Below are 144,179 nucleotides of genomic sequence, written 5' to 3' on the forward strand. Positions count from 1 at the left end.
AGGTATCTTTACTTTTACTCAAGTATGGGAGTTTTTCCACCACTGGACCTAACTGGATGGCATTTAATTAAAAATTTAATTAACAGAGAGTCTTCTCTCCTGGCAACTGAATCCATGACATAAGCCCTTTAATAATGCAAAATCCATGAGATGGGACACTCCTGTAGGCTGTGCTCAGAGTTGTGAGACTAGAGTATGCAATAGCTATGGGATCATAAGATGCATTAGAGGAAAAAAGTTGTAGTGGGACTGTGATTTCACATGGTAACAAAAAAAGGATTCATCATACTGTAGCAACTGTTTCCTACCGTAAAGCTTGGGGGACTGTGATTTCACATGGTAACAAAAAAAGGATTCATAATACTGTAGCAACTGTTTCCTACCGTAAAGCTTGGGGGATTGTGATTTCACATGGTAACAAAAAAAGGATTCATCATACTGTAGCAACTGTTTCCTACCATAAAGCTTGGGGGACTGTGATTTCACATGGTAACAAAAAAAGGATTCATCATACTGTAGCAACTGTTTCCTACCGTAAAGCTTGGGGGACTGTGATTTCACATGGTAACAAAAAAAGGATTCATAATACTGTAGCAACTGTTTCCTACCGTAAAGCTTGGGGGACTGTGATTTCACATGGTAACAAAAAAAGGATTCATCATACTGTAGCAACTGTTTCATACCGTATAGCTTGGGGGATTGTGTTTCATAATATGAAACCATTTTACCACACCATATACTGTTCTATTAATGCACTGTAAAAATAGAATATGGGCTTTATATGATATGAATGCACAATACGTACTGTAGGTTGCAGATTGCATTTAGTGTTTCATTGCTGTGCTTTGTACACACCTTTATGAAAGAAGCTGCATCATTCCCAGTAAAGAACTGCTTCATACCACAGTACAAATAACTGTTTCACTATACAACACAAGAGCAATGGGCATGCTATCAATAGAAACTGTTATTAATGTCTCACAATTGTTTGGTTGGCATGGTATTGTAGCAAACGGGGAGCAGGGAAGCGAACCCGAGTCCAAGGCCGGCGCTATAGGGTGGCAAAGCCGGGCATGGCCACCCCAGATAGAATTTGTGCCACCCCAATAATAATATTACAAATAAAAAAGGATCTGTCGCTGTGCACTTGAGCAAGCCACCCTAATTGCTCCAGGGGCGCTTTACAATGGCGACCCTGGCCGTGACCCCACTCCTTGCAGGTGTCTTAGGGTGAGTTGGGATATGCAACAACAACAACAAAAATTCCAGGACAAATATAAGCACCCCCCCAAATAATAATAATATTTATTATTATTTAATGACCATGCCCGGTTTTGCCAATGTAGCGCCTCCAGGCCTGCCAGGAGGCAGGCCTGCAGACCAGGACCAAGGCTATATGCTGACGTGCACTCATGATCTGAAGAAGCGGGGGAGGGTGAAATAATGTAATATTTAGTAGTTCAAATAAAAAAAATGCATTATGATTGGGCACCTAGCCATGCAATGTCATAAGGTACCATCTTCATTACCTTGTTTTCTCACAGAGAGGGAAAAGGTTGTTCATTTTAGCTACAGCTAGCTTCGTTAAGTTTTGGTAGTGGCGCACTGAGTAATTATAGCTAGTTGGCTAAGCTTTGATAAGCATGGTTATCCGAAAATGGCTGGGCACTGCCAAAAGCAAAACTACTGAGGACCACCATGCTGAAACCGATGCCTAGCTCACCGAGCAGCCTGCTAGCCTGATAACCAAGGTTCATATGCCTAGCAGCAAATGCAATGCCAGCCAATCCTCCACACCGCCTGCTGACATACAAGAGCACGGGGGTAACATTCCAACTCCTGGGCTCCCTAGTGACGCAGCAGTCTAAGGCACTGCATCTCAGTGCTAGAAATGTCACTACAGACCCTGGTTCAATTCCAGACTGTATCACAACTGGCTGTGATTGGGAGACCCATAAGTCGGTGGACAATTGGCCCAGCGTTGTTAGAGTTTGGCCGGTGTAGGCCGTCATTGTAAATAATTTGTTCTTAACTGACTTGCCTAGTTAAATACACCTGCACATCTGTTGCCACTAGCACCTGACGACCTCAATGATAATGAGCCAACGCAGGATTATCTTGATACTTAACCCAAGCTGTATTTTCAGTGGAAGAAAGCGGATATTTTGTAGCAGAGAGTGGCTTGAATATTCCTGCAAGTCAAATGCAGCCTTCTGCCATCCTTTTAGCATCCGCTCCAATGCTAATTCAGACACGTCTTTCACTCAAACTGGCTACTGAAATTGGAAACATGTCATTGACAACACTAAAGGGCTGGGGAAGCAAGCCTCTTGTATAGAGCATTTGAAATGCATGATTTTATGGAAGACAAGACAAACACGAAGTACAATGGGAAAATAAATGTCTCACTCTTGTGAATACTGAGCAGCTAGGAAGATATTATCTTTATCTGTGGACAGTAAATGAGCTTACATTGTGAGGGAGTTTGGATGCGATTGACTCAATGGGAGAAGGAAGCAGTGGACTTTTTCTATCAATGTTGGAATACACGCTGAGAAAAGACAAGGAACTTGCAAAAGCATTTAGCACAATTCCACGTAATGCCACACATACATCCCATGACATTCAGAACGAAGTCATAGCTCTTATGGGTAAGATTTTCATAGAGGAAATTGTGAAGGAAATTGGTGATTCGTGGTATATACTGAAAGTAGATGGAACCAAAGACCCAACTGGATGAGAGGACATTTATATTGTCATTTTTTATCACTAACCTTGTTATTGCTAACTAACTAACTAACCACTATCGCTAACTAACCTTGTTATCTCAGCACTAACAAATGTTGGCCTCGAGACTGAAAATGTTCCAAATCAATGCTAGGAGTGGGCTAGTGTTTCCCTGGAAACACAGGGGTGTGCAGAAAATATTTCAAGATCACTTTAATTGCAAAGTGCCATTGTCGACTGCATTTGGCTGTGGTGCACGCTATGTTGTATGAGGAGGCGACATAGGACTTTTACAATATGTGTAACTCACTGTACAATTTCTTTAGGAAACCAACGGTGGCTGCAGAGTACACTGGGGAAAGACTTAAAAGACTCATTGATCAGAGATGGACTGGCCACCTCGCCACGGTGTCAGTTATTTAGAAATCAAGTGACCACATCACAGAGACGATCTGTGAAATCGAGTATACTCACGCATGGGGCACAGAAGTGAGACTTTACAGTGCATTCGGAAATTATTCAGACCCCTTCACTTTTTCCACATTTTGTTACGTTACAGCCTTATTCTGAAATGGAATCAATTTCCTCATCAATCTACACACAATACCCCCTAATGACAAAGTGAAAACAGGTTTAGAAATGTTGGCAAATGTATTAAAAATAAAAAACAAAACAGATATACATTATTTACATATGTATTCAGACCCTTTGCTATGAGACTCAAAATTGAGCTCAGGTGCATCCTGTTTCCATTGTTCATCTTTGAGATGTTTCTACAACTTAATTGGAGTCCACCTGTGGTAAATTCAATTGATTGGACATGATTTGGAAAGGTACACACCTGTCTATATAAGGTCCCACAGTTGACAGTGCATGTCAGAGCAAAAACCAAGCCGTGAGGTGGAACGATTTGTCCATAGAGCTCCGAGACAGGATTGTGTCAAGGCACAGATCTGGGTAAGGGTACTAAAATTTCTGAAGCATTGAAGGTCCCCAAGAACACAGTGGCCTCCATCATTCTTAAATGGAAAAAGTTTGGAACCACCAAGACTCTTCCTAGAGGTGGCTGCCCGGCCAAACTAAGTAATCGGGGGAGAAAGGCCTTGGGTCAGGGAGGTGACCAAGAACCCGATGGTCACTCTGACAGAGCTCCAGAGTTCCTCTGTGGTGATGGGAGAACCTTCCTGAAGGACAACCATCTCTGCAGCACTCCACCAATCAGACCTTTATGGTAAAGTGGCCAGATGGAAGCGACTCCTCAGTAAAAGGCACATGACATCCCGCTTGGAGTTTTCCTAAAGGCACCCAAAGGACTCTCAGACCATGAGGAACAAAATTCTCTGGTCTGATGAAACCAAGATTGAACTCTTTGGCCTGAATGCCAAGCATCACATCTGGAGGAAACCTGGCACCACCCCTACGGTGAAACATGGTGGTGGCAGCATCATGCTGTGGGGATGTTTTTCAGCGGCAGGGACTGGGAGACTAGTCAGGATTTAGGGAAAGATGAACAGAGCAACATACAGAGAGATCCTTGATGAAAACCTGCTCCAGAGTGCTCAGGACCTAAGACTGGGGTGAAGGTTCACCTTCCAACAAGACACCGACCCTAAGCACACAGCCAAGACAACATAGGAGTGGCTTCGGGAAAGTATCTGAATGTCCTTGAGTGGTCCAGCCAGAGCCCGGACAGAGACCTGAAAATAGCTGTTCAGTGACGCTCCCCATCCAACCTGACAGAGCCTGAGAGGATCTACTGAGAAGAATGGGAGAAAGTCCCCAAATACAGGTGTGCCAAGCTTGTAGCGTCATACCCAAGAAGACTCGAGACTGGTGGGGTCTGAATACTTATGTAAATATTATATTTAAGTTTGTATACGTTTGCAAAAAAAAATAAAAAAACCTGTTTTCGCTTTGTCATTATGGGGTATTGTGTGTTGATTGATGAGGGGGGGGAAATCTATTTAATCACTTTTAGAATAAGGCTGTAATGTAACAAAATGTGGAAAAAGTGAAGGGGTCTGAGTACTTTCCGAATGCACTGTAAGACCACAGGCATATTGAAAGCTACGCCAGAGCCGAGCTTTAAGTTTATTGCTGACATGAATCAAGATCCTGGGGCTCCTCGACCCTTCTAACAGTCAGAAGCTACTGATTTGCACACTGGTGTCAAACTTGTCCGCTGTATGTATGGGTGCTTGAAAACTGTGATATGAACCTGAATCCGAAAAGTTTTGGGAGGCATGCCAGGAGGGCACGAGTCACCAGACTCATGTGTAAAATACTGCAAGAGTATGTAGTTGAAAGCACAGTGGGTCAGCATGATGATGGAGACGAGAGGGAGTGTAAACAACAGTTTTTCAGCACTTTGGATGCCGTGCTTGGGGGAAATGTCATCACGATTTAGCAAAGGAAATATTAAACTGGTGTAAGCTCTTACTGCCATGGATCGGAAGCGGAGTTTTTTGTGGCTTTCACATTCTTGCAGTGAAATCGCAACCACAGCCAGCGACAACAAATGGAGCACAGTCAGATATGGTGGGCCTTTGTCAGCAATGCCAACTGTGCTGTTGGCACGGAAGCATAAATTAACATTTGGGGCATCTACAGCAATGTGCGAAAATTCCTTCTCCACCCTGAAGAACGTATTCAGTGAACACAGAGAATCATTGTACCATCTAAACCGCTGTGAAATATATTTTCTTTAACCAAAAGTATTGTATTTTCAGCTGTTTGAAGCTGGTGTACAAAACCGAAAGTAAAAGACTCAAAAACAAAACTTAACAGGAAGCCTAGAAAGTCAGAAGTAGAGCACATAGAACAGATCTACTGCTTCTTAGACTTGCTTTCAATGAGAATGAGATCTATAACATACTATAACACATGTGAATTTATTCGGGTCGCTAAAAAGTTACAAATTGCAGCTTTCATTTATTGGTTTTCCCTCATGTAAGACTGGTTGTTTGGCTGATTTTTTTATGTAATGTATAGTTACTGAAGGCCTTTCCTTTTTACTTCAATGCATGTTACATTTATCTGTGATTCTTAATGTCATTGCTTGTTTTTGCGGGTCTAATTTCTATTTATAGACATACTGCTTGCGCTATTTTATGGATATAGGGATAATGACCAATGTAGCCTATTGGTTGTGCTCTGAGGTGAGGCCTGGCGTGGTGCTCTTATTGTCCTGGCTGTCCATTTTGGTGGTGCTGAAATTGGCTGCGCATCCTTTCATCACGCTGACTGGCAGTGCCTTCTGTCAATGGTCCTGAATTAAAATCAAATCAAATCAAATTGTATTTGTCACATGCGCCATATACAAGCCCTTAACCAACAGTGCAGTTTTAAGAAAAAGAGCTAAAGAAAAGTAACAAATAAAAGTAACAAATAATTAAAGAGCAGCAGTAAAATAGCAATAGCGAGGCTATATACAGAGGGTATTGGTACAGAGTCAATGTGCTGGGGCACCTGTTAGTCAAGGTATTGAGGTAATATGTACATGTAGGTAGAGTTATTAAAGTGACTATGCGTAGAGAATAACAGAGAGTAGCAGCAGTGTAAAAGAGGGGGGGGGGTAATGCAAACAGTCTGGGTAGCCATTTGATTAGATGTTCAGGAGTCTTATGGCTTGGGGGTAGAAGCTGTTTAGAAGCCTCTTGGACCTAGACTAGGCGCTCCGGTACCGCTTGCTGTGCAGTAGCAGAGAGAACAGTCTATGACTAGGGTGGCTGGAGTCTTTAACAATTTTAGGGTCTTCCTCTGACACGGCCTGGTATAGAGGTCCTTGATGGCAGGAAGCTTGGCCCCGGTGATGTACTGGGCCGTATGTACCACCCTCTGTAGTGCCTTGCGGTCGGAGGCTGAACAGTTGCCCTACCAGGCAGTGATGCAAACCGTAAGGATGGTCTCGATGGTGCAGCTGAGGATCTGATGACCCATGCCAAATCATTTCAGTCTCCTGAGTGAAGATAGGTTTTGACGTGCCCTCTTCACGACTGTCTTGGTGTGCTTGGACCATGTTAGTTTGTTGGTGATGTGAATGCCAAGGAACTTGAAGCTCTCAACCTGCTCCACTACAGCCCCATCAATGAGAATGGGGGCGTGCTCGGTCCTCCTTTTCCTGTAGTCCAGCGGTCCCCAAGCCTTGGGCACATTTTCTACCGGGTCTAATGAAAAGGATGAATAATAAAAAGTGTATTTTTTTAATCGGTAAAATAAATTAATAATTATATACAATTATAGGCTATTTGTGCAGTAATTAAATTGAACTTGGTGCAGTCTGTTCTGTTGGTCCTTTTCTCACCACTCTTTAGTAATGCGAGTGCCGCGAGTTCATCACGGTCTGCTTGAGTTGTGTTGCTCGCCAACTTTGTACTAGCTAGCTATGTTAGCTGACATGAATGAAAAGAGCTTCAGAGGGGGTAAGGGAGATAAAAGGCCCAACAATGATGTCGATAATGCAGAGACAGCAGAGACTGCAAAAAAAAGAAAGCCTCATTCAATAGAAAATATGATGAATCCTACCTAAAATACGGCTTTATTGCGACAGGTGACTTGCATGTTCCAAGCCCCCTGTGCGTAGTATGGGGAGATAGGCTATCTAACGAGGCAATAAAGCTCTCAAAACTGCTTTGGCACATCGAATCCAAGCACCCTGCACTTAAAGACAAACCTGTTGAATTCTTTGAGTGAAGAAAACGTGAACAAGAAGGACAGAAGCAAGTCTTGAAAGCTACCGCATCAACAAACGTGGTTGCACTGAGAGCGTCATACTTAGTGGCTAACCATATTGCTAAGGTCAAGAAGCCTTTCACTATTGGCAAGGAGTTGATTCTACTTGCTGCTAAGGACATTTGCCGTGAACTCTTAGGAGAGGCTGCACTAAAAAAGAGAGCACAGGTTCCTCTTTCGGCTACCACCGTCACTAGGCGAATTGATGAAATAGCGGAGGACGTTAAGGCACAATTGTTAGAGAGGCATAACGAGTCACCGTGGTATGTAATCCAGGATGACGAATCTACCGATGTCAACAACAAGGCAATACTGCTTGTTTATGTGCAATATATATCTCAAGATGATGTGCATGAGGATATGTTGTGTGCGCTGACTAACACAACAGGACTATTCAAGTCTTTAGATGATTACATGTCAGGAAAATTGTATTGCTCATTCTGTGTTGGCGTATGCACAGATGGGGCTGCTGCCATGACTGGACGGCTGTCTGGTTTCACTACCCGGGTTAAAGAGGTTGTGCCTGAATGTGAGTCTATGCACTGTGTCATTCACAGAGAAATGCTGGCTAGCCAAAAAATGTCTGAATTTAACGTCGCATTGAATGATGTTATTAAAGTTATCAATCACATCAAAGCACACGCCCATAACTCACGTCTGTTTGGCAGCTTTGTAAGGAAATGGAGCACAAATGCCTTCTCCTATACACAGAAGTCAGATGGCTATCCAGGGGGAGATCGCGTGCCAGAGTGTTTGAGTTACGAAAGCCGCTGCAGAGATTTCTTTCAGAAAAAATGTCACCTCTGGCAGCACATTTCAGTGTCGAGGAATGGGTCGCAAAACTTTCTTACATGTGCAATATATTCAACCTGCTCAACGAACTCAATCTGTCACTTCAAGGGAGAATGACAACTGTCTTTAACCTGTCTACGATACTGGTTCCCAATTGGGGATCAACCCTCCCACGTTCAGCTGAAACGGTGGCGCATGGAACGCAAAAATATTCTTAAAAATATTTAACCTCCACACATTAACAAGTCCAATAGCTCAAATGAAAGATACACACCTTGTTCATCTAGCCAGCAAGTCAGATTTCTAAAATGTTTTACGGCGAAAACATAGCACATATATATGTAAAACCACCACCAGACACAGCTCATTTCAATAGCCAAAACATGCAATCAACAAACGCAGGATTAAAAAATAAATCGCTCACTAACCTTTTGAAAATCTTCATCAGATGACAGTAATATGACATATTACATAGTACATATTTTTTTTTTTTCAATAATATGCCATTTATATCCATAAATGTCCATTTACAGTGAGTTCACCTTCAGAAATTACTCAAAAATGCCCGCAGGAAATCTATGTAGCGCGGCAAGATAACGTAAATAGACATCATAAACTTTGACTAAATATACATGTTCTACATATAGTTAGAAAGATACACTGCTTCTTTATGCAACCGCTGTGTTAGATTTATTTTTAACGTTACAGAAATCGCACACTATTCCATATGCTGAGACAGCGCTCAGTTCCAAGCTACATTTCCACGTAATGTTGGAGTCAACAGAAACACAGATTTAAGCATAAATATTCCCTTACCTTCGATGGTCTTCGTTCAGAATGTTCTGGAAGGCTTCATACTTACCCAATACATCGTTTGGTTTCAAGTCTTGCGTCTTTGTATTAGCTACTGCTAATAACATCAGCTGAAATGTACCCAAAACGTCCTCTGGTCCGGATAAGTTGCGCATCAAAACTTCAAAATTACACATTATATGTCGACTAAACAGGTCAAACTAAGTGCAGAAGCAAGCTTTATGATGTTTTAGACATGCAAAACAAACTTCAATTCAATCGGCCATCGTCTGCCCTTCTCTTGAGTGCTGGAAACAAAGGAATGGCTGGGACCAATTCGCGCCCATACGCACAGCCTATTCTCTCGTGGCACGCACTAATTTCACTCCCATAGGGTCAATTCTCGCGGGATTTGAACGATTTGAAGCTCTAATGAAAGATGACATCTAGCGGAAGAGATAGAAAGTGTCCAGAATCATAGCTGGTTGGGAAGGGTGGGGGCCATGACGTCAAAGTTGCTCCAACTTTCATGGCCACAAAAACTAGTTTGGAAGAATGCCTGCCCTGTGAGTTCTGCTTTACTTACATACATAATTCCAACGGTTTTAGAATCTTTAGAGTGTTTTCTATCCAATAATAATTTTATATATATATATATATTTGCATATATTAGCAATTTTTGACAGATTTTTTTTCCAGTTTACTAGGGGTACCCAATCTCTCCGAAGGGGGCGTATGTCTGCCATATCCTTAACAGGTTGGCAGATAAAGTGGCTGCATTCAAAGCCAAACTGGAACTGTGGGGATGGCGAATGGACAAGGGCATATTTGACATGTTCCATACATTAGCGGGAATTTTGGGAGAGACTGAGCCTGGGCCGTCTTTCTCCCAGCTGATGCGCAATCAACTAGCTTCGCTGTCAACGGAGTTTGAGCGTTACTTCCCAACCGCCAAAGACCCACGAAGAGCGAAGGAATAGATCCGCGACCCATTTGTGAATGTCCCAGGTGAATTGTCCATGTTTTGACGGTGGCCTTAAAAGTATGTTTGAGATAACTTCATGTGTGCCGACCTTTTGGATTAAAATCAAGGCTGAATATCCTGAGATAGCCATAAAAGCAATGAAAATGTTGCTTCCAAGCTCAGCTCAGCGACATGGTGATTTGCAATGTTTTTATTATATGGTCTTTGGAGAAAAATATGCACTTTATGTTTTTTATAATATCATCAAGTTAGACCTACTTAAAATAAAATGTTATGAAAAAAGCGTCTATACTAAACTTATCGGCCTAATCGATATTCCGGTTGTGTTTGAGGATACTATGGTGTTGAACGCTGAGCTGTAGTCTATGAAAATCATTCTCAGATTGGTGTTCCTTTTGTCCAGGTGTGAAAGGGCAGTTTGGAGTGCAATAGAGTGGATCTGTTGGGGTGGTATGCAAATTGGAGTGGGTCTAGGGGTTCTGGGATAAAGGTGTTGATGTGAGCCATGACCAGCCTTTCAAAGCACTTAATGGCTAGAGATGTGAGTGCTACGGGTCGGTAGTCATTTAGGCAGGTTACCTTAGTGTTCTTGGGCACAGGGACTATGGTGGTCTGCTTAAAACATGTTGGTATTACAGACTCAGACAGGGAGAGGTTGAAAATGTCAGTGAAGACACTTGCCAGTTGGTCAGCGCATGCTCGGAGTACACGTCCTGGTAACCCGTCTGGCCCTGCGGCCTTGTGAATGTTGACCTGTTTAATGGCCTTACTGAATCAATGGTTACATTGTGTGCTGTTTTAATGAGTGCATCATAGGCTATCAGTCTTCGTGGGGCTTCTCTTTAACATTGCTTGCTTTCTTGTGTGCAAAATGACAGATGTGAGAGCTTTCAAGGAGCAGGACATTATTCCGGACACTTACAAGAAATCTTGCTACGCCCTCCGACAAACCATCAAACAAGCAAAGCTTCAATACATGACTAAAATCGAATTGTAATACACCAGCTCTGACGCTCGTGTGGCAGGGCTTGCAAACTATCACAAATTACAGAGGAAAACCCCGCTGAGAGCTGCCCAGTGTTGCGAGCCTACCAATAGAGCTAAATGCCTTCTATGATCACTTCTAGGCAAGCAACGCTGAACCTTGGGTGAGAGCACAAGCTGTTCCGAACGACTGTATGATCACACTCTTCATAGCCGATGTGAGATTTTTAAACGGGTTAACATTCAGATTTATTACCAGGATGCGTACTCAAAGCATTCACTGACATTTTCAACCTCTCTTTGACCCAGTCCGTATTACCTACATGTTTCAAGGAAACATAACCTGTCTAAATTACCACCGCCCTGTAGCACTCACATCTGTAGCCATCAGTTGCGTGTATTCATGAATGCCAAGGAAAGCCTGGCTTCCGCAAATATTTGACCAATATTATTTTGTAATTATAAAATAATTCATCTTTTGTCTCTGTTGTCACAGTTTTTCCGTCAATTCGCAAGTGGCTAAATCTCACCAGAGAAATTATCAGAGCGCGGGAAACAGTGCCACTGTCTCAGTATGTGTAGCACATGTATCTGATGCTGTCTGGAAAAAATGAGTATGACATGTTGCCGCCGTAGCATTTGATTGATTGATGCCCGCAAGCATTTGGTCTCCCTTGATTTAAAACCTCTTGCGGCTCGGTCTCCCGCTAGCGTTCCAATACGACAACATCCAGTGAAATTGCAGAGCGTGAAATTCTAAATTCAAAAATTGTAATATTAAACATGAATGAAAATACAAGTGTTTTACATAATTTAAAAGCTTAACTAATTCAACCGCATGTCAGATTTCAAAAAGGCTTTATGGCAAAAGCATACCATGCGATTATCTGAGGACATCGCCCCACATCAAAATACTTTTTCAAACCAGCACAGGTGTCACAAAATAACAAATAGCGATAAAATAAATCCCTTACCTTTGAATATCATACTCTGTTTGCAATCCCAAGGATCCCAGCTACACAATGAATGGTCATTTTGTTTGTTAAAGTTCTTCTTTACATCCAAAAAACGTCAGTTTAGTTGGCGCTATTGATTTCAGTAATAAACTCGTTCAACTTGCAAACAAACGAATCCACAAAGTTACCGGTAAAGTTTTCCAAACAAGTCAAATTATGTTTCTAATTAATCCTCAGGTACTCTAATATCTAAATAAACTATAAAATTTAAGTTGGAGAATAGTATGTTCAATAGGGAAGATAAATAACAAAGAGTGCACACCTCATTCAGGTATGCAACAAGACTACTTTTCTAATGAGGGACACCTTGGATAAACTACAACTCCTTGTTCGTGAAGAAACAAGCCTGAAACCCTGTCTAAAGACTGTTGAAATCTAGTGGAAGCCATGGTAACTGTAATCTGGGTCCTATTTATTTGTATATCCCATAGGCTAGCATTGAAATGGCCTGTGACCTCAAAAATAAATTTTCCGAATGGATTATCCTCGGGTTTTCGCCTGCCATATTATTTCTGTTAAACTCACAGACATTTTTTTTTTAAAATTAGAAACATAGAGTGTTTTCTATCCAATGCTACCAATTATATGCATATTCTAGTTTCTGGGACTGAGTAACAGGCAGTTTTCAGCGTTCAATACCATCGCACCTTCCAAGTTCATCACTAAGCTAAGGACCCTGGGACTGAACAGCTCCCTCTGCAACTGGAGCCTTTACATCCTGACGGGCAACCCCCAAGTGTTGAGGGTAGGCAACAACACATCCTCCACGCTGACCCTCAACACAGGGGCCCCTCAGGCTTGCATGATCTGTCCCCTCCTGCACTCCCTGTTCACCCATGACTGCATGGCCACACACGACTCCAACAGGCTCAACATTAAGTTTGCCGACAACATAACGGTGGTAGGCCTGATCACCCCCGACAATAAGACAGCCTATAGGGAGGAGGTCAGACCTGGCAGTGTGGTGCCAGGACAACAACCTCTCCCTCAACGTGGGCAAGACAAAGGAGCTTATCTTGGACAACAGGAAATGGAGGGCCGAGCACGCCCCCATTCACATCGACAGGGCTGTTGTGAAGAGGGCATGACAATGCCTCTTCCCCTTCAGGAGGCTAAAAAGATTTGGCATGGGCCCTCAAATCCTCGAAAAGTTATACGGCTGCAACATTGAGAGCATCTTGACTGGCTGCATCACTGCTTGGTATGGAAACTGCGTGGCATCCGACCACAAGGTGCTACAGAGGGTAGTGCGTACAGCCCAGTACATCACTCGGGCCAAGCTCCCTGCCATCCAGGACCTCTATACCAGGCGGTGTCAGAGGAAGGCCCTAAAAATTGTCAAAGACTCCAGCCACCCAACTCATACACTGTTCTCTCTGCCAAATTCTCTAAAATGACGTTGAATGTAGCTTATGGTAGAGAAATTAACATTAAATTATCTGGCAACAGCTCTGATGGACATTACTGCAGTCAGCATGCCAATTGCACTGTCCCTCAAAACTTGGCGTTCTGCATTAGCATCGTATAGCCCCCGCGATATGCAACTTTTCAGGGAAGTCAGGAACCAATATCCTCAGTCAGTTAGGAAAGCTAAGGTTTGCTGTTTCAAACAGAAATTTGCTTCCTTTAGCACTAATTCCAAAACGTTTTTGGACACTGTAAAGTCCATTGAGAATAAGAGCACCTCCCCCCAGCTGCCCACTGCACTGAGGATAGGAAACACTGTCACCACGATAAACCTGAGATAATCGATAATTTCAATAAGCATTTTTCCACGGCTGTCCATGCTTTCCACCTGGCTACCCCTACCCTGGCCAACATCTCAGCACCCCCTGCAGCAACCTGCCCCCCCCCCCCTGCTTCTCCTTCACCCAAATCCAGAATTTTTTTGCAAGCCCTATTACCAGCCTATTCAAACTCTCTTTTGTATCGTCTGAGATCCCCAAATATGGGCAAACTGCTGGGGACAGCCCCCTCTTCAAAGGGGGTGACACTCTAGACCCAAACTGTTATAGACCTATATCCATCCTGTCCTGCCTTTCTAAAATCTTCGATAGCCAAGTTAATAAACAGATCACTGACCTTTTCGAATCCCACCACACCTTGTCCACTATGCAATCTGGTATCCGAGCTGGTCATGGGTGCACCTCAGCCACGCTCAAGGTCCTAAATGATATCATAGCCGCCATCGATCAAAGACAGTACTGTGCAGCCGTCTTCATTGACCTGGCCAAGGCTTTCGACTCTGTCAATCACTGCATTCTTATCGGCAGACTCAATAGCCTTGGCTTCTCAAATGACTGCCTCGCCTGGTTCACCAACTACTTCTCAGATAGAGTTCAGTGTGTCAAATCAGCGGTCCTGTTGTCCAGACCTCTGGCAGTCTCTATGGGGGTGCCATTTGGTTAAATTCTCGGGCCGACTCTTTTCTCTGTATATATCAATGATGTCGCTCTTGCGGCTGGTGATTCTCTGATCCACCTCTACGCAGATGACACCATTCTGTATACATCTGGCCCTTCTTTGGACACTGTGCTAACAAAGCTCCAAACGAGCTTCAACGCCATACAACACTCCTTCCGTGGCCTCCAACTGCTTTTAAATGCTAGTTAAACTAAGTGCATGCTCTTCAACCGATTGCTGCAGCACACTCCCGCCCGACTAGCATCACTACTCTGGACGGTTCTGACTTAGAATATGTGGACAACTACAAATACCTAGGTTTCTGGTTAGACTGTAAACTCTCCTTCCAGTCTCACAATAAGCATCTCCAATCCATTTTTTAAAATCTCGAATCTGCTTCCTATTTCGCAACAAAGCCTTCACTCATGCCGCCAAACTTACCCTCGTAAAACTGACCATCCTACCGATCCTTGACTTCGGCAATGTAATTTACAAAATAGCTCCCAACACTCTACTCAGCAAACTGGATGTAGTCTATCACAGTGCCATTAGTTTTATCACCAAAGCCCCATATACTACCCACCACTGCGACCTGTATGCTCTCGTTGGCTGGCCCTCATTACATATCCGTCGCCAAACCCACTGGCTCCAGGTCATCTATAAGTCATGGCTAGGTAAAGCCCCGCCTTCTCTCAGCTCACTAGTCACCATAGCAACACCCACCCATAGCACTAGCTACAGCAGGTTGAAGTTGAAGTCAGTTTTTCACAATTCCTGACAATTAATCCTAGTAAAAATGTCCTGTCTTAGGTCAGTTAGGGTCACCACTTTATTTTAAGAATGTGACATGTCAGAATAATAGTATAAATAACTATTATTTCAGCTTTATTTATTTTATCACATTCCCAGTGGCTCAGAGGTTTACATACACTCAATTAGTATTTGGTAGCATTGCCTTTAAATTGTTTAACTTGGGTCAAACGTTTTGGGAAGCTTTCCACAAGCTTCCCACAATAAGTTGGGTGAATTTTGGCCCATTACTCCTGACAGAGCTGGTGTAACAGAGTCAGGTTTGTAGGCCTCCTTGCTCCCACATGCTTTTTCAGTTCTGCCCACACATTTTCTATAGGATTAAGGTCAGGGCTTTGTGATGGCAACTCCAATACTTTGACTTTGTTGTCCTTAAGCCATTTTGCCACATCTTTGGAAGTATGCTTGGGGTCTTTGTCTATTTGGATGACCCATTTGTGACCAAGCTTTAACTTCCTGACTGATGTCTTGAGATCTTGCTTCAGTATATCCACATAATTTTCCTAACTCATGATGCCATCTATTTTGTAAAGTGCACCAGTCCCTCCTGCAGCAAAGCACCCCCACAATATGATGCTGCCACCCTCGTGCTTCACGGTTGGGATGGTGTTCTTCGGCTTGCAAGCCTCCCCATTTTTCCTCCAAACATAACGATGGTCATTATGGCAAAACAGTTTAATCAGTTTAATTTGGTTTCATCAGACCAGAGGACATTTCTCCAAAAAGTACGATCTTTGTCCCCATGTGCAGTTGCAAACCGTAATCTGGCTTTTTTATGGCGGTTTTGGAGCAGTGGCTTCTGCCTTGCTGAGCGGCCTTTCAGGTTATGTCAATATTGGACTTGTTTTACTGTGGACATAGATACTTTTGTACCAATTTCTTCCAACATCTTCACAAGGTCTTTTGCTGTTGTTCTGGGATTGATTTGCACATTTCGCACCAGAGTACGCTCATCTCTAGGAAACAGAACGCGTCTCCTTCCTGAGCGGTATGTCGGCTGTGTGGTCCCATGGTGTTTATACTTGCATACTATTGTTTGTACAGATGAACGTGGTACCTTCAGGCGTTTGGAAATTGCTCCCAAGGATGAACCAGACTTGTGGAGGTTACTTTTTCTTCTGAGGTCTTAGCTAATTTCTTTTGATTTTCCCATGATGTCAAGCAAAGAGGCACTGAATTTAAAGGTAGGCCTTGAAATACATCCACAGGTACACCTCCAATTGACTCAAATTATGTAATTTAGCCTATGAGAAGCTTCTAAAGCCATGACATCATTTTCTGGAAGTTTCCAAGCTGTTAAAAGGCACAGTCAACTTAGTATATCTAAACTTCTGACCCACTGGAATTGTGATACAGTGAATTATAAGTCAAATAATATGTCTGTAAACAATTGTTGGGAAGAAAAATGACTTGTGTCATGCACAAAGTTGATGTCCCAACTGACTTACCAAAACTATAGTTTGTTAACAAGAAATTTGTGGAGTGGTTGCAAAACAAGTTTTAATGACTCCATCCTAAGTGTATGTAAACTTCAGACTTCACCTGTATATTGCACTGGTCATCCCCAAAGCCCACACTTACTTTATCCGCATTTCCTTCCAGTTCTCTGCTGCCAGTGACTGGAACGAATTGCAAAAATCTCTGAAGCTGGAATCTTATATCTCTCTCTCTAACTTTAAGCATCAACTGTCAGAGCAGCTTACCGATCACTGTACACAGCCAATCGGTAAATAGCACATCTCATCCCCATATTATTACTTACCCTCTTGCTCTTTTGCACCCCAGTATCTCTACTTGCACATCATCTGCACATCTATCACTCCAGTATTAATGCTAAATTGTATTTATTTTCACCTCTAGACCCTATTTATTGCCTACTCTTCTACATTTGCACACACTGTACAAGGTTTTTCTATTTTTCTTTTCTTTTGTATTATTGACTGTACATTTGTTTATGTGTAACTCTGTGTTGTTGTTTTTGTCGCACTGCTTTGCTTTATCTTGGCCCGGTCGCAGTTGTAAATGAGAACTTGTTCTCAACTGGCCTACCTGGTTAAATAAGGATGAAATAAACAAAATAAATAACATCTGTGGCATTGTGGCATTGCACATTTTAGAGTGGCCTTTTATTGCCCCCAGCACAAGGTGCACCTGTGTAATGATCATGCTGTTTAATCAGCTTCTTGATATGCCACACCTGTAAGGTGGATGGAATATCTTGGCAAAGGAGAAATACTCACTAACAGGGATGTAAACAAATCTATTCACATAATTTGAGAGAAATAAGCTTTTTGTGTGTATGGAAACTTTCTTGGATCGTTTTATTTAAGCTCATGAAACATAGGACCAACACTTTACATTTTAAGTTTATATTTTTGTTCAATATATATATACATAAGTTATACCACTCTTACAGCCTACATTTCAAATCCAGTTTCTTCACATTTGAACAGCAGTAGGACAAATCTACCTTATTTTATTAGGGCTCTAAAGCAATACTAGTTGTGCCTCCCCATGGATTTAAAATGCAGCCTCTGGCATGTCATCTGGAGCCGGGCCTTCCTGGCATTAATAGCAAACACCCTACGCATTGCGCCAATAGGGTTAACCCACTTGGTGGGAATTATAGTGTGGCATAGAGCAAGGATTGCTACAGTATAATACTCACACTATTTGAATCCAATGTCTCATTTCAGTCAAGTACAGTAGTACCCTACCAGCAGCCTATGTAGGCATACAACATGACAGCATTACACAGTTAAACCCTCAAATTACTGTTCGATTTGAGCAGGGCGCACCTCTCTCACCGGCTTCACCTGGTCATGTGACAGACAATAGTCCTGTTCAACACGGGCCAACTTAATCAAATCCCCTCTATGGTCCAGTTGCCCTAGTGCTGGGATTTCCATAGAGATAGATAGAGGACTCTTGTGCCCAAAATACCATTTTAGTATGGGCAGCGCCATTAAGGACTTACACCATTTTGGGTGGGCATTCCTATGGGTCGAGGATGACATAATTCCATCCGTGTCATAAGGAGGGATCAGTCAACCTTGGCTTTATACCTGTACAAACAACACACTCCAGGTGGGATTATGCACCCTTTTAGTTTGTTTACCAACTCATAGAAGTAGAAGAAGAAGAAAATGTACTACTTCAAAATGGGGATGGCCTCAATGGCGCTGCCAATGCGCTCACAGATGACACAATGGGACATATATAATGGGGCATCCTCTAATTATTTCTATGGGGATTTCTGAAATATCAGCTGGTGGACATATTGGATTTCATAATAATAATAATAATACATTTTATTCATGCCTTTCAAGATACCCAATAAAATAGCAAAAATAAACATGACAATAATTAAAGTAAAGTGCATTACAACTAGAGTGGCAAAGCTTAAACATTTGAAGTAATAATTACTTTTCATTGACTTTGAATTCAACTTACTATAAGTATTTGGGGTTTTCAGTCAGCATGAAGCATCATTCAGAAACATACTTTTCCATAAAATATGTTCTAATTTTCAAACAAGGTTTAATTGGGGATGTAGATAAAGCATTTTTATCAAAAGCAATCACTTTTGAATGTGAAAACACAGAATGCTACTCATTACATGGGGGAGGCCGGCCCGGTTCGTAGCCTGGTTCCAAAACAAACGCCATCATTTTTCACCCAGTGTAAAGTCCTCCCACCCAGGCGCCCAAGCCAGCTTAATCGAAATCCCCTCAATGGTTATATTGTGGGATGAAACCAGTCACAGGAGGTTGGTGGCAACTTAATTGGGGAGGACGGTATTTTATTTCCTAATTTCCTAATTTCCTCAAGCTGATCCTGAAGTCAACGATTCCCAGGCAAGGTCATTTGGTCACATGGAGCTCAGTCAGCTGTCTCTGCTCCAGCATCTTTTCATGGTGTTTATTAGGCTTGGTTTTAACAGGATGAAGGTGCTGCTAACTGTGAGTCATTCCAGAATCTGTATCATTCATTTATGAGATGGGAGGCAACCAGTGGATCTTGGCACTGAGTTTTGGAAGAGAGTGCCAGTAAGTAAACAACATATTGCCTAGTTGATTTCTGAGAGAATGAATGTGTGCATATAGCTACAGGAAATGTGAAGGTTATGGTCAGTGAGTGAGGAGAGTGAGTGACACTGACAGACAAATGCACTTGGTTGCTGTGTTAATCCACACACTGAGCAGTGACTCTCTCTCTAGCCAGGATGGAGAGGTTTAGGTCCAGTGCTTGGCAACATGGTCCTATGCTGGTTTTCTTTCAGGGCAGGGTAAAAGGGTGAATTTTTACTGCAAATATTTTAAAGGCTTCTATCTTTCTGTCTGTCTGATGCCAGATGGAACATGATACAGACATGGGCAGTGGTCCAGTGATTTAAGCTCTCCTTTTTTGAAAGGTAACATTTGTTATATGCTTTTTCTTGTGTGCACACTGCATCACGGAACCAACTCCACTGCTTGGCAGTTTACAAGATATCCCATTTGCTATCAGGATAGTCAAAGCTAATGCTTCAGCGCCATCAAGTGGAGCTACATTAAATTACACTTAAACAAACAAAAAATCATTGAGATTTCGGTAAATCCTCCTAAGCGTAGACCCCACTCTGTACATAATATCCCCCATAATACAACTTGCTGAGAGTCGTACCGCAAAATCACATCATTTTGTAACAGGAAATGAAAAGCATAATGGATATACACTAAAAAAAACAACAACAAAGAAACACCATCCATGGACCTTGATTGAGATGATGAATGTTCAATTTAAAACTGCAGATAGTATCCCTACACACACACACACACACACACACACACACACACACACACACACACACACACACACACACTAATGACTCACACCCACACACACGAACACACACATGCACATTTACACTCTATCGTTAAGTGGTAATTTAGTATATGGGCTCACAGAAATCAATGATTTTCAAATATAAAACCGCCTTGTAATCAATTGCATTTGCCGGTTAAAGTATATCAATGGGGATTACTTGACCAAATTTGGAACATCGCTTTGGCTCAAGAGATACATTCTGTTATCTGAGAATTCTAATTTACTGAAAGAACCATGTGAGCTCACCAGGGCCAATGTCACATTCCCTTTATTCAGGTCCTCCTAATTTCTCTTTTGACCACTGACTGCAATTACTGTACCTGCTCTTCTGTTTTGATCATATTGGTTTATTTGTTTGTATTGCTCAATAATATTTCACTTATCTCTGATTTACAGCTAATTGAAACCTGAACATCAGCTCCAGACTTTCAGGGATGGTTGTTTAAGGACATGTATTTTCTTTGTTATTTTGAACTGTGTGATGAATCTGGCACCTCTAGGGTCACGCCTGGTATCACCTCTGGTATCACCTCTGGTATCACCTGCCACTGTCCATCTTGATGCACTATTCCACTTCTCTATTGAAGGTTGAGATATCAGAGAGCAGATACTCTATCAGCCTTTAGTGAGATTATTTATGCCCCCAATGTAACTTTGTGTGTGTGACTCGTTTGATTCAGGTTGAAGGTGAAAGGTTCAGCTGTCTCCTCTACTGTCGGTGTCTATTGAATAAAATGACCCAGCAATGCTTTGTCCTGGGAAGAGTCTTTTTGATCCGAGTGCAATTTACAGTTAATTTATACATGCAAAAAACAAATATCAATGACCAGTTCTGATATTCAGAGATGGAGTAAACTATCTAGGGAGATACTAGGGATACGCCTACTTTCCTCCTATTCTTGCCAGCTATCCGTCATCTTTGAACCACGTACTGTATTGGGAGAGAAAAAAAAGAAAAACAGTTTTTCGCCTGGAACAATAACCAGCTTTCCCCTGGACAAATGAGGCTCAGAGGCTGGCATGCAGACAGACAACTAGGAGGATCGGCAGACAGATGAATAAACATACAAATTATAGACAGATTGACAAACTAACCTTACTCATTGACTACTGTGTGAGTTTACCAGTGAAAGTGGCCATGCAGTAGACATGCATTGCATCAGCCAATGATGTCACTTCACCAAGACCTTTAGAACAGCTATTGAAAGACTCCTATGGCTGTGGGGAGAAAATAAAGGTTGAAATAAAAGATCCCATTTAATCTGATTGCAAAAAAATCTATGCAACATACCTTTCCCAGACACGCCCAACAGCCCTGTGAAAAACCTTTACGCTTTCAATTAGCAACATAACTTGTTTTTAACTGGCATAAATAACTCCATCTGTATCATAGGAGACACCCTGGAAGTATAATTGTCTTAATTGGCATCATTCACACAAACATTTGTTTTTATTGTATCATGTTTAAATGGCAATGCCATTTTTAATAACACATGCCCTACAGCACAAAAGCTGATGCATCCTTGTCTGAACCTGAATGCAGTGTTTGATTTCACTTTGACAATGAATTCCTAATGACAATGTGCCCGGTTCAATAATATTATATCTTATGTTGTGTAAGACAGTTCAGCCTGGGTCATTTCTGTGGGGCTTACCCTTGTAGACAACCCTATAACCAGAGCCATGCAGTCACATGACCCAGACTGATCTCTTGGTAGACTGGGTCAATAGATGGGTCTGTCCCTCTACCTCTGTCTTGAGGATGTGCTTGCAAGTGGCAACATGGGTGTGGGCAACAGTAAAAATGTAGTAGTTTGTAAACAAACACACTGTAAACATTACTATGGCTGATTCAATTGAATTCCAGCCATTCCAAGTGAGAGGATTAGACTAATCCTTTGTATTTATGTGTACGCTGTGTACAGGATTACTTTATAATGTATCTGTAATGCACAGTACCAGTCAAAGGTTTGGACACACCTACTCATTCAAGGGTTTTTCTTTGTTTTTTACTATTTTCTACATTGTATAACAATAGTTAAGTCTTCAAAACTAGGAAATTACACATATTGAATCATGTATTAAAGAAAAATGTATTAAACTAATCCAAATGTATTTTATTTATTATATTCTTCAAAGAAGCCAACCTTTGACTTGATGACAGCTTTGGACACTCTTGGCATTCTCTCAACCAGCTTCACCTGGAATGCTTTTCCAACAGTCTTGAAGGAGTTCCCACATATGCTGAGCACTGTTGGTTGCTTTTCCTTCACTCGGTCCAACTCATCCCAAGCCATCTCAAATGGGCTGAGGTGGGTGATTGTGGAGGCCAGGTCATCTGATGCAGCACCCCATCACTCTCCTTCTTGGTCAAATAGCCCTTAGACAGCTTGGAGGTGTGTTGGGTCATAGTCCCACTAAGTGCAAACCAGATGGTATGGCGTATCACTGCAAAATGCTGTGGTAGCCATGTTGGTTAAGTGTACCTTGAACTCTAAATAAATCACAGACAGTGTCACCAGCAAAGCACCCCCACCCCATCACACCTCCTCCTCCATGTTGCACGGTGGGAACCACACATGGGGAGATCATCCGTTCAACTACTCTACGTCTCACAAAGAGACGTCTCACAAAGGTTTTAACCAAAACCTCACATTTGGACTCATCAGACCAATGGACCAATTGCTCGTGTTTCTTGACCCAAGCAAGTCTCTTCTTATTATTGGTGTCCTTTAGTAGTGGTTTCTTTGCAGAAATTGGACCATGAAGTCCTGATTCACACAGTCTCCTCTGAACAGTTGATGTTGAGATGTGTCTGTTACTTGAACTCTGTGAAGCATTTATTTGGGCTGCAATATCTGAGGCTGGTAATTCTAATGAACTTCTCCTATGCAGCAGAGGTAACTCTGGGTCTTCCTTTCCTGCGGCAGTCATCATGAGAGCCAGTTTCATCATAGCGCTTCATGGTTTTTGCGACTGCACTTGAAGAAACTTTAAAAGTTCTTGAAATGTTCTGCATTGACTGACCTTCAGGTTTTAAAGTAAGGATGTACTGTCGTTTCTCTTTGGTTATTTTAGCTGTTCTTGCCATAATATGGACTTTGTCTTTTACCAAATAGGGCTTTCTTTTGTATACCACCCGTACCTTGTCACAACACAACCGATTGACTCAAACGCATTAATTAACTTTTAACAAGGCACACCTGTTAATTGAAATGCATTCCAGGTGACTACCTCATGAATCTGGTTGAGAGAATGCCAAAAGTGTGCAAAGCTGTCATAAAGGCAAAGGGTGGCTACTTTGAAGAATCTCAAATGAAACATATGTTTTGATTTAACACTTTTTTGGTTACTACTTGATTCCATATGTGTTATTTCATAGTTTTGATGTCTTCACTATTATTCTACAATATAGAAAATAGTAAAAATAAAGAGAAAGCCTTGAATGAGTAGGTGTGTCCCAACTTTTGACTGGTACATTATGTCTGACTTTAAGCACTGCAGTCCGTTTCACGGGCGTAGGCGGGAACAAAGTGATTCATGGCTACATCAAGATTAGGGAATGCAGTTTTTGCTGGCTAGACAACATAAATCTCATTTGTGTCTATAGCACTTCCAATTGTTTTTATAGAAACAAAGAAGTTGTGTTTATAATGTCTTCCCTAATGCTGCTTTTTTTTTTAAATGTATTGGCTCACAACAGAGGGTGTGTAATGGTATTGATTAATGACATGACATGTCACACCTAGCTGCTCTGATTGGCCAGGGTGGAGACTGGAAAGATTTGATTGGTTAAATGCGACACGGATCACATGAAGAATCAAAAGCTAGTGGTACGAGTAGCATCTCATTAAAATAGCACTTAAATGTCTTGTGAGAGAAATCATTCACATTGAGCGTCGAAAGGTGTGATCGATACCGTAACAATATTTTGAATGGAAAGAACTGGGAGGTGATTTTCACATGCAGACACACACTCATGACTCACACATGCACACGGACACACACACACACACACACACAGACATTTACACTCTGTCGGTAATTTAGTCCAATCTAGTACGAGCTTAACTGAATGGACAGCAGAGACAGAATACAATATGACATTTTATTAAATAGTTTAGGCAATGGCCTCGTCTCCGAGGGAAGATCCTCGGAGCCAGATGATATGATGGCAGGTAGCCCAATGCGGGGCTGCTGGCATCGACACCCTGCTGGGAGAAAGGAGTTCCAATGACGGGCCTTATGAGGTTATTATAGCTGCTGGTGGTAGGGAGGTGGAGGGTTGTATGGGCTCTCAGAAATCAATAATTTTCAAGTGTAAAACTGCCTTGTAATCAATTGCATTTGCCGGTTAAAGTGAATCAATGGGGATTACTTGACCAAATGTGGAACATCGATTTGGCTCAAGAGACACAGTCCATTCTGTTATCTGAGAATTCTAATTTACTGAAAGAACCATGTGGGCTCATCAGGGCAAATGTCACATTCCCTTTATTCAGGTCCTCCCAAGTTCTCTATTGATCACTGATTTTGCCAGTAGGCCTACCTGGACTCCCATTATGATCATGAGTCATATTCACTCTTCTGTGGTTAATATTGGTACGTTTTCTTTTTTCACTTCTCTTTAATAACAAACCCAGGGTGTTTTATTGCTGGGGTGTTTAGAGGCACCCCCCTAACAATGTAGTCAATCATATTAGCAAACAGGGGCACCGGAAAACGTTTGGCGAGGCAACATTTGCCACAGCACTTTTCAATCAGGCGCCACACCACTTTGATTTAGTTTAATCAAATATATAGACGCAATGCGTTAAAAAGAGGGACAGAGTTATGTTTTTTATTGTACCAATTTTGTCATGATTTGTCTAATTGCACACAATTTCTCTGTCCTTCACATCGGAATGCTGCTGCAGGCTCTTTGCTTTCTTAACCAATGATTTATATATGCAATAGATGACTTACAGGGGGCTCTGTTTTGAAGCCACCATGCTTCCATCTTGGCACTCCTCCACCGTTGTAAAACATATTTTGGAAGCTGTAGAAATGCATTTATTAAAGTATACATTTGTTTTTGCCACGTTTATTCTATTACAGACTCCTTAATGCATACTTTTAAGTGATATTGTGTGAGCTAAACATAAAAATAGAACATTTAAAACATGTATTTTGGAAGTTCTAATGTTACCGTCCCCACTACAACAACAAAAACAATTCAATTAATGTCATTTTATCCTTATAACATTTATTTTAAATACTGTAGAATTCCATTAATTCCTATGAAACACGGTTTCCGTGTGAAACTCGGTCTAGGGGGCCCCCCCCCTGGGTGCACGTTTTGGTTGTTGCTCTAGCACTAGATAGCTGATTCTTATAATCAAATCTTGACGATGAGTTGGTTATTTGAATTAGCTGTGTAGTGCTAGGGCAAAAACCAAAATGTGCACCCAGGTGGGGCCCCAGGACCAAGTTTAGGAAACTTTGCCATGGAGGATTGCTTCTTCTGGGGCCTGCCAACATGGCCAACCAGTAGCGTTAAAGCATTTCACTGGCCAATACACAGCATCATCAATCCAGGGTTTATATTCATCATTGGTCTTGACCAATATAATTCACTGAAATAGCAGGTCACGCGGGCCTGCACAAATCTCAAGGTGCACTTTACACTTCCTCTCTGTATTTATTTAGCAAACATGATAGCACATTACTCCTGACAGACACAAGCAAAAACTATTACAAATTTTTTTTGCAGCCCTTACACCTAAACATTTGCTATCTGACATGCTGTATTGGTTTCTAAGCTGACATATGGAATTGTTTTAAAATGGTCAGATCATGGATCATTTAGCTATTGGATTTAGGATTTTAGGACCCATCTAGCACCCCACACAATATCACACCTCCTCCTCCATGCTTCACGGTGAGAACCACACATGCAGAGATCATCCATTCACCTACTCTGCGTCTCAAAGACACAGCGGTTTGAACCAAAAGTCTAAAATTTGGACTTATCAGACCAAAGGACAGATTTCCACTGGTCTAATGTCCATTGCTGGTGTTTCTTGACCCTCTGTTGCAGAGGTAACTGTGGCGGTCCCCATGAGAGCCAGTTTCATCATAGTGGTTGATGATTTTTGTGACTGCACTTCATGAAACTTTCAAAGTTCTTAACATTTTCCGCATTGACTGACCTCCATGTCTTAAAGTAATGATGGACTGTCGTTTCTCTGGTTATTTGAGCTGTTCTTGCCATAATATGGACATGGTCTCTTACCAAATAGGGCTTTCTTCTGTACATCACCCCTACTTTGTCACAACACAACTGATTGGCTCAAACACATTAAGAAGGAAATAAATTCCACAAACTAACTTTTAACAAGGCACACCTGTTAATTTAAATGCATTCCAGGTGACTACCTCATGAAGCTGGTTGAGAGAATGCCAAAAGTGTGCAAACCTGTCATCAAGGCAAAGGGTGGCTACTTTGAAGAATCTAAAACATATTTTGATTTGTTTAACACTTTTCTGGTTACTACATGATTCCATATGTGTCTTCACTATTATTCTACAATGTAGAAAATAGTATAAATAAAGAGAAATCCTTGAATGAGTAGGTGTGTCCCAACTTTTGACTGGTACATTATGTCTGACTTTAAGCACTGCAGTCCGTTTCACGGGCGTAGGCGGGAACAAAGTGATTCATGGCTACATCATGATTAGGGAATGTAGTTTTTGCTGGCTAGACAACATAAATCTCATTTGTGTCTATAGCACTTCCAATTATTTTTATAGAAACAAAGAAGTTGTGTTTATAATGTCTTCCCTCATGCTGCTTTTTAAAAACATTTGTTTATTTGGCCCTGGAATGAGTAGGTGTGTCCAAACTTTTGACTGGTAGTGTCAATTTTTAAGACATATTTAACCGTTTTGGGGCAGGCACAAAACTACCTCCATACTTCCATTCATTTTTTTTCAAACGGTACCAGTTACCTTCAGACGAGTCACGTGACACTTGTGGGGGTTGTAGAGCAAAATGGATAACACTACTGTGCCCATGATTATCTCCCCTTTCCACAGTGGGGAGATTCGGAAGCTAAACAAAAGTGAAAAACACCGCTGTAGCTCGGCCACATTCCACCGCAGATGCGGAAGTCTGCCATAGGCAGATGTGATACATTGAGACGCAGCCCATGAAAACAAAAGCTCTAGCTTAATTTGATGGATTTTGATGGGGATTTTTGCATTATGTTACTTAGATTGATGCATCTGTGTGTCAATAGACTCATGTTTAATTAGGCCTACAGTTGCATAGGGCAGGACTACACGATGTAAAACTGCATAAAGCAAGCTCAGCGTTGTGAGTTGTATTGTCCAATCATGTTGCTTTCTCTGTCTATAGGAAACCCACCTAGTCCCCTTCTTTAAAATATCATTCATAAGAACAAGTACAAGTTTGCTGCAGTTTTACAGGGTTTTCATCCTCCTCAAGGCCAGGAGTTTTTTTTAACAATGTGACCTGATTAGAAAAACTCTGGTCCCATCATAGCCCATATTCAAACTTTTTACAACAGATTTATCACATCATAGAGTATAAGGTCCAAGGTTTTACCTGGTTAGGTTACCAGATCAGGAAAAACAACTGCCCCAGAATGTTCAGTTTGCCACACCACTCTGGGACCTGTGGTGCCATCTGTTAGCAAGCATCTACATCCTGTAAATAGTCAACTTGTTTGTAATGCTCAATAATCTTCCCCTTATCCATGATTTGCAGTAAATCCCCAGTGCCCAGCTAATTGACCCGGAACATCCGTTCCAGACTTTCAGATATGGTCGCCTAAGAATTTTCTTTGTCTTTATAAATCTGGCACTTCTAGTATCACATCTGGTATCACCTCTGGTATCACGTGCCACTGTCAATCTTCTCTATTGAAGGTTGAGATATCAGAGAGCAGATACTCTATCAGCCTTTAGTGAGATTATTTATGCCCCTAGTTTAATTTTGTATAGCTTTGTTGGTGCAGGTTGAAGGTGAAAGGTTCAGCTGTCTCCTCTAATGTCTGTGTCTATTAAATATAATAACCCAGCAATGCTTTGTTCTGGGAAGAGTCTCTTGGATCACAGTGCAATTTACAGTTAATTTATACATGTAAAAAACAAAAATCAATGACCAGTTCTGATATTCAGAGACGGAGTAATCTATCTAGGGATATACGTGGGATAAGACTACTTTTCTCCTATTCTTCCCAGCTATTCGTCATCATTGAAACATACTGTATTGGGAGAGAAAATAATTGTTTTAGCCTAGAACAAGAACCAATTTTTCCCAGGGCATATTAGGCTCAGAGTCTAGCACATAGGCAGACAAGTAGGAAGATCAGCAGACAGATGGATAAACATAAATAATATAGACAGATTGACAGACTAACCTTACTCATAGACTAGGTGTGAGCTCACCAGTGAAAGTGTCCATGCAGTAGACATGCATGCATCAGCCAGTCACTCCGTTGAGACCTTCAGTGCAGCTGTGCTTCTATGTCTGGGGGTGAGAGGTCAGCTGAGGTAAGGTTAAAAATAAAAGGTCCAGTTTAATCTGAATGCAACCAATCAACTCCCTCAAAGATCTTGCCCAGACACACCAAAAAGCCCTGTTAGAAACGTTAAGCTCTTAATAAGCATCAGGTTTTACATGACTAGTTTAACTGTCATAAATAACTACATATCTATCCTAGAAGTCACCCTGGATGAACAGTGCCTTCGGAAAGTATTCAGACTCATTCACCTTTTCCACATTTTGTTACATTACAGCCTTATTCTAAAATTGTTTTTTTTTTTTTATAAAAAAATCCTCAGCAATCTACACACAATACTCCATAATGATGAAGGGAAAACAGTTTTTTAGAAATGTTTGCCAATGTATTACATATAAAAAACAGAAATACCTCATAAGTATTGAGACTCTTTGCTATGAGACTTGAAATTAAGTTCAGGTGCATCCTGTTTCCATTCATCATCCTTGAGATGTTTCTACAACTTGATTGAAGTCCACCTGTGGTAAATTAAATTGATTGGACATTATTTGGAAGGCACACACCTGTCTATATAAGGTTTCACAGTTGATAGTGCATGTCAAAGTAAAAACCAAGCCATGAGGTCAAAGGAATTGTCCGTAGAGCTCAAAGACAGGATAGTGTCGAGGCACAGATCTGGAGAAGGGTACCAAAAAATGCCTGCAGCATTGAAGGTCCCCAAGGACACAATGGCCTCAATCATTCTTAAACAGAAGAAGTTAGGAACTACCAATACTTCCTAGAGCTGGCCGCCCGGCCAAACTGAGCAATTGGGGGAGAAGGGCCTTGGGAGAAGGGAGGTGACCAAGAAGCTCTGGAGTTCTTCTGTGGAGATGGGACAACCATCTCTGCAGCACTCCACCAATCAGGCCTTTATGGTAGAGGGGCCAGACGGAAGTCACTCCTCAGTAAAAGGCACATGACAGCCTATTTGGAGATTGCCAAAAGGCACCGAAAGACTCTCAGACCATGAGAAACAAGATTCTCTGGTCTGATGAAACCAAGATTAAACTCTTTGGCCTGAATGCAGAGCATTACGTCTGGAGGAAACCTGGCACCATCCCTTTGGTGAAGCACGGTGGTGGCAGCATCATGTTGTGGGGATGTTTTTCAGTGGAAGTGACTGAGAGACTAGTCAGGATCGAGGGAAAGATGAACGGAGCAAAGTACAGAGAGATCTGATGAAAACCTGCTCAGAACCTCTGGGGAGACTGGGGAGAAGGTTCACCTTCCAACAGGACAACAATCCTAAGCACACAGCCAAGACAATGCAGGGGTGGCTTCTGGACAAGTCTCTGGACAAGACAAGTGTATCATTTAAACTTTAATTTGTTGGCAAATAAACATGTTTTAATAAAACAGATTAGTCTGTCAATATAGCAAATAAGTAGATATGCCTTGTATTCAAGACAGTTTATTTGCTCCGGAAACCGAGGCGAGTTTACACAGCAGTATGAAGGAACAGTAATGTATGACATATATACAGTAGAAGAAAAATATATTACTAACGTTTATAATATATGATAAAAAATATTAGCTATAGTGGAATAGTTATGTCTGAAACACCCTCTCATCAATCAGAATTATGTAGGGAGATAGGAAAAACACCCCAAATAATGTCTAGCGGTGAAGTATCCCGTTAATTAACCAGAGCTATGCTGCTGTTGTTGCCAGCTAGCCAGCATAAACTAGCTAGCTGGGAAGAGCATGGCTTATCAGGACAACTGACTGAACCGAATCCATTAATCTCCACTCAAGTCTCAGTTGCGCAACATACGTCATCAATTTGGGAACCAGGCGTGTCCATATAGCTGCTCCCATGTTCCCTGAAAACTGGAACATCTGGTTGTTGGGTATTTGGAACATACTAGACAAAGATGGATATACTGACAAGATACACTACATGACCAAATGTATGTGGACACCTGCTCGTCGAACATCAATCAAATTTCAATCAAATTGATTTGTAAATCCCTTTTTACATCAGCGAATGTCACAAAGTGCTGTACAGAAACATCTCTTTCCAAAATCATGGGCATTAATATGGAGTTGGTCCCCCCCTTTGCTGCTATAACAGCCTCCACTCATCTGTGACGGCTTTCCACTAGATGTTGGAACATTGCTGAGGGCACTTTCTTCCATTCAGCTACAAGAGCATTGGTGAAGTTGGGCTCTGATGTTGGGCGATTAGATTTTGCTAGCTGTTGTACATATGTATATTGTGGTGTTTTATATCATCTATTTTACAAGTGTACTGAGAAGTGACTGATTCCAGGTGCATCAGAAACCAATAAAGTGTTGACTTCAACTTCTGGATCAATTCATTCTGATATTCATGAAATGTATTTGGATAAAATAGCTTCAATCTTACTTCTAAAACAAATCATGCAGGGTGTCACAATCGTCGTATTGAGGAGACCAAAGCACAGCATGGTGTGAATGTATGATTTAATGAAAAGACAGAAAAACACAAAGTACACTAAACAAACTAACCATACAACCGTGACCACTATACCCCCCCCCACAAGTGCTAACATGCAACATCACATAGACAATAACCCACAAACCACAATACAAAACAGGCTACCTAAATATGGTTCCAATCAGAGACAACGACAAACACCTGCCTCTGATTGAGAACCATATCAGGCCAAAACACATAGAAATAGACAAACTAGACATACAACATAGAATGCCCACTCATATCACACCCTGACCAAACAAAACATAGAAACAAACAACGCAAATCATGGTCAGAGTGTGACACAGAAAGCTGGTGTTTCATTTAAACTTTAATTTGTTGGCAAATAAACATGCTTTAATAAAACAGATTAGTCTGTCAATATAGCAAATAAGTAGATATGCCTTGTATTCAAGACAGTTTATTTGCTCTGGAAACCGAGGCGAGTTTACACAGCAGTATGAAGGAACAGTAATGTATGACATATATACAGTAGAAGAAAAATATATTACTAACGTTTATAATATATGATAAAAAATATTAGCTATAGTGGAATAGTTATGTCTGAAACACACTCTCATCAATCAGAATGATGTAGGGAGATAGTAAAAACACCCCAAATAGTGCACTTGCTTCCATTCAGCTACAAGAGCATTAGTGAAGTCGGGCACTGATGTTGGGCAATTAGGCCTGGCTTGCTGTCACGTTCCAATTCATCCCAAAGGTGTTCGATGGGGTTGAGGTCAGGGTGCTATGCAGGCCAGTAATGTTCTCCCACCCCGATCTCGACAAATCATTTTTGTCTGGACCTTGCTTTGTGCACGGGGGCATTGTCATGCTGAAGCAGGGAAGGGCCACGAGGTTGAAAGCACAAAATCATCTTGAATGTCATTGCATGCTGTAGCGTTAAGATTTCTCTTCACTGGAACTAAGAGGCCTAGTCCGAACCATGAAAAACAGCCCCAGACCATGGTTCCTCCCCCACCAAATTTTACAGTTGGCACTATGTTTTCGGGCAGGTAGCGTTCTTCTGGCATCTGGTGAAGCGTTATTCATCACTCCAGAGAACACATTTCCACTGCTCCAGAGTTCAATGGCAGCAAGCTTTACACCACTCCAGCTGAAGATTGGCATTGCGCATGATAATCCTAGGCTGCTCGGCCATGGAAAACCCTTTCATGAAGTTCCCGACAAACAGTTATTGTGCTGATGTTGCTTCCAGAAGCAGTTTGGAACTCGATAGTGAGTGTTGCAACCAAGGACAAGAGATTTTACACGCTATGCACTTCAGCACTCGGCAGTCCCGTTCTAGGAGCTTGTGTGGCCTACCACTTTGCGGCTGTGCCATTGTTGCTGCTAGATGTTTCCACTTCACAAAAACAGAACTTACAGTTCACCGGGACAGTTCTAGTAAGGCAGAAATTTGACTAACTTACTTGTTGGAAAAGAGGCATCCTATGATGGTGCCACGTTGAAAGTCTCTGTGTCACGCCCTGGTCGAGGTATTTTGTGTTTATCTTCATTTATTTGGTCAGGCCAGGGTGTGGCATGGGTTTTTGTATGTGGTGTGTTTTGTCCTGGGGTTTTGTTAGGTATTGGGTTTGTGGTTTAGTGGGGTTCTCTAGCAAAGTCTATGGCTGTCTGAATTGGTTCTCAATCAGAGGCAGGTGATTATCGTTGTCTCTGATTGGGAGCCATATTTAGTCAGCCATATTGTTTGAGTGTTTCGTGGGTGACTGTTCCTGTCTCTGTGTTTGTTGTCACAAGATAGGCTGTATAGGTTTTTGTGTTTGTTTTGTGTTTGTTTTGTGTTTGTTTTGTGTTTGTTTTGTGTTTGTTTTGTGTTTGTTTTGTGTTTGTTTTGTGTTTGTTTTGTGTTTGTTTTGTGTTTGTTTTGTGTTTGTTTTGTGTTTGTTTTGTGTTTCTACATTAAAGAACATGAGTAACCATGCTGCATTTTGGTCCGCTCCTCTTTCAACAGACGAACGCCGTTACACTGAGCTCTCCAGTGAGGCCATTCAACTGCCAATGTTTGTCAATGGAGATTGCATGGCTTCGTGCTCGATTTTATACACCTGTCAGCAATGGGTGTGGCTGAAATAGCCGAATCCACTCATTTGAGGCGTTTCCATATACTTTTGTGTATATATAGTGTACATGTCTCTATGCCCGAACAATGGGAGCCATTGTTCACAAAGCAGCACGGCAGGCTCTCTAGCTCCCGACTATCCTTTATTTGGATTGGTGGATACATCTAATCATTGTAATCCTTTTTTGAATATTTGATGAGGATTGTTGACATCAACCGCCTGTATTAAATGGAGAAAGATGCTATGCTACTAGCCTCATGCCATGAATATGCATAGCCTTCTCAAGACAAGTGTTTTTTCTCAAAGTTGCCGGGATATCACGTGTCCTACTTTTATCAGTACACACGTAACAATTTAAGCATTATGAAACGTCTAATAGATCAAGTAAACCTCACATAGCAAATAAGCCATTCATTTTTTTGCTGACCAAATTTGACACTTTCTCATTGACCTCCAAAAACAAATCCTTGCTTGGTGGGTGAAATGTTGGGGTGCCCTTGTTGCTGGGGATTGGAAGTGTCCAGTGTAAGAGAGGCAGGTTGAGGTGGCCAGAGTCAGAGTAGTGCAGAAGGTGTAGTATGCTGAGGCAGGGATGAAAGTGGAGGAGGATGGGTCAAGGGTGAGGGATCCAGAGAGGATCCCTGTGACTAGCAGATCTGTGCTAGCACAGAGGGCTAGGCCAACGAGTGATATATGCTTCAGTAAGGTTGGCTTCTTAGCGTTCATAGCAATGGTTATCAACTGTGCCGCAAAAATGGAACTTAATCATAGAAAATAGATGTAGGCAGCTGCAGAGAAGTGTTTGGGTATACGAGATTTGACTTCAGAAGAGTTACAGGGTGTGTTGAGTGTTGGTGTCCGGTCCTCTCATGCCGTTGGCATGGTGCAGGAGCAGATAGACAGTACAGTGCAGCCGTCTTCAACGACCTGGCCAAGACTTTCGACTCTGTCAACCACCATATTCTTATCGTCAGACTCAGTAGCCTCGGTTTTTCTAATGACTGCCTTGCCTGGTTCACCAACTACTTTGCAGACAAAGTTCAGTGTGTCAAATCGGAGGGCAGGTTGTCCGGTCCTCTGGCAGGCTCTATGGGGGTACCACAGGGTTCAATTCTCAGGCCGACTCTTTTCTCTGTATATATCAATGATGTTGCTCTTGCTGCTGGCGATTCCCTGATCCACCTCTACGCAGACGACACCATTCTGTATACTACTGGCCCTTCCTTGGACACTGTGCTATCTAACCTCCAAACAAGCTTCAATGCCCCACAACACTCCTTCCGTGGCCTCCAACTGCTCTTAAACGCTAGTAAAACCAAATGCATGCTTTTCAACCGTTCGCTGCCTGCACCCGCACGCCCGACTAGCATCACCACCCTGGATGGTTCCGACCTAGAATATGTAGACATCTATAAGTACCTAGGTGTCTGGTTAGACTGTAAACTCTCCTTCCAGACTCATATCAAACATCTCCAATCCAAAATCAAATCTAGAGTCGGCCTTCTTTTTTGCAACAAAGCCTCCTACACTCACGCAGCCAAACTTACCCTAGTAAAACTGACTATCCTACCGATCCTCGACTTCGGCGATGTCATCTACAAAATAGCTTCCAACACTCTACTCAGCAAACTAGATGCAGTTTATCACAGTGCCATCCGTTTTGTTACTAAAGCACCTTATACCACCCACCACTGCGACCTGTATGCTCTAGTCGGCTGGCTCTCGCTACATATTCGTCACCAGACCCACTTGCTCCAGGTCACCTACAAGTCCATACTAGGTAAAGCTCCGCCTTATCTCAGTTCACTGGTCACGATGGCAACACCCACCCGTAGCACGCGCTCCAGCAGGTGTATCTCACTGATCATCCCTAAAGCCAACACCTCATTTGGCCGCCTTTCCTTCCAGTTCTCTGCTGCCTGTGACTGGAACGATTTGCAAAAATTGCTGAAGTTGGAGACTTTTATTTCCCTCACCAACTTTAAACATCTGCTATCTGAGCAGCTAACTGATCGCTGCAGCTGTACATAGTCCATCTGTAAATAGCCCACCCAATTTACCTACCGCATCCCCATACTGTTTTTATTTATTTACTTTTCTGCTCTTTTGCACACCAGTATCTCTACTTGCACATGTTCATCTGATCATTTATCACTCCAGTGTTAATCTGCTAAATTGTAATTATTCGCCTACCTCCTCATGCCTTTTGCACACAATGGATATAGACTCTCTTTTTTCTACTGTGTTATTGACTTGTTTATTGTTTACTCCATGTGTTGTCTGTTCACAGTGCTATGCTTTATCTTGGCCAAGTCGCAGTTGTAAATGAGAACTTGTTCTCAACTAGCCTACCTGGTTAAATAAATATAGGTTCAAAGTAGTGGAATGGGGTAGTGGATTTAGGGAGTCTAGGGTTTGGATTTGGAGTCTAGGGTTAGTTGGAACTGTATTTTTTTATTTGTATTATTTAAAAAAAAATGTTTTATTGTGTGTGACTTTTTTTCCGTTTTGTATGTCAAAGTTTAAATTATAGTCCAGTTGGGGGTGGTAATGCAACATGTTGGATGCCAACTGCCGTTAAACCCCAAAGAAGAAGAATGCCCTGGTATGTAGGGGATCTTGTTTCTGACATTTATTTTTGCCTGCTAGCTGCAACCTGGACTCATGGATGGACATAACATAGTAAATGTAAATATGTGTGTAGTCCAATTATATTATTATATATTTGTTGATGTTCATCATCCATTTCATGTAATATGTTACAAATTACAATTTGTTGTGACTAACGTTAACTAGGTGTCTAACGTTAGGGTTAATGTTAGAGTTAGGGGAAGGGTTAGCTAACACACTAAGTAAGTAGTGAAAAGTAGTAAGTAGTTGCAACATGTCTAAATAGCTCAAATGCTGCAGTTGTCCTTCATTAGATTCAATATGCGTGTTACACGTAATGTACGTTCACGTTATGGAACCATACCAAACATAACATATTTTATTTGATTGTCTCGGATTTACATTTAGCCCATTATGTTACGTCTAGTCTATTAGACCAGTCTGCTACATTAGATTAATTTGATCATGCCACACTTCATTCATACAGGAAGCTCCGTTTGACGAAGGTGGAGACAGGGGACATTTGATTGGTTAAACCACACGGTTCACGTGAAGACTCAACTGCTGGGGGCGCGACTCACGAGTAGGATCTCATTAAATACCCCTTGGATGTCTTGAGAGAACATTCACTTGAGCCGTCGAAAGGGTTGATACTGTAACAACGTTTAGAATGGAAACAACTGGGAGGTGATATTACGAAGGTATTCAGTGTGTTTATTCTCTGTTCTTCAAGCCAATTACAGATGGACTTTATTAGAGTGAATATTCCGTAAGTAACCTACGCTTATTCTTATTTTTTACGTTTATTTTGGCAGGTTTTCACAAATTAGGGCTACTTCGAATGAAATGTGTTTGTCCATGTGTTTAGTTTTTATAGCTCGTTAACTGGGTCGTTCTACGAAAAGTGGCTTTCCTGTCCCACAAGAAGTGTTTGACTGACACAATGTTTTTTTTTGTTTAAATTGAAGTGTTAAGTTAAATTACAAACAATTTTATTTATGTTGTAGAACAGGATCAGTAGCATTAAATTGGCTAATCTCTGGGGTCATGAGTTGAGGTCTAGAGAAAAAAAAAATCTTTAAATGTAAAAATGTTTCTCTTTAAATGTCATAATACAGAAGTAATTAGCTTTTATTTAGTTGACTACTTAACTATTACTAATGTAAAATCATTTCAGGGAATAGCTGCCTCAATTCCATATCACTAATGTTAGCAGCCTTTTTTTTTAATTAAAAAAACGAAATTAAATTCAACATCCCTTACAACTTTTTCCTGGGTCAAATGTTCATTGGAGGCAGGGCCATTTTTTTTTTTTTTTTTAAAGCACATCGTAGGTGTGCGTTCTAGAAATTTGGTCATTTCATGCAAGGCCTTAAGATGTGTCAGTGGTTTAATAGTCAGGGGAAAGGACATTTTAATTGATAAAATCATATGATTAAGTGATTTTATTTACATTTTAAGAATTTTGGTTCAAGCTACAATGGGTGCCATTTTAGCTATGCATCTTGTCTGCAGATTTGTCACAGTCACTGGTGTTTATAGTGTTACCTTCACTGGTGTTACACTAACTTTACACATGCCTATTTTTAAAGTAAGTTATTACTAATCAAAACGGCTTCTTAAAATGTATGCTACATCCTAAACTTCCATAGTGGAGTTTGGGTTTTAATCATCTCAGAAACTCAAATGTAATCTTGTATAAGTGTGTCAGATGCTCATTCCGGTTATTTCTGTCTGTCCATGACATTAGGGTTTTAAGTATCATTATAGATTGAGTATTACATTTGGTGTTTTTCTTGTTCACAGATATCATTCTGGTCTTTGCTAGAACATATTGTTAGCTCTGCTCCATACAACATCCAGTCTGAGAATGAGCTGTACACAGTAAGTGTTCACTAATCCATTGGATCTCACCAACACATTTGTAGATGTTATATATTTTTTTTTGGGGGGGGGGATGCATCCCCATTTCTCAACATTTTCTCCTTCCATCCTCAGAGTGCTTCATGTGTTTGTCGGCCACTCCATACCCCAGCAGTCTGCCATGCCAGTGGACCTCGCCATGCAACTGTGCCAGAGCCTGCCCCTCTGTCGTCTACAGGGTGTGTCCCCGCTGAAGATCCTGAGACCTCACCTTCACACCAGAGACTACCGGTCTCCCAGAGCCAGCCTTCACACTGCTGCGCCGCACTCCTCATCCTCATCCTCCTCCTCCTCCTCCCCAGAGCGGTCTGAGACCAAGAGCTGTGTGCGTAGGAGCAGTGCCAGCCCTAAGAAGAAGCGTGTAGTGTTTGCTGATACTAAGGGGCTGTCTCTCACTGCAGTGCGACTATATATCCCAGACAACTCCTTTTCCACGACCCAGAGGGCTGACTCTTCTTCCCTCTCTAACACCTCCTCCCCTCCTATCAGACCGCAGGGCCTGTGGCCGGGTCCTGCCGGTGGGAAGCAGCAGCTCTTGAGATTAAGTCTGGCCTTCCCCCAACCCATGGCAGACTTCAAGACCTTCCAAGCCCGCCTGCAGGAGGTCCTGGTGCAGCTGGAGAGCTGCAGTGTGACTGAGCGATCACTGAGTGGCACCGTGCGTGTCTGCAATGTCAGCTTTGAGAAGGCTGTGTACGTGCGAGTAACCTTTGACTCGTGGCGAAGCCACCAGGACATCCCCTGTTCCTACCTGCAGCAGCGCTACGGGGCCACTGAGACTGACGTGTTTGCCTTTGATGTTCCCCTCCCCCAAAACCTGGATCCAAGCAAGCGTCTGGAGTTCTGTGTGTTGTTCTGGCCAGGCAGCGGGGCCGCGCTGCGTTGGGACAACAACGGGGGACAGAACTACTGTGTGTGTGTAGAGCCTGAGGGGGCTGGGTATAGTAAAGCCCCGGTACAGCGCCGCATCACCACTCCCCACTCCCTCCAACGTCCCCCCTCATGGCCAAGGAGTGGGGGAACCAGCCTGAAGAGCCCCCTTTACACTGAACTCTCCCACCCCTCAGAAGCCTTCATCAGCCAAAGTTCAGGGTGACTGGATAACTGTCACTTTCTGGTAGAGTGAACTCTCCCTAGTTGGGTCAGGAAGCGAGCCAGCCTTGCCACTTCTGATTCATTCAGGTGTGGATCTAAGTAGCTGTCTCAACTGCCAGCTGGGCAATCTGTTGCTTAGAAAATGTGCAATGTTAAACCTGATTTTAATCTTGAGCGAGGAAGTGACTCATTGAATTGACTGTTAAAATGGAATGACCCCACCTGATGGTAGAGGTTAGGAGGACTACAATGTGTTCCTTTGTAGTGGCCCTTAACGTCCACGGCTCATCTGGGCCCCAACTAATGTGAAATTGATTTGCACCATTGTATTTCTTACAGAATATAGTCCTGTTACTTTATTTTTTTTTACCCATTTCAGTGGGTGAGTTTCCCAGCACCAAGATCATAATAAATTATTATTTTAGTGTATCTAGGCTTCTGGGAAACGTCCAGAGGTTTTTGTTTCTAGGTGTATATGATGCACTAATTGTACAAACTCAATGCCCTCCCACTGAGGCTGGATGCTCTTTATAACTGCCATGCAGACTCCAACTTCAGCCACCCTGACTGGTCTTTGAACAAATGTAATATGTGCTTTGAGTTTTTATTAAACATTTGAAAATAATATTAAGTTCTCATTCTAGTCCTTGCACATATCACTTGTCAACTGCTAAATTGTAATTACTTTGCCACTACGGCTGATTTTTATTGCCTCCCTCCTTACTTCATTTGCACACACTGTACACAGATTTTCTAGTGTTATTGACGTTTGTTTGTAATTGTTTTTGTCGCTCTGCTTCTTCTTGGCCAGGTCGCAGTTGTAAATGAGAACTTGTTCTCAACTGGCCTACCTGGTTAAATGAAGGTGAAGTAAATAAATTCTAACTTTATGGATAGCTAAACAGGCAACATACCACCCTCCAGTTTCCTATACTATTTATTAGACGTCTAAGCTAACCCCTACTATAAGCACGTATACCAAAATGAGCAACTCAAATGAGCCTACTTTGACAAATGTGGATGGAATCGTTGGCAATTCTTTCTGTCACATGAATGGAATGCAGTAGGAACAGGATTTTGTCCAAAGCCGATAAACGGCAGCGTTTTAAAACTAATCAAGTTTTTTAAGTTTTAAAAAAGGGGGTAACATTAAAGTATTAGGACAAACAATACGGCATCAATACACTATCAAACATGTATCAGTCTTTCCACAACAGAGCCATCCTTATGTGTGAGGGTGTGTGTGCATGATAGTGTTAATGTCCGTTTCCTTTTTCATGATCACAATCTTGTGAAATCCAAACCCTCCAAGATGTTCCCAAATAGCTGTCCCTCAATCATTCCAGACCCCTCCCACCCCCCCAGAAGAAATATACAATTAATGCCATTCCCCACCCCCAAGAACCCCGAACTAAAAAGGAAACGACAATGTAAAACAAAATACATTTAAAATCAAGGACAACAAATCATAACAGCAATGCCAACTGTATATGTTTGTGTGCACGTCTGGCACTATTACATGTGTGTTCTTGTATGTGTTTATTTGAAAGAGTGTGTATATGCATGTGTACAAACACCTGCACGGCATCAGCCTCAGGCAAACCGACATTAGTTGTAAAAACACTGCCACTTAGTGTCATTAAAATGTGCTTTTGTTTTATTTAGACTTTTTTTTCCCCTTGATCTTTTGACCATCATTCTCTCTCACACAGCAACTCCACTCCCACTTGTCTCCAATTCCACATACCTTCCCTCAGCCCATCCCATCTATCTATGCTGGGACACCCACTTTGTGTTTCTACGCAACACATATCTTTCAACTGTGCTATGATTAACGTACAATTTAAATCTATCTAATCAAAAGAATACAGATTGCGTGTTGAAGAAATACTTTTAGGAAGAGTATTAGTAATTGACTGACCTGGTCTCTCCAGATCTCCTAACAGTACTATTTCTAGGATCAATTTTAGATCAATGATATGCATTTTCAGCCATTCCTGAACCAGAAACAGGCTACCTGAGGGCAATATCAAAATAAATGGTCTATTGATTCTGTATCCTCACAAAATCTGCAGAGCTTCGATGATTTTATGTCCCAAATATTCAACATTTTGTTGGTGGCAAGGATTCTATATAATTTTAGCTGATAATCACGAAGTCTTGAATCTTGCGTTGTTTAATATATCAACTCATACACCCTGTACCATGGAATCGGTACATCAAAAATCTCTTCCCAACTATTTTGCAATCTGTATGGCACAGTTGTCAACATCCTAACTAATCATGCTTTTGAGTTGTGTCCACATTAGTATATAAGTCAGGTGTGCAGTTTGCTCATGCTTCCACTACCGAACACTATCTAAAGGCTTGATATTGCGCTCTACATCAACAAGTCTCAGATTTCCCTGGGTGTCTTCCTATCTGCCACATCATGCATTCCAAACAGCCTATGTCAATGGATGTTCTGGGTGTAGGAGTGATACAATGGCATGCCTCCACATGAGCCACCTTGACTGACACGCCCAACTATCTGCAGTACTGTTGGGTAATGCTGTAGAGCCTCCGGCAACGTGAACATCAGCTCACTTGGGCGGTAGAAACACAGCAAATGGTTTGTTACCATGGCAGCATTGGATCCTGTGTTTGTTTACATGCTAGGGTGGAGTCACCATGTGTTCGGAATGGAGAGTGATGTGAGTCTGCTTTCATTTGTTCTCTCTTACCCCCCCCCCCCCCCCCCCCCCAGGACTAAAATGTCCTTGGACATAAGATGTTGTGAATTGTTCCAGGTAGATAGGTCAGCCTGAAACTAGTGTGTGGATCTCACACTGTATGGTCATCATGAAAGGGGATGCCATGTGTCATGACCCCTCCCCACAAAACATAAACATGATAGTTCTCTATTTCAAATACAACTCAAAAGGCAGCATGTGTCCACTATTGTATGTTCTGACCAGCATGGACTTGGAGCATTTCATATTATTCTGTATGTATATCCGAGACACTCCATTTAGTATGATATGTGTTTCGTATTGTATGTATTCATTTGTGGATATCCATCAGCCATTTCGTATGATATGTTGCAAATTTGCAAAACGTACAATATTTTATGACTTGGCGAAACCTACTATATGTTATGAATTTGCAAAATGTATGATATGTTACAAATTCTAGCTAGCTGGCAAATGTTAGCTTGGCTAGGGGTTAAGTTTAGGAGTTAGGTTAAATGGTTAGGGGAAGAGTTAGCAAAGTAACTAAAAGTAGTAAGTAGTTGAAAAGTTGCTAAAATGGTAAAGTTGTCAGTGGGCCTCCCGAGTGACACAGCGGTCTAAGGCACTGCATCGCAGTGCCATCACTACAGACCCGGGTTTGATCCCGGGCTGTGTCGGAGAGAACCATGAGGGGGTACACAATTGGCCCAGTTGTCCGTGCTGAGATTCGAACTTGTGTTGTATTTTCCCACCCATCCACCTCGACCAATCACCCCACTAGATTTTGCTTTAAGGTAACCATCTGTCTTATGTAACCAAACATAACATACAGGTATCATACTAATTTGAGAGTCCTGGATTTACATTTACTGTGTTACGTCTGACGTCTGAGACCAGGCTGTTCTGGCAGGCTGGTACAGGTAGGCCTACATGTTGTGGAATGTTCCAAGTTCCAACCTCACAATGAAACGGCACATGCTGTTCCAAAGAACAGAAACACAACATATTACCCAATAATTATGCCAAGTTAAAATGTCTGGACACGTGTAAAGCTCTCCCAATGAAATGTCAGTCGGTGGTCTTTTTCTAAAATGCAGGCCGGTAATTTGTCCGCCAACCAGTCTGCTTCACAGTGCCATTCTGAAAGCTCCCCTGTTGAGTCTAGTGTTGTCCCACCTGAATGCTTCTAACATTTATGAACCACTCGCTAAACAGAGGGTTTATGTTGCTGTGTGAAGTGTTTTTGTCGCTTATTGCTGCCGCTCTTCACCATGACAAGAGGAAGAGGGGGGAACACTCTTTTGTCTGTGAGCTCTTTTGTCAGCAGCACACCTGAGATGGGCCTGGGCAGACAAACAGAGAACTGGTAACATTGCGTTCCACAGTTTGGCAGGTGTTCAAATATGTTGTCCATGTTCCTCTCAAAGTGCAGGACTTGTCACTAGGACATATGAAAACATTGGTTCCCTCTACTGGGGGTTTGAATGTTGGCCTGCATAGTACAATATTTGGGCCCTGTTTGAATTATAATCTCTTTGGCTCCCTCTTTCTTTACTTCCATAGTGGACAGTTATCCAAATAGAGAGACAGTGACACTAGTGCGAGTTTCTCAATCTTGATTAAGTTTCATCTGTTACTTAGTTTATCATCCACACAATCTCAAATATAAATAAATCCAAGAGTACAGTAGAACGAAGTGTGTTACTGGTTGGTAGGAGCGAGTTACTGGCTGGTAGGAGCGAGTTACTGGTTGGTAGGAGCGAGTTACTGGCTGGTAGGAGCGAGTTACTGGCTGGTAGGAGCGAGTTACTGGCTGGTAGGAGCGAGTTACTGGTTGGTAGGAGCGAGTTACTGGCTGGTAGTAGCGAGTTACTGGTTGGTAGGAGCGAGTTACTGGCTGGTAGGTCACAACCAGATATAGTACACAACAGGTAACATCAAAAGCTGACAACCAAATAGATTCAACTCAAAAGTAATGACTTGAAAAGATAAGGTGGTTTTAGTGGGGGAAAGCAATTGAACAAGGAGCTACCTGGAGCACTGAAGGAGCAGTGGTGGGAAAAGTACTAAATTGTCATACTTGAGGAAAAGTAAAGATACCATAAAATGACTCTAGTGAAAGTCACTTTGTAAAATACTACTTGAGTAAAAGTCTAAAAGTATTTGGTTTTAAATATACTTAAGTATCAAAAGTAAATGGAATTGCTAAAATGTACTTACTGTAGGTATCAAAAGTAAAAGTATAAACCATTTCAAATTCCTTATATTAAGCAAACCTGTATTCAATTTTTTTTTTTACAGATGGCCAGGGGCACCCTCCAACACTCAGACATAATTTACAAATGAAGCATTTGTGTTTAGTGAGTCCGCCAGATTCGAGGCAGTAGGGATAACCAGGGATGTTCTCTTGATAAGTGTCAGAATTGGACCACTTTCCTGTCAATATGTAACAAGCACTTTTGGGTGTCAGGGAAAATGTATGGAGTAAAAAGTACATCATTTTTTTTAGGAATGTAGTGAAGTAAAAGTTGGCAAAAATATAAATAGTAAAGTATAGATACCCCAAAAAACTACTTTAGTATTACTTTAAAGTATTTTCACTTAAGTCATTTACACCACTGTGAAGGAGCTATCTGAACTATGTTGTGTGATATCCAGCAGGAGCAGGGTCCACTGTAGGCCTTATTTCCTGTCACACTCGCAGATGAACCTCTCACAACCGTCATTGTTGCCTGAGGATGTGAGAGAAAGAACAATAAGGAGGGTAGAGAAAGAGAGTGACATGGAAAGAGCAAGGTAAAGAGTGTGATGAATACCATGAGCAGTACTATAAATAATGCAGTACATCGCTAATCATTGTCGTGAATAAGGTGAGAGGGAAGGCGACTCTTTGGAGCATCAAGTGACCTTTCTGAGGCTCTGGTCATAGTCATGGGCATAGGACTCGGTGTAAGTATTGTCAATGATGGCCCATCATTCATTGTGCTGCATGGCATCATTGTGCTGTAGCACTTGCCATGGACCTCACAGCACCCGTTGGATGATACCATAGGACACACTAACTCTGAGACAATATCAGAATAACACACACTGACAACACTTTGGTCAGTACTTTGGTGGCAGCAATAAGTAACAAAGAAACAACACTTTAAAGCAAAACCTTCATTGATGTCAAGTCAACACAGATTCATTAGTGGTTGGGATAGAATGTGTGTGGACTGGAATGGTTTTAACCCTATCGCCATATTCCCAACCCTTGTCCCTTGACCCTTAACCCCTGACCTGTCCAGATCGTCCACAGGGGACCAGAGCCTCACTTGCCACAGTAGCATCTGTAGTCAGTGTAGTCCAAGATGGGCCAACTATCAGGCATGGTGCAGGGGATCATGTCTCTGAACTGCCACAGGGCCCTGTTGTTAAGGTTGGTTGCCTGGGCTGTAAGAAAGATGATAAAGGATGGGTCAGATCAGATGAATATAAATATTAAGATTTGACCCCTTTACTTGTTTTCTTCATCCATTGAATACATTTAACATATTCACAAATATTGGATAATGCTAACGAGGATGATGATAATGATCTAGACTTATGCATGACAAAATGCAATTGAAACTGTTGCAGGTAAACTTTCCCGATTATAATTAGATCGTATGAAGCTGCTAGTCACCAACAGAGAGGCCCAAAGCCACAAGGAAAACTGCTTGAAGGGTGTTCATGTTGTCAGCCAATGAGAAGTGAAGTTCTGGACCTACAGTAAATCTCTGAAATAGGGTCTACTTATATTACTTGTAACTCAGCGACCTTGAGGCGCTTTCCAAGACAAACCAGTAGTAGACATTGTGGCAGATACTGTTTACAGGAGAACATGCAGCCCCTCTTTCCAGACACATATGGTCATGTCTTTTTTATTTTTTTTTTATTTAAATTTTTACCCCTTTTTCTCCCCAATTTCGTAGTATCCAATTGTTGTAGTAGCTACTATCTTGTCTCATCGCTACAACTCCCGTACGGGCTCGGGAGAGACGAAGGTTGAAAGTCATGAGTCCTCCGATACACAACCAACCAAGCCGCTGCTTCTTTAACACAGCGCAGATCCAACCCGGAAGCCAGCCGCACCAATGCGCCGGAGGAAACACCGTGCACCTGGCCACCTTGGTTAGCGTACACTGCGCCCAGCCCGCCACAGGAGTCGCTGGTGCGCGATGAGACAAGGACACCCCTACCGACCAAGCCCTCCCTAACCCGGGCGACGCTAGGCCAATTGTGCGTCGCCCCACGGACCTCCCGGTCGCGGCTGGTTACGACAGAGCCTGGGCGCGAACCCAGGGACTCTGATGGCACAGCTGGCGCTGCAGTACAGCGCCATATGGTCATGTCTGAGATTGAGATTTTAGTCATTTAGCAGACGCTCTTAAGCAGAGCGATTGGGGTTAAGTTCCTTACTCCCAGCCACACCTGAGATCGCAGGAGAACATACAGTCCAGTCCAGACAGACACAACTGAGCTTGTCTTGTCTCAAATAAGCTAAGAGAAATTACAGTCCATCATTACTTTAAGATATGAAGGTCAGTCAATCCGGAAAATTTAAAGAACTTTGAAAGTTTCTTCAAGTGCAGTCGCAAAAACCATCAAGCGCTATGATGAAATTGGCTCTCAGAACCGCCACAGGAAAGGAAGACCCAGAGTTACCTCTGCTGCAGAGGATAAGTTAATTAGAGTTAACTGCACCTCAGATTGCAGCCCAAATAAATTATTCACAGAGTTCAAGTAACAGGCACATCTTAACATCAACTGTTTAGAGGAGACAGTGTGAATCAGGCCTCCATGGTCAAATTGCTGCAAAGAAACCACTACTAAAGGACACAAATGAGAATAATAGACTTTCTTGGGCCAAGAAACACAAGCAATGGTCATTAGACCGATAGAAATCTACAAAACACCAGTTTCAATGTCAACAGTGAATAGTTCCTCTGTCCAGTGTCTGTGTTCTTTTGCCCATCTTAATCTTTTATTTTTGTTGGCCAGTCTGAGATGTGTCTTTTTCTTTGCAACTCTGCCTAGAAGGCCAGCATTCCAGATTCGCCTCTTCACTGTTGACATTGAGACTGTTTTGTTTTGCGAGTACTATTTAATGAAGCTGCCAGGTGAGGACTTGTGAGGTGTCTGTTTCTCAAACTAGACACTCTAATATACTTGTCCTCCTGCTCAGTTGTGCACCGGGGCCTCCCACTCATCTTTCTATTCTGGTTAGAGCCAGTTTGCGCTGTTCTCTGAAGGGAGTAGAACACAGCGTTGTACGAGATCTTCAGTTTCTTGGCAATTTCTCGCATGGAATAGCCTTCATTTCACAGAACAAGAATAGACGGATGAGTTTCAGAAGAAAGTTCTTTGTTTCTGGCCATTTTGAGCCTTTAATCGAACCCACAAATGATGATGCTCCAGATACTCCACTAGTCTAAAGAATGACTCCAACTGTATGTGTATATATATATATATATATATATATATATATATATATATATATATACACATATATATATATACACACACACACTCTGGACTCCGACATTGCTCATCCTAATATTTCTTCATTCCATTATTTTACTTTTTAGATTTCTGTGTATTGTTAGATTTTTCTGCGCTGTTGGAGCTAGGAACACAAGTATTTCACTACACCCGCAATAACATCTGCTAAATATGTGTATGCGACCAATCAAATTTGATTTGATTCATATACATTTATTCAAAAAGTAATGTACGAGATACAGTACAGTAGTTTTAGTGACTTTATAGTGTCCCAGACTCAGGCGGATGTGTTCCCAGAATAGCTTTGAGATAACATGGCATGACACAACAGACACACTACTAGATAAGAAGACAAGGTAACACTGTTGAATTTCCACCAATTGGGTGAGTGTTTGGAAACATATGACAACTTTCACTGCAATTGAGCTCAGGGCAAACCAAAAAGAGTCACATTACTAGTTGTCCAAATGCTGTTTTTTTTAAAGTTGATGCAACAATACATCAAAATCACACATTTATACTCATGTAGATTAAACATATGTTGTGGTTGTATGGGGAAAGACATGGTGAGAAATATGTGTCTGGAAATTAGGGCTGTGTGTACTCCTGCAATGACTCTCAAGGTCTCTATCCTTTTCACCCCAAAACATGTCCAGGAAAGAAATGTTCATAGTGCATTGGGGAAGATCATTTTTTCCCGCTGACATATTGCTATCTTCACACTTTTAGAATGCCATCTGGCTCCTTCCCCTAGGATTAATAGGGCCATGCCTCAACAAAATGTTACCTATTACTTGAACATGAAAGAATACTAGTATAACACTTCAATAGATTCACAATATTTTGGTTCAACGAATACTGTGGAAATCAGATCAAACAAAGAGGAGGAATACATTTAGATTAGATCTCCCATATGTGACACTCAAATTGATAGTCAAGGGGCTACGCCCATCTACAGGAGTTGTATTCCTATCCATACTGGTAGACCCTTTATTTCAGAGATACCACACAATAAGAATGCTATAAAATCAATTATCTTTATTGGGATAGAAATCTGGAAACAAAGAAGACAAATGTACACAACATGGTCCAAGAGGGTTACATTAACAAGGATGTCAAAGGAGCTTCAAGCCTCATTAATCCATCTCCAACTCTGCTTGTCTGTCACCGCACTGAGTTGGTCCCTTGGATTCACATGTAGGGGAGGTGTTTTAGACCATATATAGTCATTTAGAAAATATACACAGCACTATCTAATGATTACTTAACTTACTACTATTTAAATTAAACATGTGCACTGATACGCAAATGGATATAGCTGGTGAAGCATAATGATACAAAGGCACACTGGCCAAATGGCAAGTAACAGAGGCTGAAGAGAAAATCACAATAAAAAGGCAGGAAAAAAAACTCCACTGGCAAAATCCATGATTATTACTACTGTACAGCAACACTGGGGCATCCGTCCAAAATCAAACACTGTATGGTTTTCCATGATACTGCATCTTACCTACTACTTCCTGTTATACTATTTCCTGTTCTTGTCTGATGAAGGGACCTCCTGTCATCAAGCACAGGTCACAACACAACCCTTACGTATTATCAGTCAGAATTCACCACCACCCCTAAAACGTCTCTATCCTTCCTATGCGTAACTATTCTGCTACCTAGTACTCCTCTATGTCTATAACAAAGCAAGGTTGGTGATCAGCAAATGGGATGGCAGTCATTGAACAAGAGGAAAGGCAGACTGAGGAAGATTGGGGTGATAGAAATAACTCTAAACTGAGATATGTACAGGTGTAATGCTGGAGGCTGTGCTGTGAGAAGCTGTGGTGTCTGCGGTGCAAAGGCAGAGACGCCATAGACCTCTGGTCAGATCGGCTTATACAGCAGGGTGGTGACATACTTCTTCTTGTAGCGATGAGTCGCACTAAGCACCATCACACCATCCTAAGAGGAGAGAGAAATATACAACTCCATTAGCACATACTTGACATTTACCTTCACCTCTCCAAAAGTAACTCTTCTGGGAGTCCTTCTGTTACCTCTTGCAGACGTTGAATCAATCTACTAAGGCTCCATGGCTTTGATTTAATCTTTCTGATCTCCCTGTGGTCTTACCTTGATGGACAAGGCGTAGAGGTGATTGAGCATGACATGATTGGGTTCTGGGAGCAATGCAGGGTCACACTGAAGAGGGAGAGAGAATACATCTTACTCCAGTGCATACACATTACTGTCAATTACATGAATAGCTCTCATGTCTTCATCATTGGTATTCCCATGAGGGTTTAGATTCAGTTGTTAGCGTCTTGTACTCACAGAGATTCCTGTGTCCTTGTTTAGGATGACCTGTAGCAAGTGAGGTGGGAGAATGGGCGGAGACTTGAACTTTTCTTCCTGCTTGGGTGTGTAAGGGTCCTGATGGTATGGTCCGGGAGGAGAGCTAGACAGGTCTAACTCACAAACAGATGGGAGGAGGGGCAAGTTAATAAATACAATGGGAGAGCGAACACCAAGATTTGTCTAGTTAATATTTTGCTATTGCAAGTTGAAATCTAACTTTCTAACGCCATGGAGACATTTTCCAATACAGTAGCATAACTTGAAGGGATGAACACGTTATGGATACTGACCTTGACACTGACCTGACATATCAGAGCATTTCTGTGAGTCCACCATAAGTGCATCAAACACCTCAAAGTCAGTCTTCTTCACTTGGATGACATTGTTGACTGTCCCTAGCTGGTTGGTTACAACAGGCTGGAGGACCACAAAACCAGCAATCAAACAGAGAACTCATAAACATCAAATCTGTTCCAGTCATTCACTCCCATATGCCTGTGTAAATAGCTGAGGAGACAGTTGTTCCTATAAAGCCATTACAACATGTAAAACAGAGGTCGTTCTGGTCCCCAAAACATGCTGCTCACCTCAGCTGGGTCATGGGTCCATGTGCCGTCCACATAGAACTTATACTGATGCTCCCCTTCAGGCAGATCCACAATTGCCACAAAGTTGTTCTGACTGAAATAGAGAACAAACTAATATTAAGCTTTATGAATTCGGGGGCAGAAATGATTAAATATTAAAGCATTATACCTCTCACTAAAGGTCTTCATTCATACAAAAGCTGGTTCTCTATCAGATAGGTAAGAATGGCTCACCCAGTGTTCAAGAATCACTTGTTTGAAAATGAAATAATTTCCAAAATATCACTATTTTTAGAACAAGCCATAGAAAGTTGGGTGCAATTTCAGTTTAATCCACCCGGAAAAGACAGAACAAATATTACAACAAATATTATAGTTAAACTCAAATATATTAATACATATTTTTTTTAAATGGAAATGTCTGCTCTGTCCAAAATTACAACCAACTGATTGCAACATTACCACAAAAATGGAGGAGGAAAGTGAAAGGGGGAGAAAGTAAGGAACTTTGTTTGTCGGCCCTGAATTAAAGACCATAATTGGTTAAAGAAAACTGTGATAAATAAAATGTATACCAGTTTCATTAAAGGACCAAAGAATTGACAGCTGTGTTGTATAGATGGCAAAATAGTTGGGAAGAGATTTTTGACGCACTGATTCCATGGCACATGGTTCATGAACTGATACACAAAAGGATGCCGGTTTCAAAACCTAAGAGTTATTCAATTTAAATGATTTGACAAAACTCTTGCAACATATATAATGTTATATATATGGGGGATACAACCATCCCAGCTCTGAAGATTTTGCCGCGAATAGACAGAATCATCAGATCATATGTTTTGGTACTGTCCATATGTAGCTTGTTTTTGGTCTCAGGTATGGCTGAAGAATTCAAATCAAATTGTATTTGTCACATTACACCTTACAGTGAAATGCTTACTTACAAGCCCTTAACCAAAAATGCAGTTAAGGATTTTTTAAAAAAGTATTTACTAAAATAAACTGAAGTAAATGTATAAAATAATTAAGGACAATCAATAAGATAACAGCAGCGAGGCTACATACAGGGGGTACCGGTACCGAGTCAATGTGAGGGGCACCGGTTAGTCCGGGTAGTTGAGGTAATATGTACATGTAGGTAGAGGTAAAGTGAATATGCATGGATAATAAACAGAGAGTAGCAGCAGCATAAAAATCGGGGTGTGGGTGGGGGGACGACGACAATGCAAATAGTCCAGATAGCCATTTGATTAGCTGTTCAGGAGTCATATGGCTTGGGGGTAGGAGCTGTTAAGGAGTCTTTTGGACCAAGACTTGCCGTGCGGTAGCAGAGAGAACAGTCTATGACTAGGGTGGTTGGAGTCTGGCCATTTTTTGGGCCTTCCTCTGAAACCGATTCTTAAAAAGTAGCCACCCTTTGCCTTGATGACAGCTTTGCACACTCTTGGCATTCTCTCAACCATTTCAGGTAGTCACCTGAAATGCATTTCAATTAACAGGGGTGCCTTGTTAAAGTTAATTTGTGAAATATTTGATCCAATCAGTTGTGTTGTGACAAGTTAGAGTTGTTATACAGAAGATAGCCCTATTTGTTAAAAGACCAAGTCCATATTATGGAAAAACAGCTCAAATAAGTAAAGAGAAACAACAGTCCATCATTACTTTAAGACATGGTCATTCAATCTGGAAAATTCAAAGAATGTTTAAAGTTCCTGCAAGTTGAGTCGCAAAAACCATCAAGCGCTATAATGAAACTGGCTCTCATGAGGACTACCACAGGAATGGGAGACCCAGAATTACCTCTGCTGCAGAGGTAATAAATGCTTCACAGAGTTCAAGTAACAGACACATCTCAACATCAACTGTTCAGAGGAGACAGCGTGAATCAGGCCTTCATGGTCTAATTGCTACTGTCATGACGTTGCCCTCTTTGGGTACAGCAAGCCCCATCCCCCTCTCCCTGCCTCCTACAACTAGGCTGCTGTGGTCAGAGAGGTCGTAAATTCCAGGAAGATCCTGCCCCATGGCCACACAGTATAGAGACAGAGTGAAGTTTCATAGAGAACAAAGGAATTTCTTCCACCTCACAGAACTTGAGGTCCAAACAACATTTATGTTCCGGAGAAGGTATAAAAGATCGGTGAAGAATCCAACTACGAACTGGTCCGTTTGGTACAAGTTTGAAAAACTCATGAGAGACGGTGTGGCCACATTACCATAATGCTGTTTATATAATAGCCTCAGATATGAGGTTTACATCTAATTGTTGTATAAGATGAATGAGTGAGGATGATACTATTTGTAAAATTGTGTAATGTGATTTTGGACTTTTTAATGAAGGAAACTCCAATTCCCTTTTGAGTTTAACTAAATCAGAGGACCGTCCATGAGCCCAGTTAGGGTCGGGCATCCTGGGACAGGCCCTTTTCTGCAACTCCTGAATAAAACCCCAACTTTGAGAAGTTCTCACGAGACCATGTTTTTCTCCATTACGAGAGAACAAAGGTAACAGACCATGTTTTCTCTCAATCACGAGAGGACAAAGGTTGCAGACCATTGCTGAATCTTTTAACCATACCACGTGGTTAAACTCTTAGACTATCGATACCGACAGAATAAGAATAAGTCTTTGATATTAATTACTAGTCTGCAGCTAGGAATTTGGTATCATTGAACGCGAAGAACGACAACCGCCGAAACATCCATTCTACAACAACATGAATGAATGTCACTCTGAACTATCCCCTCTAACCACGACAGAGAGAGAGAGAGAGAGAGAGGACGGAAACTCTCCAACAGAAACTAACTTTTCAGCAGAGATCCCGACGACACCCTGAGCGTAAATATATATATTGATTGCAATTGTTCCCGAATGAGTGAGCGTTCATGTGCAAAGGATTAGCATTTCAATGATCAACTGTGTGTTGTCTTCTCAGTCGACCCCCACTTCCCTTTCGTATATTCCCCTATCATTTCTTGTAACCATATTTACTTTGTTTGTTTGTTTATGCATTTCTGTGATTGTTTAGTTAGTTAATAAATAAATGATTTAAGACAATTGATGTATGGATGACTCATAGTGAAGACTGGGTTCGTGCAGATAACCAACAAATTCCGACGTTTGGAATGAGACTAACATGAGGTAAAATAAATAAATAATTAATCAGAAGACTATTGATCAGATATGAAAATATCTGAAAAGTTATATTAGGAAAATTATAACTTTGTAATCTGAATATTTTCCTTGGTGCCCCGACTTCCTCGATAATTACAGTTACATGATTAATCAGTTTAACCGCGTAATAATAATTACAGGGAATCTTTGATAAAAACTAAAAGTCTTCATTTAATGATAGTAAAGACACGACACTGCTAAGAAACCACTATTAAAGGACACCAATAAGAAGATAATTTCTTGGGCCAAGAAACACGAGCAATGGACATTAGACCGGTGGAAATCTGTCCTTTGGTCTGATTTGAGATTTCTGGTTCCAACCGCTGTCTCTTTGTGAGTCGCAGAGTAGGTGAATGGATGATCTCTGCATGTGTGGTTCCCACCGTGAAGCATGGAGGAGGTGTGATGGTGTGGGGGTGCTTTGCTGGTGACACTGTCATGATTTATTTAGAATTCAAGGCACACTTAACCAGCATGGCTACCACAGAATTCTACGGCGATACACCATCCCATCTGGTTTGCGCTTAGTGGGACAATCATTTGTTTTTCAACAGGACAATATTCCAACACACCTCCAGGCTGTGTAAGGGCTATTTGACCAAGAAGGAGAGTGATGGAATGCTGCATATGATGAACTGGCCTCCACAATCACCCGACCACAATCTATCTGCAATTTTAAAGCTGATCTACCCCCCTAAAATAAAATGTAAATAAACAGTAAGGGCATACATACAGTCTACACTGAGTGTATAAAACATTAAGAACACCTTCCTAATATTGAGTTACACCCCCTTTTACAAGGTGTCGAAAGTGTTCCACAGGGATACTGGCCCATGTTGACTCCAATGCATACCACAGTTCTGTCAAGTTGGCTGGATGTCCTTTGGGTGGTGGACCATTCTTGATAAACACAGGAAACTGTTGAGCGTGAAAAACCCAGCAGTGTTCCAGTTCTTGACAGAATAAAACCAGTGCGCCTTGCACCTACTAACATACCCTGTTCAAAGGCACTTAAATCTTTTGTCTTGCCCATTCACCCTCTGAATGGCACACATACACAATCCATGTCTCAATTGTCTAAAGCCTTAAAAATCCTTCTATAACCAGTCTTCATCTACACTGATTGAAGTGGATTTTACAGGTGACATCAATAAGGGATCATAGCTTTCACCTGGTCAGTCGATGTCATGGAAAGAGCAGGTGTTCCTAATGTTTCGTACATTCAGTGTATACTCACTCACAACACTGTGTGAATTGCACCAAAGGCAGGTCAACGATAATGTTATAAGTATGATGCCCTTCTCATGGCTGCTAACCCACCTCCTGGTTAGGGGAATCTTGTTGGCCCAGTTGTTGAAGGAACCGGACAGAAAGACCTCCTTTCCGCTTCCAGTCCAGCGGAACACAGTGGGGCGGTCCAGTGTGGGCCCTTTATCAGCCTCCAGGTCCTGCCGCCATGCAAGGTACTCCTCTTTCTCTAGTGGAGCCTAGGAGACAAGGGAAGAGGGAGAGATGAGTCTCTCTGTGTGTGTTTTGACCAAGGGGTAAAATACTACGTTAATACTGTAGACAATCCTCTAAGAAAACCAATGGTCCAAACCTAATGTCTCCATCTTAATCCATTCAAAAGTTATTGAAGTTTTTACCCTTGAAGGACAGACAGAATTAGTTTGGCATCCTACAGGGTGACTAAATGGAGGACAGAGAAAATAAGTGGTAATAAATCTGGAAAAATGGCATCAAGTCAGCTAGGCGGGATTCTGTGCAAGAATTAAGGCTACTGTCTACCTGACAATCCACAGGACACAAAACAATAAAGGTAAGATGGATAGGACACATGATATGTAGTATTTTCTTTTAAGATTCACGTTCTTTTTAGAATATTTCTCACAAAAACAAGCGTATCTCTGTGAAATGTCAACAGAGCACTGAGCTCATACCCAGCTTTTTATTTTCAAAGCCTTTTACATTTCATTCAGCTCATGTCATGCTCAATTAGCTTTTTAAGACCCACTGAAATAAATTTGAAGTTGACGACCACAAAATGTAAAATCCTCAACAGTTATTACGAGAAACCTGCACCACTGTCAACAGAGCTCGGTGCTTATTATCGGATGTATTAGGTTATCTTTTTGGATAGAATGTTAATGATATGATAGAGAACGACCCCAACAATTCAGAACATGAATAATCATATTTGTCTTGGTAAAATGTATTTTATAAACATAAGGAAGTTACATTTTATCACCAAAGCACATTTTCTCTGGGGCAGAGTGGTTGGACACCCTACATAATTACAGAGGTTCACTCCTGTAAAACTGACCTTGATGTCCTCTCCATGGAACATATCAGCATCCTCTGGACTGTCCATGAGGATTTTAGGCCTGTCGCCCTCCTTGGCACGGCTGTCTCGCCTGTGTCCCGTACCCATACCGGTGTTAGTGTTCCCCATGGTCCCCTGCTGTGTCAATAAGCCAAAATCACTGTGGACAAAGGTTGGAAAATTGCTTAAACTAATGGAACAGTAAAATAAACTAAAATCAATAAGGGACATCATGGACAGAGAACGTGGGCACATCCAATGACTATGCGTAGGGTAAATGCATTTGAATTTAATCATTTTTTCACAGTATCCCTTTTAATTTAAACAAAACTTTGCATACATGTTTTCCCATGGAAGAAGTGGTCAGAAAGATTATTTTTGGACATGAATGCCAAAACATTCAGGAGATAAAGGTGCCGGCGAATGTCAACTTAAATGGTCATGTCTATTCTATGATCTATATTTCTATGATTCAATGTCAGAGTGACCATCGAGTTCTTGGTCACCTTCATGACCAAGGCCTTTCTCCCCCGATTGCTGTTTGGCCAAGCGGTCACCTCTAGGAAGAGTCTTGGTGGCTCCAAACTTCTTCCATTTAATAATGAGGGTACCCTTCCCCAAATATGTGACTCGGCACAATTCTGTCTCGGAGCTTTACGGACAATTCCTTCGACCTCATGGTTTGGTTTTTGCTCTGACATGCACTGTCAATTGTGGGACCTTATATAGACAGGTGTGTGCCTTTCCAAATCATGTCCAATCAGTTGAATTTTACCACAGGTGGACTTCAATCAAATTGTAGAAACATCTCAAGGGTGATCAAAGGAAACGGGATGCACCTGAGCTCAATTTCAAGTTTCATAGCAAAGGGTCTGAATACTTATGTAAACAAGGTATTTCTGTTTTTTATATTTAATAAAATTGCAAACATTTCTAAAAACCTGTTTTTGCTTTGTCATTATGGGGTATTGTGTGTAGATTGATGAGTATTTTTTTATTTTCTTTATCCATTTCAGAATAAGGCTGTAATGTAACAAAATGTGGAAAAAGCCAAGTGGTCTGAATACTTTCCAAATGCACTGTGTATATACATATATACAGTACCAGTCAAAAGTTCAGACACACCTACTCATTTAAGGGAATTTCTTTAATTTGACTATATTCTACATTGCAGAATAACAGTGAAGACATCAAAACTATGAAATAATACATATGGAATCATGTAGTAGCCAAATAAGTGTTAAAAAAATCAAAATAGATTTTAGATTCTTCAAAGTAGCCACCCTTTGCCTTGATGACAGCTTTGCACACCCGTGGCATTCCCTCAAAGCTCTTCACCTGAAATGCTTTTCCAACAGTCTTGAAGGAGTTCCCACATATGCTGAGAACTTGTTGGCTGCTTTTCCTTCACTCTGCGGTCCAAATCATCCCAAACCAACTCAATTGGGTTGAGGTCAGGGGATTGTGGAGGCCAGGTCATCTGATGCAGCACTCCATCACTCTCCTTCTTGGTCAAATAGTCTGGAGGTGTGTTGGGTCATTGTCCTTGAAAAAACAAATTATAGTCCCACTAAGCGCAAACCAGATGGATGGCGTATCGCTGCAGAATGCTGTGGTAGCCATGCTGGTTAAGTGTGCCTTGAATTAAAAAAAAAAATCACTGACAGTGTCACCAGCAAAGGACACCCTGACAATCACACCTCCTCCTCCATGCTTCAAGGTGGGAACTACCCATGTGAAGATAATCCCTTCACCTGTTGAAACCAAAAATCTCAAATTTGGACTCATCAGACTAAAGGACAGATTTACACACAAACAAGCACGGTTTCTGGCTCTCACAGACCTGTAACTTATTCTTTAAGAGGCTTCTCTGTCCTCCACTCGTTACCTGTATTAATGGCACCTGTTTGAACTTGTTATCAGTATAAAAGACACATGTCCACAACCTCAAACAGTCACACTCCAAACTCCATTATGGACAAGACCAAAGAGCTGTCAAAGGACACCAGAAACAAAATTGTAGACCTGCACCAGGCTGGGAAGACTGAATCTGCAATAGGTAAGTAGCTTGGTTTGAAGAAATCAACTGTGGGAGCAATTATTAGAAAATGGAAGACATACAAGACCACTGATAATCTCGCTTGATCTGGGGCTCCACGCAAGATCTCACCCCGTGGGGTCAAAATGATCACAAGAATGGTGAGCAAAAATCCCAGAACCACACGGGGGAACCTAGTGAATGACCTGCAGAGAGCTGGGACCAAAGTAACAAAGCCTACCATCAGTAACACACTACGCCGCCAGGGACTCAAATCCTGCAGTGCCAGACGTGTCCCCCTGCTTAAGCCAGTACATGTCCAGGCCCGTCTGAAGTTTGCTAGAGAGCATTTGGATGATCCAGACGAAGATTGGGAGAATGTCATATGGTCAGATGAAACCAAAATATAACTTTTTGGTAAACTCAACTCGTTGTGTTTGGAGGACAAAGAATGCTGAGTTGCATCCAAAGAACACCATACCTACTGTGAAGCATGGGGGTGGAAATATCATGCTTTGGGGCTGTTTTTCTGCAAAGGGACAAGGACGACTGATCCGGGTAAAGGAAAGAATGAATGGGGCCATGTATCGTGAGATTTTGAGTGAAAACCTCCTTCCATCAGCAAGGGCATTGAGGATGAAACGTGGCTGGGTCTTTCAGCATGACAATGATCCCAAACACACCGCCCGGGCAACGAATAAGTGGCTTCGTAAGAACTATTTCAAGGTCCTGGAGTGGCCTATCCAGTCTCCAGATCTCAACCCCATAGAAAATCTTTGGAGGGAGTTGAAAGTCCGTGTTGCCCAGCAACAGCCCCAAAACATCACTGCTCTAGAGGATATCTGCATGGAGGAATGGGCCAAAATACCAGCAACAGTGTGTGAAAACCTTGTGAAGACTTACAGAAAACATTTGACCTCTGTCATTGCCAACAAAGGGTATATGACAAAGTATTGAGATAAACTTTTGTTATTGACCAAATACTTATTTTCCACCATAATTTGCAAATAAATTCATTAAAAATCCTACAATGTGATTTTCTGGATTTTTTTTCTAATTTTTTCTGTCATAGTTGAAGTGTACCTATGATGAAAATTACAGGCCTCTCTCATCTTTAAGTGAAAGAACTTGCACAATTGGTGGCTGACTAAATACTTTTTTGCCCCACTGTATATTAGAGGTCGACCGATTATGATTTTTCAACACCGATACCGATTATTGGAGGACCAAAAAAGCCGATACCGATTAATCGGCCGTTTTTTAAATTTGTAATAATGACAATTACAACAATACTGAATGAACACTTATTTTAACTTAATATAATACATCAAGAAAAATCTATTTAGCCTCTAATAAATAATAAAATATGTTCAATTTGTTTTAAATAATGCAAAAACAAAGTGTTGGAGAAGTAAAAGTGCAATATGTGCCATTTAAAAAAGCTAACGTTTGAGTTCCTTGCTCAGAACATGAGAACATATGAAAGCTGGTGGTTCCTTTTAACATTAGACTTCAATATTCCAAGGTAAGAGGTTTTAGGTTGTAGTTAATATAGTATTTATAGGACTATTTCTCTCTATACCATTTGCATTTCATATACCTTTGACTATTGGATGTTCTTATTGGCACTATAGTATTGCCAGTGTAACAGTATAGCTTCCGTCCCTCTCCTCGCCCCTACCTTGGCTCGAACCAAAAACACATCGACAACAGCAACACTCGAAGCAGCGTTTACCCATGGCTCCACAAAAGCCGCAGCCCTTGCAGAGCAAGGGGAATAACTACTCCAAGTCTCAGAGCGAGTGACGTTTGAAACGCTATTAGCGCACACCCAGCTAACTAGCTAGCCATTTCACATCGGTTACACCAGTCATTAGGCTGATAGGCTTGAAGTCAGAAACATCGCTGTGCTTGCGAAGAGCTGCTGGCAAAACGCACAAAAGTGCTGTTTGAATGAATGCTTACGAGCCTGCTGCTGCCTACCATCGCTCAGTCAGACTGCTCTATCAAATCATAGACTTAATTATAACATAACACACAGAAATATGAGCCTTTGGTCATTAATATGGTCTAATTCGGAAACTATCATTTCGAAAACAACACGTTTATTATTTTAGTGAAATACAGAACCGTTCGGTATTATATCTAACGGGTGGCATCCCTAAGTCTAAATATTCTTGTTACATTGCACAACCTTCAACGTTATGTAATAATTACGTAAAATTCTGTCAAATTAGTTCGCAATGAGCCAGGCTGCCCAAACTATACCCTGACTCTGCGTGCAATGAACACAAGAGAAATGACACAATTTCACCTGGTTAATATTGCCTGCTAACCTGGATTTCTTTTAGCTAAATATGCAGGTTTAAAAAATATATACTTCTGTGTATTGATTTTAAGAAAGGCATTGGTGTTTATGGTTAGGTACAGTCGTCCAACAATTGTTTTTTTCCCCCAGATGTGCTTTTGTTAAATCATCCCCCAGCGTTGCATCGATTATATGCAACGCAGGACACGCTAGATAAACGAGTAATATCATCACCATGTGTAGTTATAACTAGTGATTATGATTGATTAAGTTTAATACTAGCTAGCAACTTACCTTGGATTCTACTACATTCGCGTAACAGGCAGGCTCCTCGTGGAGTGCAATGAGAGGCAGGTGGTTAGACCGTTGGACTAGTTAACTGTAAGGTTGCAAGATTGGATCCCCCGAGCTGACAAGATGAAAATCTGTCCTTCTGCCCCTGAACAAGGCAGTTAAGCCACCATTCCTAGGCCGTCATTGAAAATAAGAATGTGTTCTTAACTGACTTGCCTAGTTAAATAAAGGTATATATAAAAAATACAACAAATATATATATTTGTTTTTAAATCGGTGCCCCAAAATACCGATTTCCGATTGTTATGATTGTTGATTTTCGATTGTTGAAATCGTCCCTAATTAAATCGGCCATTCCGATTAATCGGTCGACCTCTAATATATACACACACACAGATATATTAAATAGTTTGACAACCCCGTTTGTAAGCTTTTAAATTATATAAATCTCAAATGTGATTTTTGCAGTGACATGTATGTATGTATGTATGTATGGTGGGGTATGCAAAATAGGTCAACTGGGCAGCTTTATCCCTTGCACGTTTTGGCATTCAGGTCCCCCCCAAAAAAATCGCTTTCTGAGCATTTCTAAAATTGGAAAGGTTTCGTTCAAATAAAAAGGGGTGCTATCAAAAAGTGATTGAATTAAAATGGATTTAATCCATAATGATAGCTAGCTACAGTGCCTTCAAAAAGTATTCACACCCCTTTTCCACATTTTGTAGTGTTACAATGTTCACTGGACAGTTACTTTAAGCTGCAATATCTAACTTTTTAGGCAACCCTACCAAATTCACATAGAAAATGTGAGTTATAGGCCTCTCATTCTCCTTGAAAGACAGTCTAAGAAGTGGTAGATATGTCCTATGTGAACTATGTCTATGCTTCACGTTCTAAATACTTTATTTTCAGTTATTGAAAATATATTTCACAGTAGTTTAGATTCTCTACGCTTGTTTTGTCACATACACCAAAATCAGGCAAATTATTAGAAATTTAGCAACCAGGAAATGGCAGAGCGATTTCTGCCAAAAAATGATGGCTATACTGACACGATGCTTTTCTCCCCCCAAACAGCCCCAGCCATGAATATGCATAGCCTTGTCGAGACAACTCCGATATAAATAGCAAATAAACCATTTGTTTTTTGTTGTTGATCAAATTCAACAATCACATTGATCTCTATACAAAAACTCCTTGCTTGGTGGGCGAAAAAACACTGCTTGAGGAAGACAGATTTTCCATCAAGTGGAGCCTCGCTTTGCCGCTTCGTGTTTGTTTCTGCATAGTTCACCTTTAAAACAGGCTGACGTTTTTTGATCAATGGATCAACTTCCAATTCCGGGAAACGCAGTAAACAATACGGGAATGACGCTTTTTATAACCCTTAACGTTACTTGCAGGTGAATGGATAAATTGTTTTGAGATTATTTAAACACTTTATATTCTACTATTTTAAACAACGAAAATACATCCGCAACAGGGCCCAGATACGCTACATAATTGCAATTTGTTTTTTGGAAGGAAAATTATTTAACTCGTATTGTAATTAATTATTGGTTATATTTCATACTAGACATCTGGAAACACCGGACAGTTTAGTATCCCTGGTTAGGGTGCTGTGTTAACGTAGCTAGCTAAAAACATTAGCTAACGTTCGCTTTACGTTACCAAGCAATGTTTAGTATCTATGTCAAATAATTTGTGTGTGCGTCCCTGGGGTAAAACTTTTCCACATGATCGGATATTAAATGTTTTACCGGGAACAGATAATAGATGCGTGCTGTGTAGGAAATCGGGCAAGCTCTTTTCGAGCTGCTGCAACCGATGGATCATAGGACGCTATAGCTAGCGAGCTAAAGTAAACAGCTAGCTCCCTCTGTGGCTATATCTGATTTAACGTTGACAAGAACCACAAACTGAGAAGGAAATATGAATATTGAAAACCATACCTTAGAATTGATGTCAGTTTACACCACTAAAATGCTCGTCTTTTATTTGACAATTTTCCCACGTTCTGTTGTTGACAACACAACCTTCCTCATCATTCCAGGGCGCCCCGCCTCTTTTCTTTCTTGACGGTCAGAGAGCGCATGCAGTTTCACTTTCTTACCACCTGGTGGAAGTGTCGACCTTTAATGGGCTATCAAGGCTCAGTCCAGCAGGGAAAGCTAGATTTCGAGGACATAAAAGTTATAACCATCCTAGCTAAACACTCATTATTTAAGCATTATTTAGACATTATTTCAAACATTTTCCTTGTGTATATCTACAGTCACATAACAATGTATAATCCCTGTGCTGAAAGTCAAACTAGTAGTCCTTGTGTTTTTCATGGAGGTCTTTCAAGTCAACTTTACAATCATGATGACGGGCAGTCAAACAAACAAGAATGGTCACTTGCTTAGAAACTCCTGATATGGTTTTTCCAACACCCTACAGCTCTCAGCAGCTTGTGAAATAGCTCTGGCTGCACTGTCTGGTGGGCCCCTATCTTCAGTCCGTCTGAGTGTGAGGAGAGCTACAGAGGAGACTGCAGATTATTCTGTCCCTGTTTTATCCTCACCTTCTGCATGTCCTATATGCCAGTACAAATTACTCCCTTTCCAGCCTCCCTCCATAATACACAAACAGAAGGCTAGTGAAGGGAGGATGTCTCATAATGATGCCTGAAATGGAGAGAATGTAATGGTATCAAACGCATGGAAACCATGTTAGATGCGTTTGATACCAGTCCATAGCATTCCGTTCCAGTCATTACTATGAGCCCATCATCCCCAATTAAGGTGCCATCAGCCACCTGTGATACACACACTCATCCACTCATAAACAGACACACTCATTATACACAGTTACACATATCTCTGGAGCTGGAGTCTTATATCTCCCTCTCAAACTTTAAGCATCAGCTGTCTGAGCAGCTTACCAATCACTGTACCTGTACATAGCCAATCTGTAAATAGCACACCCTCTTGCTCTTTTGCACCCCAATATCTCTACTTGCACATCATCATCTGCACATCTATCACTCCAGTATTAATGCTAAATTGTATTTATTTTCACCTCTAGGGCCTATTTATTGCCTACTCTTCTACATTTGCACACACTGTACATAGATTTTTCTTTTGTGTTATTGACTGTACCTTTGTTTATGTGTAACTCTGTGTTGTTGCTTTTTGTCCCACTGCTTTGCCTTATCTTGACCAGGTCGCAGTTGTAAATGAGAACTTGTTCTCAACTGGCCTACCAAGTTAAATAAAGGTGAACATTTTTTTCTAATAAATGCACTTATCAAGACAGACACGTACACACTCTCTCTCTCTCATGCATAGGTCAGGTACACATATACAGTGCCTTGCGAAAGTATTCGGCCCCCTTGAACTTTGCGACCTTTTGCCACATTTCAGGCTTCAAACATAAAGATATAAAACTGTATTTTTTTGTGAAGAATCAACAACAAGTGGGACACAATCATGAAGTGGAACGACATTTATTGGATATTTCAAACTTTTTTAACAAATCAAAAACTGAAAAATTGGGCGTGCAAAATTATTCAGCCCCTTTACTTTCAGTGCAGCAAACTCTCTCCAGAAGTTCAGTGAGGATCTCTGAATGATCCAATGTTGACCTAAATGACTAATGATGTTAAATACAATCCACCTGTGTGTAATCAAGTCTCCGTATAAATGCACCTGCACTGTGATAGTCTCAGAGGTCCGTTAAAAGCGCAGAGAGCATCATGAAGAACAAGGAACACACCAGGCAGGTCCGAGATACTGTTGTGAAGAAGTTTAAAGCCGGATTTGGATACAAAAAGATTTCCCAAGCTTTAAACATCCCAAGGAGCACTGTGCAAGCGATAATATTGAAATGGAAGGAGTATCAGACCACTGCAAATCTACCAAGACCTGGCCGTCCCTCTAAACTTTCAGCTCATACAAGGAGAAGACTGATCAGAGATGCAGCCAAGAGGCCCATGATCACTCTGGATGAACTGCAGAGATCTACAGCTGAGGTGGGAGACTCTGTCCATAGGACAACAATCAGTCGTATATTGCACAAATCTGGCCTTTATGGAAGAGTGGCAAGAAGAAAGCCATTTCTTAAAGATATCCATAAAAAGTGTTGGGTGTGCCACCTGGGAGACACACCAAACATGTGGAAGAAGGTGCTCTGGTCAGATGAAACCAAAATTGAACTTTTTGGCAACAATGTAAAACGTTATGTTTGGCGTAAAAGCAACACAGCTGAACACACCATCCCCACTGTCAAACATGGTGGTGGCAGCATCATGGTTTGGGCTTGCTTTTCTTCAGCAGGGACAGGGAAGGTGGTTAAAATTGATGGGAAGATGGATGGAGCCAAATACAGGACCATTCTGGAAGAAAACCTGATGGAGTCTGCAAAAGACCTGAGACTGGGACGGAGATTTGTCTTCCAACAAGACAATGATCCAAAACATAAAGCAAAATCTACAATGGAATGGTTCAAAAATAAACATATCCAGGTGTTAGAATGGCCAAGGCAAAGTCCAGACCTGAATCCAATCGAGAATCTGTGGAAAGAACTGAAAACTGCTGTTCACAAATGCTCTCCATCCAACCTCACTGAGCTCGAGCTGTTTTGCAAGGAGGAATGGGAATACATTTCAGTCTCTCGATGTGCAAAACTGATAGAGACATACCCCAAGCGACTTACAGCTGTAATCGCAGCAAAAGGTGGCGCTACAAAGTATTAACTTAAGGGAGCTGAATAATTTTGCACGCCCAATTTTTCAGTTTTTGATTTGTTAAAAAAGTTTGAAATATCCAATAAATGTCGTTCCACTTTATGATTGTGTCCCACTTGTTGTTGATTCTTCACAAAAAAATACAGTTTTATATCTTTATGTTTGAAGCCTGAAATGTGGCAAAAGGTCGCAAAGTTCAAGGGGGCCGAATACTTTCGCAAGGCACTATACATAAGGCATCCTCACAAACATACGGATACCCTCCAGTTTTGCTTGCTACCGCACAGGGAGCCTGTGCCCTTTGCTGTGGCTCATAATGAGGTCTCGGATCAAAGTGCTGTTCAAAGGGATGCTGGGTTGTGATGCCCACAGACAGTAGGAGGCTAATTATTACCAAGCTATCTAAAAACATAATCATTATATTATAGTAACATGGCCCCATGTTTAGAATTCAATCTTCCTTCACCCGAATGCCTTTTAGTCAAATAATGATCTTTACTTTCTAGCTGGGAGCAGGATGGTGTTGATGGTCCAGCATCCCTGTGGTGCCCTGTCTGTCAATCACACGGCACAGCATGCCCCTAGAGGCCAGGCCAGTCAGCAGTCCTTCCTCTGAGCTCAGTGGGACGTTTGTTACCCTTCACATTGATTTACACTGACCTTCATTCAGTCACACAAGAGACTCTGCATAGACACACTCTCGCTTGAATGGGCCCTGACCCTGCTGTCACTGAGTGGATCATTGCTGTTGTAAAGAATAGCAGTGCTGTGAGTTATTTTTGGGACAAAGGCTAAATCAAATTCAACTTCAAATGAAATTGTATTTGTCACACTTTGTAAAAAATTGTGGAAATGCTTACTTACCAGCCTTTCCCAACAATGCCAAGATATATATATATATATTTTAAATAATAGAAAAATAATAACATGAGGAATGCATAATGAGTAACAATAACGTGGCTATATGCACAGGGTACCAGTACCAAGTCGATGTGCAGAGGTGTGAGGTAATTAAGGTAGATACAGTTGAACTCTGAAGTTTACATTCACCTTAGCCAAATACATTTAAACTCAGTTTTTCACAATTCCTGACATTTAATCCTAGTAAAAATTCCCTGTATTAGGTCAGTTAGGATCACCGCCTTATTTTAAGAATGTGAAATGTCAGAATAATAGTAGATAAATCACTCTATTTCAGCTTTAATTTCTTTCATCACATCCCCAGTGGGTCAGAAGTTTACATACACTCAATTAGTATTTGGTAACATTGCCTTTAAATAGTTTGACCCAAGTTAAACATTTCGGGTAGCCTTCCACAAGCTTCCCACAATAAGTTGGGTTAATTTTGGCCCATTCCTCCTGACAGAGATGGTGTAACTGAGTCAGTTCTGCCCACAAATTTTCCATAGGATTGAGGTCAGGGCTTTGTGATGGCCACTCCAATACCTTGACTTTGTTGTTCTTAAGCCATTTTGCCACAACTTTGGAAGTATGCTTGGGGTCATTGTCCATTTAGAAGATCCATTTGCGACCAAGCTTTAACTTCCTGACTGATGTCTTCAGATGTCTTCCTGCCTCATGAAGCCATCTATTTTGTGAAGTGCACCAGTCCCTCCTGCAGCAAAGCACACCCACAACATGATGCCCCCCGTGCTTCACGGTTGGGATGGTGTTCTTCGGCTTGCAATCCTCCCCCTTTCTTCTCCAAACATAACAATGGTCATTAATGCCAAACAGTTCGATTTTTGTTTCATCAGACCAGAGGACATTTCTCCAAAAAGAATCATCTTTGTCCCCATGTGCAGTTGCAAACCGTAGTCTGGCTTTTTTATGGTGGTTTTGGAGCAATGGCTTCTTCCTTGCTGAGCTGCCTTTCAGGTTATGTCAATATAGGACTTGTTTTACTGTGGATATAGAGACTTTTATACCTGTTTCCTCCAGCATCTTCACAAGGTCCTTTGTAGTTCTGGGATTCATTTTCACTTTTCGCACCCAAGTACGTTCATCTCTAGGAGACAGAACGCGTCTCCTTCCTGAGCGGTATGACAGCTGCGTGGTCCCATGGTGTTTATACTTGTATGCTATTGTTTGTACAGATGAACATGGTACCTTCATGCATTTGGAAATTGCTCCCAAGGATGAACCAGACTTGTGGAGGTCTACAATTTTTTTCTGAGGTCTTGGCTGATTTCTTCTGATTTTCCCATGATGTCAAGCAAAGAGGCACTGAGTTTTAAGGTAGGCCATGAAATACATCCACAGGTACACCTCCAATTGACTCAAATGATGTCAATTAGCCTATCAGAAGCTTCTAAAGCCATGACATCATTTTCTGGAATTTTCCAAGCTGTCTTAGAATTAGAATTTTCCAAGTTATCTTAGTGTATGTAAACCTCTGACCCAGTTGAATTGTGATACAGTGAATTATAAGTCAAATAATCTGTCTGTAAACAATTGTTGGAAAAATTACTTGTGTTATGCACAAAGTGCAAAAACTTGCCAAAACTATAGTTTGTTAACAAGAAATTTGTGGAGTGGTTGAAAATGAGTTTTAATAACTCCAACCTAAGTGTATGTAAACTTCTGATTTCAACTGTATGTACATATAGGTAGGGATAAAGTGACTAACCAACAGGATATATAAACAATAACAGCAGCGTGATGAGTAAAAAGAGTTTGTGCAAAATAGTTCCCCGGGCTAACTATTTAGCAGTCTTATGGCTTGGGGGTAGAAGCTGTTCAGGGTCCTGTTGGTTCCAGACTTGGTACATCGGTACCGCTTGCAGAGAGAACAGTATGAATTGGGTGGCTGGAGTCTGACAATTATTATGGCCTTGTTCTGACACCGCTTGGTATAGAGGTCCTGTCCTGGATGGCAGCGAGCTCGGCCACAGTGATGCAAGTTGCCATACCAAGCGGTAATGTAGCCAGTCAAGATGCTCTCAATGGTGCAGCTTTACAACGTTCTGAGGATCTGAGGGCCCATGCTGAATCTTTTCAGCCTCCTGAGGGGGAAGAGGCATTGTCATGCTCTCTTCACGACTGTGTTGGTCTGTATGGAGCATGATTATTCCTTAGTGATATGGCCACAGATGAACTTGAATCTCTCAACCTGCTCCACTACAGCCCTGTCGATGTTGATGGGTCTCTGACCCTCTCCCTGTAGGTCTCATTGTCATCGGTGGTAGGCCTACTGCCGTTGTGTTGTGTCGCCAAACTTAACGGTGTTGTTGGAGTCATGGAGTCGTTGGTGAACAGGGGGTACAAGAGGGGACTAAGCATGCACCCCTGAGGGGCCACAGTGTTGAGGGTCAGCGTGGTGTTTGTGTTTTTGCCTACCCTTACCACTTGGGGGCGGCCCGCCTGGAAGTCCAGGATCCAGTTGCAGAGGGAGCCATTTAATCCCAGGGTCCTTAATTTAGTGATGAGCTTGGAGGGCACTATGGTGAGCTGTAGTCAATTAACAACATTCTCACATAGATTAGTTGAGTTTCTTCGGAGCGGCCAATAAACAGAATATCATCACTTAATCTGTTATGAAAGCGTTATAAACGCTCATCTAAGAAAATATACACAAGCTTAAAACTCCATTTAGAGATGGATCCAATCTTTATTTTTCAGAAGAACAGTCTTGCAGTCTTGACAAACTCCCGGGGATAGTGTTCAGTGGTGTTGGTGGCAGTAACCACTCGCAGTAACCATTTTACTCCCAATGCAAGGTAGGGCTTCTTAGAAAACCACCAAGCCAGGAATAATGTGGATCACTCTGTGCCTTTCACGCTCACTGGCGCCACATGAACACCTGAGGGGTTTCAATGAGCCACTCCACTCAACAACACTCCAGTGAGCTGCTTAGGACACAATGGTTAGTCACTATCTATATAGTACTCTTGGAATTTATTTACAGTTTTTCACGTTTACATTTATCTTGATAGAGCAAATGGAATCTAGTAAAGACACTAACGTTTGTTCCCTGAGCATTGGACACTTAGCAAAGAAACACGTAATACATAGAGCCCATTAGGAGGGTTAATGCCATGCATTTATTTCAGCACTGTCACATATTCCCCAGCCTTTACCATCTTAGCATTCAAGTACCAGACATTAGACCTTCATTACATGAGCATAAACATGATATACTGTAGCACCTGGGAAAATGTATCAACATGTTCCCCTAACTAACCCAAACTGTAATGCCACTCCATAAAGCCAATACATTTCACAGTTAATGTATAAGTCGAGTCTGAAGCAATGCTACTGCAAGTATCATGAAGGCCGAATGTGTGGGCTCCAACCTCACTCATCCTACGGAAATCCCTTTTAAATGCATGATTTCAATTCCAATAAATAACCCTCAAAAGCTGTACAATTCTAAATGTCAGTGTTCAAATAAAATATTAGAATGGCAGCAGTAGAGTATTCCACTTTGTCATGTGCAGTGGTTGTAGAAGGCTACTACAGTACAGGAGCAAATATACTTATAGGTGAATGAACAGGCCCAGCTACTGGATTAGTGTCCAATACAACAACAAATTCACAACCTTCATCATAGTCTTCGCTTAAAGATAACACATGGATCTTAAACAAGTGAGTGTAAAAATGGAGGGTAGAATAAATACAGTGTTTTAAATGCATAATAATATATGTTATTATACTTATATGGCATATGTCTCGATATATAATATTACGTATGCACATAGCTTTCATTCCTGTTTGGTACATGTGCTGATCAGGAAGCAGTTGCACTGTCAGTCTTAACACAGAAGTCTATCCGTTCATCAACCAAGATTTGAAGGGGCTTCAAAATCTCCCTCAATGACAGAGATACTATTTTACTTTCAACAATTATGATACAATACAGAAGATGATCCAATTAAGATGCTTGAACCAATAGCAGGTTATGTGATAGTCTTATGCTATCAATGCAATTCTTATCCAATTCAAAATTGATCACACAAAAGGTGTCTTAGACTGTAACATGACAAATGGAATGTATAAAGTAATCATTTAGTTTCCCCAACTCCGGTCCTCAAGTACACCAAAAGGTACATATTTGTGTTGTGGCCCCAGACAAACACACCTGATTTTACTTGTCAACTAATCATGAAGCCCTTGACAAAAACATCTGATTTAATTTGTCCGGGGCAACAACACAAATGTGTGCCGTTGGGAGAAATCAAGAACCGGGAGTTGGGAAGCACTGATTTAGGGAAAAGTGAGCCCTCCGGGAAACCCCGAGCCTTCAAAGCACCACTGAATTGTTGGCTTGTGTGTGAAAATGGGCCGTTGCCTTTTTATCCTTAGTGTTTCATGAGTGTCTATAACAAGTGGGTTGTCAGCTTGTGTTGTCATTTAACTGTCAGTAAGTACTTGTAGGTCATTGAATGTTGTTTTCAGTGGGTCGTTGATCGGTGGTGTCAGTGGGTCGTTGATCGGTGGTGTCAGTGGGTCGTTGGTGTCAGTGGGTCGTTGGTGTCAGTGGGTCATTGATCGGTTGTGTCAGTGGGTCGTTGATCGGTGGTGTCAGTGGGTCGTTGGTGTCAGTGGGTCGTTGATCGGTGGTGTCAGTGGGTCGTTGGTGTCAGTGGGTTGTTGATCGGTGGTGTCAGTGGGTCGTTGATCGGTGGTGTCAGTGGGTTGTTGATCGGTGGTTGTCGATCGGTGGTTGTCAGTGGGTCGTTGATCGGTGGTGTGAAACAGGAGATCTGTTGATGGCTTGTTCTGTCCAGTCTCTTAGTGGTGCAGTATTCCTCTATTTGCTCAGGTTTGTCCCCTATAGTGCCATGGTATATGCTCTCCCAGGCAGGGTGAGGTCTCGTGGGCTATAGTGGTAGGCGGATGTGCATGGCCAAGCTGTTGGGCCGTGCAGCCAGGATGTAGATGGCACTCTCCCTCAGGAAGTCTTCCCAGCTCACTGGTCTGGTGATGGGAACAGAGAGGTTAGGGAGCCAACTCCTATAAACTGAGGCTTGCTTACTGCAAACACACAATTATATTTAGTACATACCTGTTGTCATCTTTCTGACTGCTTCTCTCACTGCTGGAGCTGGCTGGACTGCTCTCAGATATGGGGCCAACGTGGCTAATACTGCCTCAGGAAACACACAAACAGAAATATTGTATCACTATACACTACAATTGGTGGCATTGAGTTTCCAACATGTCTACCAAGGACAAGACACCCTTTTCTTTCAAAAAGTATTTTGTTTCAGCTGGGAAGAGGTCAGGTGCAAATATAGTGCAAAACCACATTCCCACTGAGAATGTCTCAGTGGGTTACTGAGACCAAACGACTCTCTTCCAGGCCACAGCCAAACTCATGAATTATTAACGATAGAGAAAGGTTCAAGGTCTGCTTTGTGAACCTCTATGAAAGCTTAATACTTGAACACTTGGTTACATCCTCAATCTTCTCGCACTCTCTGGCTTAATATTATGTTTACATTATACATTCTCCGGCTTAAAATGATAGACATCATATACTATAAGTAAGCTCTATGCAAAAGCTGTAAAAAAAAGAAAAAAAAAGAAAACAGCAGCTCCTGACCTAAGAGGTGAATTAGAATGCATTCTCAGTTCTGGGCGTAGACCCTCTCACGTCAACTTAGCCCCCTGTGTCCTCAAAGCTGACAAGTGAAGCCTTCTAGAGCTTCTCACAGAAAAACAAAAGCCTATCTTTTGATCTTTCTAATGAGAGGACTGAATCGATCTTATCTAACCAACAGGGAATCATCATAGGAAGGACTCTTGGAGTATAGGCTAGACATCTCAATTGTTCTTTCAACTTTATAGCTACCACCTGTATTGTTTGATCTGTGATTTCATTATTCCTCAGGTGGACTTTATCCTGGCCTTGGTGGGTGGGGGAGTGAAATGATGGGTGGAATGTCAAAAGGGAATAGGTTGTGTGAGATTACTTGTGGATTGAGGGCTTGGATGTGCCGAAGAGAAGAAAGATACGTATAACCCATGCCGTGCTGTGTCACTTACCCACAATTCACAGGAGAACACAATCCAAAGAGTCTGTGAAGGATGGAATGGCATTACATGACATATAACAATGAAGGAGGGTAACACAGGGTAGTGTATGCATGCACACACTTATTGTGAATTAATTGGTATCAGAGAGAAGGTCTAGATCACAGTGAGACCAACACTGAGATGAAGAAAGGTGAGTTATAGAAATAAAGCTAGCTTAGGTAAATTATTTCATACAGCTCAGAGCAGCCCTGAACAGGGCCAGCTCTACAAGGTAGCAAAGCCGGGCCTGGTTATGTCATAAGGTACCACCATTACCTTGTTAAGGAAGCTCATCGGATCCCAGGGTGGGGTTTCTTTCCTCACAGGCGAAAAAAAAAGTTGTTCATTTTTGCAGACAGCTAATAATAACCTAGCTAGTAGATACTAGCTTCGTTACGTTTTGGTAGCGACAAGCTGAATAATTATAGGTGGTTGGCTAAGCGTTTATCAGCATGGACATCCAAAAATGGCTGGGCACTGCCAAGAGCACACAAAAAATTAAAAAAGAGGACCATGTCGAGAGCGATCCCAAGCTCACTGATGAGCCTGCGGCAGGCCCGACCACTGAGATGGAGAAGAGCCAGGGCTTATCACCAGCAGCTCAAGGGTAACATCACAACAAGCACCTGTACCTCTGTTACCCCAGTCAATAGCAACTGACAACCTGTTGCATCTAACCAAAACTGAACCAGTGGAGTTTATTGTGGCTCGAACATTCTTGCAAAGTGAAATGGCAACCACACCCAGCAACAACAAAATGGACCCCACTGAGTGTTCTTCAAAAACAGGATGGGCATTTGTCAGCAATGCAGACTGTGCTGTTGGCACTGAAATATGATTAAAAGTTGAGGCATCTACAGCAATGTGAGAAAATTCAGATGAAACCCCAGCAGTCAGCTTTAGTTCACAGCTCTCACAGGCACAGTCAATTTGCAGCATCTCACACCATGAAAAAAACTAATATTAGTTCTTCGTTTGTAGAGCAGGGTTCCCTAACTGGCGGCCTTCGATTCTCATAGATTTAAAATTTTTATTGTTGGACATAAAAGACTGAAAACACCAGTAAAATCGGCTCCAAGGGAGCTTCGGAAATCTGTTCAAGTATTCCCACGCATAATAGAAAGATACTGTATTTGATTGTATACAAATTTAAGCAAGGTTTTAAAGTATTGTGTCTTAGTACAACATTATATCCGTTTGGGCTTCTTGCAGTCAATTTGCAGTCTACAAAATATTTGTAATTATGAAAATATCATCCCGCAGCTGAATTTAGTTGATGTTCCCTGTTGTAGAGTATGAGGCGGATAGAAATGGGTCACATTGAGTAGGAGCGCCTGACTGCGAGTCTGTGACAGACATTGAATGAACTATTCAACCTCATCTCCATGAGCTCAGTCTCACCAGCGTTTTGCTCACCTCACGTTGCAGGACTGGGACTCCTTGCTGAACTTCTGAAACCAGGACTGCTGGGCCCAGCGGGTCTCTGCTCCCGTGACCACACCATCTTTATCCAGGTCCAAACCCACAAACACTGACCGCACGTGGTCTCTCTCCTTAGCACTCAACAGACGCACCAACGAGTTCTGGGAACAAGGCAGTGTTAATTTTGGCTCTCTTTTTTTAGATTTAGTCCAGTCTCATGAAAACAGTGGGCCATTTTAGTCAAATAAATGCCCTTTCATTTTAATCACATTTTCATTGCCAAATTAACCTATAGTTAACATAATCAGTGACCATGTGCACAAACATACATAGCCTTGTCCTACCAACATATTTAATGCATAACATCCTATTCTTCCCAACAGCAGAAATATGACAAACATAAACTCAGCAAAAAAAGAAACGTCCTTTTTTCAGGACCCTCTCTTCAAAAGATAATTCGTAAAAATCTAAATAACTTCACAGATCTTCATTGTAAAGGGTTTAAACACTGTTTCCCATGCTTGTTCAATGAATCATAAACAATTAAAGAACATGCACCTGTGGAACGGTCGTTAAGACTAACAGCTTACAGACTATAAGTAATTAAGATCACAGTAATGAAAACTTTGGACACTGAAGAGGCCTTTCTACCGACTCTGAAAAACACCAAAAGAAAGATGCCCAGGGTCCCTGCTCATCTGCGTGGAGGTGCCTTATGCATGCTGCAAGGGGGCATGAGGACTGCAGATGTGGCCAGGGCAATAAATTGCAATGTCCGTACTGTGAGACGCCTAAAGACAGTGCATACAGGGAGACAGGACGGACAGCTGATCGTCTTCGCAGTGGCAGACCAGGAATGTCAGTGTTCTACCATGGCCAGCAAAGTGCCCTGATCTCAATCCCATTGAGCACGTCTGGGACCTATTGGATCGGAGGGTGAGGGCTAGGGCCATTCCCCCCAGAAATGTCCGGGAACTTGCAGGTAGGTGCCTTAGTGGAACAGTGGGGTAACATCTCACAGCAAGAACTGGCAAATCTGGTGCAGTTCATGAGGAGGAGATGCACTGCAGTACTTAATGCAGCTGGTGGCCACACCAGATACTGACTGTTACTTTTGATTTTGACCCTGCCTTTGTTCAGGGACACATTATTCCATTTCTGTTAGTCTCATGTCTGTGGAACTTGTTCAGTTTGTCTCGGTTGTTGAATCTTGTTATGTTCATATATAGATTTACACATTTTAACATTTTATTTCACCTTTATTTAACCAGGTAAGCTAGTTGAGAACAAGTTCGCATTTACAACTGTGACCTGGCCAAGATAAAGCAAAGCAGTGCGACAGAAACAACACAGAGTTACACATGGAATAAACAAGCGTATACACAATGTTAAGTTTGCTAAAAATAAATGCAGTTGACAGTGAGAGGAAGTTTCTTTTTTTGCTGAGTTTATATAAGAATTAGCTGGCCATGTAAATTCCTAATTCAGCCTACATAGATATTACTCATTACATTTTAAAAAACAGAGAGAGACAGAGAGAAGCACAATCACCAGATGGTGCAGCAAAGTATTGGCAAAGTAGTGTGGGTTGCACCTCGCGTCATTGCCATTGTTGTCAATGTTCCACAGATGAATCGGCCACAATTGGGGTTTCGCCCAGTGATGTAGTTGAGTCACTTAACCGCATTTCCAAGTCCCCTGTACTCGAGTCCCAGACAAAGTCCAATTCACCAATGGTCGAGTCATAAGTCCCTATGGCTGAAGTCTAAGTCCCAGTGTTCAAGTCCTGGTCCAATTGCTCAAGTCTGAGTCACTGGGTCCACATTAACTCAAAATAACAATATTTACCAAGTCAATGTAGTGGAAAAAGGAAATTGGTCAATAAATTGTTTGCTATGCCTTTTCCTCTGTGCCGCCAAATATTTTTGGTAATGTTAACGGTTGCAAAACGTTGTGGAATGTTGCAGGTAGAAATTCCATGAATAGAAACAACGTTGTTCCTTATGCAACACGTCAGCAAAACATGTTTGTTTTACAGATCATATTTCTATATCTGAATGTTCCAAAATGTTCCGTCCTGCTGAACACGCCCTATGTTAGCTATCGCTAGCTAATAAGGTAACATAACTGAACAAGGTGTAGCCTAAAATCCGGTCCGGTCCACAAGTAGCCTAGTTTAGAATGGCCTGCTATATGCTCTATGAATGTAAATGAAATGCAGTGGGGAATGTGGGAAGGTTGAGGGAGACTACAACTTCAAAGACATTCTACTTTTCTACACTCAAGGGAGATAAAGGCATAGCTAGACTGTTGTTTTGCTATTAAACTGAATGCTGTTATTGTTTTTAATTTCGTAAAGCAGCTTGTGTTTCTTAACCAGGCAAAGGGTAGCTAACTAGAAGGCTGGTGGTGACTGGTTAGCTACAAGGAAGCAAGAGAGGGCGGTGGAGCTGGAGTGGAGCCTGTCTGCCCATACTCCCTGGAGCAGAGCCGGAGCGGAGCCTGTCTGCCCACACTCCCTGGAGCGGAGCCTGTCTGCCCACACTCCCCTGGAGCGGAGTCGAAGCGGAGCCTGTATGCCCACACTCCCTGGAGCAGAGCCGGAGCGGAGCCTGTCTGTCCACACTCCCTGGAGCGGAGCCTGTCTGTCCACACTCCCTGGAGCGGAGCCTGTATGCCCACACTCCCTGGAGCAGAGCCGGAGCGGAGCCTGTCTGCCCACACTCCCTGGAGCAGAGCCTGTCTGCCCACACTCCCTGGAGCGGAGTCGGAGCAGAGCCTGTATGCCCACACTCCCTGGAGCAGAGCCGGAGCAGAGCCTGTCTGTCCACACTCCCTGGAGCGGAGCCTGTCTGTCCACACTCCCTGGAGCAGAGCCGGAGCGGAGCCTGTATGCCCACACTCCCTGGAGCAGAGCCGGAGCGGAGCCTGTCTGTCCACACTCCCTGGAGCGGAGCCTGTATGCCCACACTCCCTGGAGCAGAGCCTGTCTGCCCACACTCCCTGGAGCGGAGCCGGAGCAGAGCCTGTCTGTCCACACTCCCTGGAGCGGAGCCTGTCTGTCCACACTCCCTGGAGCAGAGCCGGAGCGGAGCCTGTATGCCCACACTCCCTGGAGCAGAGCCGGAGCGGAGCCTGTCTGTCCACACTCCCTGGAGCGGAGCCTGTATGCCCACACTCCCTGGAGCGGAGCCGGAGCGGAGCCTGTATGCCCACACTCCCTGGAGCAGAGCCGGAGCGGAGCCTGTCTGTCCACACTCCCTGGAGCGGAGCCTGTATGCCCACACTCCCTGTAGCGGAGCCGGAGCGGAGCCTGTATGCCCACACTCCCTGGAGCGGAGCCGGAGCGGAGCCTGTATGCCCACACTCCCTGGAGCAGAGCCGGAGCGGAGCCTGTCTGTCCACACTCCCTGGAGCAGAGCCTGTCTGCCCACACTCCTTGGAGCGGAGCCGGAGCGGAGCCTGTCTGTCCACACTCCCTGGAGCAGAGCCTGTCTGCCCACACTCCCTGGAGCAGAGCCTGTCTGCCCACACTCCCTGGAGCGGAGCCGGAGCGGAGCCTGTATGCCCACACTCCCTGGAGCAGAGCCAGAGCCTGTTTGCCGCCACACATCACTTTCTCCCCTGCAGCTCACCAGCTGATGCAGGCTGTGTGCCAGGTGTGGCATGTACATCCCATTACTGAACAGAACTGCACTGCGCTTCTAATATTTATTGTGCTTATCACTGAAAAGCTCTCAATCACTCCAAAAACCCTTTCCCAGTCCACTTAGATATGATTTTGTCTCGTCTCGTTTTAGACATCTGAAATTAAAATAATGTTTGTTTAGTTATAGTTTCTGGGTCTATTTAGACAGTTATGGTCTCATCAATTGCCACTGAAAAATAGGTGTTTGAGTCACTATTTCTGTTGACGAAATGAACACTGGAACATGGGAATCCGGAGTATGTGAGTGTGAGTGTTTGATGGGTTTTGGTACCTCTGTGCGGAACTTCCTGAGCACTCCCAGGGACTCATGGTATAGGAAGTCAGACCACTCAATCTGGCCCCTCTTCTCTGAGTCCAGGGCAGCGAACTGAGCCAGTACCTCCTCTTCCTGCTCATCAGACAGGTCCTTCTCAAACAGTTGCTTGGACACAAAGTGGCGGTACTGCAGCAGCTCATCTGACACCAGGCACGACTCTACACAGCAAGAGCAAATGAAAGAAAATTAATCTCCACAAGCAGTGATCGAAAATGATTCATTTTACGAAGGTGAAATGCCTCTTGTTGATTTCCCTTCACAAAGTAGGAAACAAGGCAGTTTGTGCAGTTTTATAGCTACCTGTAAACAGACAATTGCTAACAAATACATACAGTGGGGAGAACATGTATTTGATACACTGCCGATGTTGCAGCTTTTCCTACTTAATTTTTATCATAGGTACACTTCAACCTGGGCGCGAACCCAGAGTCTCTGATGGCACAGCTAGTGCTGCAGTACAGCGCCCTTAACCACTGCGCCACCCGAGAGGCCCCTGTACAGAAACCTTTGTTTGCAATTACAGAGGTCATACGTTTCCTGTAGTTCTTGACCAGGTTTGCACACTCTGCAGCAGGGATTTTGGCCCACTCCTCCATACAGACCTTCTCCAGATCCTTCAGGTTTCGGGGCTGTCGCTGGGCAATACGGTCTTTCAGCTCCCTCCTAAGATTTTCTATTGGGTTCAGGTCTGGAGACGGGCTAGGCCACACCTTGAGATGCCACTCCTTAGTTACCCTGGCTGTGTGTTTCGGGTCGTTGTCATGCTGGAAGACCCAGCCACGACCCATCTTCAATGCTCTTACTGAGGGAAGGAGGTTGTTGGCCAAGATCTCGCGATACATGGCCCCATCCATCCTCTCCTCAATACGGTGCAGTCGTCCTGTCCCCTTTGCAGAAAAGCATCCCCAAAGAATGATGTTTCCACCTCCATGCTTCACGGTTGGGATGGTGTTCTCGGGGTTGTACTCATCCTTCTTCTTCCTCCAAACACGGCGAGTGGAGTTTACACCAAAAAGCTTTTTTTGTCTCATCAAACCACATGACCTACTCCCATTCCTCCTCCTGATCATCCAGATGGTCATTTACAAACTTCAGACGGGCCTGGACATGCGCTGGCTTGAGCAGGGGGACCTTGCATGTGCTGCAGGATTTTAATACATGACGGCGTAGTGTGTTACTAATGGTTTTCTTTGAGACTGTGGTCCCAGCTCTTTTCAGGTCATTGACCAGGTCCTGCCGTGTAGTTCTGGGCTGATCCCTCACCTTCCTCATAATCATTGATGCCCCACGAGGTGAGATCTTGCATGGAGCCCCAGACCGAGGGTGATTGACCGTTATCTTGAACTTCTTCCATTTTCTAATAATTGCGCCAACAGTTGTTGCCTTCTCACCAAGCTGCTTGCCTGTTGTCCTGTAGCCCATCCCGGCCTAGTGCAGGTCTACAATTTTATCCCTGATGTCCTTACACAGCTCCCTGGTCTTGGCCATTGTGGAAAGGTGTGAGTCTGTTGATTGAGTGTGTGGACAGGTGTCTTTTATACAGGTAACGAGTTCAAACAGGTGCAGTTAATACAGGTAATGAGTGGAGAACAGGAGGGCTTCTTAAAGAAAAACTAACAGGTCTGTGAGAGCCGGAATTCTTACTGGTTGGTAGGTGATCAAATACTTATGTCATGCAATACAATGCAAATTAATTACTTAAAAATCATACAATGTGATTTTCTGGATTTTTGTTTTAGATTCCATCTTTCACAGTTGAAGTGTATCTATGATAAAAAAAAATACAGACCTCTACACGCTTTGTAAGTAGGAAAACCTGCAAAATCGGCAGTGTATCAAATACTTGTTCTCGCCACTGTACATTAACAGGTACAGATTCCTGTCTAGAGAATTTTTTTACTTGTAGGCATGTGCGCATTACAAAAACAGAGAGCTTTTGGCACCTTTCTGTACTCAGTAACTCACTGCGCTCAGAGGGTTGTTTCAGAGATACGTGAAGAGCTGTATGAGAATCAAATAAAATTGATTTATATAGCCCTTCTTACATCAGCTGATATCTCAAAGTGCTGTACAGAAACCCAGCCTACAACCCCAAAAAGCAAGCAATGCAGGTGTAGAAGCACAGTGGCTAGGAAAAACTCCCTAGAAAGGCCAAAACCTAGGAAGAAACCTAGAGAGGAACCAGGCTATGAGGGGTGGCCAGTCCTCTTCTGGCTGTGCCGGGTGGAGATTATATCAGAACATGGCCAAGATGTTCAAATGTTCACAAATGACCAGCAGGGTCAAATAATAATAATCACATGAGAACAGTCCTGTATGCATGTACTGATCTATTAATCTGTCAACTGTGCTGTGCCAAATAAAGCATACTTGTCCCGGCTTATGGAGATCTGTCAGCTATGAAATGTATTGTTCTCTAGAACTGCAGCAGTATGACTGACCAGGGATGATCTTGCACTGCTTGAAGGTTTCCATTAGGCTGTACATCTCCTCTTCAGTCAGAAGCAGGTTCACATTGTCCTGTGGGAGGGAAAGGTCACGGTTAAATGGGGAGAGATCTGATACAAACTGGCATCTGAAGTCAAGTCAAGTAGAAGGTACTGGAAAGCAGCACAAAGTTAGCTTGGGCGGGATACCGTATACTGAGGTATTTGGAAATAGCCTCAGGATGTTTTTTTCAATACCATCAATACCTTTGAGACGTTTTTTTTCTTCAATACATTTTTATATTTATAGCTTATTTAAGTAAATACTTCCAGTCAACTTGTGCAATACGATAGGTAATAAAGCAGATCACGGTCTTCATTTCACACGATGAAAGCGGAGCAACAGCTGAGCCAGTCATGTGTTTGTTTGAAAATAGCACAACAGGAGAAAGCAGGTGTCCCCAGCAGTGTATTGACAGGGGTTGCGTTTTATATTGAAAGGCTGCTGTTTTTGCTTCAATAGAGTGATCAGTGGCGTGCAGCTACAGTTTTCCTTCACAGAAAATACATTAGTGCAACACATTCGGCAGAAAATAGCTTCATTTACATCAGATGACAACAGAAGCGCAACACTATCTGGTTGGCAGCCACACAAGTAAATTAGCCTACATTGAAAAAGCAAGGTCTTTTTGGGCTAAAATGACACATGGCCATCATATTTCTAATGTTTAACATAGAAATAATGTAGCCAGCTACATTTCCTAATGTTTTGCTTAAAGTTAATCTTGCATTTTACCAGAGGAAAGTAGGCTACACCACAAAAAGTAGGCAACTGAAGCACAAAATGTGTCTGATGCCTAGCAGAAATTTAAATTAGAAGCATTTGTGTTTACAAAATGCAGCAAGATATCTTAGGGATTGAACACTAAAATAAGGGTTACATGGAGAAAATTGGACATCTCTGAAATGAAAATGGCCATCCCTTTACCAAAATATATATATATATATATATATATGACCTAAACCCTCCCTAAAAGTTTGAAAAAAAAAAAACAAGTGACCCTCCCCTATACCCAAGATAGTAATTAAAACAAAGCTCATTCTAAAAATGTAATCAAACAATTACATGACCCTCCCATGGACTCAATGTTTTTTTTTTTTTTTACAAAAACCCTCCTCTTGACTGAAATTGAAAAAGCATGACCCTTCACCCTCCAATTTTACTCCAGGTACTTATTCTGTAAATTTTGATCCATTCCTTACGGGTTTTATCTTTTTTCATTGTGAAAAACAAATATCATAATTTTGAGTTAACGCTTCCCCTAAGTTTAACTTGCTAGTTAACTAAGTAAGTGGCTGAATTAATGAGGAGATGGGGCATCATATAGTGTTCGCTTTCTGCTGTGTTTGAGAAGTCTGTACAGCTGTCACTGCTATGATTTCCTTGCGTTTTTTCTCCTCTCTGTTCTTGTGCCTCTGCTCCCCCCCCCCCCCCCCCCCTCTTCTCCGAGCAGAGCAGGCAGGGCATGTACACATGCTGCTCTAAATTCGGTAGCTCCTACCTATATGTATAAAACTTTGACCTTTGCAATTCACTTATATTTGTTTGCACTCGTTGGAATATTTAGCTAGCATGGAAATTCACTATTACTTCTGCAAATTTGGTAATAGACACCCAGTGGGATTTTGTGAGTTGTTTTTGGTGCCCCATTGTGTACTAAGCCAGTAATACCATACATTCCAGGATGAGTAAAGGACGGTATGACGATATGAAAATCTGGATACTGCCCAGCCCTAGCAAAAAGTGTGACCCACTGCATGCGCTATAGTGGTGTGTATCATAATTATTTGAAGTGTTCTGTAGTAGATTATATGGTGTGTGCCCTTATGGATTAATGTGCAGTGTGTCTGAATGCATTAAGTTCAGCATGCGTCATACATGTTCCAGAAAGCCTTGGTGTGCTTATTATGCAGTTTCTCTGAAGCTATTATTATAAAGTATGTCAAGTGCGTGCGCTGTCGTAAAATGGCTGCTAGGTGGTTTTATAGTATTGCTTCTTAGAACCTGTCCTAAAATTAACAACCACGGTAATAGGAAAATATAAGCCTAGCAGCCATTTTACTACACTCCAGAAAGGTGATGAGTCTGAATGTGCACCATATGTCTACCTGATTCTGTCTATCATGCTGTTCACGCTAAAAAGAGGGAGCAGTTCAGGTCGAACACATTAAAACTTGAATTAAGTTAATTATCTGCAGGTGTGTGGTGGATGCGGAGGCCCTCGACCCTGATGAGCAGGTTGAGAGGAGGCAGTTGGAGGACAGAAGGTAATAATTGGGTTGGATAATTGGCCATGATGGGTGAAATCTCTGGGTCACCCAGGGTTATGAGATCACATGAATATCAAACCAATTTGATTTCCAGTAGCGTCACCCACCAAAATATATTTAGATTAAAGCTTTACGCACTAATATGGAGCTTGAAAACAGGATATGGAGTCCAGTGCTCTTTGGGCTTTCACTAGCCCCTTTAAGGAATCAAATAAACAGTAGCTTCAGGAAAGATGGGAGTATTCTTTCGTGTAGTGGTTCCCAAACTTTTTATAGTCCCGTACCCCTTCAAACATTCAACCTCCAGCTGCGTACCACCTCTAGCACCAGGGTCAGCACACTCTCAAATGTTTTTTTGCCATCATTGTATTAAACATAAGAATGAGTGTCACTTCACACGAGGCAGTTTGTGACAAAGAGCTCTTATAGGACCAGGGCACAAATAATAATAATTTTGCTCTTTATTTAACCATCTTACATATAAAACCATATTTGTTCATCATAAATTCTGAATAACAGGTTAATGAGAAGGGTGTGCATGAAAGGATGGACATAACTGCAATGTTGTGTTGCATTAGAGAGAGTCTCAGTCTTAAATAATTTCCCACACAGGCTGCCTGTATTTAGTTTTCATGCTAGTGAGGGCCGATAATCCACTCTTACATAGGTACGTGGTTGCAAAGGGCATCAGTGTCTTAACAGCACGATTTGCCAATGCAGAACGCAGCCCAATCCAGAAATTCAATTTTCACAGAACCGCTTGTTGCAATTGTTCAGATATCTGTAAGTGGACTGGAGGCATGGCATGAAAGGGATAACGAATCCAGTTTGTGTCACCCGTTTCGGGAAAGTACCTGCGTAATTGCGTACCCAACTCACTCAGGTGCTTCGCTATATCACATTTTATATTGTCCGTAAGCTTGAGTTCATTTGCACACAAAAAAATCATACAATGCTGGAAAGACCTGTGTGTTGTCCTTGTTAATGCAGACAGAGAAGAGCTCCAACTTCTTAAATCATAGCCTCAGTTTTGTCCCGCACATTGAACACAGTTGCGGAGAGTCCCTGTAATACTAGATTCAGATCATGCAGTGAGAATTTTAAAAATAAAATAAAAATGTATCACCCAGATAGGCCAGTCGTCTCATCATCATGGAAGTGGTCAGACAAGTGAAAATTATGGTCAGTAAAAATGTTTTTAAAAAGTGTCAATACTTTGCCCCTTGATAAACAGCACACTTCTGTATATTGTAAAAGTGTTACATGGTTGCTGCACATATCATTGCATAATGCAGAAAATACACAAGAATTTAGAGGCCTTGTTTGAACAAAGTTAACCATTTTCACTGTAGTGTCCAAAATGTATTTCAAACTGCCAGGCATTCCTTTGGCAGCAAGAGCCTCTCTGTGGATGCTGCAGTGTACCCAAGTGGTGTCGGGAGCAACTGCTTGCATGCGCGTTACCACTCCACTATGTCTCCCTGTCATGGTATCTGTACTGATGGCGCAAAAGCCAACACATCTTGACCACCCAAGTTAATTTGATGTCAGAAAGCTGTCCAGTACTTTAAAAATATCTTCTCCCGTTTTCCTGGTATACAGTGGTTTGCAGAAGAGGATGTCTTCCTTAAATTGACCCCCTATTAACATAAAGGACATAAACCAGTAGCTGTGTCAGGCCCGCCACGTCTGTTGACTCATCCAGCTGTAACGCATAGAATTCACTGGCTTGTATGCGAAGCAGTAATTGTTTCAAAACATCTCCTGCCATGTCACTGATGCGTCATGAACCAGTGTTTGATGAAGGCATAGGCCTTTCCCCCCAGCCATATCTGCAGCAGCAGGAAGAATTAAGTCCTCCACAATAGTATGGGGCTTGCCTGTCCTAGCCACTCGATAGCTCACCATATAAGACGCTTCTAGCCCCTTCTTAATAATGGTATCTGTTGCTTTAATAAGTCTTACTACTCAAAAGTCGTCTTAATTCTCGCTCAAAACACTAATGTGGCTTATTTTTCAAATTGGCATGTTTTGTTTCTAAATGTCTGAGCAAGAGTGAAGGTTTCATCGAGTTGTGAGATAGTACTTTTGCACATATAACACACTGTGGCTGAGGAAAGGTACTACTCCCAATATAAGTGAACCCCAAATCAATGTAGTTCTCATCATATTTGTGCCTTTGATGGTCTGTTGTTCGGTGCTTTCCTGGGTAAGGGTGCAGTAGCTCTTAGGCTGCATCAGATTCACAACTGTCAGTGTCCATGCTAGCTGGGCTAACAACAAATGTAGAATTACTGATGCTAGCATTGGATGTGCTCGTGGAAGCAGAACAACTTGTGTCGTCGACAGGTGCAGATGTAGTACTGCTGGTAGTAGCAGTACTACCAGTAGAGCTGGTCCATAGAGACACATACGTGGGCCTTATTTTATTTGAAACATTTATCAATTTGAGCAAACGGAATGAGCAGCAACTACGTTTGGCTACATACAAACTGTTAGTGGAATTCCCACGAGAGAGTAACAGTTAATGTGTTTGGATGTTAATTATTTGACTAGGCTACCTGTATTTGACATTTGGTTGTTATTCCGCTGAACACTAGATGGTTCAATTTTATTTATGGCAGTGAAATGAGGCTACTCAGGCGAGAAAAAAACGTCACCCAAATGTACAGCCACGTTGGAAAATATAAAAAATGTAGTTTGAAAATGTGAAAGGCCAATATTTTTATTTGTCATACCCCCGACGGCATTGCACGTACCCCAGTTTGGGAAGACCTGCTTTAGAGAGTTTATTTTTCACACGTATGCTAAGTAGTCCAAACTCTGCCTGCCAGATATCATAACAGGGGGTGTCCGAACAGGAAAACGTCAGAAGAGGAGGGGATGAAGAGGTGGTGAATCAAATCTGGGGGCTGCTAGAGACAGCCTGCTGGGTAACATTAGTACTTTAGTATTTCTGAGTATTGCGTAAACACACTGCATTCAATACGAGTCAACAAATAATCCCATACTTGTGAGTGCATTGATTAGCCTGCATGGGGACGGAGTTTCCTGGGCCTGGCAGTCTTCCATACTCACTCTCACTCAATATCCACCATGATCAAATCACCTCAGCACTGGGAGACTGCTGACTTCATGTTTGAAAGAGCAAAATCTGTTCTGTATCTGTACATAGTGGGATGTGTTGAACTTGGTGTATAATTAAAACACCACAACCCACTTTCTTGGCTACTGTATGTATGTGTATTCTCTGGCAGGTTTGTTAAACTATTGCTCAAGATCAGTTCATGGTGAAAATAATCCCATTTGAAATCCTCAGGGAGCTATAGTAAACATACACTACGTGAGAAAAAGTATGTGGACACCTGCTCATCGAACATCTTATTCCAAAATCATTGGCATTAATATGGAGTTGGTGCCTCCTTTGCTGCTATAACAGCCTCCACTCTTCTGGGAAGGCTTCCCACTAGATGTTTGAACATTGCTGCAGGGACTTGCTTCCATTCAGCCACAAGAGCATTAGGGAGGTCGGCACTGATGTTGGACGATTAGGCAATTCATCCCAAAGGTGTTCGATGGGGTTGAGGTCAGGGCTTTGTGCAGGCCAGTAATGTTCTTCCACACCGATCTTGACAAACCATTTCTGTATGGACCTAGCTTTGCGCATGTGGGCATTATCATGCTGAAACAGGAATGGCCTTCCCCAAACTGTTGCCACAAAGTTGGAAGAGCAGAATAGTCTAGAATGTCATTGTATGCTGTAGCATTAAGATTTCCCTTCACTGGAACAAAGAGGCCAAGCCCGAATCATGACAAACAGCCCCAGACCATTATTCCTCCTCCACCAAATTTTACAGTTAGCACTATGCATTCGGGCAGGTAGCGCTCTCCTGGCATCCACCATACCCAGATTTGTCCGTCGGACTGCCAGATGGTGAAGTGTGATTCATCACTCCAGAACGTGGTTTCCCTTGCTCCAGAGTCCAATGACCACTCCAGCCGACGCTTGGCATGGTGATCTTAGGCTTCTGTGCGGCTGCTCGGCCATGGAAACCCATGTTATGAAGCTCCCAACAAACAGTTATTGTGCGGATGTTGATCCAGAGGCAGTTTGGAACTCGGTAGTGAGTGTTGCAACCGAGGACAGATGATTTTTAAACGCTTCAGCACTCAGCAGTCCCATTCTGTGAGATTGTGTGGCCTACCACTTCGTGGCAGAGCTGTTGTTGCTCCTAGATGTTTCCACTTCACAAGAACAGCACTTACTGTTGACCGGGGCAGCTCTAGCAGGAAGAAATTTGACAAACATACTTTTTTCAAAAGGTGACATCCTATGACTGTGCCACATTGACATTCACAGAGCTCTTCAGTACTGAAGACTCCTACCAAAGGTGGCTCCCCTTCCCATTCGGGTGGCGCTCGTCGTCACCGGCCTACTAGATGCCACTGATTTTTTCCTCCCCCTCCTTGTCTGTTTATTGGTTACACCGGTTGTTAATTTGGATATTAGTTGGGCTTTATTAGCCAGCCGGCCCGCCTGCTCTTTGTGTGGGATTGTTCTGTGTACTTGTCGTGCACGCATGTATGTCACGGCTGTTTGGTGTACGTGAGCTGTTTTTTGGATACAGTTTAGTTCCCCTGTGGTTTGGGGTATTTGTGTTGAGTGGCGTCTGCTTTTACACCTGGTCGGTGTATTAAAGACGTGCCTACTCTGAACTCTGAGTCTCCTGCGTCTGACTCCTTCCTCCACTAGATCCCAGACATTACAAGTACGGCCATTCTACTACCAATGTTTGTCTATGGAGATTGCATGGCTGTGTGCTCAATTGTATACACATCATGAATGAGTGTGGCTGATATAGCCGAATCCACTAATTTGAAGGGGTGTCCACATACTTTTGTATATATAGTACAACAACAGTAATAAATTGGATGACCTGCCCTAGATATTTCTGATGATATTGTCATCTCCCGAGTAACACCTGGAGTTTTTTTTATGTATGTGTTAATCCACAATCCAAACAAGTTTAAATAGGTTATTCTATCATGAGCACTTTGGGGATTTGTGCACCGAATCAAATTATAACATATTAAAAGTAATTCCTTTTATATTACAAAGACCCTTAAGCAATAACAATAAAATGTAGGGACAATGTTGCTGTGACTTTCTGGTCCCCTTGACAGTGGAAAAGTCTAGTCAGAAGTGACAGCAGCACGAGCTCTAACCACTTCAGTCAAAGCCCCAAGCCTGTGGATGAGAAGAGAGGTGATAATGGCACAACACCAAAGCTGTGAAATTAAAATGTCAAATGGGGACACAGCTAGACATTTTGGATGACTGTACTAGGCGATAAAATAAATAGTATTTGTTTCTGCAGCGTTGACGACGGTTCTTTGGCTGTCCCCATTGGATAACCTTTTTTGGTTCCAGGTAGAACTCTTTGGGGTTCCATGTAGAACCCTCTGTGGAAAAGGTTCTACCTGGAACCAAAAAGGGTTCTTCAAAGGGTTCTCCTATGAGGACGGCCAAAAAACACTTTTAGCTTCTAGATAGCACATTGAGTGTAGAGCTGAACTCTTCTGAGATGAAAAGGTGTCTTTTTCTCACTGTCACCCTCTTCTACTATCACTCTTCATCTCTTCACTTTCTCCCTCTCCCCCAAACTAAATGCCTGCTCTTCAACCGATCACTGCCCGCACCTGCCCGCCCATCCAGCATCACTACTCTGGACGGCTCTGACTTAGAATATGTGGATAAATATAAATACCTAGGTGTCTGGTTAGACTGTAAACTCTCCTTCCAGACTCACATTAAGCATCTCCAATCCAAAATTAAATCTAGAATTGGCTTCCTACTTCGCAACAAAGCATCCTTCACTCATGCTGCCAAGCATACCCTTGTAAAACTGACCATCCTACCAATCCTCAACTTTAGTAATGTAATTTACAAAATAGCCTCCAACACTCTACTCAACAAATTGGATGCAGTCTATCACAGTGCCATCCGTTTTGTCACCAAAGCCCCATATACTACCCACCACTGCGACCTGTACGCTCTCGTTGGCTGGCCCTCGCTTCACTCTCGTTGCCAAACCCACTGGCTCCAGGTCATCTACAAGTCTTTGCTAGGTAAAGCCCCACCTTATCTGAGCTCACTGGTCACCATAGCAGCACCCACTCATAGCACGCGCTCCAGCAGGTATATCTCACTGGTCAAGCCAATTCATCCTTTGTCCGCCTTTCCTTCCAGTTCTCTGCTGCCAATTACTGGAACGAACTGCAAAAATCACTGAAGCTGGAGACTCATATCTCCCTCACTAGCTTTAAGCACCAGCTGTTAGAGCAGCTCACAGATCACTGCACATAGCCAATCTGTAAACAGCCCATCCAACTACCTCATCACCATACTGTATTTATGTATTTATCTTGCTCCTTTGCACCCCAGTATCTCTACTTGCACAGTCATCTTCTGCACATCTACCATTCCAGTGTTTAATTGCTATATTGTAATTACTTCGCCACCATGGCCTATTTATTGCCTTAACTCCCTTATCTTACCTCATTTGCACTCACTGTATATAGACTTTTTTTTCTTTTTTTTCTACTGTATTATTGACTGTATGTTTTGTTTATTCCATGTGTAACTGTGTTGTTGTATATGTCAAACTGCTATGTTTTATCTTGGCCAAGTCTCAGTTGCAAATGAGAACTTGTTCTCAACTATAAAATAAAAAATAAAAAACACTGATCTTGGGCCAGATAGGAAAAAGTCAATTGGCAGAATTGTGCTGCATAGTATTTGGGTACATGGTGTGTTCAGGTTCATAAAGTGTGTGCTGTTAGTGGTCAGAGCGTTGGGCCAGTAACCGAAAGGTTGCTGGTTCAAATACCCGAGCTGAAAAGGTGAAAAATATGTTTGTGCCCTTGAGCAAGGCACTTAACCTTAATTTGTACTGCTATGGCTGCCCTGTAAAATAACATGTCACAGCACCAATCCGGTGTATGTGACAATAAAACTATTTTTTTCTTATTTTTTAACAGTAGCGGGTATGACTCAAGGTAAAAAAAAAAAAATAGAGATACAAAAAATGTAAAACAACTTTGTGGAGCGTGGTTGGTCCATGTGAATAGCCAATGGGAGGTTCAGATTGAGTGACTCACGCAGTAGTAGCAGCTCCAGCCTGTCGAAGTGTGTGCTGTCTCCCTCATCTCCTGCAGGAGTTCGGTGCGAAGGTAGCCCAACTCCCTCAGACAGCCGTCATGGAAGACTCGTGTGCAGGTCCTGCAGGGGAACAGGTCGTTGGCCGTCCACACCTCACACACCTCGCACATCTCATCATTGACCGGCTGGAGGAAAAGGCAATTAAGGTCACTAGGTTAAAGGGCATACTCAAATCATAAAACTCATTGGGGTTTGATGCCTATGTAGGAGGACTGCGAGTTCTATTTCAAATCAACTAGGTGAAAGATGCATCTGTAGGTCTGTGAAATTTAAGTCACACACACACAGACTCTCAGACAGAGCAGCTTTGAATCAGATGGCACCATGATGAAGGCTAGCGGTCCTCTCCTTGAAGTTACAGTCTTGACCGGGTATTGGCTTGATTAAACAGTGAATACAAATAATTATGCACAGGAAGTTATTATTATTAGAATAATAAGTTAGATTCAATTCACTGTCTATGTACTTACCTTTTTAACCGTAGTTTTTATCCTATCATGGTCATCATCTGGACTGACCTTGTCAAACCTGGTCCTTGACAGGTGACCATAGCCAGAAGGAACCATACCTCCTCCATGCTCAATACTCAAACCTATGAATTATATCCCACAGACAGTGTGGTCTACACTCATCACATTATGAAACGGATGCAACTCAACAGTAGTTTCCAACTAGCTTGTCTTCTCATTATGAGGGAGGAATCTTATTATTCTGAAGAGGCTGATCGGAAAGGAGAAATTACTATTGGTTCTACCCAACCAGGAAGGAGGCTGAAACTGCTTTCCAATATCACAATTATAGCAGATATTTTTGTAACTCCTTGATGACTAATTATGATTTATTTTTTTTACTCTTATGCCAAGTATCCTACAGCTCCAAATATAAACAGTGTAATTTAGGTCTGATCTGTAAGTGCTATAGTAATATATGCCATTCAGCATTTTGTTGCTGCTATGGCCATCCGTTTCAGTCAGATGTTAATGTTTTATCTTTTCCTCTCCAGTCTGACCCTGGAGCTCGTATTATTGTAACATATCATTGTTAATTGCTGCAAGTAGTCCACTCTCTATTCAATTTGGTATATCTGATGAGCACCATTAGTGATAGAAAGCATAACAATCCTCTCTAAGAGTCCTATTATAACAATGTGCTCTTCCCAATAGCCCCAACCGGCTGATTGGTCATCTGGTACACTCCTGAACCCCGCCCCCATCCCTGACCACATCAGGATCCCAATTAGTTATGGTGGCCCTGGGTAGTGAGGCAGGGCCAAGGCCTCCTTTCTGAGACAGCCCGAGTACCCGCCCACACCACAGCACGCGCTCTATGAAGAGCACTTAGACAATAATTATATCGTGGCGTGGAAATAGCTGGTGTGTATTATTAGTCATTTGCACGGGATAGACATGGTATACACCGTCCAACGAAATGCTTCCTTGCTCATCTATAAATGCTTATTTCACCTATGGTAGAAAATGATAAGACTCACCATACTTAACAGTTGTTTAGGTCTCTTTTCAGTCAGAACATCAACTCAACTGGAATGCATGGGAGATAATACGGTTGCCATGGAAATTCCTTTAAAATCTCACACTCATCTTTAAAATTCCAAGATCCGGGGATTTAAAGAACAAAGTGTGGATTTAGTCAAAGTAAACCCTTTATTGTAGAATACCCTACCTGCTCTCTCTGTCCCAGTGCTATTTCAACAGGCTGGTCATCATTGGCATCTCTCTTGGGACGTACAAATGCAGGTGGGATGAGCTGATGGCCGGTCTTGTCCAGATCCTCAGGTTCCACCCCCTTCCCATCCCGTAACCTATTCCAGGCCTCCTGGTTGACCTTACACTCGTCCCTGGTGGGAGCCGGACCTGGAACAGCAGCTTGCTGGGAGGTCCCCGAGGGTCCCACTTTGCCGTCTGCCTCCCCGTGCTCCCCCTCCTCCTTTGGATTTGGTAGTGGCAAGGATTCAGCCGGCCCCTCTCCAGATCTTTCCCCCTGGTTTGTTGTGGTTGGAGCGCGTTCCTTCATGCCCTGCTGAAAGGCAGAGACGACCGAGGTGCATTTCTGCACCTGCTGCTTCTTAGACATGAGCACTCCCATTACTATAGATAGAGAGAGGGGGGGGGGGGGGGGTGAGAGAGGTGTTCATTACTGCGTGCATGGCATAAATATCGGTTGAGCGATATGGTTAATTAGACTTGCCATTTTATCAAGAGTTAGTATCAAACTGATATACTGAACAACTTTGTGTGGTGTTTGTGTGCTTGCATTACATGCCTTGCTCTTAATGGTTCCATTCTCAGGCCTAGTGACATATGATCCATCACCACATTGATGAGCAGAAGCGGCTGAGCTCAATCACATCCCACTGGGCACAGATGTCAATTCAACATCTATTCCACTTGGTTCAAACATAGTTTCATTGAAATAGAAACACGTAGAAACAACGTTGATTCAACCAGTATGTGCACAGAGGGATGAAATGGAGCAGTAAACATAAACCAACAAATGAAATGGATGGGAATCGTAGAACAAAACCCAGTAATCTCCAGACAACAAACACAACACATGTAACTAACTACTTGTGCTCATTCCGCTCGGTTTATAAGTGACCATGAATTCCATTATTGAAAATGGGGCAGTTGGACTCAAGTTGATTACACGGTACTTAGAGGACACATGTTGTGATCTGAAATCCAATCCCATTCATCCAGAGTACAACAGGAGTCCTTCCGTGACTCTGTCCTTCCGTGACTCTGTCCTCTCCTGTCATTCTCCAGTTGAAGGGCTTTGGGCTTCAGTTCTTAGGGCTTTTGGTGTACTATTCCCTCCTGCTCAATGACAGGATTTGGAGGACACTCTCTCCTCACACCCATAGCCCTTTACTGATACAGCCTCCTTCTGTGGACCTCCACTAACTAGCAGCTCAGACAGACAGAGACAGATTGTGAACACAAGCTCATCAAAGTCCTCTAAGTGACAGGAGGCGATAATTATGCTGGTGTAATTAACCTCACCCAGTGATGTGTCCTTCCTCCCTTAGCTCAGAGTGTTGAGGTGATGGGGGACGGGTGATACAGAGACGCAGTGATGAGGCTTAGGAGCCAGGATGTGTCTGCGGAGCGGTCTGTCTAATGTGCTGTCTCATATTAGATGGTATTGAAATCAGGAGTAATGGCAAGGTCCAGGGTGGTCATCTTTGTTGAATCTACTCAAAATGTACTGAGGAAATATACGATTTGTCACGTGCACAGGATATAACAGGTGTAAAACAGTACACTGTAAAACAGTAAAATGTTAGCTAGTGTAAAAGGTGTTTCCAGACACTAGAACTAAGTTAAATGAAAGTGAAGAGCTTGCACTGTGAATAAGGAGAGGAAATACCATGCAGAGGATCATATAAAAACATGAGCAGGTTAAAAATAATAATAATCTCCTTTGCTCATGTCAGATATCTTCTATGATGGGAAGTCTGACTGTATCTGAGAATTGGAGCTCACATATTGCTGCAAGACTCATGGCACCCGGTTGTGGGAAGAGTCTATAGAGCTCACAGGGCATCTGAGGAAAACCACAGGGAGGATATCGCTGGCTGACCAGACCTGGCACACACACACTACCATCCTGACTACAGGGCCTGGCACCCCCTGATAGATCTAATAAATAATCTGCCTCTCATTACTAAACATCTTCCCCTGGAGCTGGAACTGCTCATAGAGAGACTGAGCAGTGTAGCAGTCCTCATCGTTGAGGTTAAAGGGGCAGTGCAATTATAAACATGATTTTCCGTTTTTTTTTTAATAATATTTCCAAATAACACTCTGAAATTGTGAAGATGACATAAAATGCCCTTTGTGTGAGCCATTTGGAGAAGAAAAAGAAAACAGAATTTCAGCCTTTTCAGGAAGGATGGAATTTTTGGCCCACATGATGTCACAATGTGATCTGATTATAATAGACCAATGACTGTTCATCTGGGTAAGGGAGTGGGCTCTAGAACATCCTATCAGCCAATCAAGGCCCTGTGTAACGTGTACACTGGGAGTCGGGAAGCAAGTACAGGGAGTGAATTTAATAATAAATAGACGAATATGGACAAAATAAGAAACATGAGCAGCGTACAGACATAAACAGAGTCAATAACGCCTAGGAAAAGAACCAACGGGAGTGACAGTTATAGGGAAGGTAATCAGGCAGGTGATTGAGTCCAGGTGAGTGATGAGGCGCGTAACGATGGTGACAGGTGTGCATAATAATGAGCAGCCTGACGACCTTGAGCGCCAGAGAGGGAGTATACGTGACAGTACCCTCTCCCTGACGCGCAGCTCCAGCCGTCGACGAGAGGTACGATCCCGGAGACCAGGAGCGAGTCGATAGATTCTGCTGAGGCCTGACAAACCAGCTTAGGCATGGAGAACCTGTCGCGCAAACTGAGGTATGGGAGCCTGAGCTAGCTGAGGCATCCTCGGTAGACATGGCAACGGACGCTTGATGGCGGAACCGGGTCTTGTAAACCTGACGAGCCAGCTGAGGCATGGAAGCCTGATGAGCCAGCTGTGGCATCCCCGATTTCTCCGGTACCTTGACCCGAAATCACCTACACTAACAAAAAAAATAACACAAAACACTCCCCGATGCTCCGCTTTGGTGAGGCGTTTTTCTGTAACATGTTCACTGGGAGTCGGGAAGCAAGTATAGGGAGTGAATCATTTAATAAATAAATGAACATGGACCAAACCAAGAAACACGGGTAGCATACAGACATGAAACAATAATGCCTAAGGAAAGAACCAAAGGGAGTGACATAGGGAAGTTAATCAAGCAGGTGATTGAGTCCAGGTGAGTCTGATGAGGCGCAGGTGTGCATAACGATGGTGGCAGGTGACTGAATGGGGGTTTTAACTTATTTATTTTTCTTGTGGAGGCAAGTTGAAGCTGACAAGTTGGTCAGTGCTTTGTACCATAAAGGGAATTGAGAAATATTCCACTGGTTGTCTAGCAGGTCTGCTAAACCAAAGCTTTTGCCAAGTAACTGTCACAAAATAATATACTTCCCCTCACACTTGGCTGGTGTTTTAGTAAGAATGTTTTACACGAATCTTACCTCATGAGACACTCAGAATGTGTAGCCCATGATCCAGAATTTACTCCAGTGAAAACGGCATTTATTTACAAAAGGGGATAAAGACTCGATATGTCTAAGATGGCAACAACCTTTATCTTTTGGCCCACATACTACAGCTCAGGCTAAATCAAGAGAAATATGTAGGGGATGAGTGCTGTGGTTCCGTCAGGCTGGCTTCTCACTCGTTTCCTACAGGAGCAGCTGGGTCAGACCACTCTGAATGATTTAAATGCCCCTGGATACTTTTGGGGGGTGGGGGTGGATGGAGCGGAAAACATGGCCACTCCTTGGGGCCGGACCTGACATACATGCACGGTAGAGAGAGAATCCCAGTCTGAATGAGCTGCACTGTGACAGCCTGAATATTCTTCCACTAGGTCTTGAGATATGGGTTTCATTCTAGGCCCTTTTATTGGCACTTGTATCTTTCATATTTTTCTGTTTAACAAGACCCGTAATACCTATGAAGAACTTGTGGATCCAAGTGTGGATTGTTTTCTACCGAAACTTCTGAATCAGTTTGATTAGCTTGTTAATTTTAACTAAGACCTCAAACTGTGTTTGCGCTCTGTAGAAGCAAGGCACCCAATGGTGGTGAACAAGATGGATGACGCTCACTGCACCGTCTTGGTGTAGTTAAATATTGATAATTTTGGAGGAAGATAAGAGCACCATGGTGCTCTTTAAATCCCTCTGATCTAGCGCTCACTCCCAGTAATCCTGTATGTAGGCTGTCTACACTCCACTGGTCCACACATGATCTATCAAAACGAGACTATGTCTGGCACTGCCAGGCAGCTCTGATGGGAGTTCTTGGGTGTTATATAGAATCTAGTTTTGTCCCGCAGAGACATTTTTGGCAAAGACAGAGCATATGCCAAACAGGAAATGAATCGTGGACTGGAATTAGAATGGGTTGAATCCTGTGAGCCGTGTATCAGGGGCAGATCAGGACACCTTGGTTCTCCATTAGTATTCAGTCTGACACCTCCTCTGCACAGGTCTCTAAACACGTTTTATGTGCCTAAAGTCATACCGTATAACAAAAATAAATCATGACATCTGTGATGGAAACAGGAAGGGTCGGTACAGTTTTATAAATGTCGAAAGACAATTTATTCGTTTGACACAGTGGGATCTTTTTGTGCCTGTAAAATTATTTATGCGACAAATTGAAGTGGAAACGATTTCTTGCTAAATATTTGATAGAATAACCATCATGTAAAGGCAAAGTTGCGGTCATCCCACTAGGCACAGACATCAATTCAACATCATTTCATTAAAACGATGTGGAAACAAAGTTGATTCAACCAGTGTGTGCCCACTACAATTTGAAAAAGCATGCAGTTTATTAGGCTACAGATGAAAGTTAGAATGAACTTCACAGGGTGGTGAAAGTGTATGGTGATGAGCTTGATGCTCCTTACCAATAAATATCTAGGGTCATAATTTGTATGCAATGACATCATGTGTCTCTCTGTGTGTGTTTCCTCACAGTCCCTGCCATTCCATGAGATGTTGTTTAATCCGTTATTTAATAAAGGTCATTTTGCTATTAGCTTGAGTAATTGGAGATGGGAGTGAACTTATGCCTTGAGAGCATGCGCAAAAACCTGATTGGGTAAGTTTGCCCTTTATTGCAATAGTTTGTGACAAAACCATCAATAGATTGCATTTTCCAATGGAAACATTGAGTTTGTTTTTATTTGGTACATGAGAACTTATCAAGAGTGGTTTTTATGTGCACTGTCGTCACACACAGCCTTTTATTTGCAACAAGTCAGGTCGATGGAAACAAACCTCTGCTGGGAAAAATTTGATCCCCCCCCCCCCCCCCCCCCCCCCCATGCAGATTTTCTATAATATTCACATGAAAATCTGTCACAAATTGGATGGAAACCTAGCTACTGTGGAATGTCATCCAAGTTTAGCGCCTACATGATTTTTTCTTCTTCCTGCATTATACAAACTGGTGGATTTAAAAGATTAGTTCAAGGAATCCATTTTCACAGTAAGGCTTGAGGTTCTAGGTCTGACTAGAGTTGTGACATGTTTCTCTTCACAGGTCCATTCTGGGTATGTGCTGATTAGAATCCCAACCAGTCCTCCTTTTCATGCTGGGATCATTGGGGGGCGGCACAAAGCGCCAAAGATCTCATCCACGGACCCACAGAGCAAAGACCTGGAACTAATTACACTAACAAGTTCGCCAATGAGCAGAATCGTTTACAAAACGTACACAAACACAACCACACACACTGGTAAGCATACACAAAAATGGCAGAGACAACGGTTTCTTTTTGGAAACACAGACCATCAGGCAGAAGCTGTATGATCACATCTGTGTGAGGCACACTGCCATAGTTCTCTGTGCATGTAGAGAATGACTGAGACCAAATATCCTTGCCCTGCTGGGACTCCTCATCTCTGGTACACCGAGAACACCTCTTCTCTTCTCTGTCCTAGAACCCAACAAAGACACCCAGCGGGCTGACAACTGTTTGGTTGGTCCCAAAAACAAATTCTGTTTGTGTGCTGTCCATGGTGCACAGACAGAGGCGCCTGGAAGTAGAGGAATTTAAATCCAAATGCATCCTTAGAGAGGAGCTCCTATGTTTGCATTGACAGGCTGCCAGGCAAGCAGAAAAGCTGTGCCAGTCAATACACTGAGGCTGAGAGAAGCGGACAATGGTCACTGTGAGAACGGCAGAGGAACATGCACAAGCTGCAGGGATCTGTCGCAGGCTGTTGAGCATGACTCAGTCCAGTGATCCAGAACTCCCTAGGTACAGGACCTGTGTTGACCCCAGGATTACCACAGGATGGGACATACTACCTGGGGTAGTATTTAACTCTGTTGCTCTGTTCTGCTCTGTTGCAGGTAGCCTACATAGTGGGACATGATTCAGCCTTTGGTCTTGAGGAATAGCAGGATGTTATTTCCCCCACCCACACGACTAACTCCTTTTCCTGCCACCATTAATTGAAGTGAGCCATCCTACACTGCCCAAAGAGAGGTTATGATGCACAAAATGATCAAACGTGGCTAGGATCTACCCCCCAGCTGAGTGCCGACCTAAATCGGCTGTGAAACGTGCTGTATTCCAGCCAGTATAAGTGGAACGATTCCAAATATTTTTCAAATGAACTGTCAGTATGCCAACATTCCATACAAACAATGCAGTCAATCAACAGCCATACAGTAGCTGAAATCAGTTGATGATAGGACTTAATGCAACAAGTACTGATATTTTAGCAAAACACTCACATTGAGACATTTATGGTCTGTTTACATATATTTTAGAGGCTATTTATATTGGTATAAAACCAGTTTAATGTATTTATGATCATATGACAATATTTTAGGATGACAGTAATTATATTACACAATCTCTGATATACATCAGATGCCTTACTTTCAAGTTCCTGCATAAGAAAAAGCAAGATTGCATCACCTATGCCACAACTACCATTCATTCAAATTAGACTGGTTTGGATTTCTCCCTGGCCACAATGGCTGCCATTTTCATATCATTTTGGAAATTGGGGCCATAGCCACTCTAGTAATTAAATAGGATATCTGTGGTTTCACCCCTATAGCACACACATAGCGTTGCGAAGGCCTTGCTGACACCAGGTCACTATATCCAGCCTATGAATGTTTAGTTTAAAAACACAGCCATCAATCATTGGCAGATGAAGAAAAATGCTATAGCCTAGCTCCTGCAAATCACCCGAGAAGCCTTTTCGTCATGCATTAAATTAAATGCAACTCTGAAATGTGTTATGCAACAATTTTGCTGTTGGTCTGTATGCCATATTGAAAATAAATGGAATTTACCTGAGATAAAATCGGACAACTCTCCACCGTGATTTGGGACTTTTTTTCCTTGTGTCTCACGAACAGCTACCCAGCATTGCAAGGCTTCGATTGAATGAAAAGTACGCGTTTAGCCTACTCAAAATAGCCTGGATTCCACAAATATATACTGCAAATGTGACACGAATGACCTATTCCGTCAGAGTCCGTCAAAACGCTGACGTGAACAGCTCCAGTGCTGAAATATTTTTCTTGACACTTGCACGTGTGGAGAGCGACAGTGCAGCTCCGCCAAGAGGAACGCGCCCTTGAAAATACAGCCGTATGCACAGCACAGTTACAGCCAGAATAAAGAACCATGAAGCAAGTGCTATGCACTAATCACACCCACACTAACACGCCTTGCTAGTCAATCGAAAGCATCGAGGAGCTAGATAACTTGTAGGCTACTAAATCTACCTTCTTGATTGGCCGGGACCAGTTCTAATAAAATGAAGTTTGCGCCAGGATACACTTATAGCCAATAACCTCCCAGAAAGGTTGAGAACGTCATGGAATGTGGAGGCTTTCACAGCCCTCACTCATTGCTCTCATGGATCAATACCATCAACTCAAAACAACATGATGCAATCTGGAGATTTAATGGAAGCCTATAGAACTATCTGTTGACACACAGTTCGGGATACTCATCGGTACAGCACAAGACATGCAACCAAAGGACTCTTCACAGTCCCCAGGTCCAGAACAGAGGCTGGGAAACTCTCTGCCACCCCTGGTAACTCAAGCTAGCAATAAAAACAGTTTCAAACCAACAGATAAAATAACACTTTACTGCACAAAGGGGCCTGGAGAGACACAGCCATATATATATATATATATATATATATATATATATATATATATATACACACAATGTATTAGACCTAGATATTGTGTGTATATGCTGACATGTAGGCTGTGTGATGTTTTAAAATGTATGGATTTCAGTCCTAGACTAATATGTTCTGTACTGTGGATTATATCATGATTCATGTGGACCTCAGGAAGAGTAGCTGCTGCTTTTGAAGCTGCTAATGGGGGATCCTAATAAATACCAAATAGTTCAAATTGAAGTTCAGGCATCTTCCAAATTCATTGGAAATGATATTTAGACACATTCAATTGCAGTACTGCACATTTGAACAGAGAAGAAATTCAAATGAATATCATAAATTGTCGTCCTTGTGCCTGAACACTCAGCTTTAAAAGCCCTCAGTTTCTGAGCACATCACTTCACTAAGATTGTCCTTTCTACATATGGACGGGAGTGTTTGGACAGTGAAGCAAAATTTTTTCATCTGGCTCTATATTCCAACATTTTAGATTTGAGATGCATTTTGTTGGATGCATTTGAGGTTTGTTTTGGATTATCTTTAGCCCAAAAGGAACTGAATGTTGAAAAATATTGTAGTATTTTGGAGTCACTTTTGTCATAAGTAAGAATAGAGGATGATTCTGAACACTCCTACATTTGTGTGGATGCTACCATGATTATGCATAATCATGAATAATGATGAGTGAATTTACAGAGGCACAAAGATCATACAAATGCTAAGCTCCCCTGTTATTGGAAATGGGTTAGTTAGCATGTTTTGGTGTAGCCTCTAACCTTTATCAGCATTATCAGGATTCATTTATAAATTGTTCATAAACATTATCTACTCACTTAAAAATAAATTACTTACTTACTCAGTTACTATTGGACAAAACATAACACAAAACAAACTGCAAAATGCATCCAATGAGTTTGTAGAGTCACAAGCTTGATGTAGTCATTGCGGGCAAGGAATATGGGACCAAATACTAACAGCTTTTGACACCCTTTAAGTGACTAGTTTCCTTTACACTGATCGGCTGGGATGGTGCAATGGAACAAATCATTAGCAGTTCATCCACAATGCAATAGCATTTTCCATTAGCATTAATTTGGCTGGATTTAGGAGAATAGCCTTGGCTGCTTTTCATGCACCCTAATTAACAAATGCCCCAGCACCATACCAGAGACAGGGTGTCACAGTCTCCTATCCCCTTTCGTTCGCACCCGTACGTACCCTCCATAGATATGGTAATTGTTGCATTGCCTTATGGTTGAGCCAAGATTGATGTGAGTGACTGATATGCTTTCTTCCTTTGTCCTTTTCTTATACAGAACATCAACTCAAGTATGAACCCTTACAAAGCCTTTCATTCTTCAGTGTCCTTGCCATCTGCGATCCTTGTGACCTTGTCACTGTTACACTGTAGATGGAATTTCCTGAATGATTGACTGCTCAGGATTCAAACCAACATAATGAAAAGCACATCCACGCTCTCGCTCTGTTCAAAAGATGATTCATAAAATAAAAATGTAATTCAATGACCTGTTTTATCAAACAACCCCAAAACATGAATTCATCAAAGGGCAATTCAAGGCTTTCATCTGTTGTATACCATGCAAATAAATTAAGATTTAGAGAGCACAAAAGAGAGCTGGCTATTATCCAAGTTGTTTTAAATTGGAGATTTTCAAAGGTTATAAAAATATTTCAGTGTCTCCAGATTGATCTTCTTTAATTCCCATTTTGTTCAAGCTGGACTGTTGCATTACAATTACTGATATGCCCACAGCCTCTCCTTCCAAGTGCAGTTACACTGTATCTGTATTTGGTCCAAGACAGCTGAGACAACGATACCTATCAGGGTTCTTTCACAGTGTACTCTTCATCAAATCAGCTCACACTGCCAAACAGTGTCCGTCAGAGACTTAAACGGAATGTTTAGAGGCCAAATGTGCTGCCGCAGGGAGATTGTTCCAGATCATTGTGAGTTATGATTTAAATATTAACCAAAAAAAACTTTGTTTTTCAGAGAATATGGGGGATTTTCTTTTTTCTCTTCAGTTCAACGCAGTCCCCATCAGAGGACCATCAAAACTCAATAACAGAGTGAGCAGACAGTATAGGAGGAAAAGTGAGTTTAGAACTGACGTGGTGCTGTCAAACCTATTTAGTCGAACATGATTCAATCATGTAACCGGAGGCTGTACAGCATAATACTTTAAGTGCAATGCTTCACTATAGGGAAACTCCCAACCTTGGCGGTTGGTCTTTCTTCTCTTTTCAAATAGCTACGATAGAATATTCTAGTAGTGCAGGGGTTTACACAAAAGAGATAGAACCCTATGGGTTTACACCCCTCCAAAAATAATCAACAACCTATATATGACTGACCCTGGAGTGTGTCATTCTCTGAGATAACATTTAGCCTCCTTCTTTCTAAACTGGGTTAAAACGGTCCTTCATGGTTTGATAGGATTTAAAATAGAAACTTATTTGTGCATCCCGATGTTACTGTATTGTGTTCATATTTACTAAATGAACTAAAGTTTAAAAAAAAAAATAATGTTTCTTAACTGCGTTGTTGGTTAAGGGCTTGTAAGTAAGCATTTCACTGTAAGGTCTACCTACACCTGTTATAGTCGGCGCATGTGACATACAAATTTGATTTAAACATGAATAGGAGGCGGTTGTAAAAGTATAGTGATGTATGTTGATGACAGGACTGTAGGACAGGACCACCTTACCAGACATAATAGAATGTAATGGTAATTGGATTAGGGTCCTAATGCTGAAACGCGATAGAGACTACTACAGTCAATGGTCTCCGTCATTCAGGTGTCTGAATCACATTTATTCACACTATAGGCACTGAAGCTAAAAACTACAGACTATACTTTAAAACACTTTAAGCTACATTGTAGCTAATATACAGTTGAAGTCGGAAGTTTACATACACTTAGGTTGGGGGCATTAAAACTCGTTTTTACAACCACTCCACACATTTCTTGTTAACAAACTAGTTTTCGCAAGTCGGTTAGGACATCTACTGTGTGCATGACACAAGTCATTTTTCCAACAGTTGTTAACAGACAGATTATTTCACTGTATCACAATTCCAGTGGGTCAGAAGTTTACATACAATAAGTTGATTGTGCCGTTAAACAGCTTAGAAAATTCCAGAAAATGTCATGGCTTCAGAAGTTTTTGAGTCAGTTAGAGGTGTACCTGTGGATGTATTTCAAGGCCTACCTTCAAACTCCATGCCTCTTTGCTTGACATCATGGGGGAAAAAAATCAAAAGAAATCAGCCAAAAGAATTATAGACCTCCACAAGTCTGGTTCATCCTTGGAAGCAACTTCCAAACATCTGAAGGTACCACGTTCATCTGTACAAACAATAGTACACAAGTATAAACACCATGGGACCACGCAGCCATCATAGCGCTCAGAAAGGAGAAGCGTTCTGTCTCCTAGAGATGAATGTACCTTGGTGCGAAAAGTGCAATTCAATCCCAGAACAACAGCAAAGGACCTTGTGAAGATGCTGGATGAAACAGGTACAAAAGTATCTATATCCACAGTAAAAGTCCTATAAATCGACATAACCTGAAAGGCAGCTCAGAAAAGGAAGAAGCCACTGCTCCAAAACCGCTATAAAAAAAGCCAGACTAACATTTGCAACGGCACATGGGGACAAAGATCGTACCTTTTCAAGAAATGTCCTCTGGTCTGATGAAACAAAAGTAGAACTGTTTGTCATAATGACCATCGTTATGTTTGGAGGAAAAAGGGAAATGCTTGCAAGCCGAAGAACACCATCCCAACCGTGAAGCATGGGGGTGGCAGCATCATATTGTGGCGGTGCTTTGCTGCAGGAGGGTCTGGTGCACTTCACAAAATACATGGCATCATGAGGGAGGACAATTATGTGGATTGGATATATTGAACAAACATCTCAAGACATCAGTCATGAAGATAAAGCTGGGTCGCAAATGGGTCTTCCAAATTGACAATGACCCAAGCATACTGGCTTAAGTGGCTTAAAATGGCTTAAGGACAACAAAGTCAAGGTATTGGAGTGACCATCACAAAGCCCTGACCTCAATCCTATGGAAAATTTGTGAGCAGAACTGAAAAAGCGTGTGCGAGCAAGGAGGCCTACAACCTGACTCAGTTACACCAGCTCTGTCAGGAGGAATGGGTCAAAATTCACGCAACTTATTGTGGGAAGCTTGTGGAAGGCTACCAGAAACGTTTGACCCAAGTTCAACAATTTAAAGGCGGTGCTACCATATACTAATTGAGTATGTAATCTTCTGACCCACTGGGAATGTGATTAAAATACATAAAATCTGAAATAAATCCTTCTCTCTACTACTATTCTGACATTTCACATTCTTAAAATGAAGTGGTGATCCTAACTAACTTAAGACATGGAATTTTTACTAGGATTAAATGTCAGGAATTGTGAAAAATAGTTTAAATGTATTTGGCTAAGGTGTATGTAAACTTCTGACTGTATATAAAATCTAAGAGAAACAATGTAACAGGATGATGTGCAATGGGGTAAATGTATATATACACACGTATGTGGACCCCCCCTTCAAATTAGTATATTAAGCAATTTCAGCCACACCCGTTGCTGACAAGTGTATAAAATCAAACACAGAGCCTATGCAAACTCCAAAGACAGACATTGGCAGTAAAATTGCATTTCTGAAGAGCTCAGTGACTTTCAACTTAGCACGTCATAGGATGCCACCTTTCCAACAAGTCAGTTCTTCACATTCTTGCCCTGCTAGAGCTGCCCCGGGCAACTGAAAGTGCTGTCATTGTGAAGAGGAAACATCTAGGAGCAACAACGGCTCAGTCGCAAAGTGGTAGGTCACACAAGCTCACAGAACTGGACCGCCGAGGGCTGAAGCGTGTAACACATAAAATCATCTGTTCTCAACATTCAAAGCCAAGTTCCAAACTGCCTCGAAACAACGTCAGCACAAGAGCTGTTCATCAGGAGTTTAATGGAAGGGGTTTCCATGGCCGAGCAGCCGCACACAAGCCTAAGAACACCTTGCGCAATGCCAAGCGTCGGCTGGAGTGATGTAAAGCTCATCGCCATTGGACGCGGGTACAGTGGAAATGTGTTCTCTGGAGTGAGGAATCACGTTTCACCATTTGGCAGTCCGACGGACTAATCTGGGTTTGGCGGATGCCAAGAGAACGCTACCAGGCCGCATGCATAGTGCCAACTGTACATTTTGGTGGATGAGAAATAATGGTCTGGGGCTGTTTTTCATGGTTCGGGCTAGGCCTCTTAGTTCCAGTGAAGGGAAATTTTAACGCCACAGCATAAAATGACAGGCTAGACTATTCTGCTTTTCCAACATTGTGGCAAGGACCTTTCCTGTTCAGCATGACATTGCCCCCATGCACAAAGCAAGGTCCATACAGAAATGGTTTGTCGAGATCGGTGTGGAAGAACATTACTGGCCTGCACAGAGCCCTGCCCTCAACCCCATCGAATGCTGCCTGCGAGCCAGGCCTAATTGGCCAACATCAGTGCCCAACCTCACTAATACTCTTGTAGCTGAATGGAAGCAAGTCCCCGCATCAATGTTCCAACATCTAGTGGAAAGCCATTCCAGAAGAATGGAGGATGTTATAGCAGCAAAGAGGGTAGCAACTCCATATTAATGTCCATGATTTTGGAATGAGATGTTTGACGAGCAGGTGTCCACATAATGTTGGCCACGTACTGCAATGTTTCCAAACCCTGGTCCTCCAGTACACATGTTCGTTGTAACTCGGTACAAAACATACCTCATTCAACTCATTGAGGGCACGATGATTAGTTGACAAGTTGAATCAGGTGTGCTTGTCCAGGGTTACAATAAAAATATGTACTATTGAGGGTACTGGAGGACCAGGGTTGGGGAACACAGGTGTAGTGTATATGTTGGAGTCAGTCCATGGCATAGCGCAAAATGCAGTGCAGAGAGCAATGTGCAGTCCAGGATGAAAGTGCATGGTGCAGAGTTTGTGTATGAATAGTGAAAAGCCTATAAGTGGGAAGATCAAAGTGGACCAGATGGCCGGTTAGTAAGGTTCACGGCGCGGGGGAAAAGCTGTTAAGGTGGCGGGAGGTTTTTGTTGTGATTGACCTGAACAGTTTGCCAGAGGGGGGAGTCTTCTGAAGAGGGAGGGCTTGGAGTGAAAGAGGTCGGCGAGGATCTTTCCTGCAAGCGTCCTTTTCCTGAAGGGCAGGACCTCGATAGAGTGCAGGTGCAACCAATGACCCTCTCAGCAGATCGGACAATCCTTTGCAGTTTGCCCTTGGACCAGGCACACGCATTCCCAAACCAGACATTGATCGAAGAGGTGAGAATGGACTCAAGGATGGCTTTGTAGAACCAGATCAGTATCGTCTGAATTTCTTCAGCTAATTCAGTAGAGTCTGAATTTCTTCAGCTGGTGCAAGAAGTGCATCATCTGGTGTGCCTTTGTGACTGATGTAATGTTGTCCTCCTCCTTGAGGGAGATGATGGTCCCCAGGAATCTGAATGATTCAACCATACTTACAGCTGAGCCATAGATTATTTTCATTTATTATGTAGGGGAAAAGGCATTGAGATCTAGGTCTCATTTGCAACAATGCAGAAAAGAAAATTATACACAATTTAAAAACACAAAATTAAATATCAAATATTACATACACAATCAAACATGTATCAATATGCTACCTGAAGACAATCCCCATTTCCACGGTTTTGATAATGTTCAGCTCCAGGTTATTGAGCTGGTCCTCTGTAGCTCAGTTGGTAGAGCATGTCACTTGCAATGCCAGGAAAGTGGGTTTAATTCCGGGGACCACCCATACAGAAAATGTATGCATGCCTGACTAAGTTACCATGGATGAAAGCATATATTATACTACTGTGACTGCACCAGGAAACTATCCGGCCAACCTCTCTCCAGTATATAGACTCATCACCGTTAGAGATAAGGCAAATCAAGGTGGTGTCATCTGCAAATTTGAGTAGCTTGACAGATGCGTACAGTGATTGGGGGGGGGGGGGGGGGGGGCACGCAACCCTGTTGCACCCCTATGCTGAGTGACAGAGACATCACTACATTGCTTTAAGCACACAAGCACTGGTCAGAGCCTAGGATCCTAGGAGTGGTTAATTAGTCTGTGGCTTAACATTCACAATCAAGCAACATAGCTTGACTAATATTATGGATGATAAGAGATGTTGCTTCTTGTAGAGATAGGACCAGTTATCTTACGCAATGCATAGATACCGACACTAATGTATTAAACAAATAATTGACTGGTTGAGTTTGCTAGATGAAATCTATCGATGGTGCCTCCTGCTGAGCAGTCGATTGCAATGCTTTACGGCCTCTGATTGGAACCAAGTCAATAATTCACATACGAGGGAAGAAACCCTGCGGAATGGTGCTTGTCTCCTCTTGGGTAGGAACAGTTCAATCTTGAGGTTTTGACCCTTGCATTTTACAGCTTATACCTTAAAAGGGCAACTACGCCACTTTCAACCTCATATTCATGAAAACCAGTGTCTACATGTGAAAACTGCACATTTTTAAGTTTGGTAGAAAACATTTTAAAAAAAGTTCTACCCAATGACATCAAAAGTTATATTTTAAAAACAGTGGTTTTCAAACACTGAAAATCACGATGACATGGGGAGCAAGAAAATACCATCCCTCTGGCTATAAACTCATTGCAGGTTTTGAAAATCACTGTTTTTCTTACTTTTATTCCTATCGTGGGATGTCACAGAAGCATTTTTCACAGATAGCGTCATTTTCACAGACACTGGTTTGGTGCTGGAGATAATGAATATGAGGTTGAAAAGTGTCGGAGTTGGCCTTTAAGGCTAGGTGACGGCGCATCAGTAGTAATGTGAGCTAAGCCAACAGTGTGGACCTGCCAAACAGTCATTATGGACCACAAGACATCCATTAGGACCAGTGAGACGGCCAGGCAGAACCGCTGACAGCCTTGAGCAATGAATTTAATTAAATGTGTCACAGGTTTCTGCCTATTTATGGCACAGCTGGAGTACAGAGGACAGGCTGTAATGCTGGTGAGCACAGCAGGAGATTTATATAATTTAATCTCCCCTGATAAAAAATAATTAGACCAAACAATATTTCAAAACCTAGACACTATGATGTGTAGCTTGCCAAGAGGAAAAATAAATATGAAAAAATCTTAAATGCAGATAAATGTGATATATACACCGACCTGTCAAAAATATGGGCGGAAAAAGAGAAGAAAGCTAAATGCAATTGAACAGATCAGCTGGAGGGTCTAATTCCCACCTGGGAAATGCTGTGCTAAGGGGATTCATGTTTGATGTTTTGTTGAGGCAATCAATTACTTTTTTTGTATTTACACAGTCTTTTCGGTCATGACTCTTGGGTCCCTTGTGGCTCAGTTGGTAGAGCATGGTGCATGCAACGTCAGGGTTGTGGGTTTGATACAATTCCCATGGGGGACCAGTACAACAAAAGTATGCACTCACTACTGTAAGTCACTCTGGACAGGAGTGTCTGCTAAATGACAAACATATAAATGTCCAGCTGTGTGTACATCGCATAGCCCTACATTAAGTTGATGGATATTGATTATGCCGGAATGAGGACATTAGCACCAATGAAACATATGGTTTTCAGAAATGGGGCATCGGGGAGAGTATCTGCCACATCTCTACCTGAGAGAGAGAGAGAGAGAGGGGGGGGGGGGGGGGGGGGGGTTGTGTTTGTACAATGTAAATCAAGTTAATGCTTCCTCTCTAAAATGTACACTGTCAGAGAGGAAGCATTAACTTGACTAGCAATGAACCATCTGAAGAAATGCAATTAGCAGTTTACATTATAGATAAGACTATCAAACTGTGTACAGTAATGCTTCATCTGGAAATGTGTCATGATTATTCTACAAACCATTAATAGTGTTCAAGCATTTTTCATATTTATTTCTGTGTCTGGATGATGAAAGTGAAAGAAACTCTTTGTCATTACAGTTGCGTGATACAATAAATCCACAGGCATTTGGTACATATTTATTTGAAAGCAGAAAAATATTTTTTTGTTTTGTTGAGTTTACAGACTTAAGACAAAAAGTCGACTGAAAACGTGCTACTTTCATAAGTATATTTAAAAAAACCTGCTGAGATTAAATGCATAGCTGCAGAGGAACGCATATCTAGTCTTGACAATTAGCATGATTGCGTCGCATTTCCTCCTATGAAAGTGTGAATTTAATTAGAATGGATTCTAATTCAAATTGATTTCACTAGGATATTTTAAAGCAGGAATCCCTCATGGTGAAACTGCCACGTCTGTTTGTGATATTGCAACGACAGAGAAGTTACTTCAAACAACCAACAATGTTTTATTTTCCTTCTGACATCACTGCACACATTTACCACCATGCTGGATGCTCCTCAGTTCCATTAACAAAACAAAAACAGAAAGTGCTCGGGCGAACAGTGGCACTGTTTCCCTAATGCCGATTTCAGCTTTAAGTATTCCGTTAATTTAATAGATCTGCTGCCTCAAGCAGTAATAAGTAAAACAGGATTACTAACAAAATAGATATGCACACAGCTGAAAACTGTGGCTGACAGCAGCCTGACAAAACCTCAACATGAGAGGATCTCTGCTGATAAAAGAGGAGAAAGAGATGAGCAGAGAATGGCCACCTCTGACTTCATTCCTCTTATTTTCCAATAGGGTAGTTCATTGTTAATTTGTCTTTTAGCAATATATCTATGATTTACTGTGAGGGCACTTCACTGAAGAGTAACTTCATAAAAGTTGGACAGTAATGAATTGAAAGTGCATTAGCTTTAGAGTAAGGAGAAAGAAGGCCCCTTCTGTCTGCCAGACAATCACTCAGATGTCAAATATAAATAGTGTTGACGGCACAAAAGGAATTCCATCTTACCGTGGCAGTAATCCAACAAACCGCTTTACAGCACTTCTTCCTGTAAAGGAAATAGGTACAACCAGAACCTGATGTTGTGGTGCACTGAGCATTCAAACTTTCAAAGCATCAGAGGGAACATCTCCTGCCAGAGTGTTAAGACCACACATGTGACAAAGCCTGTCTGCACTGCTTTCCATTGCATGCTATTTGCAACCAATTGAAGGCTGTCTAATTACTGGACTCCTCTCATTTGCTGATAAGGATTTGGGTGTGGCCGCCCAGAGGAAGGAGCTCCATGGAGTGGACACCAGGGCTGCGTTCATTACATTTTTACGTTCTGGAACGTCAAATTGACCAGAAATTGTGCTGTACTGAACGACGAGTTGAAAACGGGGAAGGGTTGGGTTGTGGAATGCTGTCAGCACGCTGTCAGCCATTTCCCTTTAAATACGTCACTTATTACTTCAAGCCACACCCACCAAAGGGGACCAAACGTACCTCAAAGTCCGTTTAAGAACATTTTGGTGGAAACGTGTCGTTCAGTACACCGTACCACAACATAGCAAACGTTCAAGCTAACTGAGCGCACCTACAGTAAACACTTCCTTGTATGTAAAGAGAAAATAAATGACTCTTTACTTGGTCTTGGTCTGTTCATTTTCATAATTGCCAGCTCAAGCAGATTTTTAGTACCTTAGAGGATTTCGCCGCTAATGAACATCATAGCATAGTCTTGGCATTGTTACATTGGCCTCACAACCACAAGGCAGAAACTGTACCCTATTACAGTGCCCTATTTACCAGAATATATTTGAACTTTGTATGTCCTTCCAAATGAACATAAAAAAGAAATCACTATAATGTTGAATAAATCAACACAACAAAATATAGGCCTACTTTAATAAGTGGTCAACAAATTACTGTTGCGTAAGGGAATATGTGACATAATTTGGAGGTAATGCTTGAAAACTGAGAGCTGCAGGGGAAAATCTACCATCTCACTGATCTAATTACCCTCTTCCGCACATCCTCACAAATTACTGTACGGCTGTCTACCCAAATCACCAGTTGGATAAGTAAAAAGTGCCTCTCTCCATGGCAGCATGACACCTTGCAAACAGAGAGATGGAGAGATGATCTCATCAACTCACTGCGCTCAAGTTTGTTTTTGTTCAGATTCAGCACCAATGAACCCAGCTGTGCTTCCTGCGATTGCGGAAAGATGGGCGCAAGGTAAAGATAAAGATATACATCCATCACATCCAAACTGCAGGCGTCACCGCTCCAGCCATGATGCTCTAATGTACTTGAGTCAGAAAGACAGGCTCAGCTTGCATGCATAATTGATTTCGTCGCTGGGCCAGATTAAAGATGGGCATGCTTTTGTGCGCGATGAGAGGCGGAAAATGTTTTCCCTTTGGCCCTAATGTGAAAGGAAATGGACTGCCACTTATCAGAGATGCACTGTTATGAATGCCTTGTTTGTTGGTTCAACTCATCCTGTTGTCGGCATGGATACAGTGTGAAAAGAGAGGGTGAGACAAAGTGAGGGGAGAGGTCAAGAGTCTGAATCTACAGTGAGCTCCAAAAGTATTGGGTCAGTGACACATGTTTTGTTGATTTGGCTCTGTGCTCCAGCACTGTGGATGTGAAATGATACAATGACTATGAGGTTAAAGTGCAGACTGTCAGCTTTAATTTTAGGGTATTTTCTTCCATATCGGGTGAACCGTTTAGACATTACAGCACATTTGTAGTGAATAAGGATGAGTGGGGGTACGATATTTGAGCATCTTTTGAGAGTTTTTCTCACTCATTATTCACGATTCATTCAAGACTCAGGATTCATACAGTCTTGAAGGAGTTCCCACATATGCTGAGCACTTGTTGGCAGATTTTCCTTCACTCCGCGGTCCAACTCATCCCAAACCATCTCAATTGGCTTACAGTTGGGTTATTGTAGAGGCCAGGTCATCTGATGCAGCACTCCATCACTCTCCTTCTTGGTCAAATAGCCCGTACACAACTTGAAGGTGTGTTGGATCATTGTCTTGTTGAAAAACAAATGATAGTCCCACTAAGCACAAACCAGATGGGATGGCGTATCACATGCTGGTTAAGAGAGCCTTGAATTCTAAATAAATTACAGACTGTGTCACCAGCAAAGCACCCCCACACCATCACACCTTCTCCTCCAAGCTTCCCGGTGGGAACCACACATGCGGAGATCATCCATTCACCTACTCTGTGTCTCACAAAGACATGGCGGTTAGAACCAAAAATCACACATTTTGACTCATCAGACCGAAGGACAGATTTCCACCGGTCTAATCTCCATTGCTCATGTTTCTTGGCCCAAGCAAGTCTCTTCTTCATATTGCTGTCCTTTAGTAGTGGATTTGTTGCAGCAATCTACCATTAAGGCCTGATTCACGCAGTCTCCTCTGAATAGTTTATGTTGAGATGTGTCTGTTACTTGAAATCTGTGAAGCATTTATTTGGGTTGCAATCTGAGGTGCAGTTAATTCTAATGAACGTATCCTCTTCAGCAGAGGTAACTCTGCTTCTTCCTTTCCTGTGGCAGTCTTCATGAGAGCCAGTTTCATCTCAGCATTTGATGGTTTTTGTGACTGAACTTGAAAAAACTTTAAAAGTTCTTGAAATGTTCAGGATTGACTGACCTTCATATCTTAAAGTAACGATGGACTGTCGTTTCTCTTTGCTAATTTGAGCTGTTCTTGCCATAATATGGACTTGGTCTTTAACCAAATAGGGCTATCTTCTGTATACTGTACCACCCCTACCTTGTCACAACACAACTGATTTGCTCAAACCCATTAAGAAGGAAAGAAATTCCACAAATTAACGTTTAACAAGGCACACCTGTTAATTGAAATGCATTCCAGGTAACTAACTACCTCATGAAGCTGGTTGGGAGAATGCCAAGAGTGTGCAAAGCTGTCATCAACGCAAAGGGTGGCTACTTTGAAGAATCTCAAATATAAAATATATTTTGATTTGGTTAACACTTATGTTTTGGTTACTACATGATTCCATATGTGTTATTTCATAGTTTTGATGTCTTCACTATTATTCTACATTGTAGAAAATAGTAATAATCAAGAAACACCCTGGAATGAGTAGGTGTGTCCAAACTTTTGACTGGTACTGTTTCAGGCTGCCTGGATGGCTGTACGGCCTTGTGGTGAGGATGTGCACTTACAGTAATTGGACAAGTAGAGCAGTGTTAAAACCATACCTACAGTATAAGCTGTTATTGGATCCAAGACAACAGACTCCGGAGCCCATGGATTTTGTATTTTGTGAAATGTTGATGTTTTTTTATGTTTTAAGTATTTTACACTTGACAGTATGAAGATGGCTGAGTCATCTGCTACATCTGCTCTTCCTTCATACCCGGCAGGTCTTTCTTTCTGCATGTCTTTGAAAATCCCTTTTTTGAACCTATTAACATTTTCCATTATTTATTCTTGTAGATATTCAAATGTGTTTGAAAGAGGATTTATGTTTGGAAGCAGATAGGACAGTCTCTTGTAGCAACTAGATTGAAATGACAGGAACAAGATAGGCTAAGATATTACATGCTTCTAGCTGTTTGTCTGTGTGTTATTGGATAAGGAAGGTGGCTATGTGTACAAATGGGTGAGTATGTATTCCCTTCCGATTGCTTATTTCTGATGTAAAATTGTAAATCAAGGCACTGAATGCTGTCATTTTTATCTGACTTATTCTTCTCTGAGATGTCTATTTTTCATGCATTTATGACAGCCTCTCGAAATAATGACTTTTAATCGTTTTAAAGCCTGTAAAGTTGAGATTCCATATGCTTTTATAGTGAATAATCAATTTCTGGGGCCCAGTCCCTGGTTCGAATCCAGGCTGTATCACATCCGGCTGTGATTAGGCAGTGCACAATCGGCCAAGCGTCGTCTGGGTTTGTTTAGGGTAGGCTGTCATTGTAAATAAGAATTTGTTTTTAACTGACTTGCTTAGTTAAATTAAGGTATATTGACTTAACCTGACTAACGGGTTGTTACATCAATCTCATTTCGACACAATCATCAGAACTATGTGTACATTGAAATTGCGTACAAAATTCCACATGGAAACATAAAATCTGTATTTATTTAACCTTTATTTAACTTGGCAAGTCAGTTAAGAACAAAAATGTATTTACAATGACTGCCTACCCCGGACGACGCTGGGCCAATTGTGCACTGCCCTACGGGACTCCCAATCACAGACGGATGTGATACAGCCTGGACTTGAACCAGAGGCTTGTCTCAACATCATGCTATCAACCTAGATGAAGAGATGTCTTGAAATACAATGGGAAGCTACAGTTCAGCTATTTCTGCCTGAACAGTGACTCCTGCTGCTACAGTAGTGAGAACACACTTCAGTGAGAACAAGCTACCATCCAAATGCCTACAGTACCTTTATGTAACCTGCTTATCGTTAGAAATAATCATGTCAACACATTTAGGTATTGATCAGCTTTCATACTCATTTGTGTAGACTATCTAAATAACATTGAATAGTTGAAAGTAACTCTAACCTTTCTTATACAAGCTGTATGTGAAAGTAAATTCAGAGTGAGGTTGGGTTTATGTCGGTTACATTGACATCTGATTTGCCAAACAAAGGACCTCATAATTTCAATATGAAGCTAGTTATACTATAAGTCATCCATGGTTGATATGGATCTTTGGAAGTTTAGAAGTAGTTACCATTAGCCCTAAAATTAGGAAGCCAAATTCATGATATTAATAGAAAACATTTACCTTTGAATATTGGATATAAAATATATCTTGAATATTGGATGAGATTTTTAAAAATATTTTACAAAATACACATGCAATTTCAACATATGCGGCAGGTAGCCTAGTGGTTAGAGCGTTGGCCAGTAACCGAAAGGTTGCTAGATTGAATCCATGAGCTGCTAAGGTAAAAATCTGTCGTTCTGCCCCAGGACAAGGCTGTCCCTAGGCTGTTATTGTAAATAATAATTTGTTCTTAAGTGACTTGCATAGTTAAATGTACACTGAACAAAAATATAAATGCAACAATTTCAAAGATTTTACTGAGTCACAGTTCATATAAGGAAATCAGTCAATTTAAATGAATTGTTTAGGCCCTAATCTATTGATTTCACATGACTGAGAATACAGATATGCATCTGTTGGTCACAGATACCTTAAAAAAACAAAAAATGGATCAGAAAACCAATCCGTATCTGGTGTGACTGCACATTTTAGTGGCCTTTTAATTGTCCCCAGCACAAGCTGCACCTGTGTAATGATCATGCTGTTTAATCAGCTTCTTGATATGCCACACCTGTCAAGTGGATGGATTATCTTGGCAAGGAAGAAATGCTCACTAACAGGGATGTAAACAAATGTGTGCACAACAAAATCTAGAAATAAGCTTTTTGTGCATATGGACATTTTCTGGAATCTTTTATTTCAGCTCGTGAAACATGGGACCAACACTTTACATTTTGAGTTTATCTTTTTGTTCAGTGTAGTTCTGAAGATTATGTTTAAATCAGATTTATGTAACGACCTGTTAGTGAGGTTAGTCAATGTATTTAAGTCAACGTTTGACCCATAATTTCAATGTTTACAAAGTTGGTTGAAATTAGATGATATACTGGTTGATTACTTTTTTCAAATCCATTGATTCCACGTCATAATACGTTGACAAATGACGTTGAAACAACGTTGATTCAACCAGTGTGTGCCCAGTGGGATTGCCATAGATTCTTTATTATGACATGTCCCATTCTGAGGACAAATCTATAATTAGGAAGTACACAAACACATTGAGTCGTTCTCGTTCACATTGTGAATTACAAAGTAGTAATTGGCTGTGAGAGAAACATTTTGACAAAATACAGGTACATGCCATACTGACTGGTCTCAGACTCATTTAGTCCTTTTTTCTCCCTATGTTATTTTTTTGCCCCAGTTGGTGTTGTGCTGAGTGTGGCTGCAGAGATAAGCTGATGAATATAGATTGTCCCTTCTCCACAGTTTAACATGGAGTTTACAGTACCAAACTCCTTCCATTTGTTTTAAATGGTTATCGCTCCAATTCTGAGACCAAACAAGCCTTAGAACCCTAAGGTAACCTGCCTAAATGACTACCGACCCGTAGCATTCACGTCTGTAGCCATGAAATGCTTTGAAAGGTTGGTCATGGCTCACATCAACACCATTTTCCCAGAAACCCTAAACCCACTCCAATTTGCATACCGCCCCAACAGATCCACAGGATGATGCAATCTCTATTGCACTCCACACTGCCCTTTCACAGCTGGACAAAAGGAACACCTTCAGTATGTGAGAATGCTATTCATTGACTACAGCTCAGTGTTCAACACCAAAGTTCACTCAGCTCATCACTTAGCTAAGGATCTTGGGACTAAAAACCTCCCTCTGCAACTGGATCCTGAACTTCCTGACAGGCCACCCCCAGGTGGTAAGGGTAGGTAACAACACATGCACCATGTGCTCATGATCATGATCACACACATGATCATCAACACGGGGGCCCCACAGGGGTGCGTGCTCAGTCTCCTCCTGTACACCCTGTTCACTCATGACTGCACGGCCAGGCACGACTCCAACACCATCATTAAGTTTGCCGATGACACAACAGTGGTAGGCCTGATCACCGACAACGACGAGACAACCTATAGGGAGGAGGTCAGAGACCTGTCCGTATGGTGCAAGGACAATAACCTGTCCCTCAACGTGATCAAGACAAAGGAGATGATTGTGGACTACATGAAAAGGAGGACAGAGAACGCCCCCATTCTCATCGACAGGGCTGTAGTGGAGCAGGTTGAGAGCTTCAAGTTCCTTGGCGTCCACATCACCAACAAACTAACATGGTCCAAGCACACCAAGACAGTCGTGAAGAGGGCACAGCAAAACCTATTCCCCCTCAGGAGACTGAAAATATTTGGCATGGGTTCTCAACTCCTCAAAAGGTTCTACAGCAGCACCATCAAGAGCAATCTTACGGGTTGTATCACTGCCTGGTATGGCAACTGCTCGGTTTCCGACCGCAAGGCACTACAGAGGGTAGTACGTATGGCCCAGTACATCACTGGGGCCAAGCTTCCTGCCATCCAGGACCTCTATACCAGGCGGTGTTAGAGATAGGCCCTAAAAATGTTCAAAGACTCCAGCCACCCTAGTATTAGACTGTTCTCTCTGTTACCGCATGGCAAACGGTACCGGGGCGCCAAGTCTAGGTCCAAGAGGCTTCTAAACAGCTTCTACCCCCAAACCATAAGACTCCTCTACCCAAATGACTGCTCAGACTATTTGCACTGCCCCCCTCCCTCCCCTCTTTTATGCTGCTGCTACTCTCTGTTATTATCTATTTATGGTCACTTCAAAAACTCTACCTACTTGTACATATTACCTCAATTACCTCGACTAACCGGTACCCCCGCACATTTTTCACATATATATATTTTTTATGTTCATTTAAAAAACATTAAAACTGTATTGTTGGTTAAGGGCTTGTAAGTAAGCATTTCACTGTAAGGTCTACTACATCTGTTGTATTCGGCTCATGTGACTAATAACATTTGATTGGATTTTAATAAGATTCTTTGACAAGTCTTTGATTTGCTTTGGTTTCACTGGTTTACACCAAAAGATCATATGCAAACTATCTTCAGTTTTTCCTGAAAAACATTTAGCTCTTTCCTCAGACTCTTGATGATCTGATGATATAAAGCTCATCAGCTGCTCAACGGCTTTTAAAGGCTCAATTATTTCCAGCAAAGTTGGTAGAATTTTACAGCGTTACCTGACCTTACTTGGGGGGCCCAGGAATAAAACGCCAATAAAATTCCAATATGCTATCTCACTGGACTAAACAATAACTCAGACAGCAGACTGTGCACACGCTTCAAAATAAGATAGGTGGACAAAAACACACTGCAAAAACACACTGCAAAAACACACTGCAAAAACACAAAACACACTCAGCAAAAACACTGTCCCTCTTTTTCTCTCTCCATTATACATTTTCCAACACTATCGATTCTGCTAACTCCAGGAAGTGAGTGGTAGCCGGTGAAGAGGCTTTCACCCTGTAGTCCTGAAAACATCCTTCCTCTGTGTTGCCAGTAGCTGCAGTAACATAACAGAGCAGTGATAGACAGCCTCTGGGAATCAGGCAGGATTTCATGATCCAATCCGCCAAGAGTGGTGATCCTGAACAGGCTTCATTATCATTATGGTCCCTTGAAGACCTCCAGGGCTATGATCAGCCATGCACATTCCTCTTACATGGCTTCTTAGGAGCACTTAAGGGGTTTACTGGAGAATAAGGGACTCCCTGAGTATCCACTTACGGACTTGGACATTTAGTATGCAACAATAACACATGGAGCTTTCTGCAATCCACAGCCGTGCAACCCTTGACTGTAGTGTGATGCACTTTAAGCTTATTATAGAAGGGATAGAACTTCTGTATATTTACAATAGAAACTTTAATCTCATCTGCTTAAAAGCAGATCATTGTTAGAATGCCAGTTGGTGAAGAGAGGTGCATTTGGAAGGTAAGCAAAGGAGCTCTCCACAAAGATCCACATCTGGAAAAGAGGCCTATTTTGGTGATTTAGTTTGGTTCTTCCTTTGCTTTCCTCCTGATGGTTAGTTATGGAGATTATTTACTCAGCATCCTCATCCTGTTTCACTTTATCAATGCAAAAGTTATCCACTCCCCTCCCATTGTCCAATGATGTTAACAACTGCAGATAAACATGTAAGATGGAATAAGATACCAAATTGGTTTGAAGGCTTGCTTCCATGTCCTCTAACACATTTTCAAACAGTCCATTTTATATTTTCCAACGTGGCTGTACATTTGGGTGAGGTTTTTTTCTGGCCTGAGTAGCCTCATTTCACTGCCATAAATAAAATGAAACCATCTAGTGTTCAGCGAAATAACAACACAATGTCAAATACAGGTAGCCGAGTCAAATAATTAACATCCAATCACATTAACCATTACTCTCTAGCGGGAATTCCCCTAACAGTCTGTATGTGTTAAACCCCAAACAACAAGCAATGCAGATGTAGAAGCATGGTGGCTAGGAAAAACTCCCTAGAAAGGCCAGAACCTAGGAAGTAACCTAAAGAGGAACCAGGCTCTGAGGGTTGGCCAGTCCTCTTCTGGCTGTGCCAGGTGGAGATTATAACAGAACATGGCCAAGATGTTCAAATGTTCATAGATGACCAGCAGGGTCAGATAATAATGAGAGTGCGCTGACCCTGGTGCTAGAGGGGGTACGCAGCTGGAGGTTGAATGTTTGAAGGGGTACGGGACTATAAAATGTTTGGGAACCACTGCTCTAACACATCCCATACAGAACTATACTGAAGGGTTTTGAGAACACCTTGGGAAGTCCACAGCCGGACCAGGATGTGATGGACCAGTGAAAACATTGACTCCAGGTTAGCTTATACCTCTAGTCATGTCAGGCAAATCCTGAAAGGATGAGAAGGTCTATAGTTGCCCACAACAACCGTGGCACCTAGCACTGTTTCATACTTTAAACAGCCATTAGGTCAGAGTTCAGAACTCTCTTATGATATTCTTCCAATACAGCTAGAGAGGAAGAGGCGAAGCGAGAGGGCTGACTCTGCCCCCCAAAATCTGTCCGTGTGAGAATAAAGAGTGAAGGAGACCAAGTGGAGATGTTTTGTATGGAGATCAATGAGAGTGTTTGGTCAACATAAAATTGAATTGGTAATTTGCTAAGTGAAATATACGTTTTGTATTGTTTTGGTTGTTATGAATGTACTGATATAAGCGGATGCACGTGGCTTCCTGGCAACTTTGAGAAAAAATATTTATATCGTTGTTGTGCCTGTTGTTCACGTGTATCTTCCCTCTCATTGGCTAGAATATTCCCGCCTGTTCCCCCCTCCTCCAGCCTGCCTTCAGCCTTTGAGGAAATGTACTCCCATTGTTAGACCAGACAGTCCAGTATATTGTCAGTATAATAGATAATCCTTGATACATTATATCTCGAGTATAAATACAAAAATAGGCTCAATATTCTATAAGAAAATAGTATACTGTAGCTTCTCCAACAAAGTCTGCTCTTGCAACACACTGATAAAAAGCCTACCATAGTTTCTCCCAGGCAGACCCAGTGATTACCCTGCACGCTTGGGGTAGATTAGTGAACAGAGGTTGGAGGTTAGAGAAGTGTATGGAGTAGCCCACTGGCTCCATCCATTAGCCTGTGTTCCTTCAGCCAAATCAGTACCACTGCCCCATTCCAAACACAGAGACACACACACACACACCCTCCCATCCTCTTTCAGTGCACTGTCAAAGCTCTGCTCCGGGGAACTGAAAGAAAGAAAAGAGATATCACAGCCCCTCGTCTCTCGCTCTCTCTCATCCTCAAAGTGGCAAGGGGTTGAGAAGGGCGGGAGCAGCTCTGTGAAGTGCCCACATGAGTGTACTGCTGAGGGGAGCCCAGAGAGCGAGAGGTAGACAGAAAGAGGCAGAGAGAGCGATAGAGAGACAGAGACAGACAGAGAGAGAGATGGGGAGAGAGGCAGAGGCAGAGTAAGAGGCTGCTGAATGGGTGTGTGATTGCAGAGTGTAACAGTTACCAGTGGGATTGAACACTGGGAGGACCAGAAACAGGGTGCAGTGCATGAGACTGACTCAAAGTGACTATGAAGGGGAATAAATGGAAGGGAAAGAAAATAGAGCAGCAAGAGACAGATGGGAACTTTATTTTCGTACACAAGCCCTTTCCTGTTCCACTGCTGCAAAATTGATGAAGGCTAAACCAAAATGTGCTTAGATGTAAAAACGTTGTTTATATTTTATAATGAATGAAAAGCATTCCCCAGATATCCTCAATGTTGGTGAAGAGAACTACAGTAACATCCTCACCCTTGCTGAGAAAGCAATTGACCGTGTTGAGAAAGCTGAATTTAGTCTCATATCATAGAGTGTAGGACTGTAATCGGTGCGTTCAGGGCTGCAGGCAATGAAGGATTCTGGGACATCTGGGATGTGTGTGTGTGTGTGTGTGTGTGTGTGTGTGTGTGTGTGTGTGTGTGTGTTCCTAATCTTAGCAGTAGCCCCAGTGGAGAGAGAAATCAGTCTCAGTCCAGGGACAGAAGAGACCCACTCAGATGATTACCCGCCGGCTGGGAAAATATCATATCCAAAAGAAATCAGGATCTGTCTGGTGTGTGTGATCCTATGTATGTGTGCTACTGTTTCTGTAATATAACATTAGCATGAGACAGCTTTTGATATCAATCAAATCCAGCCCGAAAATGATTTATGTGAATTGCTCTAAGGTCATACTCAAAGTATCCCCAGCACTAAATATTGTTTTTATGCAGCAAAATGACTTTGTCATTCTATTCCATTACCCTGTAGCCATCCACACAGCAGGTACACATTTCCTGTGGAGCAAAAGGGGAAATTAATCTAATTTACAAAGCATGCTCTACCTCACCTCATCTTCATAAATCACCAGAAGATGACGCACGTTGACCATCACCTCTTCATGACTGTTGATTCTGCTCAAATCAGCCAAATTGACCCTGTATCAGAAAAGGGAGACCCCCTTTTCTCCCCAAATTTGTGGTATCCAATTGTTAGTAGTTCCTATCTTGTCTACAACTCCCGTACGGGCTCGAGAGAGACGAAGATCGAAAGTCCTCCGAAACACAACTCAACCAAGCCGCACTGCTTCTTCACACAGTGCGCATCCAACCCGGAAGCCAGCCGCACCAATGTGTCGGAGGACACACCGTGCACCTGGCAACCTGGTTAGCGTGCACTCTGCCCGGCCCGCCACAGGAGTCGCTAGTACACAATGAAACAAGGATATCCCTACCGGTCAAACCCTCCCTAACTCGGACGATGCTAGGCAAATTGTGCGTCGCCCCACGGACCTCCTGATCGCGGCCGGCTGCGACAGAGCCTGGGCACGAACCCAGAGTCTCTGGTGCACAGCTTTGCAGTGCCCTAGACCACTGCGCCACCCAGGAGGCCCCCAGATAATTTTTTAGAGGAAATTAAACATAGAACTTGCATAGAACAGAATTATGAAATAAAGGTTATGAGAATAAGGAATAACCCATTCAAGTAAAAGTGTAAATCTGTCTTAAAGTGTGTTCATGCTTTATTTGTAAAGTGTCAAGAGAGTTGTTCATGGCAAAGAAGATATTTCTTGCACCAGCTTGTTCCTAAGTAACCTCATCAAAGTATTAACACCTTAAGCATGTACTGTAACTCAGAGACTTGTTTCTCTGTACCCATCCCTTGATGTTGTTAGAACCTGCTCTAGGCCTAGCATACCTCTCTCTGATGCCAGCTAGAAGGATAATATCAATGTATATGCTGATTCGGTGAGTGAGTTTATAAGGAAGTGCATAGGAGATGTTGTACCCACTGTGACTATTTAAACCTACCCTAATCAGAAACCATGGATAGATGGTGGCATTCACGCAAAACTGAAAGCGCGAACCACCGCATTTAACCATGGTAAAGTGACTGGGATTATGGCCGAATACAAACATTGTAGTTATTCCCTCCGCAAGGCAATCAAACAAGCGAAATGTCAGTATAGAGACAAAGTCGAGTCGCAATTCAGCGTAGCAGGCACGAGATGTGGCAGGGTCTACAGACAATCACGGACTACAAAAAGAAAACCAGCCACGTCACGGACACCGACGTCTTGCTTCTAGACAAACTAAACACCTTCTTTGCCCACTTTGAGGATAATACAGTGCCACCAACGCGGCCCACTACCAAGGACTGTGGGCTCTCCGACTCCGTGTTAACCCGTGCAAGGCTGCCGGCCCAGACGGCATCCCTAGCCGCGTCCTCAGAGCATGTGCAGACCAGCTGACTGGTGTGTTTACGAACATACTAAATCTCTCCCTATCCAAGTCTACTGTCCCCACATGCTTCAAGATGGCCACCATTGTTCCTGTACCCAAGAAGGCCAAGGTAACTGAACTAAATGACGATCGCCCCGTAGCACTCACTTCTGTCATCATGAAGTGCTTTGAGACGCTAGTCAAGGATCACATCACCTCCACCTTACCTGTCACCCTAGACCCACTTCAATTTGCTTACCGCCCTAATATGTCCACAGACGACGCAATCGCCATAACACTGCACACTGCCCTATCCTATCTGGACAAGAGGAACACCCATGTAAGAATGCTGTTCATTGACTATAGCTCAGCATTCCAGACTCACATTAAGCATCTATAATCCAAAATTAAATCTAGAATCGGCTTCCTATTTCGTAACAAAGCATCCTTCACTCATGCTGCCAAACATACCCTCATAAAACTGACTATCCTGCCGATCCTCGACTTCGGCGATGTAATTTACAAAATAGCCTCCAACACTCTACTCAGCAAATTGGATGCAGTCTATCACAGTGCCATCCGTTTTGTCACCAAAGCCCCGTATACTACCCATCACTGCGACCAGTATGCTCTTGTTGGCTGGCCCTCGCTTCATATTCGTCGCCAAACCCACTGACTCCAGGTTATCTACAAGTCTTTGCTAGGTAAAGCACAGCCTTATCTCAGCTCACTGGTCACCATAGTATAAAAAATTAAAAAAAAAAAAAAAAAATCAACACCGTAGTACACAAGCTCATCATTAAGCTAGAGGCCCTGGGTCTCAACCCCTCCCTGTGCAATTGAGTCCTGGACTTCCTGACGGGCCGCCCCCAGGTGGTGAAGGTAGGAAACAACATCTCCATTTCACTGATCATCAACACTGGAGCCCCACAAGGGTGCGTGCTCAGCCCCCTCCTGTACTCCCTGTTCACCCATGACTGTGTGGCCAACTCAATCATCAAGTTTGCAGACAACACAACAGGCTTGATTACCAACAACGATGAGACAGCCTACAGGGAGGAGATGAAGGCACTCGGAGTGTGGTGTCAGCAAAACACCTCTCACTCAACGTCAACAAAACAAAGGAGATGATCATGGACTTCAGGAAAAAACAGAGGGAGCACCCCTCTATCCACATCGACGGGACAACAGTCGATGGTGTCAAGTCAAGTTTTAAGTTCCTCGGCGTACACATCACGGACAAACTGAAATAGTCCACACAGACAGTGTGGTGAAGAAGGTGCAACAGCGCCTCTTCAACCTCAGGAGGCTGAAGAAATTTGTTTTGTCACCTAAAACACTCACAAACTTTTACAGATGCACAATTGAGAGCATCCTGTCGGGCTGCATCACCGCCTGGTATGGCAACTGCACCACCCACAACCACAAGGCTTTCCAGAGGGTGGTGCAGTCTGCACAATTCATCACCGGGGGAAAACTACCTGCCCTCCAGGAAACCTACAGCAACCAATGTCACAGCTTCCTGTGACATTGGTTGCTGTAGGTGTCCTGTATAATCAAGGACCAGATCTACTGCCTGTTCACGCCACTATCATCCAGAAGGCGAGGTCAGTACAGGTGCGTCAAAGCTGGGACCGAGAGACTGAAAAACAGATTCTATCTCAAGGCCATCAGACTTATACAGCCATCACAAACACAGAGAGGCTGCTGCCTACATACAGACTTGAAATCATTGGCCATTTTAATAAATGTATCTCTAGTCACTTTCATAATGCAACTTCAATAATGTTTACATATCTGCATTACTCATCTCATATGTACATACTGTATTTTATACCATCTATTGCATCTTGCCTATGCCACTCTGTCATTGCTCATCCATATATTTACATGCATATATTACTTATTCCATTCCTTATCTTTTGTGTTTTGTGGAATTGTTAGATTACATGTTATATATTGCTGCACTGTCAGAACTAGAAGCACAAGCATTTCTCTACACTCGCAATAACATCTGCTAACCATGTGTATGTGACAAATAACATTTGATTTGATTTGATAACTTGGAAATTTTACCTATTCCCAATAATATAAGACCAAGGATTTGACTGAATGAAATTATTAAATCATTGATACTAAGATGAAAAATGCAATGTTTCTTAAAAAAATAAACACTTATTTATTTACATAAAATGAGTTATACAATATGAAATCAAGCTTATAGTACCTGTGAGCAACATTTTGACAATGACGTTCTGCAATACACAACACGTGACAAGAGTGTTGGTCAAAAATAATTCAACGGTATCACAGTGCCGTCCACCTTAAAATGAGAACTAACTCTCAGTCCCATTCACAAAATATTTGAAATGTTGACTCTTCTCAAAGGACGTATACTGGAGCTCCGAGGTTTAAGGATCACCCACAGCCTTTCAGTGTCTTCTCTTGCCTGATGGGAAAGCAACAGGTTAATACAGAGGCCGGTTGGGAAACCTCACTCTTAAAGGAAGAGTATAGATGAGCCCCATGACTGACTATTTGTATCCTTAATATAATTGTTTATTGAATTGCATCAAAGTTTTACATAGAAGCTCACCATTCTTCCCTTTTCTGTCCTTTCCCTTATGTGATTTCCTCTTCAGTTGCTTGATGAGTTTGGCCACCCAGTTCTTCTTGGTGGCAGGAGGAGCACACAGTCTAAGGTTCTTCTTCGTGACAAACCTGTTGTCAGAAGTAAATGGCAGATCAGACACATTGCATCAATGCAGTCACACACAGGCAGAAAACATTCACCTTGTGGTTAGGGTGAATGGGTTAAATTCAGTCTGTAGAAGGTATAATGTTGCTTACACAGTGGCAGCTATCCGACATCCTCCACTGACTGTCTGGATTCTGTATGACTTCACCACTCTGTGGGGAAGCTTGGTATCAGTCGTTGTCAAGCAGCAGTCCAAAGCCTGATCCGTGCTTGCTGAAGGGACACACACACAAACACACAGCAGGTTAGATTATACCCTCTGTGTATCCCTTCTGTGTGCGTATACCGTTCTACTCAAATTAAATGAAGAGCGTGTTTACAGTTCCACAGATGATGATAACAACTAGTGATCAAGCCACAGCATCATGTTACTAAGACGTTGTTAGAGTAGTTACTATGACGGCAACTTGCAGCAAAAGTAGTAATAACAGCAACTCTGCAGTAGAAAATAAGAGGATCTCACCTGCTACATGGCTCCAGAGGACAGATGCCAACAGAAGAAGTGCAGCCACCCGTAATGACATCCTGTCTCAGTTGTGCTCTGTCTTAATGCGTTAGACAAGGATCTGCAGATCAATGGACTACTGTGGTTCAGGCACAGCTTTATATATATATATCCTCACCGCAGAACTCCTTTCACTTTCACTGTCCTCAAGTCACGCACCCATTTCCCGTAAACCATGCTTCAGCTCAGTACGCCCCTTGACCTCTCACCTTTTTAAAGAAAACTAAAGAGAGGCTCTGCCAGTGCTTTCTTCTGAGATTAAGAATACTTTCATTGCAGTTACGCCTCCAGGCAATAATGTCTGTAAATCATTTTCACCGTTGATGGGGAGATAAGTAACCTATGAGAACTGATAATAGAGGATGGCCACAATCCCGTGTGTGGGTGTGTGTCAATGTGTGTGGCTTGTGTCAACGTGTGTTGGTTTGTGGTTGTTTGTGTGTATGTAAGAGAGGGGCTGTTACTGTAAGTCAGTACTCTTTCTTTTATGTTTGTGTTTTACTGTGTGACAGAGGGGACACACATGTCTGAGGCAGGCTACCTCTATGTGTCCGTCTGCCCTTACCTGTCTGTCTCCCAGATATGAATTGTTTGGAACCTTCTCAAATGCACCGTAGCATTAAATGTACATTCCAGCGGTTGTCTTACTAACCCTGTGTCAGGTCTAGGCTGAAATGCTTATGAAGACTGATGAGGCATGAAGAGAGACAGAGGCTTAGTGTTTACTTTGATCCTGCGTTGAGCTAAATGTGTATCCCTTCCAGCTCGTTTTGCTATTATATGCCACCCAGTCTCTACGATGAATCAAGCCAGAGAGAGGCAGCCTTCTCCTTCAAAACCCAGTGATTAGAACAACTCTTTTTACACTGTGTTTTATCAAAAGGGTACACAATATGGCTTCTCAATACTAAGTACTTATCGTTAAATCTCTTACGTTGTTTAGAATATCTCTGCACACAAAATGGGCCAGTAGCTCGTAACAAAATAAGCTGCAGAACATAGGACTGGCACTGCCGTTTTCCCATTTTGTTATCTGACACACAACTAAACCCATCAGAGTCCTAATAAACTTACTCGTTCAAACTTGTATCTCGTAAAATTTGTTCAGATCGGTTATTAGGAATGATTATCTAAACACTGTGAAGTCTCTTCAAAGTGTCATGTCACATAAACACCACATTGCGTCAATTCTTACCAGTTTCACATAACTCTATTCAACGCCTGCCAGGTCTATGCTGGGATCTTTGTTGGGTAAGTCTATTCCGGGAAAGAGAGCCCTTGATAATGTACTGGCATGAAAGATACAGGATATGCAGGTAAGTAAGGCATGGCACAATAGATGGCAGTCCTCCAGTGCCGGCAAGGGGAATGTCAGTCAGTGTTTTGTTCTGCTGTGACAGAGACATGTAATTACCAACGGCTGGAGCTACAGAGACCTGATGATGATGCCAAATGGAGGATGAAGTTGCCAATGACTGTTCTCATGTTCTCCTGTTTCATAGGCCATGAATGTTTAGTACCTTAACATTTAACAACCCCTCGCAGCAGTCAAATCCTAATAGACTGTGGTGGTCATCCGTAGGTGAGTAATTTGCCCCATGCTCGCCTCACGTCAACCGTAAAGTTGGAGCTGGCCTGCCGATGCCACTGTCACTTCAGAGTTATGTAGTTGTCCAGTCAACAAACAATTAGCCAGTACTAAGAGGGTTGTATGTGTCAATGGTATGTCTTGTTTTTGGCCAGAAGCCAAGCAGAAATTCATTGTAACAGTTCCAAGAATACTTGGTTTTTGGGAAGTCATTCCACAGGGATCCCTGACAGATAACATAAGACCAACAATGACACACTATGTACACCTCTTTTCACAAGAAAGCAATGTCGTACGAAAACAATCCTAGCTTCTAAAATAAGCAGTACGAGACTGTTTAACAATGTATATTGCACACTTATTTCGCACAGCTATTCCTTTATACTCTGACAGTGTTGGTCATGTAATCTTTAGAAACTAACCTGTTCAAGGAAAGGCTGTGGTAGTGGCACTGCATATTTGTCCATGATTATAATTTTAATATTCTACTGGGTGGTAAAGGAGAGCCAGAGAGTTGTGGAAAGCCCCAAGTTCACTCTGCAAAAATCAGAGATAAGGCTGCTTGACCCTATGGCAAGTGTCACCCTGACTAGGGGTCAATGGCTACAATTCCCAGAAATTCGTCAGGCAGTCAGCAGGGGATTCCCACCCTCTCACAGAGCCATGGAAACTGCTGATATAACCTTGAATCGACAGAATGTATCAACTCCTACCTCACAGCCTGAACCAAGCTATGGAAATGGGCTGTACATGGACTCCTCTCTTCAGGTGGGAGTGCCAAAAATGTTGAAAAACTATTATTCAGCTTCCCTTTGTTCAGTTTTTTTAAAATTGGACATTGTTTCATATCTCAATTAGCAACACATTTCAAGCCTAACTTCCTTGAGCAGAGCTGTTCTGTTGTCATGACTGTGACTTATCAGTTTGCGACTAGCAATGACTAGTGTGACTGACAGACCAACTTCGGTGCTGCTTTAAATGAAGTGCAGCTCATAAAGGCTTCATAAAGCCTTCATAAACACTACATAAATGTGTTACAAATCATCTTTAACCACATGTCATGCTTTGTAAAGGGTTCATAAATGTGGCATAACCACCCATGTCAAATGTGACATAAACCTGTGCTTTAAAGGCCTTATAAATCATATTAAATTGAGGCTTCAAAAAGCATGTATTACCCTGTCAAGCATCTTGGTAGAACATTACAACGCTAGGATAGTGGGTTTGAGTCCCAGGACCACCCATGCATGACTGTAAGTCCCTTTCGATTAAAGCTTCTAAATTGTATATATTATATCATATTACTCAAACATTTCTAGGATGGCCCAACCTCTTTCCCTTTTGGGTGCACAGACAATATTGGACCTGACCTCAACCTCTCCAAAAATGCACACTCTAAAGTGAAGTCATGCACAGCAAAAAAACATTGGTAAGGTCTGTTTCTATTTTTCACCTTTTTTCAGACTTTTTTAGTAGAAAAACATTGGATTTTAACCCTTATTTTGCCAAGTAAGTTGACTGAGAACACATTCTCATTTACAGCAATGATCTGGAGAATAGTTACAGGGGAGAGGAATGAGCCAATTGGAAGCCGGGGATGATTAGATGGCCGTGATGTTACAGCCAGATTGGGAGGCAAGCTAGCAGTGGGATGCAGGGTGGTATGCTGCTTGCTAACAATGCCTAGACCGCATAATTGGATGACTTCTGAAGTCTGGGAAAAATCTAAGGAAACTTACATTTGAGGGTACTATCCCTTGAATTCAGTGAACATGCGCTGTACTGTTGTTTGGTTAGCGGTTTTCTGTAGCTCAGTAAGTCACGTGAAGGTTATGTATTCCATATTCAGTGATTTGCTTTGTGGCCAATGGAATGGGTGGAGTAAAAGGCCAGCAACACTCCGTATTATTCAGAGCCCCATGACATTACACCATATATACATTCTCCACACCTTACTGAGTATTCCCTACAATATTCCCGGACAGATGCTTCTCTCTGGTTTTGTGATGTAGTTTAATATGTTCCGCCACAGTGTGACTGTTGTCTTTATGCTGTCACGGCCTTATTGTATATCACGTGGCGTATGAACGAATGGGTTTTTGAGCAAACAACGCAAATATCACAACATGGGTTGTTACATGGCTTTTTAACTGGCTTGGCTTCTCCAGTGATTTTACCCATGCACGGCTGCCGGCTATAAGCCAATATGTATTCCATACACAGTGATTTGAATTGGGGGCATTCATGTGATCTTGGAAAATGTTTTTTTTAAAACCCACATTCAATGCAAATGTCCCTTAAATATGAACACATGAATTATTGTTCATGTTTAGACAATTATTTTCATATATCATGAATACAGGTTATTGACAGTTTTCTACTATTTGTTGGGGACTTTTATTTAGAACATTTCTGAAATTCTGTGACCCAGAAGTACTTTTTTAGTGTTGCTGATCATGTGAGTTCAAAAATTAAATGCCCACTTGTGGTGTCACGGGACAGCGAAAAACAAGTAACTTAACCTTTATTTATTGTAATTTAAATTAGTTTGAGTTAGATTACATACTGTACTTACCTCAATCGTTATTTCTAATAATTTCGGTGACTTTAGAGCAATTGCTAGCTAGCCAAAATTAAGCTAGCTAGCAGGCTCAGCTAAATAAAATTCCCCTTAGTCACGTCATGAAATTTGTAAAGGAAAGAGGAATATAATAATATGAATCTAATGGAGTTTCTCATCTCCCCATTTAGAGTTTCTGGCACACCACAGAAATGCCCTTATCCAGATGGTGTGACAAAAGGCATTTCCTAACAGACCTGCTAGCTTTCTTTGTTGTTACTTTTAAGGTTGGAACCACCAACAGGCAGAGACCAATAACCATTTGTCCGCCGGCTCAGTGTAAAGCTACTCTATTCACAGCTCTGTTTAATATTCAATGTAATTGCATTGCTGGACTTTTTGAAACTTAATGTATTTATTTGTATCGTTTAAGAAAAAATACAAATTAAAGGAAATGTATGGCTTAAACATGTCTTTGTTTATGTGTTTTAGCTTTTATCTATGATTTGTGTAAATACATGTGTGTACATCATTAAATCTTTTTGTATGTGTTATGACCAAAGGTGTCTGACTTTATAGTCAGAACAGCATCATATGATACAAGGCATTAATGTATGTGTTATAAATGGCCATAGGGGTATATCTTTAAATTAAGTACTGCGTCGTGAATGACCGAAGGTCTCTCAATTCAAACTAAGTAGTACAGGACACTACACAGAGTCAATAAATAGGTTATTAACGTTCTGCTGATTTATGAAGGTGCTCTCGTGATCCACAGGTTACAGTAGGGTGTGAGAGGTATTTAAATGCGTTTGTGTGTGTGTGTGTGTGTGTCAGAACCAAGATGACTTGGTGTCCAACCTGAGATGACTGCACCAGGTATTCCTCTTCTGTTCCCATGCTTGAGACCAGGGCTTGATTACAGCCTGTTACAATGGTGACAACATTCTGTAGGGGATCTTTCAGTGGGGAAGTGGATGAATGTGTCAAAGACCTGATTGGGCCAAGCACCCCACGATATGGCTAGTTTTTGTGTGCGTGTTGTGGACTGTGGAACATGTAACTTGGTTCCAGAAGAAAGACATTTTCTATTTCTTTAAGTTGGGGGCTTTCATCAAGGTAAGTGTTTCTTGGTGTAATGTCATCCTCAGGTTATTGCACAAGAAATACAGTGGTGCAAAAAAGTATTTAGTCAGCCACCAATTGTGTAAGTTCTCCCACTTAAAAAGATGAGAGGTCTGTAATTTTCATCATAGGTACACTTCAACTATGACAGACAAAATGAGAAAAGAAAATACAGAAAATCACAGTGTAGGATTTTTTATGAATTTATTTGCAAATTATGGTGGAAAATAAGTATTTGGTCACCTACAAACAAACAAGATTTCTGTCTCTCACAGACCTGTAACTTCTTCTTTAAGAGGCTCCTCTGTCCTCCACTTGGCACCACTTTGGCACCTGTTTGAACTTGTTATCAGTATAAAAGACACCTGTCCACAACCTCAAACAGTCACACTCCAAACTCCACTATGGCCAAGACCAAAGAGCTGTCAAAGGACACCAGAAACAAAATTGTAGACCTGCACCAGGCTGGGAAGACTGAATCTGCAATAGGTAAGCAGCTTGGTTTGAAGAAATCAACTGTGGGAGCAATTATTAGGAAATGGAAGACATACAAGACCACTGATAATCTCCCTTGATCTGGGGCTCCACGCAAGATCTCACTCTGTGGGGTCAAAATGACCACAAGAACGGTGAGCAAAAATCCCAGAACCACACCTAGTGAATGACCTGCAGAGAGCTGGGACCAAAGTAACAAAGCCTACCATCAGTAACACAATACACCGCCAGGGACTCAAATCCTGCAGTGCCAGACGTGTCCCCCTGCTTAAGCCACTACATGTCCAGGCCCGTCTGAAGTTTGCTAGAGAGCATTTGGATGAAGAAGATTGGGAGAATGTCATATGGTCAGATGAAACCAAAATATAACTTTTTGGTAAAAACTCAACTCGTCGTGTTTGGAGGACAAAGAATGCTGAGTTGTATCCGAAGAACACCATACCTACTGTGAAGCATGGGGGTGGAAGCATCATGCTTTGGAGCTGTTTTTCTGCAAAGGGACCAGGACGACTGATCCGTGTAAAGGAAAGAATGAATGGGGCCATGTATCGTGAGATTTTGAGTGTAAACCTCCTTCCATCAGCAAGGGCATTGAAGATGCTGGGTCTTTCAGCATGACAATGATCCCAAACACACCGCCTGGGCAACGAAGGAGTGGCTTCGTAAGAACTATTTCAAGGTCCTGGAGTGGCCTAGCCAGTCTCCAGATCTTAACCCCATAGAAAATTATTGAAAGTCCATGTTGCCCAGCAACAGCCCCAAAACATCACTGCTCTAGAGGAGATCTGCATGGAGGAATAGGCCAAAATACCAGCAACAGTGTGTGAAAACCTTGTGAAGACTTACAGAAAACGTTTGACCTCTGTCATTGCTAAGAAAGGGTATATAACAAAGTATTGAGATAAACTTTTGTCATTGACCAAATACTTATTTTCCACCATCATTTGCAAATACATTCATTTAAAATCCTACAATGTGATTTTCTGGATTTTTTTCCCCTCATTTTGCCTGTCATAGTTGAAGTGTACCTATGATGAAAATTACAGGCCTCTCATCTTTTTAAGTGGGAGAACTTGCACAATTGGTGGCTGACTAAATACGGTTTTGCCCCACTGTATAAGCCTGGGATATCAATCATTCAGAGTTGGCCTTAGTGGGAGTGACCAGAGAATTCTACAGGAGTGACCTTACAGAGTAAAGTAAGTCTAAAAAATTATGGCTACACCCTGGCCATTTCCACTATTTATTTGATTTGAAACCTAACTAATGAAGGCCAAGTGTGATGCGTTGGTACACCAGACCGTCCACACATTTGGCCGATAGTGTCTTGGAATGAGATTAGGTGTAATGTGACCTTACTTTAGAGTGTATGCAATCCTTCATCAAAACATGTCACATTTGTGAACCCTTTATAAAGCATGACATACTGTTATGGATGCTTTGTAACACAGTGCTTATGAAGGATTTTTGAAAACAGTATAAGCTAAACAATTTAAAGCGGGACAAACACTTTCATAAATGTACAAACTATTTAATTTGAGTTTCACAATAAGATCAATTTAGTTCATTGGTTATATTAAACAAAAGTATTTGTAACGAAAAAAATCTATGGCAACTGAACCTATCAACTCACCAACACTTATAACAAGGCATGACTCAGATTGGCATAAATATAGTACCCACTACCTTCCGCCAAGAGAAGTAGACATCAATCATTCACTTAGACAGCTTGAGCAAGGGAGCTCTATTGCATTGGGGCAAATTCAACCTGAGCTCAAATTACATCCCTTCAGTTTCATGCATTGTAGACTAGAGCTGAGAAATGTAACATGTCCTTGTCCAGTGACCTACAGAACACTGTACCTACCACAGAGAAATAAATAAAAACAGTCAATGCTTATGTCCTCAATTTCAACTTTTTTTTTTTCATCCAACAAGTCACATCACACAAGGCATTCATTAAAGCCATCCTGTCCAAGGGAAAAGGTGCTTTATTGGCTCACAAGACTACTGACCTGTATATTTGGGATTAGAAAACATTATTATAAATCATACTGTTATTCGAGATGAATTAAGACAGTTATTGCTGATGCTGTGAAATATTGTAATATAATCGTCAGTGTTGGCAGTAAGAAACCACCAGTTTTAAATATAAAAACGATAAAAACAGAAGAATTGAACATTTCCTTCAGCAGACACTTGAGATGACAGACATAATGCACTTTGTTGGGATGGATTAATTTCATTGCTTTTTGCACACTATCCACCCATTTCCTGTTGACCTGTCATACATAACTGAGCATGAGCCAGAGAGCATTGTGGGTCCCATAGGCCCCTTTCCCATCCACTCTGTAAACAGCCTCATTAACTGGCCACCCGATAGGCAATACAATGGAGGGTAATGCTGTGAAGGCTTGGATCTGTCCCATACATGACCAAGGAGAATAAAGTGGAGTATTACAGATGTTCTTCAATGGTTTTAGAGTTTGTCATTTTGAGGATGGATGTGAAAAGTTCAACCATTCAGTTCCATTGTGGTCCGTCTGCATTGACAGAGCAAGAGGAGAGAGCACCTTTGTTGACATCATACAGCCTACACTGAAGTTGAGTTTGAGAGGACAAGTCACCCAAACACCTCAGTCCCTCTAGATACTTACGGCTGCCCTTATGGCGAATTCCCCTGGGTCACCCCAGGACCCCCCCCCCCCCCACCATCCTTGCACCCCCCCAGAACCAGAGAGGGATGTACAGTGTAGGGTGCCTTACAGTGGGCCCTGGTCAATTGCAACAGTGCAATAGCAGCTCTACCCAGACGTGTCAGGGAGGAGTCTCTTAAACCAGCGCCCCACTGCCACGTCCACCCTCATCACCAGGGTCACCCCCACCAGCACAAACACACTGCTCACCAGGAACCCTGAGGCCTCAAACATCAACCTGCAAATATATAGGAAACATGTTAGAGAAGACATAATGCTTAATAGCATGCTAGAGAAGACAGATGACACATTTTGAGAGCATGACCAGGGACAAACCCAGTAACACAGAGTAGGAAGGAATGACACAAAGCCAATACTGTGGTTACTGTGAGTTGGTAAAGATACTTACTTGGGTGCAAAAACCTTCCACACCATTAAATGTCTCCTGAGGATAGCAGCTGCACAGACTGATGCAAAGACCTGAAAGAGGGGAGAAGAGGTCCTGAGTCAATGGCAGAGCAGTAGCGTGTGTGTTAGGGATGGGCATGGTAATTCTACTATCCGAATGGACGTTATTATTCAAACACTTGTGAGTGTATTCATTTTGATAAACGTAGGTCTATTTTAAAACGTTGTCTAACTGAAATGGTCCAAGTTACTTTGTTACACACAAGCATATTTTCATGAAATTCTTAATTTAATAAAAACTAAAAAAATGTAGTGTTTATGTACGGTCCATTGAGCTACTGCTGCTTCAGATGTCACATGGCTGACAGTACACTATTTACAGCTGTAAATGTAGCCTACATTTCTGAGGACACACAAAGTGATTATTTTAATATCATTGTCTTTCTCATGGACTCTGGGTTATGTTTTACATGAAAGGGCATTTTATACTATTACAGCATTTATCCCTCCGGTTAGCCCTGACAACGATATGCTATTTTCCCCACTTCAAACAACAATTAGCCTACAGGCACGCACCAACAGAGACCTGACACAGATCAATGCAAAACTCTCACCAGAACAGAATCAGTTCTACAATGGCAAACGCCAGACTTCTCTTTCACTGTTGCTGTTAGCCTATGCTTCTGTTAGCCAGAAACTACCGGAGAATAGCACCCAGAAAACAACTGTGTTTGTGACATTTTGCATCATTCTGATTAGTCAAGAGCAATATTTTGGTTATTTAAATAAAAATGTAAATATTCATGCCATTATTCTAATAGTGCTTACCTGTGCCCCGTTAATGAAGAGGTAGCGTGTTGCGAGCTGTAGAAGGGCAGAGCTGAACTGCTGGGGACTCTCCCTTAGTCTCATCTCCATGATAGCATTGTCCTCTCCTTCCTCCCCACCCCCCCCTCTTCCTCCTCGTCCCCCTCGCACCTCACACACCAGCGGCCAGAAGAGAAGCAGCGGACAAGCCACTGTATTCACAAACATACAGACACATCAGCATAAACTGAGCATCATATTCATGATCAATATTCAGGTACACTGTGTAGCCATCAATTAACTTAAGAGGTTGTCAGTATTGAAGTGTGGTACGGTATTACGCATAGACTGAAATAATGTCAGGAGGGATATGATTATAGCCACATTAACCACGATGTCAATCAACCTAAATACATTAGAATTCTTACTGTACAACACAGTAAACGGGTGAGTACCTGCAAAGAGGATGTGTGAGGAGAAGGTGTTGAGGGTGACCAGTGAAGCGGGGAGTATGGTGCCCGTGTGCCCACCAGGGAAGCCCACAAAGGCAGCAGCCCACTGGATGGATGGGAACGTAGGCAGATGGCCTGTGGCATGGAAGAACTGAGTGGCAGCCAGGGACCACAGCATTACCGGGGTCCAGGGCACAGAAAAGCCACCTGGCAGAGGGAGAGACAAGTCAAATCAAAGTAAAACCTTATTGGTCGCACACACATATTTAGCAAATGTTATTGCAGGTGTAGCGAAATGCTAGTGTTTCTAGCTCTAACAGTGCAGTAATATCTAACAATACACACAAATCGAAAAAGTAAAAGAATGGAATTAAGAAATATTAGGACGAGCAATGTCGGAGTCTGTCTGTCTGTCTGTATGCATTTATGTATCTAGGTATGCACACTACCGTTCAAAGTTTAGGGGCCACTTAGAAATGTCCTTGTTTTTGAAAGAAAAGCACATTTTTGTCCATTAAAATAACATCAACTTGATCAGAAATACAGTGTAGACGTTGTTAATGTTGTAAATGACGATTGTAGCTGGAAACGGAGGATTTTATATGGATATCTACATAGGCCCATTATCAGCAACCATCACTCCTGTGTTCCATTGGCATGTTGTGTTAGGTAATCCAAGTTGATCATTTTAAAAGGGTAATTGATCATTAGAAAACCCTTTTGCAATTATGTTAGCACAGCTGAAAGCTGTTGTCCTGATTAAAGAAGCAATACAACTGATTTTCTTTAGACCAGTTGAGTATCTGGAGCATCAGCGTTTGTGGGTTTGATTAGAGACTCAAAATGGCCAGAAATAAAGAATTTTCTTCTGAAACTCGTCTGTCTATTCTTATTCTGAGAAATGAAGGCTATTCCATGCGAGAAATCGCCAAGAAACTGAATCTCTCGTGCAACGCTGTGTACTACTCCCTTCACAGAACAGCGCAAACTGGCTCTAACCAGAATAGAAAGAGGAGTGGGAGGACTCGGTGCACAACTGAGCAAGAGGGCAAGTACATTAGAGTGTCTAGTTTGAGAAACAGACGCCTCACAAGTCCTCAACTGGCAGCTTCATTAAATAGTACCAGTAAAACACCAGTCTCAATGTCAACAGTGAAGAGACGACTCTGGGATGCTGGCCTTCTAGGCAGAGTTCCAAAGAAAAAGCCATCTCTCAGACTGGCCAATAAAAATAAAAGATTAAGATGGGGAAAAGAACACAGACACTGGACAGAGGAAGATTGGAAAAAAGGGTTATGGACAGACGAATCGAAGTTTGAGGTGTTTGGATCACAAAGAAGAACATTCGTGAGAGGCAGAAAAATGAGAAGATGTGATGGAGGAGTGCTTGACGCCATCTGTCAAGCATGGTGGAGGCAATGTGATGGTCTGGGGTGCTTTGGTGGCAGTAAAGTGGGGGATTTGTACAGGGTAAAAGGGATCTTGAAGAAGGAAGGCTATCACTCCATTCTGCAACGCCATACACTGTGGAAGGCGCTTCATTGGAGCCAATTTCCTCCTACAACAGGACAATGACCTAAAGCACAGCTCCAAACTATGCAAGAACTATTTAGGGGAGAAGCAGTCAGCTGGTATTCTGTCTATAATGGAGTGGCCAGCACAGTCACTGGATCTCAACCCTATTCAGCTGTTGTGGGAGCAGCTTTACCGTATTTACCGTAAGAAGTGCTCATCAAGCCAATCCAACTTGTGGGAGGTGCTTCAGGAAGTATGGGGTGAAATCTCTAGAGATCCCCATAACAAATTGACAACTAAAATGACAAAGGTCTGCAAGGCTGTAATTGCTGCAAATGGAGTATTCTTTGATGAAAGCAAAGTTTGAAGGACAATTATTTCAATTAAAAATCCTAATTTATAACCTTGTCAACGTCTTGACTATATTTCCTATTCATTTTGCAACTCATTTCATGTATGTTTTCATAGAAAACAAGGACATTTCTAAGTGACCCCAAACCTTTGAACGGTTGTGTATGTACAGTGCACCCGGAAAGTATTTAGCCCCCTCGACTTTTTCCACGTTGTTACATTACAGCCTTATTCTAACATTTGATTAAATCGTTTTTTTTCTGTGTGAGACACACACACACACATCAAAAGTTTGGACATGCCTACTCATTCAAGGGTTTTCTTATTTTTACTACATTCTACATTGTAGAATAATAGTGAAGACATCAAAACTATTAAATAACACATATGGAATCATGTAGTAACCAAAACAAAGTGTTGAGAAAAATATATTTGAGATTTCTTCAAAGTAGCCACCCTTTGCCAAGAGTGTGCAAAGCTGTCAAGGCATTCTGACAATCAGCTTCACCTGGAATGCTTTTCAAACAGTCTTGAAGGAGTTCCCACGTATGCTGAGCACTTGTTGGCTGCTTTTCCTTCTCTCTGCGGCCCAACTCATCCCAAACCATCTCAATTGGGTTGAGGTCATGTGATTGTGGAGGCCAGGTCATCTGATGTAGCACTCCATCACTCTCCTTCTTGGTCAAATAGCCCTTACACAGCCTGGAGGTGTGTTTGGGGTCATTTTCATGTTGAAAAACAAATGATAGTCCCACTAAGCGCAAACCAGATGGGATGGCATATCGCTGCAGAATGCTGTGGTAGCCATGCTGGTTAAGTGTGCATTGAATTCTAAATGAATCACTGACCGTGTCATCAGCAAAGCACCCCCACACCACCTCCTCCATACTTCACGGTGAGAACCACACATGGGGAGAACATCCGTTCACCTACTCTGCATCTCACAAAGACACTCTGTGAAGCATTTATTTGGGCTGCTATTTCTGAGGCTGGTAACTCTAATGAAAGTATCCTCAGCAGCAGAGGTAATTCTGGCTCTTCCTTTCCTGTGGCAGTCATCATGAGAGCCAGTTTCATCACTGCGCTTGATGATTTTTATGACTGCACTTGAAGAAACTTTCAATGTTCTTGAAATTATCTGGATTGACTGAGCTTGACTGTTTCTCTTTGCTTATTTGAGCTGTTCTTGCCATAATATAGACTTGGTAGTTTACAAAATATGGCTACCTTCTGTATACCACCCCTACCTTGTCACAACACAACTGATTGGCTCAAATGCATTAAGGTGGAGAGAAATTCCACAAATTAACTTTTAACAAGTCACAATTGCTAATTGAAATGCATTCCAGGTGACTACCTCACGAAGCTGGCTGAATGAATGACAAGAGTGTGCAAAGCTGTAATTAAGGCAAAAGGTGGACACTTTGAAGAATCTAAAATAGATAACATTTGTTAAATTCCATGTGTTATTTCATAGTTTATGTCTTCACTATTATTGTACAATGTAGAAAATTGCAAACATAAAGAAAAGCCCTGGAATGAATAAGTGTGTCCAAACTTTTGATTGGTACTGATATATATATATATATATATAAAACTGAAAAATTGGGCGTGCAAAATTATTCAGCCCCCTTAAGTTAATACTTTGTAGCGCCACCTTTTGCTGCGATTACAGCTGTAAGTCGCTTGGAGTATGTCTCTATCAGTTTTGCACATCGAGAGACTGAAATTTTTTCCCATTCCTCGCAAAACAGCTCGAGCTCAGTGAGGTTGGATGGAGAGCATTTGTGAACAGCAGTTTTCAGTTCTTTCCACAGATTCTCGATTGGATTCAGGTCTGGACTTTGCCTTGGCCATTCTAACACCTGGATATGTTTATTTTTGAACCATTCCATTGTAGATTTTGCTTTATGTTTTGGATCATTGTCTTGTTGGAAGACAAATCTCCGTCCCAGTCTCAGGTCTTTTGCAGACTCCATCAGGTTTTCTTCCAGAATGGTCCTGTATTTGGCTCCATCCATCTTCCCATCAATTTTAACCATCTTCCCTGTCCCTGCTGAAGAAAAGCAGGCCCAAACCATGATGCTGCCACCACCATGTTTGACAGTGGGGATGGTGTGTTCAGCTGTGTTGCTTTTACGCCAAACATAGCGTTTTGCATTGTTGCCAAAAAGTTCCATTTTGGTTTCATCTGACCAGAGCACCTTCTTCCACATGTTTGGTGTGTCTCCCAGGTGGCTTGTGGCAAACTTTAAACAACACTTTTTATGGATATCTTTAAGAAATGTCTTTCTTCTTGCCACTCTTCCATAAAGGCCAGATTTGTGCAATATACGACTGATTGTTGTCCTATCGCTTGCACAGTGCTCCTTGGGATGTTTAAAGCTTGGGAAATCTTTTTGTATCCAAATCCGGCTTTAAACTTCTTCACAACAGTATCTCGGACCTGCCTGGTGTGTTCCTTGTTCTTCATGATGCTCTCTGCGCTTTTAACGGACCTCTGAGACTATCACAGTGCAGGTGCATTTATTCGGAGACTTGATTACACACAGGTGGATTGTATTTATCATCATTAGTCATTTAGGTCAACATTGGATCATTCAGATATCCTCACTAAACTTCTGGAGAGAGTTTGCTGCACTGAAAGTAAAGGGGCTGAATAATTTTGCACGCCCAATTTTTCAGTTTTTGATTTGTTAAAAAAGTTTGAAATATCCAATAAATGTCGTTCCACTTCATGATTGTGTCCCACTTGTTGTTGATTCTTCACAAAAAAAGTACAGTTTTATATCTTTATGTTTGAAGCCTGAAATGTGGCAAAAGGTCGCAAAGTTCAAGGGGGCCGAATACTTTCGCAAGGCACTGTATATATAAGGTGCCTTGCAAATTTATTCATCCCCCTTGGCGTTTTTCCTATTTAGTTGCATTACAACCTGTAATTTAAATGGATTTTTATTTGGATTTCATGTAATGGACATACACAAAATAGTCCAAATTGGTGAAGTGAAATGGGGGGGGGGGGGGGGGAATTGGTGTGTGCACATGTATTCACCCCCTTTGCTATGAAGCCCCTAAATAAGATCTGGTGCAACCAATTACCTTCAGAAGTTACATAATTAGTTAAATAAAGATCACCTGTGTGCAATCTAAGTGTCTCATGATCGGTCACATGATCTCAGTATATATATATATATATATATATATATACATACACCTGCTCTGAAAGGCCGCAGAGTCTGCAACACCACTAAGCAGCACCACGAAGACCAAGGAGCTCTCCAAACAGGTCAGGTACAAAGTCGGAGAAGTATAGATCAGGTTTGGGTTATAAAAAAAATATCTGAAACTTTTAACATCCCACGGAGTACCATTAAATTAAAGATTATGCACCACAACAAACCTGCCAAGAGGGCCGCCCACCAAAACTCACAGACCAGGCAAAGAGGGCATTAATCAGAGAGGCAAAAAAGAGACCAAAGATAACCCTGAATGAGCTACAAAGCTCCACAGCGGAGATTGGAGTATCTGTCCACTGGACTACTTTAAGCCTACCCTCCACAGAGCTGGGCTTTATGGAAGATTGGCCAGACAAAAGCCATTGCTTAAAGAAAAAAATAAGGAAACACGTTTGGTGTTCGCCAAAGGGCATGGGGGAGACTCCCCAAACATATGGAAGAAGGTACCCTGGTCAGATGAGACTAAAATTGAGCTTTTTGGCCATCAAGGAAAATGCTATGTTTGGCACAAACCCAACACCTCTCATCACCCCAAGAATACCATCACCCCAAGAATACCATCCCCACAGTGAAGCATGGGGGTGGCAGCATCATGCTGCGGGAATGTTTTTCATCTACAGGGACTTTGAAATTGGTCAGAATTGAAGGAATGATGGATTGCGCCAAATACAGGGAAATTCTTGAGAGAAACCTGTTTCAGTCTTCCAGAGATTTGAGACTGGGACGGAGGTTCACCTTCAGCAGGACAATGACCCAAAGCATACTGCTAAAGCAACACTCGAGTGGTTTAAGGGAAACATTTAAATGTATTGGAATGGCCTAGTCAAAGCCCAGACCTTAATCCAATTGAGAATATGTGGTATGATTTAAAGATTGGATTGCTATACACCAGCGGAACCCATCCAACTTGAAGGAGCTGGAGCAGTTTTGCCCATACCAGTAATTGCTGCAAAGGGTGGCTCTACAAAGTATTGATTTTGGAGGGGTGAATAGTTATGCACACTCAAGTTCAGTTTATTTGGTCTTATTTCTCGTTTGTCTCACAATAAAAAACATTTTATGAAAAAACATTTGCATCTTCAAAGTGGTAGGGATGTTGTGTAAATCAAATGACACAACCCCTTCAAAAAATCTAGTTTAATTCCAGGTTGTAAGGCAGCAAAATAGGAAAAATGTCAAGGGGGGTGACTACTTTTGCAAGGCACTGTATATTCTGAAAAATAGTATAATGTACAGCAATAGTTAAATAGGATAGGCATTGACTACAATACAGTATATACATATGAAGTGGGTAAAACAGTACGTAAACACTATTAAAGTAACCCGTGTTCAATGACTATGTACATAGGGCAGCAGCCTCTAAGGTGCATGGTAGTGTAACCGGGTGGTAGCCGGCCAGTGACAGTTACTAAAGTTCAGGGCAGGGTACAAATAAGTCAGAGGCAAATAAGATAAATCCATAATCATTAGTATCTCTAGTAGTTAGTTCGAGACAAACATTCAACATATGCAAAAGTAAAATTACAGGCATGTTATTGAAGATGAAAAGAGGACCAAATAGTCAGACCATTGATCACACACTGTGAGCAGCTTACCAGAGTGCGACCCCTGCAGGGCGTTGAGGGTAGTGGAGGAGGCGTGAATCTGCAGCAGGGCTCCCATCTCCAGGAGCAGCAGCAGGAAGGACAGGGACATGCCCTCTGGATGCAGCAGCAGCAGGCCCAGCCCTAGCAGGCCGCACAGCAGGACCACGGGGGCTGAGTAGACCGTACCCAGCCCGTAGGCCTCCACGGCTGGCCGGTCACCCCCCTCAGGAACCCTGGCTGGTTCTCCATCCTCCAGGGAGCGGCGCATGCGCTGGTAGAGCTGGGGGATAAGGTGGTGCAGCTCTGCCTGGGTGCTGATGCCCGTGCTGGCCCGGTAGCGGGGTGGGGGGAGCGATACAGGGCCTCGGACAGGGGTTGCAGCCCTGCTTTTGATAAATACGGTGAGCGGGTCCAGCCATAGCAGCGCCAGCCCTACGCCCAGCAGAGAGAAGGCAACCCTAGGGAGGGCCCGCTGGCCCAAGCTGATCAGCTCAGCCAGGTTCCGAAAGCTGTCCTCTGGGGTGGCAGCCACAGCCCAGTGGAGCCCCAAACAGACAGACAGCAGAGGCAGGATCCAGCGGGCCGTGAACACCGTGCCACCAGGGCTGTTCAGGTTGCCGTAGTGCCGCAGCCAGCGCCGCAGCAGGTAGGTCCAGGCGCCCAGAGAGGCCAGAGACAGGATGTAGTGCAGGTTCTTCAGACGGCTGTCCTGCACCCGTGACAGGGGGGAGAGGAACGGGGAGGGCTGGCAGGAGCCCTGCTCCTCACGACAGCCGTGAAAGAAGAGGGAGAGGTAGAGAGAGCCCACTAACACCCCCAGGCAGGCCAGGAAGGTACTGCTCTCCCTCCTTACGGCTAAGGGGGATAGAACCGGGGAGGGCAGCAGCCCGGCGGGTTTCAGGGGGTCATGGACAGGGGGTAGCAGGAGGCCGTCCCAGTTGAGATGGAAGGGGACATAAAGACTCATGGAAAAAAGCAGAAAGGTGACCACACGGCCCTCTGCTATTACATAGCTGTCAGAGAGCAGGGAGGCACAGCGCAGGAGGAGCACCAGAAGGGGAGGGGTTAATAAGAAGCGAGGCAGGGTCAGCCAGCCACGTCTTGGGGCCACCTCTCCACCCTCAGCCGCTGTAGTCTTCCTGGCCTGTTGGGCTCTCCAGAGGACCAGTACCTCAGAGGAGAGGGCTGCAGCCGCCAGGCACCAGGACCCCTCAGCATAGCCCTGGGTGAACAGCTGACTTGCAGCCACACACACCCCCACCACAGTGGCTGCCACCAGAGGGACCCTCAGCAGACCACTCTCCCTCACCAGCACAGAGGACATCTCAGAGAGGACGTAACACAGCACACAGGCACACGCCAGGACAGCTATGCCGGCAGCCATCTTGGCTGGGTTGAAGTGGGCCCAGGTGGCGCGGCAGGTGTCCCGGACAGAGGTCAGGTACCCCTGCAGGGAGGCCACTAGTTCTGGGGTGGGAGAGCGGCCCTCTTTGACGGTGCTGAGGTAATTGGAGGAGAGGCGGGAGAAGTCTGCCTGCAGCTGAGACAGACTCTCTGGAGGGATGTCTTTGGCCATGCTGGAATAGGTCTCTAGGAAACGGTTGACCTTTAAAAAGACAAAAAGGGTCAAATTTATAATTTGGGTAGTCACGATACCAGAATTTTGGCTTTGATACCGACACCAGGTTTAGCATTACCATGCCCGATACCACGTCAAAACAAGACGTATTAGCCAAAGTCACAGAACGGGACTTGATCCAGAAAGATCTCTTGAGTTCAATATTATTAGACATTTTTCAGAGATAGCCATGTATGCATTAATGAATCAATTTTACAATCAATTTGACTTTGTTTTTACCAATATATACTGAACAAAAATATAAAACGCAACATGTAAAGGGTTGGTTCCATGTTTCATGAGCTGAAATAAAAGATTGCAGAAATTATCCATTCACACAAATTGCTTTCTCTCCAATGTTGTGCACAAATTTGTTTACATCCTTGTTAGTGAGCATTTCTCATTTGCCAAGATAATCCTGTGACATATCAAGAAGCTGAATAAACAGC

At 42.3% G+C, this 144,179-nt stretch overlaps 5 protein-coding genes across 10 annotated transcripts in view; 1 reads left to right on the plus strand and 4 right to left on the minus strand.

Moving 5' to 3' along the window:
- The first annotated feature begins 35,862 nt into the window (after positions 1 to 35,862).
- Positions 35,863 to 39,480, plus strand: LOC110523662 (protein phosphatase 1 regulatory subunit 3C). Of its 2 annotated transcripts, XM_021602557.3 has the most exons (4): positions 35,863 to 35,915; positions 36,325 to 36,606; positions 37,644 to 37,721; positions 37,836 to 39,480. In XM_021602557.3, the coding sequence occupies exons 3-4, from the start codon at positions 37,708 to 37,710 to the stop codon at positions 38,854 to 38,856; spliced, it is 1,035 nt and encodes a 344-aa protein (XP_021458232.3). In that variant the 5' UTR covers positions 35,863 to 35,915; positions 36,325 to 36,606; positions 37,644 to 37,707; the 3' UTR covers positions 38,857 to 39,480. The 2 variants fall into 2 exon arrangements, with proteins under 2 accessions (XP_021458232.3, XP_021458233.3); XM_021602558.3 differs by lacking the exon at positions 35,863 to 35,915 and having other exon boundaries at positions 36,398 to 36,538.
- Positions 39,481 to 48,115: 8,635 nt separating this feature from the next.
- Positions 48,116 to 62,284, minus strand: prkab1a (protein kinase, AMP-activated, beta 1 non-catalytic subunit, a). 2 transcript variants are annotated; one of them, XM_021602559.3, is made up of 8 exons: positions 62,122 to 62,284; positions 55,530 to 55,689; positions 54,527 to 54,693; positions 50,029 to 50,122; positions 49,732 to 49,858; positions 49,418 to 49,551; positions 49,217 to 49,285; positions 48,116 to 49,045 (listed from the first exon to the last, which is right to left on the minus strand). In XM_021602559.3, the coding sequence occupies exons 2-8, from the start codon at positions 55,656 to 55,658 to the stop codon at positions 48,968 to 48,970; spliced, it is 798 nt and encodes a 265-aa protein (XP_021458234.3). In that variant the 5' UTR covers positions 55,659 to 55,689; positions 62,122 to 62,284; the 3' UTR covers positions 48,116 to 48,967. The 2 variants fall into 2 exon arrangements, with proteins under 2 accessions (XP_021458234.3, XP_021458235.3); XM_021602560.3 differs by having other exon boundaries at positions 49,744 to 49,858; positions 62,122 to 62,253.
- Positions 62,285 to 68,776: 6,492 nt separating this feature from the next.
- Positions 68,777 to 98,905, minus strand: phf24 (PHD finger protein 24). 2 transcript variants are annotated; one of them, XM_036977340.2, is made up of 9 exons: positions 98,314 to 98,905; positions 91,025 to 91,449; positions 89,284 to 89,469; positions 79,807 to 79,885; positions 77,321 to 77,523; positions 73,335 to 73,501; positions 71,889 to 71,921; positions 70,906 to 70,986; positions 68,777 to 70,817 (listed from the first exon to the last, which is right to left on the minus strand). In XM_036977340.2, exons 2-9 carry the CDS (start codon positions 91,445 to 91,447, stop codon positions 70,721 to 70,723), a joined length of 1,269 nt encoding a protein of 422 aa, XP_036833235.1. In that variant the 5' UTR covers positions 91,448 to 91,449; positions 98,314 to 98,905; the 3' UTR covers positions 68,777 to 70,720. The 2 variants fall into 2 exon arrangements, with proteins under 2 accessions (XP_036833235.1, XP_036833237.1); XM_036977342.2 differs by lacking the exon at positions 71,889 to 71,921.
- A 25,280-nt stretch (positions 98,906 to 124,185) lies between these two features.
- LOC110523665 (C-C motif chemokine 19) lies at positions 124,186 to 125,366 on the minus strand. The gene is made up of 4 exons (XM_021602563.3): positions 125,252 to 125,366; positions 124,881 to 125,001; positions 124,627 to 124,751; positions 124,186 to 124,479 (listed from the first exon to the last, which is right to left on the minus strand). Exons 1-4 carry the CDS (start codon positions 125,310 to 125,312, stop codon positions 124,463 to 124,465), a joined length of 324 nt encoding a protein of 107 aa, XP_021458238.1. The 5' UTR covers positions 125,313 to 125,366; the 3' UTR covers positions 124,186 to 124,462.
- Positions 125,367 to 132,576: 7,210 nt separating this feature from the next.
- The window catches only part of pigo (phosphatidylinositol glycan anchor biosynthesis, class O), a 15,353-nt gene continuing 3,750 nt past the window's right edge, over positions 132,577 to 144,179 (minus strand). For 2 of the 3 annotated variants that reach the window (XM_021602565.3, XM_021602564.3), the window contains exons 7-11: positions 142,122 to 143,718; positions 135,428 to 135,631; positions 134,994 to 135,184; positions 134,167 to 134,237; positions 132,577 to 133,995 (exon numbers count right to left, since the gene is read on the minus strand). In XM_021602565.3, coding sequence (XP_021458240.3) covers positions 133,866 to 133,995; positions 134,167 to 134,237; positions 134,994 to 135,184; positions 135,428 to 135,631; positions 142,122 to 143,718 — 2,193 coding nt within the window. In that variant the 3' untranslated portion in view covers positions 132,577 to 133,865. Of the gene's footprint in view, positions 133,996 to 134,166; positions 134,238 to 134,993; positions 135,185 to 135,427; positions 135,632 to 140,504; positions 143,719 to 144,179 lie in introns of all 3 variants that reach the window. The other variant, XR_016495997.1, reaches the window with a different exon arrangement.

This window comes from Oncorhynchus mykiss, chromosome 5 (genome assembly GCF_057628025.1).
Source record: "Oncorhynchus mykiss isolate SJ-2025 chromosome 5, ASM5762802v1, whole genome shotgun sequence".
Taxonomy (NCBI): Eukaryota; Metazoa; Chordata; class Actinopteri; order Salmoniformes; family Salmonidae; genus Oncorhynchus; species Oncorhynchus mykiss.

Excerpts from the sequence above, each read along its gene's own strand:
- prkab1a (XM_021602559.3), bottom strand. The coding sequence starts at position 55,658 with ATGGGGAACACTAACACCGGTATGGGTACGGGACACAGGCGAGACAGC. Across the intron at positions 49,286-49,417 it reads ACAAGGACACAGGAATCTCT|TGTGACCCTGCATTGCTCCC; the intron begins GTGAGTACAAGA and ends CTCCCTCTTCAG. Across the intron at positions 49,046-49,216 it reads TCTACGCCTTGTCCATCAAG|GATGGTGTGATGGTGCTTAG; the intron begins GTAAGACCACAG and ends CTCTCCTCTTAG.
- LOC110523665 (XM_021602563.3), bottom strand. The coding sequence starts at position 125,312 with ATGTCATTACGGGTGGCTGCACTTCTTCTGTTGGCATCTGTCCTCTGG. Across the intron at positions 125,002-125,251 it reads CCTCTGGAGCCATGTAGCAG|CAAGCACGGATCAGGCTTTG; the intron begins GTGAGATCCTCT and ends GTGTCCCTTCAG. Across the intron at positions 124,752-124,880 it reads TGTCGGATAGCTGCCACTGT|GTTTGTCACGAAGAAGAACC; the intron begins GTAAGCAACATT and ends TTCTGACAACAG.
- phf24 (XM_036977340.2), bottom strand. The coding sequence starts at position 91,447 with ATGGGAGTGCTCATGTCTAAGAAGCAGCAGGTGCAGAAATGCACCTCG. Across the intron at positions 71,922-73,334 it reads TCCCAGTCCTGCAACGTGAG|ACTCTTTGGATTGTGTTCTC; the intron begins GTGAGCAAAACG and ends CATCCTTCACAG. Across the intron at positions 70,987-71,888 it reads TGTTCTCCTGTGAATTGTGG|TATTAGCCACGTTGGCCCCA; the intron begins GTAAGTGACACA and ends TTCCTGAGGCAG.